At 44.8% G+C, this 121,896-nt stretch overlaps 1 protein-coding gene across 2 annotated transcripts; it reads left to right on the forward strand.

The window, feature by feature from the left end:
* Positions 1-35,914: 35,914 nt before the first annotated feature.
* LOC122929707 (cholesterol side-chain cleavage enzyme, mitochondrial) lies at positions 35,915-116,593 on the forward strand. Of its 2 annotated transcripts, none has more exons than XM_044283365.1 (9): positions 35,915-36,162; positions 46,243-46,398; positions 79,034-79,233; positions 95,009-95,212; positions 96,917-97,071; positions 108,327-108,493; positions 108,579-108,657; positions 112,458-112,649; positions 115,643-116,593. In XM_044283365.1, the coding sequence occupies exons 1-9, from the start codon at positions 35,915-35,917 to the stop codon at positions 115,778-115,780; spliced, it is 1,539 nt and encodes a 512-aa protein (XP_044139300.1). In that variant the 3' UTR covers positions 115,781-116,593. The 2 variants fall into 2 exon arrangements, with proteins under 2 accessions (XP_044139300.1, XP_044139301.1); XM_044283366.1 differs by lacking the exon at positions 35,915-36,162 and adding an exon at positions 38,485-38,602.
* Positions 116,594-121,896: the final 5,303 nt, after the last annotated feature.

Below are 121,896 nucleotides of genomic sequence, written 5' to 3' on the forward strand. Positions count from 1 at the left end.
CTGGGACAGCTGTCATATAGAGATATAGCAGTGCTGGGTGTGTTTGGGCAGCTGTCATATGCATAGATGTAGCAGAGCTGGGTTTGCTGGGGCAGCTATCATATATAGAGATATAGCAGAGCTGAGTGTGCTGGAACAGCTGTCATATAGAGATATATCTGAGATACTGCTATATCTGTATATGACAGCTGTCTCAGCACATTCAGCTCTGCTATATCTCTATATATGAGCAGCTGTCATGTGTATAGATGTACACTTAGCCAGCTATAACAGTAGAAGTCTCATATTTTTTCAGTCAGCATCAGGCAGCTGGTATGGTCTAGTGGTTAGCTGCTTTGCCTCTGAAGCAGAAGGTCGTGGGTTTGAATCCCAGCAGAATCTTTTCTGAAATACAAGCACTGACTCCATATATGGACATACAAGGCGGGACACAGGAAGAGGCTGCATCGCATCGCTGACATGGAGGTAAGTAGAAGTGTTTATTTTATTTTTATACCCGACTGTTACTGCCATGGGAGAGCAGGAGGCACCTGATACTGGCAGTGGCACCTGATACTGGCACATGGGGGGAGGGGGGTTGGCACCTGATACTGGCACCTGGGGGGGTGGGGGGTTGGCACCTGATACTGGCACATGGGGGGGAAGAGGCACCTGATACTGGCTCATGGGGGGGGGAGAGGGGTTGGCACCTGATACTGGCATAGGGGGGGGAGGGAGAGTGGCACCTGATACTGGCATGGGGGGGGAGGGAGAGTGGCACCTGATACTGGCATATGGGGGGGAGAGTGGCACCTGATACTGGCACCTGGGGGGGGAGGGGGGGTTGGCACCTGATACTTGCACATGGGGGGGGAAGAGGCACCTGATACTGGCACATGGGGGGGAGAGGGGTTGGCACCTGATACTGGCATATGGGGTGGGGGGGGAGGGAGAGAGCACTTGATACTGGCACTTTTTTTGTGTGGGGGGGGGGAGATGGCACTATGATACTGGGACATGGGGGGGGGAGAGGCACCTGATACTGGCACCTGGAGGGGAGAGGGGGGGTTGGCACTTGATACTGGCACATGGGGGGGGAAGAGAGGAACCTGATACTGGCACATGGGGAGGGGGAGGGGGAGGGAGAGAGGCACTTGATATTGGCACTTTTTTGTGGGGGGGGGGAGATGGCACTATGATACCGGGACATGGGGGGGAGGAGAGAGGCACTTGATACTGGCATGTGGGGGGGGGGGGGTTGGCACTATGATACTGGCACATGGGGGGAGAGGCACTTAATACTGGCACTTTTTTGGGGGGGAGATGGCACTATGATAATGGGACATGGGGGGGAAGAGAGAGGCACTTGATACTGGCACATGAGGGGGTTTGGCACTATGATACTGGCACATGGGGGGTGGGAAGGAGAGAGGCACTTGATACTGGCACATGGGTGGAGATGGCACTATGATACTGGGACATGTGGGGGGGGGAGAGGCACTTGATACTGGCACATGATGGGGGGGCATCTATGGGGACACTTACTGGCACATTAGTGGGGGGCATTATGGGGGACACTAGGCCGGCAGCCTATCAGAGGCCGGACACTGAGGGGCATCTACTGGGGCACTATATATGGGGCATTTTATACTGGTACATTATGGGGGGCACTAGCAGGAAGGGGGGAGAGGAGCACTATGGGGGAATTTACTGGGGGCACTATATAGGGGTATTTTATACTGGCACATTATGGGGGCACTATGGGGACATTAGCTCAACTGGGGGCATTACAAGGGGGTATTTTTGCACTGTCACATTATAAGGAGAATTATTACTACTGGGTGGGCATTATGGTGGGCTTTATTACTCCCCATGGTATGACCCCCTAGTAGCAGCACCAGCCTCTCCCTGCTCTGCTATCCCTCTGCCCCTTCTCCAAATCCTTATTATAAAATCTTTCTCATTAGGATAAAACACAACATCAGCTCCGCCGAGCCCCCGGCCAAGTGTGGAAGTGGCGTCCGAGATCCCCAAGGGCCAAGTCAAGAAATTGTAAGTGTTCATATGAAATATGTTTATGTTATACACATATAGCCTACACTGTGCCCCACAATGTACAGTATACCGCTACACTGTGCCCCACAATATACATTATACCTCTACACTGTGCCCCACAATGTACAGTATACCTCTACACTGTGCCCCACAATATACAGTATACTGCTACACTGTGCCCCACAATATACAGTATACCTCTACACTGTGCCACACAATATACAGTATACCTGTACACTGTGCCTTACAATATACAGTATACCTCTACACTGTGCCCCACAATGTACAGTATACCGCTACACTGTGCCACACAATATACAGTATACCTCTACACTGTGCCTCACAATATACAGTATACCGCTACACTGTGCCAAAGGAGTGGGGTTTACAGAGGAGGAGGGAGATGCGAAGCGCGCTGGAGGGGCCCTTACAAATATTTGCTGTGGTGCCCAGTCACTTCTAGTTACGCCCCTGGCTGACCGGATGAGGAGCTGGTAGAGGATGAGGAAGATGAGTAGGAGGAGAAAGCAACAGGAGGCAAACTGAAGCGCCCTGCAATCCTCGGTGGTGGAAGGACATGCGCCAAACTGCTATCTGCCTCAAGCCCAGCCGCCACTGCATTTACCTAGTGTGCTGTTATGGAGATATAACGGTCCTGACCGTGCTTATTGGTCCACGTATCCATAGTCAGGTGCACCTTGCCATAGATGGCGTTGCACAGTGCACACCTGATTTTGTCCCCTACTTAGTTGTGAAGGGAAGGGATGGCTCGCCATGAAAAGTAGTGGAGGCTGGGCAGGACGTACTGTGGGACAGCCAACGCCATAAGGCCTTTAAAACTATCCGTCTCCACCAGAGGGAATGACAGCATTTCAAAGGCAAGTAATTTAGAAATGCTATATGTATATGTATATAATACCGGTGCTGGCATACAGAGAGGATAGGGGAGGGTGAGGATTATTATGTGTATATGTACAGGACGCTAATTACCAGATCTCTACCTGTTATCTGATGAATAGTCGTTCCGTGATGTGGTGTGATCCCGTTGTTCCAGGAAGCGCTGTATCGATCTGCTGAGACGCTTCTTGCTCTAACTCTCACCTAGCACGCTGCCCCGGCCGGTAGCTAGCGCACACGTGGAGGAGCCTGCAGGGATGAGTTCAGGAGCGTCTTCGTGTGACGTCACAACTTCGCTCTGGGTGCCTCCAAAGGACAAATTTCCATCCAACGCGTTTCAGAACCTACGGGTTCCTTCGTCAGGGATAGTTCATGGTACAAGTCCTGGGGGTTAAATAGGTTTTCCATTCCCATAATCTTTCCTGCAGTATCTGGTAGGGGTGCACCGAAATGAAAATTCTGGTCCGAAACCGAAACCGAAAATTCAGGATACCCCTTGACCGAAACCGAAACCGAAACTGCCTTTTTGCCCAAATACTTTTAAAATACCCCCCACCCCATAACAGTGCCATCCACAGACCCCCCCACCTCATAACAGTGCCATCCACAGACCCCCACCCACCCCATAACAGTGCCATCCACAGACCCCCACCCACCCCATAACAGTGCCATTCACAGACCCCCACCCACCCCATAACAGTGCCATCCACAGACCCCCACCCACCCCATAACAGTGCCATCCACAGACCCCCCACCTCATAACAGTGCCATCCACAGACCCCCACCCACCCCATAACAGTGCCATCCACAGACCCCCACCCACCCCATAACAGTGCCATCCACAGACCCCCACCCACCCCATAATAGTGCCATCCACAGACGACCCCCCCCATAACAGTGCCATCCACAGACCCCCCCCCCCCATAACAGTGCCATCCACAGACCCTTCCCCCCCATTGTACAATTAATAGAAAATAGTGGGGAGGGACTGGGAGGAGGAGCTGGGGGCCGGTGCGTTCACTGTGCTCCGGCCCCCAGCTCCAGTAGTTATAAAAAGTGTGCAATTAATACGGATTCTATTCATGAGGCCCCCTCTACATCCTACTCACAGGGCTGTTATCTTAATGCTGGCCGGCCGGGCAGACGAGAGGCAGCGTCACGACTGACGTCACATGCCTGCGCCGCCTCCTTCATTCAGAAAGTAGGCCGGGCACATGACGTCAGTCGTGACGCTGCCGCTCGTCTGCCCGGCCGGCCAGCATTAAGATAACAGCCCTGTGAGTAGGATGTAGAGGGGGCCTCATGAATAGAATCCGTATTAATTGCACACTTTTTATAACTACTGGAGCTGGGGGCCGGAGCACAGTGAACGCACCGGCCCCCAGCTCATCCTCCCAGTCCCTCCCCGCTATTTTCTGCCGATATGTACAAATATCGGCCGAAATGGATTAGGTGCATTTTCGGCCGATATTTTCGGCTGCCGGAATTTCGGTGCACCCCTAGTATCTGGTCAGGAACCTAGGGGCACACCACTATTCATTTTACGCTATCCCAGCCCATTGTTATATGGGGTCCATGTCTCTATTTAAATGCAAATAACTCAATTTCCTGATTTAGGCCCTTTGGTGCCAGACTATTTAATCTGAATATCCACTTACTTTCACAGCGTGACATTTGCTGGATATAATTACCACCCCTCATATCCGTTTTAACCCTTTCAATACCGCCAAAGATTGAACCTGTGAATGAACTGCCATGATATTCTGTGTAGTGTTTGGATAATGGGTGTCCATCAATTTTTTTATTTATATTCCTGATGTGCTCCTGTATTCGAATTTTCATTTGGTGTTTAGTCCTGCCAACATAGATTTTCTGACAGGGGCATTTGATGAAATATATTACCCCTTTGGTGTCGCAGGTCATATAATTTTTTATTTTGTAGGTGGTTGGAACATCTCCTATTTCCAAAATAGGGTTATATTGTCTAGTCGCCCTACAATTTCTGCACATTTTACAGGGGGAGAAACCTATTTTTGTTCCGTTTTGTGTGTTATTTTTCTTTAGAATAGTTTTAACAAATGGGGCTATTATGTATGCTAAGTTTTGTGCTTTCCTAAAGATGAAAGTGGGTGCTTTTGGGATTCTTTCACCTATCAGTTTATCCTGTTTCAGGATATCCCAATGTCTCCCAACGATCCGTTTGAGGACCCTATCTCCTTTACTGTACTTGGTTATGATTGGGATTTTGAGTAAGGTGTCTCCATTTTCGTTTATATATTTATTTTTATTTTTATTTTTGTTTGTATTTGTATCCTTTCCGTTCCCAATTGTTGGTGCTGGGGATTCTTGTTCCCTATTCATTGGTATATTTTTTATTAATTCACTACGGTCTAATTTTTTCACTTCCTCTACTATTGGTTCTAGATCAGTTAATCTATAACCTTTTTCGACGAATTTTCTGTTGAGCTCTGCTGTTTCCTCCTCAAAGTGTGTTATATTGCTACAGTTTCTACGGGTCCTGATAAATTGACTCCTGGGGATATTCTTCAACCAGGTTGACAGGTGACAGCTTTCCAATGGTATGAAGCTATTACAATCTGTTGGTTTGTGAAATGTTCTTGTTTGTATTTTACCCTTCTCTATAAAAATTATTAAATCCAGAAAATTGATCTGTTCTCGGCTCCAGGTTGACGTGAAATGCAAATAAAATACATTTTTATTTAAGTTATCTAAAAATTGATGCAGGCGAGATTCCCCTCCCTTCCAAATAAAAATCACATCATCAATGAATCTTTTCCAGAGGACTAGATCCGCACCGAGTCCGCCAGATGGACAGATGGCAAGCTCCTCCCACCTCCCAACATATAGATTGGCGAAACTTGGCGCGAATCGAGTCCCCATAGCAGTCCCCCACGTCTGGAGGTAAAATTCATTTTCGTACTTAAAATAATTGTGCGTTAAAATAAAATTTATACATTGTCCTATGAAGTCCACCTGTTCATCGGGTATCTCTCCACTTTTCCTTGAAAAATATTCTGTTGCCTCCCTACCCTTTGTATTTTCTATGATGGTATAAAGCGAGGTAACATCCAGGGTGCCCATGATATAGTTATCACACCACTCAATGTTATTTAGTAATTGTAGGATGTGCTTGGTGTCCTTTATATAGGCTGGTAGCTCCTGTACATATTTCTGTAAGATAATATCCACGTATTTTGAGAGGTTTGAGGTCAAACCCTCAATCCCTGAGACTATAGGTCTTCCCGGGGGGTTAGATTGACACTTATGAATTTTGGGTAAATAGTAAAACATGGGTATCCTGGGGCACTGGTTGTTTATGGATAGTGATTCCTCACCGGAGAGGATACCTCTCAATTTCCCTTTTTTTATTAATATATTCAATGCACTTTTATATGTTGCTGTGGGGTCTAGTTGTAGTCTTTTGTATGTTTTCTGGTCCATCAGTAGTCTGAGAGCTTCCTTGTGGTAGGCCTCCTGGTCGAGGATTACAATGCCCCCCCCCCCTTTATCAGCTGGTCTAATAACAATTTGATTGTTGGTCTGTAGTGCCTTTATTGCTGCCTTTTCTCTTTTTGATAGATTTTGATATCTATTTTTTGTTTTGGGTTTAAACCTATGCAGATCCCGTATTACCAGGGTTTGGAATGTTAGGAGGGCCTCCGAGTACTCACCTATAGGGTTAAAATGGGATTTCGGTTTTAGCCCTGTATGCGTAAAGGTATCTATTTTTTTATTATTATTATTTATTTTTTCTATTTTTTCAGTATTTTCAATTTTTTTCCTTTTTTCTATCAATAAAGGCCCTGTCCCTTTATCCAGACTTTTTTCCTTATGCTCTTTTTTCAAAAAGTACTTTTTAAGAGCTAGATTTCGTAGAAATTTCTTTATACCAATAAAGGCATCAAAGGGGCAGAAACTAGATGAAGGGGCGAATTTCAGGCCTTTTTCAAGTAATCTCAGTTTGTCATTTTTCAATATATATTTGCTCAGGTTGAAGATCCCTTCTCCTGTCTTTTTGTTATTATTTTTGTTGGTTTTCTTGGTTAATCCTTTCCCACGTCTTCCTCTTTGCGTTTTTTTCTTTTTGTGGGGGATTTTACCTTGAAAAAATCCTTATTAACCGTCTTCTTAGTCCTCGTACTAGTAGCTACCAGTCCTCGTACTAGTAGCTACCAGCCTATATAAAGGACACCAAGCACATCCTACAATTACTAAATAACATTGAGTGGTGTGATAACTATATCATGGGCACCCTGGATGTTACCTCGCTTTATACCATCATAGAAAATACAAAGGGTAGGGAGGCAACAGAATATTTTTTAAGGAAAAGTGGAGAGATACCCGATGAACAGGTGGACTTCATAGGACAATGTATAAATTTCATTTTAACGCACAATTATTTTAAGTACGAAAATGAATTTTACCTCCAGACGTGGGGGACTGCTATGGGGATTCGATTCGCGCCGAGTTTCGCCAATCGATATGTTGGGAGGTGGGAGGAGCTTGCCATCTGTCCATCTGGCGGACTCGGTGCGGATCTAGTCCTCTGGAAAAGATTCATTGATGATGTGATTTTTATTTGGAAGGGAGGGGAATCTCGCCTGCATCAATTTTTAGATAACTTAAATAAAAATGAATTTTATTTGCATTTCACGTCAACCTGGAGCTGAGAACAGATCAATTTTCTGGATTTAACAATTTTTATAGAGAAGGGTAAAATACAAACAAGAATATTTCACAAACCAACAGATTGTAATAGCTTCATACCATTGGAAAGCTGTCACCTGTCAACCTGGTTGAAGAATATCCCCAGGAGTCAATTTATCAGGACCCGTAGAAACTGTAGCAATATAACACACTTTGAGGAGGAAACAGCAGAGCTCAACAGAAAATTCATCGAAAAAGGTTATAGATTAACTGATCTAGAACCAATAGTAGAGGAAGTGAAAAAATTAGACCGTAGTGAATTAATAAAAAATATACCAATGAATAGGGAACAAGAATCCCCAGCACCAACAATTGGGAACGGAAAGGATACAAATACAAACAAAAATAAAAATAAATATATAAACGAAAATGGAGACACCTTACTCAAAATCCCAATCATAACCAAGTACAGTAAAGGAGATAGGGTCCTCAAACGGATCGTTGGGAGACATTGGGATATCCTGAAACAGGATAAACTGATAGGTGAAAGAATCCCAAAAGCACCCACTTTCAATCTTTAGGAAAGCACAAAACTCAGCATACCTAATAGCCAGGGATCAGAAACTTTATAAAGCCCAAAATATAGATTTTCACCCCCCTCTGCATCACTGAGTGATTTTATGGAGGCGGGAGGTGCAGGGGGGGGTTGCGGGTGGTGCGGTTGGTGCAGACGGTGCGATCCCCCGCCCGCCTCCTCTTGAATATTCATTGGTGGCCAGTGGTTATACCAGAGTGTCAGCACATTGCTGACACCCTGCTATAAACGGCTGACATCTGTGATGCGATGTCAGCCGTTTAACCCTCTGCATACCGTGGTCCGTACGGACCGCTGTATGGAAAAGGTTAATAACAGTCAGGGAGCTCCCTCTCCCATCGGGGGGCTGCTGTGCCTTTGCAGTCCCCAGACAGGATGGGGTCACAGAGGGAGGGAGCCCCCCTCCTTACCTTTCCCCGTCTGCTCAGTTGTGGCCACAACTGAGCAGACGGGGAAGGTTCCCATGGCAACAGGACGCCTTCTCAGGCATCCTGCTGTCCATAGTGCTGAACAGATCTGTGCTAAAGGCATATAGATCTGTTCAGACAAAGTGTAAGTAAAATACAGTGCAAAACACTATATAGTGTACTGTACTGTATTATACAGACATTAGACCCATTGGATCTTCAAGAACCAAGTGGGTCTGGGTCAAAAAAATGTAAAAAAAGTAAAAATAAAGTAAAGTAAAAAAAAATATATATATTTTTATCACTGAATTAAAATTAAAAAAATTAAATACACTACACATATTAGGTATCACTGCGTCCGTAACGACCTGATCTATAAAACAGTTATGTTCCTTTTCCTGCACGGTGAACGCCATAAAAATAAAAAATAAAGAACTATGAGGAAATTAAAATTTTGCCCACCTTACTTCCCAAAAAAGGTAATAAAAGTGATCAAAAAAGTTGCATGTATACCAAAATAGTACCAATCAAACCATCATCTCATCCCGCAAAAATCCTACCCTACCCAAGATAATCGTCCAAAAACTGAAAAAACTATGGCTCTTAGACTATGGAAACACTAAAACATGATTTTTTGGGTTTCAAAAATGAAATCATTGTGTAAAACTTACATAAATAAAAAAAAGTATACAAATTATGTATTGCCGCGTCCGTATCGACCGGCTCTATCAAAATATCACATGACCTAACCCCTCAGATGACCACCGTAAAAAAATAAAAATAAAAACGTTTTTTTTGTTTTTTGTCATCTTACGTCACAAAAAGTGTAATAGCAAGCGATCAAAAACTCATATGCACCACAATATAGTGCCAATCAAACCTTCATCTCATCCCACAAAAAATGAGACCCTACCTAAGATAATCGCCCAAAAACTGAAAAAACTATGGCTCTCAGACTATGGATGCACTAAAACATGATTTTTTTTGTTTCAAAAATGAAATCATTGTGTAAAACTTACAAAAAAAATAAATTGTATACATATTAGGTATCGCCACATTCGTGACAACCTGCTCTATAAAAATACCACATGATCTAACCTGTCAGATGAATGTTGTAAATAACAAAAAAAACGGTGCCAAAAAAGGTATTTCTTGTTACCTTGCCTCACAAAAAGTGTAATATAGAGCAACCAAAAATCATATGTACCCTAAACTAGTACCAACAAAACTGCCACCCTATCCCGTAGTTTCTAAAATGGGGTCACATTTTTGGAGTTTCTACTCTAGGGGTGCATCAGGGGGGGACATGGTGTAAAAAAAAAAACAGTCAAGCAAAATCTGCCTTCCAAAAACCATATGGCATTCCTTTACTTCTGCGCCCTGCCGTGAGCCCGTACAGCAGTTTACAACCACATATAGGGTGTTTCTGTAAACTACAGAATCAGGGCCATAAATAATGAGTTTTGTTTGGCTGTTAACCCTTGCTTTGTAACTGGAAAAAAAATATTAAAATGGAAAATCTGCCAAAAAAGTGAAATTTTGAAATTGTATCTCTATTTTCCATTAAATTATGTGCAACACCTAAAGGGTTAACATAGTTTGTAAAATCAGTTTTGAATACCTTGAGGGGTGTAGTTTCTTAGATGGGGTCACTTTTATGGAGTTTCTACTCTAGGGGTGCATCAAGGGGGCTTCAAATGGGACATGGTGTAAAAAAAAACAGTCCAGCAAAATCTGGCTTCCAAAAACCATATGGCGCACCTTTCTCTCTACGCTATACTGTGTGCCCGTACAATAGTTTACGGCCACATATAGGGTGTTTCTGCAAACTACAGAATCGGGGCAATAAATATAGCATTTTGTTTGGCTGTTAACCCTTGCTTTGTTACTGGAAAAAATGGATTAAAATGGAAACTTTGCCAAAAATGTTATCACCATTTGCCATTAACTCTTGTGGAACACCTAAAGGGTTAACAACCTTTGTAAAAATCAGTTTTCAATACCTTGAGGGGTTATAGTTTCTAGAATGGGTTCATTTTTGGGTGGTTTCTATTATGTGAGCCTCACAAAGTGACTGAACTGGTCCCTAAAAAGTGGGTTTTTGAAAATTTCTGAAAAATTTCAAGATTTGCTTCTAAACTTCCAAGCCTTGTAACATCCCCCAAAAATAAAATATCATTCCCAAATTGCTCCAAACATGAAGTAGACATATGGGGAATGTAAAGTAATAACTATTTTTGCAGGTATTACTATGTAATAAATTGAAACTTGGAAATTTGCAATTTAAAAAAAAAAAGGTAAATTTTTTATTTTTTTTTATAAATAAAAATGATTTTTTTTATTTCATTTTACCAGTGTCATGAAGTACAATATGTGACGAAAAAAAATTCAGAATGGCCTGGATAAGTCAAAGTGTTTTAAAGTTATCACCACTTAAAGTGACACTGGTCAGATTTGCAAAAAATGGTCTGGTCCTTAAGGTGAAGTAAGGCTGTGTCCCTAAGGAGTTAAATAATACCCTTGCGAATACTACAACGAAAAAGTACTCTTACGAATAGTACAACAAAATAATCTCCTCCCTTCATGGTCGCGCCCTAGTAGTCTGTAAGGAAACATATACAATTTCACATTAAAAACACGTCACTTCATAATCCCTATTAAGACCCTTAGGGTGTAAAGTGTCAAGGGTGTGAATCCAGAACGCCTTCCTTTTGAGTAATAACTTCTTTAAATCCCCTCCTCTCAGTCGTAAATATACGCGCTCAATAACTTGGTATTTCAATTGTGATATGGAATGATTGTGAGTATGGAAATTAAATGGTATAGGGAATAGGAGATTCTTGTTCCCAATTGTCGATTTGTGTTTGTTGATCCGATCTTTCACTTCCCTCTATACAGCATGCCGCAAGGGCACTTTATTAGGTATATTACATTAGTTGTTTCTCAGGTATAATAACTCTTGATTCTATAAGATTTTCCTGTCTGAGGATGTTGAAAATACTGACCCTTCTGCACATTGATGCATTGCATACACAGTGGAGACAAGGGAATGTGCCTCCCTTCTGGTTGGTGAGTGTACTCTGCTATGCAGTGCAGGCAGCAAAGGTACTTTATTGCCCCAAAAAGTTTTTTTCTCACACACAATAAAGCAGATGGATTTAACTGGATTTATTTATGGTAACTACCAGAAAAGCAGCACAGGGCGAAAAGGTACTTTATTGCTTCCACAAAAAAGTTTTTTTTAACCCTAAATGAAACAGATGGATATAACTGAGATTATATTTAACTGAGATATATTTCACTATCACAGATAAAGCACAGGGTTTTTTTTACATAAAAAATGGTGGATATGTCACCCCTACAAATGAACAGATGGATTTACTGAATTTATGCGCCTGCCTGTCACATGTGCAGGCCTCAGAGGTACTTTACACCCAAAAAATGGCAATTTGAAGCCCAAAGATGTAAATATACTTTATAGCAACAAAAATTAGAATTTTTCAGCAAAAAATGTAACTTCAGTATTTGGCAGTTTTATTGGACTGTCAGAAATGCAGCACAGGGCAAAAGGGTACTTTATTGCCCCCAAAAAGTTTTTTTTAACCCTAAATGAAACAGATAGATTTAACTGAGATAATATTTCCCTCTCACAGAAGAAGCACAGGGGTATTGTACATTAAAAATTGTGGATATGTCACCCCTACAATAGAACAGATGGATTTGCTGAATGTATGTGCCTGCCTGTCACATGTGCAGTTTTTGGTGGTTTTATTAGACGGTCAGAAATGCAGTACAGGGCAAAAAGGTACTTTATTGCCTCTAAAAAAGGGTTTCTTTAAACATAAATGGATTTAACTGAGATTATATTTTAATTTCACAAATTAAGTACAGGGTTTTTTTACTGAAAAAATTGTGGATATGTCACCCCTACAATGGAACAGATGGATTTGCTGAATTGATGTGCCTGCCTGGCTACTCCCCAATTCACCCATGGATACCGTAATTCCCTGGAATTCCAATTTGATAACCAGTATTACTTTGATTTGGCACTCACTATGGGTTTTACACTCTCGTGTTTTTATTTTGAAGCCTTTGCAACATTCCTGCAATGGATTGTTGAAAGCCAGTCATCTGGGGGAAAAATTATCATTACTCGAACGACTTTTTATTCATTGGAAATCATTATACAAATGAATGTTTATTGTTGTTGAATACATTTATAGAGGTCGCAAAGGCCTTTAATATACCTCTCGCTGAAGATAAAACTGTGCCCCCAACACAATCACTTTTTTTGGTATCACCATTGATACCGTAAAGATGGAATTTTGTATGCCGGCAGAGAAGTTATACACATTGCAGTCATCAATTTCCCATTTATTATCCCATAAAAATCTAATTTAAAAGAGGTACAATCTATTTTGGGGTCCTTAAATCTCATTTCTAGGGTCATTCTTATGGGTAGGGTATTTTCCAAAAGATTACATGCTACAGCAAAGGGGAAAGAAATTACCCATATTCACATATTAGATTGACTCGCCAATTAAAGGAAGATCTCGTAATTTGGTGTGAATTTTTATCAAATTTCAATGGCCACATAATATGGCAAGAAGAAATTATTGATCCCTGCATTTGTACACCGATGCTTTTGGTTCAGTTGGCTATGGAGCCTTTTACAGTAACCAATAGTCTGCTGAAATATGGCCTAATGAATGTTTTACTGGAACCTTTTCCGGTACTTGTTTCTGTACATATTTGAAAGAAAGACTTTCACAACAAGATAATATTGCTATTCTCTGATAATAAGGGAGTGGTATTTTCAGTTAACTGCTTGTCAAAATTACTCAGGCGACTGGTCCTGATCTGCTTGCCCAGTAAGGTATTGAAGACATAATTTAGTTGCTGATTCTTTATCCTGCCAACAAATAGAACAATTCAGATAATTGATTCTGGTAGTTTCTCATGTGAAAATACCATGTACGCATCAATTATGGAAAGTGATGTGGGACTGATTCAACGATTATAAAAAAATTATTTGGCCCCTAATACACGGTCCTCTTTCAACACTGCTTGGAGCGAGTGGAATTTTTTTTTTTGTGATATGCTGCCTGTTAATTATTTTAACATGGAGGTATTTGTTTTTTAATGAATAAAAATTTATGTTTTACTTCGATACAATTTTTTTTTAACAGGAATCTCTTTCTTTCAAAAAATATGCGGTCAAAAATCTGAATCTATTATAAACCAAATATTGAAAAGATTAAAAAGCAACAGTACGATGGTGGGAAAAAATCAGACCTATATCAATCAATATATTGTGTAAATTGTATTCCTGCTTAAATAAAGTATGTAGTTTGGAACTGGAAACCCAATTATTTAGGCCTGCATTCGTTCTGGCGTTTTTTGGAGCTTTAAGAATCTGTAAATTCACATACAACTCATGCACCCATTTTATTATCAGAAGTGGGCACTTCATATACATATGTTAGATTGTTCATCAAAAAATAAAAAAACGATCAGACAGGTATAGGTCAATGGATGTATCTTAATGAATATAATGATGCAGAACTGTGTCTAGTTAAAGCATTAAAAAATCCGCTAGCAATAAGACCTACACTTAATGGTGCATTATTCACACACAGCGACTTTACATGATTTACTAGGTATGAATTTAATTTTATTCTACAAAGAAAAGAAAAGTATTCCTAGGTTATGATAACTTAAAACTCTTCGCCCATTCTTTCAGAATAGGTGCAACAACAGTAACAGCACAAATCAGAGTTAAGGAAGATATAATTAAAAATATTGGCAGGTGGAAATCAATATACATTCGTCCTAATCTAGTTTTTTCTTAGTTTTAGGCCTCATGCACACGGCTGTTGCACGGCCGTTCCGTGCATTGAGAACAGCAAATTGCGGCAACATTCGTGCAGGTGCTGAGACAAATCCGGACCCATTCAAGTTTGCACCACAGAGAGAAACCCCGCGGAAGCACTACGGCGTGCCTCCGCTTCGCACCTTCCGGATTGCGAACAAGAGAATATGCCCCAATATGTGCATGAGGCCTTAAGTATATCCTATTTCCTCAGGTTCAAAGCTGACAGTTTGGATTGTGGGCATTTCTGAGAGGAGAGCTAAAGTACGTCCTTACACAGAACAAGTGCAGTTTGGTTCTGATATTCACATATATTGGAGAGGGATTATTGAATTTATAATAAAAAAATTATATATGAATGTAATGGACTTTCTATAATTTGGCCATCACCTGATTTAATCATTATTCATATTGGTGAAAAAGACATAGGACGAGTTAAGACATACATATGATTTAGGCCTCATGCACACGACCGTTGTTGTGTTCCGTTCCGCAAAATGGGGTTCCGTTGTTCCGTGATCCGTTTCCGTTTTTGCTTCCGTGTGTCTTCCTTTATTTTTGGAGGATCACCAGACATGAAGGAAAGTAAAAAAAGTCTAAGTCAAGTTTGCCATGCAAATCATTGGAAAAAAACGGACGCGGATGACAATCTTGTGTGCCTCCATGTTTTTTCACGGACCCATTGACTTGAATGGGTCCGCAAACCGTTTTCCATGAAAAAAATAGGACAGGTTATATTTTTTTGACGGACTGGAACCACAGATCACGGACGCGGATAACAAACGGTGCATTAGCCGAGTTTTGGGTCCGCAGAAAATCACAAAAAACGGAACAATGGACACGGAATGAAACAAATGTTCGTGTGCATGAGGCCTTATTGTGTAATTTGATTCCTTCTTTATGCTACAAAAAAAAATCCCAAAAGCAATACTCACCTTTTTGGAAATGATTCCAAAATTGGCCTGGTCTCATAAGAATCTACGTTTCCTGGAGAAAAAAATAAATAAAAATAAAATAAAAAAATCGAAAAATTCCTGTTCTCTATTAGTTATTCTTCATGCAGATACTCCGAGTTAGAAGGCTTTGTTGTTGGACTCTATAGCATTGATTCTCTACAGCTTTCAGCTTTCTGATTCAAACTAATAATTCACTAACTGGTTTGTATCTTTATTAACAAACAGGGTTAGGGCTCATGCACACTACCATATGTATTTTGCCGTCCGCAAATCACGGATTCACAAAAAATATGGATGTTGTTCGTGTGACATCCGTATTGCATCCTTTTTTTTTGCGGATCCATTGTAACAATGCCTAGCCTTGTCCGCAAAATGGACAAGAATAGGACATGTTCTATCTTTTATGCGGAACGGCTATGCAAACATATGAAAACGGAGTGCACACAGAGTCATTTCCGTTTCTTTGCGGACTAATTGAAATGAATTGTTCCAGATACTGGCTGCAAAAAACGGAACAGACACAGAAAAAAATAAGGTCATGTGCATGACCCCTTAATCAAATTAAACATATGCCACCGTGAAAGAACCTATTTCATGTGAAATGCAATGAAGAGGACACATGGTTGCATTGTATTTCTAAGGTATACGTGTGTATATAATTCAATCTTACCTGGCGATAGGTGGCGCATGGTTTTCCTGGAACCTTCTGGAAGTGGCAGGAGTCCGATAAAGATGAATGTTGACTGTAGGAGCAGCTTAACAGCCATCGGTGTACCCATAAAAGAAGATCGAAAACAGTAAGAGTGCATTCCTGTCACTTCAAATAAAGAATTCCTCCCTCTTAAAACAAAAAGGTTTTGTAGCAATGGATTAAGTCACTCATAATTGAGTGGACAATTGGTTATATCAGTTTATTTAAATTAATTAATAATTGGTACCTGGCGCCAGTTACCAGAGAGTAATTCCAGACATATACCTTATTGCAACTACTTACTACTTCTTTTTTTGATTCTACCAACGTCATTAGTCTATAGAAGGCCAGAAAGCTGAAACCGCATGTGTACAGCCGCCTCTAAATAAATAATTCACAACAAATTTGCATCGTGCTAAGATTATTTGAATATAATAGAATGGGAACCCTACTTATAGCACCGTCAACAGTGTGCCACAAGGCTATGAATAAAAAAATAATAGAAGGGCAGCCAAGTTACACAGTCATGTTGGAAAAAGTCATATAAATATAATAAAAACACCTACCCACATGGACATTAACTAAAGATAGGCTTTACCTAGACACTTTCACCAAACACAGGGAGATCAGGCTTGACACAGCCAGTAGGTCATGCAGTTTACAGGCTCTGCCATTGAATAGATATTTCCCCAGTAATGCTCCTAGTAGCTACACCTGGGTTTGCCTCGGGCTAGGGGAAAGTGGTGTACGGGAGTAGGGAAGGAATGGCAAGTCCCAATACTAACACTTACCTGCCATTCCATAAAAACTCCAACTCATAATACACTTTTTTTTTTAAGTGCCTCAGCAAAATACACTTTGCTGAAGTAACTCAGCTTTCCTGGATTCTTTTACCTCACCCACTTGAGGATTCTGGGTGAGAAACACATCCCTTCCAATACTACACCAGCTATCATGTTACATTGGTTTGAAGTGCAGTGATCCCTCAAGATACAATGGCCTCAGGATACAATATGTTCAACATACATTGACCTTTTCTGACCCATCCGTAAGTTGAAACCAGACTCAACATACAATGTCTCAGACTCAGATCCAACCAATCAAGGCCACTTTTCTGGTAAAATAGCTATATTAGTTACTAGTTAGCAGCTATTCCTGGCTGTTATATGTAAGAACTTATATTACCTGTCTTAGTTATCTGCTTATTTTTCTTAAATCTTCATTTTCTCTCATCTTGGATGACATTTTGGGGCCTTGGAACGGATTACTCAACTTACAATGGTTTCAACATTAAATGATCATCCTGGAACCAATTAATATTGTATCTTGAGAGACCACTGTACTTGACTGGCCTGCACAGAGTCCTGACTTCAACTGAATCCAACACCATTGGAATTAAGTAAAGAGGGAGTTGCGAGCAAGGTCCACTCATCCAACTTTAGAGATGAACAAATCGCAGAAAATGTTATTTGGGTTTGATTTTGTCAAATCTGTCGATTGATTCGATTTGGGTCTGAATTGATTCTTCTTGAATTAAAAATTTGTGTATAACACTGTCTCTGAGGTTTCCTAGTTTGTCCGTTTCTTTCTTTATTTTTTTATAAATTTTCTCTGTTTCTCTCTCTCCTCGTCCCTCCAAAGTTCTCCCAGATCAAATCACCCAAAATTCAGATTTAGATGCAGTTTAAATTTTTACAAGATTGGCCTTGCGTCTAATTTGTTTACATTCAATTTGCTCATGCCTAGACAGAATTTGTGTCTGACCTCAGAAGTGTTGAAGATGTTTTAGCTATGAAGGAGGACCATTTTCGCTAAAGGGGTTATATCAGACCTCACATAGTGGCTGACCCTCAGTGTTAATCATACTCAGGCTCGGATTGGCCCACAGTGGTACAGGTGAATCCCGGGTGCACAAGTGGCACAGTAGACTTACTGCACTACGTATATATTTTCCATGTACAGCACCTCAACCAGCCTTTATTCATATAAAAAAGCACATCTTGCTGCTGTGTGAGCAGGTAATATTTGAATGTATCTGTACAGTGGGCTCCCAAAATAAATTTTACTGGAGGGCCCGAGGCACAACAGTCCCACACTGATCATACTTACTTGCTTACCTGAAACTAAGTTCCATCTCTGTTGCTCCCTGGCCACCTCTTTGTCTCCCTGGTCCATTGATCTCAACATCCTGTTGATGCAGGGGAGGGAGGGAGGGAGGTAGGGGAGAGTGGGCATATCAGGGGAGTGGGTCATCGCTGCAGCTATAGGTTGGCCTCAGCGGTGACCTGCTCCCCTGATGTGTCTAGCCATTGGCTACAGCAGTCCCGTGCCCCTTCCCCCGTCAACAGGATATTAATATCAGAGTACCAGGCAGACGAAGTGCCAGAGAGAGATTGACAGAGACCAATCCCAGAGGCTGGGGCCAGGTAAGTATGATCACCATCGCAGATCAGCCACTCTGTGAGGTCTGATATAATGTTGGATAATCCCTTTAATGCCTATGGATTTAGAATAGAATGCTATAAAAGCTGTAACGTGTATGTAGCTGTCCAAATACTTTTGTTTATATAGTGTAACGTGAAGCTTAATGTTTAGATATGTAATAGAAGCTTGGTAGTTATAATTACATACGGGCATGATACTTACTGGTTACATAAAAATATGAGCATAAGGCATAACACTTGTCAGTTACAGGCCTTTATCTCCTGGAGTAGTACAAACCGGATTCCAAAAAAGTTGGGACACTATACAAATCGTGAATAAATACTGAATGCAATGATGTGGAGGTGCCAACTTCTAATATTTTATTTAGTATAGAACATAAATCACGGAACAGAAGTTTAAACTGAGAAAATGTACAATTTTAAGGGAAAAATATGTTGAATCAGAATTTCATGGTGTCAACAAATCCCCAAAAAGGCAATTTTCACCACTGTGTGGCATCTCCCCTTCTTACAACACTCAGACGTCTGGGGACCGAGGAGACCAGTTTCTCAAGTTTAGAAATAGGAATGCTCTCCCATTCTTGTCTAATACAGGCCTCTAACTGTTCAATCGTCTTGGGCCTTCTTTGTTGCACCTTCCTCTTTATGATGCGCCAAATGTTCTCTATAGGTGAAAGATCTGGACTGCAGACTGGCCATTTCAGTACCCGGATCCTTCTCCTACGCAGCCATGATGTTGTGATTGATGCAGAATGTGGTCTGGCATTATCTTGTTAAAAAAATGCAGGGTCTTCCCTGAAAGAGATGACGTCTGGATGGGAGCATATGTTGTTCTAGAACCTGAATATATTTTTCTGCATTGATGGTGCCTTTCCAGACATGCAAGCTGCCCATGCCACACACACTCATGCAACTCCATACCATCAGAGATGCAGGCTTCTGAACTGAGCGTTGATAACAACTTGGGTTGTCCTTGTCCTCTTAGGTCCGGATGACATGGCGTCCCAGATTTCCAAAAAGTACTTCGAATCGTGACTCGTCTGACCACAGAACAGTCTTCCATTTTGCCACACTCCATTTTAAATGATCCCTGGCCCAGTGAAAACACCTGAGCTTGTGGATCTTGCTTAGAAATGGCTTCTTCTTTGCACTGTAGAATTTCAGCTAGCAACGGCGGATGGCACGGTGGATTGTGTTCACTGACAATGGTTTCTGGAAGTATTCCTGAGCCCATTCTGTGATTTCCTTTACAGTAGCATTCCTGTTTGTGGTGCAGTGTCGTTTAAGGGCCCGGAGATCACGGGCATCCAGTATGTTTTTACGGCCTTGACCCTTACGCACAGAGATTGTTCCAGATTCTCAGAATCTTCGGATGATGTTATGCACAGTTGATGATAGATGCAAAGTCTTTGCAATTTTCCGCTGGGTAACACCTTTCTGATATTGCTCCACTATCTTTCTGCGCAACATTGTGGGAATTGGTGATCCTCTACCCATCTTGGCTTCTGAGAGACACTGCCACTCTGAGAAGCTCTTTTTATACCCAATCATGTTGCCAATTGACCTAATTAGTGTTAATTGGTCTTCCAGCTCTTCGTCATGCTCAAATTTACCTTTTCCAGCCTCTTATTGCTACTTGTCCCAACTTTTGGGGGATTTGTTGACACCGTGAAATTTTTAATCAACGTATTTTTCCTTTAAAATGATACATTTACTCGGAATAAACGTTTGATCTGTCATCTACGTTCTATTACAAATAAAATATTGACATTTGCCACCTCATCATTGCATTCAGTTTTTATTCACGATTTGTTTAGTGTCCTAACTTTTTGGGAATCCGGTTTGTATTTGTTCAAATGACTGCTGACCCATGTGGGTTAAGGGACACTGATGCGGAGCACTGAGGGATCAGGTAAAATGATAATCAGTGAACAAGCCAATGAAAGGGCAGACAGAGTACATTCCATATGAAAATCAGGCCGAGTTTCAGGGCAGAGAATTTGAGTGTCAGGCAGAAGTCTGGTCAGGCAGCATAGGTTAAAATCCAGTAAACAGGCAGAAGTCAGTTCTCGGAGGATCAGAACAAATATAGTTCACTTTTACAGGAATACTAGCGTATTGAAACCTATTGCTCAGGAACGCTCTCACAGGGGAAGATGCCTTAAAGGGGTTGTCCGGGTTCAGAGCTGAACCCGGACATACCCTTATTTTCACCCAGGCAGCTCCCCTAAGGCTAGCATCGGAGCATCTCATGCTCTGCTGCGCTCCCTTGCCCTGCGCTAAACAGCGCAGGGCAAGTGATATTTTGTTTACAATAACACACTGCCGGGCGGAAACTTCCGCCCAGCAGTGTGTTCGGTGATGTCACCGGCTCTGATGAGCGGCCTTTAGCGCTGCCCTAGCTGTTTTACTCTCTAGGGCAGCGCTAAATCCTGCCCATCAGTGCCGGTGACGTCACCGGGCTTCCTGGCAGCCCCATGGAGAGCCCTGGTACATCATCGGATCTCCCAAAAATGCCTTTGCCCTGCCCAATTTAGCGCAAGGCAAAGGAGAGCATTGAAGCATGAATTGCTCCGATGCTCCTGTCAGGGAGGCTGCCGGGGAGAAAATGGAGGTATGTCCGGGTTCAGCTCTGAACCCGGACAACCCCTTTAAGTACCCTAAGATGGCAAGCCATTGGCTAGGGAGGGCTAAGGCGTGCACAATAGTATATTGAAGTATATTGTCGGCTTGCGGGAGCTGTTCTTAGCTCATAGAGGGGAGTCTCGGGGTATGTACTGTATATACAAATATCTTAATATACGTGCAGTGCCCCAGAGCAGGGGGTATCTGCAAACAGATACTCATTTTTTTTTCATATGTTGTAATGTTATGCCATGTATTATGCCCAGTATAGCTATCTATAGATGGCACACCCAGGATTAATAATCCTGGCTCAGCCCTTGTAGGGGGTAAGATGTGGGCTGGCACCTCTACTCACCTTATGGAGAGTTGGAGGCAAAGTATATTTGCTCCCTCTTCTTAAGCTCAGAAAGCTACAGACACTCACTGATCTCTGCACGATTAGCAGAAGGAGAGAAGGAGAAAGACAGAAGAACCTAGAGTCTGCATGGCTAAGCACTGGAGTCAGTAAGGCAACCTGCTATCTAAACCTGCTACGACTTTACTGCAGTGAGGGCCCCTGTTAAGACACCCTTCACACTTGAACACATCCTGGCCAGACATGCCTTCAAAACCATATATCCCATGTGGATACTACAACCATTTTTGCACAAATACTAGTGTCTGCCATATGTAGATTCTGTTGGAAGAGACTTTAGCAAGATAGAGAGGAAAGAGGGTCATAACTCCCATTCTTGCCTAAATCTATACATCATTATCTGGAAGAGAATTGTACTGTGTACAGCTGGAACAGTGTCTGCTATGGTTAGATGTACTACAACTCTCATTTTGAACTTAAGTAAAGGGAGAGGTTTATTTTTCTACCTCTGGCATGGTTTCTGACTCTTATACCATACCCTGGCCATTGCACCCTACACCTTCTGCCGGGCACCCTCACCAAAAATAACATCAAGGACACCCTAACTACCATCAGGATGGAGCCTCAAAATCAGGGAGTGTCCCGAGAGAAGAAAAGGAGCTGCCTCATGTCACTGCCCTGGCCCTAGGGAGCAGTAGTGAGAGGATAGACACTGTGATAAATTGTTAAGGCCAGAGCTACTACCACTTCCATCCTCCACTCTGGCTTCAGCCAGGCCGTGGCATGTGTTAAGGCCGATTAATTGGCCTGTATTTGTGGGAGGGGCACGGTTGCCTATATCATGGCACCTCTGCCCCTCCTTCAATGAACGACGTGTCAAACTCTGGCCTCGTTCGGTGCGTGAAGATTGCCGGTGGTCAAGCTCCCAGAAGTTTGTTTCCCAGAGGTTCGTTTTGTGCGCAAGCTACTGGATCAGGTAAGTGACTGCCACGCTTTGCAGTCTCGATCTCACAAGTCCGGCCGGCAGTGCCGGCTCCCTAGGTAAAGGGGGAGCCACACTGCACCGGAGCGTCTGCCAGGCAGCTTCAGCTCCCACGTGGCATGAATCGTAGGGTGCAGGGGTCAGCGTGATCCCGATTCGAATTTCTCCCCCCCCTTCAATGTCTGGCACAGGCCGCTGTGCCACTAGTTAGGCAGGGTCCTTGGCAGCAGCATGGTTCCCCCCCCTTTTTATGCCCGCACTGGCCCCATGTCATCTTGCAGCACACTTACCCGTGCGTTCCTGCTTGTGGTCTCCTCTGCTGTCTGCACGAGCTACAGGTGGCTGGTAACTGTGTGGGCTCCCCCTGGTGGCCGCTGGAGCCGATACAGTCCATGACCAGCGTTGGATGGTGCAGGCTCCCTCTTGTGGTGACTGCCGGCAGTGCAGGCCATGGCTCTGTGTTGGCTCCATCTAGTGGCCACCAGAGCTATGACCACCTTGGGGAGATTTAGTTAGGGTTGTTAAAAAAAAAAGGCAGCGGCCACTTTAAGTCAGTTCCAGTTTCTCACAAATTGGGCTAACTATTGATACAGAGATTTTTGTAGGCATTTCGCCGGGCTTAGGGCACCTTCGTGCTCCCTGTGCCATTCAGTTGACCGTTCTACTGTGTGGTGTCATAAGGCTGTTTGAAGTGAGGGGTCCAGTTCTACAGGTCCTGTTCCGGCCCGTCCGATTCAAACAGATCCTCTGGTTTAGTTGACAAGCTGGGTAGACCTATCAAACTACTCGGCAGGTCACAGATTTGTAATAATTTCAACTACGCATCCTGTAACTTCAGTCAGTGTCGCTTGCTACACATATGTACTAAACTGCTTCAGAGCCCACCCTAAAGTAGTCTGTTCATTAAAATCAGATAATAATTACATGTGTGTTGTTAATATAGTTCGGTTGCAGCAGTTCTTACGCAGGTATTCTGACCCAGGCTTCGTGGAGTTCCTTAGTACAGGGTTTAGGTTCGGTTCCCTTCCAGAGTCTACACACGAGAGCAGGAACTTACAGTCCGCTGACCATCACCCTTTGTTCCCACAATATCCGACAACTTCCCTGTAATTTTGTCCGACGCCACTGCCAATACAGGTTTCGCGGATATTTTTGGCAACCATTGGTTAGCAGACAGATGGCCAATCAAAGTTAGTTCCATTCCTGGTTTTTTTCTGTACCTCAGCAGTTTTTGAACTCTACCCCTTAGTGACAGTGTCCTATACCTGGGGTCAAAGTTGGTCAGGTCAGACTGTGTCCTTCGTGTCCGATAATACAGCCGTCATCGAGATTCTCAATAGTGGTTCTTCTAAGTCTCCATGTGTCATGTTATTTCTTCGGCGCCTGGTCCTTCTGTCATTACAACACCAATTTTGTTACGTAGCTCCACATGTAGCCGGTAACCACAACGTAGCAGCCGACGCGTTGTCTCGTTTAATTTTACCCTTTTTTCACAGATCTGTCCAGAAGCAGACGCCATCGGGAGCCCAGTCCCTCCATACGCTGCTCTAATCCTTCCATAGACGCTCATCTCGCCGCCGCTCGGTCACTGTTACTCTAGTCCCTCTCACCCAATACAGCCAGAGCCTACCAGACAGGTTGGAGAGCCTTCCAGAGATTTCAGGACTCTTGTCCGCAAGGTGACACCGAGTTCGTTCCGTACATCCTGGCGTTCATAGGTTACTGTCACACCAATCTGAAACTATCCCACACCATGGTCAAGTCCTACCTCGCAGGGGTGCAACATTTTGGAGCCATGAGTTTCACTCAGTCAGGTTCATTATTTTCAATTCATGCCACTAAAGCTACTCTGAGGGGTCTCGAGAAAAGCGACTGCGAGTCACGCACTCGCCGGCTACCCGTCACTGGCCAGCTTTTCCGCGACCTTTCCGACTTGTTAGACAAAAACCATTCGGTGCCCTGCATAGTTTGGTAATAAAAGCTGCCATGTACCCGGCCTTTTACGGGTTTTGAGACCGGCCAAGTTTACTTCCCCGGCTAACAGTAGCAGATACGTCACTCTCAGTCAGCTCTCGGCTTCTAGAGATGGTTCATACTCTCGCTACTCACCACCAAGACCTCTCAGGTAGGCCCCCCGACCCAGGTGTTTTCTTCCCGACCTCTCATCATTGGTGTCCCGTGCGCGTGCTGCAACAGCTTCTGTCCTCTCTGCCAAACAAGCCGCCCGACAGTCCTTGCTACCATTCAACAATACTCACCTTACCGGTCCTCAATTCATAACTCATATTCGTGTTTATAAATGTTGTAGCTTTGCGATATGATAGGAATTGTTGTTCTTTTTGGCCTCCTTCAGCTATCCCTTCGACGTCGCGGTTTCGGCATAACTCTAACCGCTTTAGCTAGCCAGCAGGTAGGAGTCCTTCTTTCGTGAGTGCCCCGACCACAAGTGTTAAGGCCGATTAATTGGCCTGTATTTGTGGGAGGGGCACGGTTGCCTATATCATGGCACCTCTGCCCCTCCTTCAATGAACGACGTGTCAAACTCTCCCACCCTACCCACCCTCAATCTCAGCTTCACAACAAGGGGATGGCCTCCTTCAGCTATCCCTTTGACGTCGCGGTTTCGGCATAACTCTAACCGCTTTAGCTAGCCAGCAGGTAGGAGTCCTTCTTTCGTGCCCCGACCACAAATATATCATTAATATATATGGATGGACTGCATTGGCAACCCCTGAAGCGATAACAGCTGAAGTGTATTGTCAGCCTGAGTGGTTAGCTCTGGGGAATCTACTGGAGCTGTAGGGATGGTCAGCCCAAAGAGGGCCTGAGATTTGGCCTGTTAGTACAGATCTGAACTAGACTGGATAATGTTGTAGAACTGCAGGTGACACGAATGGAACCTGTTCTGGGATACTGGATTGCAGGGTCAGAGAGCACTTTAATCCATACTTTCCTCCATAACGCTGAATGTGGCATCTGCCAGAACTTGGTCAGCTCCACCTCTCTAATACAAAGCTGTAGCAAGGCAGACGATGCAAATAAATGAACAACAAAAAACTTGCCGAACTGTCGTAACAATATCACAGACTAGACTGGAGTAGACAATAGGAGGGGAGGCATTTTGAGTATCAGGGCCAAAGTTGGGAGGCTGTCTGAGTGAGTGGGGAGTGGGCCTGGTCTGACTGTCCCATAGTAAGAGTACCTATCAATGACACTTGAGGGTCATTGATGATTTCAGGGATTGGATGAGGGATATAAAATAGGGATGCGTTACTTAATATATTTATCTCTTTTATCTTTATAGTCGGCATCATCACCAGACTCTGTCAGTTATCCCAATACTACTGTCACTACTATGCTGCCGTTTGTCGTCCGCCTGAGGTCCCTCGTTTATGTTAGGGAATAGTGTATATTTACCCTAATCTTATGGGCCCCATTCTATGGAGGAGGCAGTGGATTAGATCGTGGGGAGTGTCAGGCTCAATACTCCTTTTCCACTCAACTTGCTACTTTTTGGTTCAGCCCAAAAATGAGCGCAGTTATGATTTTAAATACCCGTGATTTTGGCAGCCACTCCACGGCCGTTCTAGTGCCGGAGGCGCCGCCACACTGGAGGTGGTGTGCGCATTGTTGCTGCTGCAAGCTAGACTGCTGGTATCCAGGGAAACAGGGGAGCGGGTACCACCTTTAACTCATCCTTGGCCCTTTTACCCAACCTTGACCCATAACAAAAGACACCGACAACTGTATCATTTTATTGCTGGGTGGTGATCGGCTACAGCTTCTTTATTAAAGCGGCAAACCTTAATAAACCATAATATCGGAGCGGTATGCCAAAGGCTGGACTCCCAGCGGGTAAGTTAAACCGCAATCATCAGAGTGGTCTGCCAACCGCTGGACCAGCGGGCAGTTACGCCATCTGCTACCACCATATCTCTGCTGTAGTCAAATGCCGCCATGGAGGAGACCCGTTCTCCCAACGGGGCTCCGACCACCACCCAGCAGAACCGAGTCTGTTTTAGCTCTCATACAGGCTAGAAAAGGAATTGTCCCAAGTAACAACTAAGAAGAAGACAACCATCAGGTCCCATTAAAAAACCAAGGGCAATAAGGCCCATGATGAGAATATAGTCCAACCACTTTTCAAATCACTAGTCAGACCACACATGGAGTACTGTGTACAGTTCTGGGCTCTCGTGTACAAGGCAGACATAGCAGAGCTGGAGAGGGTTCAGAGGAGGGCAACTAAAGTTATGACTGGAATGAGGGAACTACAGTACCCTGTAAGATTAGCAAAATAAGGGTTATTCACTGTAGAAAAAGACGACTGAGGGGAGATCTAATAACTATGTATAAATATAACAGGGGTCAGTACAGAGATCACTCTCATCATCCATTTATCCCCAGGACTGTGACAAGGGGAACACTCTCTGCGTCTGGAGGTAAAAATGTTTTTTCACAACATTGAAGAGGACTCTTTACAGTAAGAGCAGTGAGACTATTGACTCTTTACGGTAAAAGCAGTGAGACTATGGAACTCTCTGCCTGAGGAGGTGGTGATGGTGAGTACAATAGAAGAATTCAAGAGGGGCTTGGAAGAATTTCTGGAGTGTAATAATATTACAGGCTATAGCTACTAGAGAGGGGTCGTTGATCCAGAGGACTGTAACCACTACACTATATAGCTGCATCTTCCCGATAACAGTGCCGAACTACTGCCCCTTGATCTCTACCTTTGTATTATATTCATAACGCCTTCCATATATGGCCCAGAACAACCCACCCGGGATATAACCACCAACTACCCTACTACCAACTTCCTGAAAAAGAAAGGGATCATCATATGTCAGGACACATGAGGTCCAGAGCTCTGGAATAGACAAAGAGGCATTACCACAGCGCGGGTCATAAGCATCACCGCGCCTCCGGCAGAACTCTATACCAACCACCTCCGGAAGAAGTTATGACCACCTGAATTCCTAGATCCCTTTCCAAAAGACTTCCACCTCTCAAAAAAAACAAAGAGCACCCACCGGGCCTGTGTTCCTCTTTCCGCACCGCACAGAAGATATACGAAAGGCCAACCATCAAACCGCTATACACCACAAACCTGAAAAAATAAAATAAAATAGCCCGAGCCTCAACACACAAAAGAGGATCGTATAACTAGCCACAAAATAGTTATATATATATTTTTTTTTTTTAAAGACCAAGGTAAATTGTCAAACCGCCTGGGGGAAACCAACCTAAAGGGAAAAACAATTGAAGCCCCACCATGCGTGAAGTCATTACCAAATACCAAACGAACCGACCAGTCGGACCGAAACCAGGCGGAGGGGAGGTACACACCCCTTTATATTAACTGGATCGACATGTATAGACGGACCTCAATCCTGAGTACTATTTCCCCATACAAAAATTCTGGAATAACAACCCCCCACACAGTGCGGCCTTGAATGAAGAGACAAACACCTTGGAGAAAATATCAATAAGCAAGAACAGAAGGCTGAAGGAGACGGGACATGACTATCCAGACTAAATACTCCATAACTATACCCGTGTCGCCTACCGTACAATGGAACGATACAGGCTAAATAATGCTTGGAGGGTCACCATGACTACCTGTGAAGTTCTGTCAAGAGGACCAGTCAGTTTGTCTGACCCGCATCAAAACCTAGATCTGAACGGGGAATGAAAGGCTGCAGTTTTTCTGTGTAACTCCATGAATTGTGTTGTATCAAGGCTCTACCCTGAGCGATGTATACGAACGGACCTGGTTATCTGCTTCTGGCTTACCATCTAGTTATACCTGCGACTACTGATTTTGCCATATCCACTCAACAAGGGACAGACCTGCTTCGTACAAACCATGTGTAACCAGTATACTAATACTGCCCTCATGGCAACCAACCCAGCTGGACTAGAATAAAGTCTCTTGTACTGCTAACATCGTGTACATCTCCCCTGGATTCGACCCTACTGGATCCCACCGCATTGTAACTCCTGTAACACTGGACCTGAGGCAAGTGCATCACCACCACGCTGCCAGCCTGCATAGACATGTTAGAAGCTCAGCAGAAGTGCCCAGTTATCAACCATACCAACGGAACCTTGGGCCGGCGGACCAGTACTGTATACTGCAGAAAGAGAAAACCATTTACATTAAAGGAAGGTCCATAGCCACGGGCTATAGAGCTGAATGCTAGAGGGATTACTACTACTGCGCCTCGCCTTCGTACATATGAACTAACCATGTCCCATATGTCACTGTTGAATACCCAAATAGAACCAATTATTTTATTTCTTTTAACATACACACGGCCTAGTGCCCGCAGATAGGAGCATAACAGGCAGTACTACTTTACACATGAAAGCACCCGAATATACCGCTCCCTCATACTCTCCTATGTTCATAAATTTTTTTATTTATTTTTTATAATTTTTTTTATTTTTTATTATTATTATATTTTTATTATTTATTTATCTATATTTTTAATATTTTTTTTTAATACTTTTTAACTGCTGCATAAAAGGAGAAATACGATCCATTTAGGAGAAGTAAACTCTTACACTTCAAGCTGTAAGGGAAAACGGAAGGACACCCAGAGGGACTGAGCTAAACCAGCTGCAAGAAGACCTGCCGAAAGACCGATGGGACCACGAACCGTTACATGGATCGTGTGGGGTATCGCATAGACAAAATAAAGAAACTGGCGACTAACGTACGAACCATTCTGAACTCAACAAGATTTCTACACCATACAAATTAATTACTCATTACACTACTTGTGACGACCACCGTAGGAATCCCTTTAAGGGGGGAAGTCGTGCTTACCTGCCGGGGAGCAACAGACATCACGAAACCGACACTGACAGAGGGGCTTTGTCGCTTTCTGTGTTTGTTTATTATTTATTTTACTCTTTTATAATTTTTTATTTTTTTGGGTGGACGTATAGTCTGGGAAAACCTCTTCTATAGGATATGAATACCCCAAGTGCTAAACCCGCAGTTGCACAAGCTCAGGTAAACTATTGCTGGGGAACTTCCCAGCTCCAAACCTGTACACAACTAACCTAAACCAATTTTAAACCCAGAAATGCTACCCATGAAGCTATTGCAGTACCAAGGAGCTACCAGCTCGACTGGAGGGGTAGGGTCCCCGTATCTAAAAGTGCCCATAGTAATGATTCTAAATCTGCACAAGACCTCCCACCCCCCACTGCATTAGTACTCACCAGTTGTAGGAAGGGACGGCACCGCCGAAGGAGCGGGTGCAGGAATTCCATCCTGGTGGGCCGCTGCAGTGACCAGGCTAAGAACCCTGGATTAATGGTCAGGCACCAGCCTCTCACAGTTTTCAATCGCAATATCGGACCAGACTCCTTAGATGTGCCTGACATTCTGTCTGAAGATGACGGTAAGCGCCACCTGGAGGATCTGGAGCGCCTACTGCGCCATGCCTCCTGACCACCTGCGAGGAGGAGAAAAACGGGGGGGGGGTTGAAAAATGGGCTCCAAATGATACCCAGAGAGCCCCAATGGTACTGAAGGGGCACTGATTGCAGAAGCAGGGACAGCAGGTACACCCCTTCGAGGCAAGCCTATAGGCGCAGGTGCAATGCAATCAGGCATGGCGAGAAAAAAGGGAGGAGGGGAGGCGCCATAACATGCTCCAACAGAGACCCCGATCACCCCGCAGTACTAGAGGGGCACTGACCACAGAAGCAGGGGTCAGTAACTCCCCTTTGAGGCAATATTATTTTAATGGTGACATTGTAATCCGGGATGGAGAAGGGAGGGGGGGTAGGGGGATGCCAGGGGTGGGCAAAGAGCTCTCCCGGGGCCTCAGAGTAACAAACGAACCTGCCTGCCAAGCGGCGCCCATTACGATCGCCCTGTAAGCGCTGCAGGGGAAGGGGGCAGGGCCAGGTGCAGCACTCCAGCTAGCACCATGGGTGCTGAAGGGGTCCTGCCTGAAGCAGTGAGGGCTGCAGTGACCCCCTCATGCTGCCCCACATTAGCGGGAGGGGGCACAATAGGCTACAATGGAGGTGGCGTAGAGGGGGTGGATTTCTTCAGGGAGTGAGGGGCTGTCTCCCTTATGTCTAACAATCCTGCCTGGCATGCGCTGCCCAACACCCACGTACCAGAAGCGCTGCAGGGGAGGGGTGGAGCCCCGGCACAGCGCCACAAAACTTCCCTAGGCTGGGCCGGAAAAATGGCGCGCACTTCACTCTAGACATGCCGAAGGAAGCGGGCAGCTGGGGGATTATGGGGGATTATGACCAAGTCGGGCGGGGGGCGGGGTGGCAACGCCTAGCAGACCGTTGCCTTCCCCCCCCGGGCAAGAAGCACTGGAGCTGCATGCATGCTCCAGCAGCTCCATACTCGGCACAAAAGCAGGCACAGGGGAGGAGGATGTCAGGGGAGAGCTGAGTCTGCTCAAAACTGAGCGCAGCTAACCCTCACCCTCCTCATGAAACTCGCCAGGAGGCTTCCTTAAGGGCAGCACCTCCCGCGGCATCTTGGTGTGGACAGAGCACCAATCTGCTTCCACTTGCAAGAGGAAGTGACCAGAACAGAGAGGAGGTATATGTGACCTTCAGGATTTCCTGCACCGCCCCCATCCTGTCTAAGGAGGATCCCCAGTGAATTAACCCTTAATGACCCTAATCTGCAACCTACTTAACAATTAGGGCTGTTTCACACGAGCGAGTCCATTGCGGGAATCACGCTCCGTGTGTGAGTGTAATCCTCTGCTCTGGACTTGCAGGAGCGCACGGCATTATCATGTCTCTGCATGGCCTTTTTTCCACAGAATCATAGTGACATAAAGCTGTCGGTATGATTTTGTAGAAATAAGGTCAAGCAGAGGCACATGGCATTATAAATCATGATAATGCCGTGCGCGCCTGCAAGTCCAGAGCAGAGGATCACACTCACACATGGAGCGTGATTCCCGCAATGGACTCGCTCGTGTGAAACAGCCCTTACTGAGATGGGGCCAGCTCGCCTAAACGCCCCTAAGGGGAGAAGGGGGGAGGGGGGAGTACCATCAGTCCCTGAGCACCCTCCCTATACAGTTGGGTGCTTGCCAGACTGTCATTCTTTGCTATCTCTAGCTTTAGGGCTCCTGATAAGGTAGGAAAACGCGCCGAGCCAAGTAGCAAGTTCGATAGCTAGATAATGTCAGCATATTGCAACATTTAGTTTGTTTTCAGTCTGGAGATGTTAAGTGGGGTTTATACTCTGTAGTGAGAAGCAGGGCCATCTTTAATATTGATTGGACCCTGGGCAAGAATTTACTTAGGCCCCCTGGATCCCGCCTTCCCAAACCCTAGCATGCAGTGCGCTGAGGTGCGAAACGGCTGTCGCCACGATCCTTGTTGCCTGCGCTATGCCAAAACCACCCGATGTCTGCAACAATAATGTTTGATGTCTGCAATAATGATGTCTGAATAAAGAAGCTACTTTTTTGGCAAGTGCAGCCCACATTTGTTTTCTCCTTTGTGACTTAAGTTGTGATTTGGAAGCAGAGCACGATCTGTAGTGAGGAAAACCCGGCATCGGAGGTTTTTTGTGTCTTGGGCGAAGGTTTTGGGCAGTGCCAACCCATTGTGCTCTTTAGAAAATCAGATCATCCAACGCCACCCCCCCCATGTATGAAGCCCACAGATCCCCCAATCATCCCCCCTTGAGGTGAAGCCGGCGTGTGCATACATTGACAAAAAAAAACCCGACTTAACTACCTCTAACTAATTCTACCGCTCGGTACTTGCGGGCTGCCCAGGTGTGAGTTCATTGCGCAATCCTGTCAGGCGTGTGCTCCCTCGAGACCCACCACGGGAGTTCACGGGTCTCACGGGATTGCGCAACAAACTCACACCTGTGTAGCCCGCAAGTACGGAGCGGAAGAAGTAGTTAGAGGTAGTTAAGTAGGCTTGCTGACATTGAGCGCAGCTCAGCCTCACTTAACATATAGGAAGGACCTGCCGCCACACTTTATTACTTTAAATTACTTGCGGGACTGCAGGCCCTTCCCACCGCCAGTTGCGCAGTGGCCAGCGGGGCTCAAGAGGCAGCTGCCTTGGGCCCCCAGGAGCAACTGGGCCTAGGGCAGCTGCCCCTTTTACCCCGCGTTAAAGACGGCCCTGGTGAGAAGTCTAATGTAGCAACAATTCTTTGTAACAAGAAGGGTGATTTGATTGAGTTATACTCTACTGACTCTACCCCTTCCTCCAGAGCTGATTTATTTATGGGGCACAGACGGACACCATCAGGCCTAAATGAGAAAGGCATTGAGTGTCAGGAGTCTGTTTAAAAATTATCCAACTGACCTACTCTCTAAACCCCACAGGGCCACTTCCTATCAGCTGCTGGGGTCTGGACTGAATTGCTAATGCCCTATTAGATCAATAACCTGGGGCCCAAGGAAAGTTGGAACTGAGCATAGTGAATAGACTATGTGGTGGATTTTTTGCTTTGTAATCCCCTCCTTTAATGGAATTTTAATGTATATAAAACAATAAAGATTTATTATTTTATTTTAGCGCCGTTCACTAGCTGCTACTTTGCCACATCACAGTAATAATGTTCCCAAAAGTTCCGCAAATAGTAATAATTCTCTCCCAGAGTGCCCTTAGTAACAGTGCCCTCACAGTGACCTCAATTGTAATAATGTCCCCATTTTGGCCTCATAAGTAATAGTGCCCCCAGTATTAATAAAGCCCACCATAATGTCATGGGAATGTCAGCTACAGTGAGCAGGGGACCAGTAGGGCAGGGCAGGCCAGACAGGTGCTGGTAGTAGGAGACTCAATTATTAGTGGTACAGATAGGGAAATCTATCACAAAGACCAGGATAGTCGAATGCTGTGTGTGTGCTCGAGTTCGACAAATGGCAGATCAGGTTGATAGATTACTGGGAGGGGCTGATGAAGTCCCAGTGATCATGGTCCACATTGGAACCAATGACAAAGTTGGAGGTGGAGAGTCCTTAAAAATTATTTTAGCGACTTAGGTTGCAAGCTCAAGGCAAGAACCTGAAAGGCAGTATTTTCTGAAATACTACCGGTACCTTGAGCCACACCAGAAGGGCATCAGGATATTAGGGAGTTTAACAAGTGGCTCAAGAACTATGTAGAAAAGAGGGATTTGGACTGACTTCTCTGTCAGCTACAGACTCTATCGTATGGATGGGCTGCATGTCAATGGGAAAGGTGCAGCTGTTTTGGAGGAGAAGATGGCTAGTAGATTGGAGGAGTGTTTAAGCTAGGGATCGAGTGGGGAGGGGTTATTACATTATAGGAGGGGAAGATAGTGCAGATAGAGACCTGGGGCGAGGTAATGGAACTTGTATGTGTACTAATGCCAGAAGCCTGACCAATAAAAAAGGTGAATTGGAATTAGTAATGTTTGTGGAGGGCTATGACATAGTGGGTAGAGATGAGCGAATTAAAGCTGACAAAGTAGAATTTGATCCGAATTTCAGGAAAAATTTGATTTGCACCAAAGGCGAATTTCCTTGCGCTTCGTGGTAACGAATCACATTTTTTCCTATAATCGCTGCTGCACGTGTGAGGACATGGGGCAAGGAACTCTGGGAAGGCGGGATCACCCACAATGCCATGCATGAAGCCCTTCAGCAGCCAGCCAGCCCTGTGATGTCACATCCCTATAAATAGCGGCAGCCATCTTAGATTCTGCCATTTACCAGTGTACTTAGTGCAGGGAGAGACGTCTGCAGGCGCTAGGGACAGTAATTGTGCTAATAAAAACAATTTACAAGTGCAAGCAAAGATTATTCAATGTGTAGGTAAAGGATAGGGAGGAATCATTCCACAGCATTTCTGTTGAACAGGGTTCAGTCAGGGAGGTGACTGTAAAATATATTTGCTGCTCAATTGTGCAGTTATCTGTTCTAAATGCCCTTTTTTCTGTGTATTAGTGACTCCATGCTGCTGTCTGGGATGTGGTTCAGGACACATGCCTCTTCCAACCTGCGTCCTGAGCTGCTTGCAGACTATCTCAGCTGGTAGATGTCATCATCACGCCTCATGCAGCATCCTCTGATAGGCTTCAGGCCTGGTGGCCTATAAGAGTGATCTGCAGAGTAGAAAGGTTGCTCTCCTGCCCTTCCACAGCATTAAACTGTTGAATGTGTTGGCTCAGTGGTTAGCACTGGTGCCTTGAATCTGACCAAGGACAACATCTGCATGGAGTTTGTATGTTCTCCCCGTGATTGTGTGGGTTTCCTCCAGGTTCTCCGATGTCCTCCCACATGCCAAAGACATACTGATAGGGAACTTAGATTGTGACAATAATTTCTGTAATTCACCGCCGAATATGTCAGTGCTATATAGTTGGGCAAAATACATTAATAGATATGGAGACCATGGCTATACTGTGGCAGGGGGGAGAGTACACTGTGACACAAATTCTCATCAAGGCCACTACCACTCCCATTCTCTGCACCGGCTCCTCTGGGCTCGCTGCACATCTAGATCTGTATCCACACTGATATTGGGATACAGTTGTAAAAAATTGTCTTTCCATGAATGGGAAGTCTATGACAGCATCACTGTTGGAGTTAGGTATATACTAGTTACAGCGTCGGACTTAGATGCCTAGGGCCCACCAGTGAAATTCATTTTGGGGGCCCACTGTGCAGCTACATGCAAATATTACCTGCTCACCCAATGGCAGACAAGACACTACAAGGTGAATGATTGTAGGGGTCCCTGCCGCAACTTCTAGAAGGCAGGTCCCAGGGGAAAGTGGATGCTGGCTAGCCTTCCTCTAGACAAAGAAGTCATCTCGGCCCCCTGATGCATCAATAATAATAATAATCTAGGTAGTTTGCAAAATAATCTATCCAGTTTTTATATGAACATAGGCTGGTTTAGATGCTATATGCTTCCTATCTATATGTAGCGCCGTCATACTGTATGATGTAGAGATGTGAGGGGGTAGGGGATTAGGGGTCCATTTTGCTCAGGGGCCCACTGGGGGATTCACCTGTTCCCCTATGGGTCAGTCTGAATCTGACTAGGTATATAACATAACATTATGAGATATATATATAGTTATATATATTTTAGAGATATGGTGGATATATTCATCACTATATCTGCACCGTTAATCATTCTTAATATTACATCAAGCTACCTTGAAAGCTTTCGATTCTGATTATTAATTTTTTTCCTGCATAAAACTCTATTACAGATTCTCCTTTAAAAAAAAAAAATCTCTCCTTCTGTGTGTACAGCTGTTAACACTGAAATCTCCCTGTGCTCATGGCCATGTCCCTCATTCTCCTCCTTGTGTCCTTCATGTTTTCTACAGCTTTATAAGAGGAGGCCCCCATGCCCTATGACCAACAGACACCATGTTGCTCTCTCGAAGGCTGTGTATTCTTCCTTCTTCCACTGGGTTGCTGAACTACCACTCAGTGGTCAGTGAAGGCTCTGCTGTGGCCTCTCACCAAACATCGGCAACTCCTTTGACTTATGACCAACTGCCTGGTGACTGGAAGAAAGGATGGAGTAGCTTGTACCATTTCTGGAAAAAGGACGGATTTAAGAATATTCATCATCTCATGGTGGAAAATTACCAACGTTTTGGACCTATTTACAGGTATGAAAAGTAGATACAAGTTACAGTATTATCTTATCACTGTGATAATGGGACATTACAGTGAAAGAGCAAATATGCATATATTTTAGAACATATGTATTTTGTTATTATTTCGACAAAATAATTATTAAATTAAACCTGTACAGACTGAAAAGATCAGTATAATGGGAAACAGCTTTATATAATTACAGCACTTGTCTTATAAAGAATCATGACTGCTGTCACAGGAGGATACGAGATATAGCAGATATCTCTTAATATGTTCAGTGGTGAAAATGTGTCACTGTATTGTAGAGGAGCACAATGACATGCAATGCCCATCTAACTACATTAAAGGGGAAGTATGAGACGTCACACTTGTCCATGAGCTGGGCCCTATAGTGCATATTCAGATTAATGGGACTGAGCTGTCCTGCCAGGCACAGTCTATGTACAATACTGCTTTTATTTCAGGAAATAAAAGTAGACCCTTTTTCTAACCCTGTTTCTAATCTTATACAACCCCTTTTCATTGAACAATTGTATTGTTGAGGAATGGTCCTTAAAGAGTATGACCAGAGGCATTGTGTATGTTGAAACTGCAAATCTGTCACAGGAAATATGTCTAGATAGAAGCTCACACTAAAGGCCCTTTTACACAGGCTGAGAGACTACATTTGTAGTAGGTGTGCTCTGCTGATGTTTCCATGCAAACATTAAGGGCATGTGGTTAAAAAACTACACTGTCTTATATCTTCATCCATTTTCTGTTTCTTGTATTCAGAGATCTGCTCCTGGGCCCCTTCTGAATTCTACATCTAACCAATACCACTTATATACTGGCAATGCTCAAATCTGTTGTTCAGACCCCAACCTGTACTCTTTTTTTGCCTTGCATTCTTATAGAAGATATTTCATATATTTGGTCATCCTCTTCCTTAAAGGGAACTTCTCAGGAGATTCATGCTGCCTGAAGCACAGGCAGTATGAAATACCGCCAAGCCCTTTATTGTAAACAACTGTATTGCACATTGTATGTGCTGCGGTTCTTCAGAGAAAAAATAATGTAAAGATGAGTAAAAAACGAGGAAGGAGTCACACAGCCAGCTCCTGCCAGCTTCTTATTGCATACCTCAGCTTGATTGACATAACTGTCAATCAAGCTGGTTGGTGAAAAGTCAAGTAAAAGCCAGCCAGTGGCCAGAGAGGAACCACCCAGGAGCCAGCAAGTGGACACTTCTCCTTATGTTTAACTGAAATTCTGTCAGTTCAGGCAGCATGAACTGACAGAATTTAAACTTAGAATATAAAACAGAAGTCATAGGGCCAGATTTATCATTAGCTCAAGTCAAAATAATGGAGTGAAAAAGTCGAAAATCGCTAAAACTGGGCAAAAATGTGCGACTTTTATTAGATCTGCGCTATGCTTGCCAGTTTTCTGAAAGTGGGCGTGTTTTCTTATGTAAATGAATCTCTAGACAGATTTATTATTGCGACAATTTAAAAAGTCGCAAAAAATTGCGCAATTTCACTCCAGCGAGGTCCATGCTTATCTTATGTGACTTTTTAATAGAACATTTGACTTTTTTGTAAAGTGGTGCGACTTTTCTAAAGCCGCTTACTGAAGAATAAACTGCTACAGTCAAACCACATTGATCACAGTATTAAAGGACCATTAATAAATCTGACTTAGCCAAAAGTGACTGGACATATGTAAAAGTGGAGTAAGATGTAAGTGTAATCTGGCCCATAATCTTTTCACCATTTTCATCTACTCAAACCAAGGCTATGTTCACAGCATTTGGTGACCACATTTAGCATATTGCCACTCCTCCCATCTGTATTCATTGGAATGGCATTCGTTGTCATATCTTTTTGTATAGGAGAGCGCAGCAGATTGCACAGTACTGTACAGTGGACCACTGCAAACAAATATCTACCATGCGCCATTCTTTTGTTTTGCATTGTGGTTGATGCATACCACTGTATAACTATACAATACTCTGGCAGGAGGAATATGTTGGGGAATATCCCCAATCAAATGCAATGTGAGCAGAGCCTAACAATTACTATCCCTTACAGCATAACAAGTGCTTCTCAACAACTTATTTTCAAGCTCTGTCCACCTCCTGCTTTTTCCAGATGAAAAGAATAGCAGAGGAGCGGGGCGCAGCCGTAGTGAAATGCAGCTCGATTCTGGTGGAAAGCTGTGGCATAAAGGGTTAATTTTTGAGTTGGGTGAAGCAGGGAGGGGTGAGCAGTAAGGGGGGAGCGTGCTTTTCGCGCCAGATATATAAGGCAGGACAGGGAGGGGCTTTTTGAGAGTTAGGACGTGGTGCAAACGTTGGTTAATCGGATGTCATGACATTTCTGGAGCAACTGATAGCTGAGATTAGGGCAGCGGTGGCTGATTGAGGGCCGGACTGGGTCCAGGAGACCTTGCAGGCAGCATTGAGAAGTGGTAAGTCAGTAGAGCTGGCCCCAGTTAGGAGGGAGCAGCCAAAGAGGTCTAGGCCTCCTGAGCGTCTGAGCCCGGAAATGGCTCCCCGAATACGGCGATGCTTAGGGAGCCCCCTTAGGGATCCTCCTGTGCGGCAGCGCAGTAGTGGAAGCAACGCTGCTCGCAGCCGCACGGGGAGGAATACCGCTTGGTAGCCAGACTTGGCGGGAGAGGGATGGGTCCATCCTCCTCCTGTCTCCCTAACCGGACAGGGAGCGTACTGTGAACTTATCCAGAGGCAGGAAGGTAGCGCAGGAACGGCAAGCTGGCTCAAAGTCTAGGAGAAGCGTGGCGTCCATCTTGGATGGCCGGGGAGATGGGCAGGGAGGCACAGAACTTGGTGATGCGCTGAGGCCACCTGCTGATGGCCGGAGGGAAGTGTGGCTGAGAGTGAGGAGTGAGGATGAGGCGGCTCCACCCCCTATGTGGGCCATAAATGCACGGAGAAGAGGTTGCTGCACACGTGCCAATTGTACCCGGAGGCGAGTCGCCGTTTCAGCGGTCTGCGGAGGATGGTGAATGGACTCACGATTCAGAAGATGGTGAAGATGTGGTACGCCGGCAGTGGTCCGGGGGGGATCGGTCAGTGCGGGAATTGCTGGAGGGGCTTGTGGCGTTGTTGGCATGGGTAGGGTCTGGGATGGCGCCGGCGGCAGTTTGGCCATCGCCAGTGTTGGCTGGGCAGGGGGTGACTACAGCAGTCGGTGGTCCGGGGGTGGAGAGGTATACGTGTGTTTTGAAGGGCAGCTCGGGGCACACTGAAGGTGAGGGAAAAGATTTATATGTAGAGATCTTTTCGCTCCTTCCATTGAAGAAGTTTAATCTGTATAGGGCGCAGCCAGAGAAGAGTAAGAAGGGGGAGGAGGAGCGGCGTCGGCATCGTTTGATACCACGCACGTTTATGAATTGGTTGCAGGGATTTGCAATCTTGTGAGTGTTGTTGGGGAAAAAGCACCGGAACATTGCTATTTGGCCATATGGATTCCATAGGTGAGGCGTACAGGGTATATGGGGGGGGTAGTGTGGCTGAGATACGACGGGCAGTTCCGTCAGCGCAAGGCGATCTGGCTGAGTATTCGGCGGGATCATAAATATATTAGCTTGTTGATGCGGTTGATGGCAGCTCCGAAGGGGGGTGGGCAGCCCTTCCGAGGGGCGTCAGGGGGAGCTTCAATGGCAGAGGTACCTTCTGGCGGTAAAAAAGGATGCTGGGGTCCCATAGCCTTGTGCGGTGTTTCAAGTGGGGTAAGGGGAAGGGACATGGGATTGCGCAAAAGAAGTCAGACACCAGTGAGGGAGTGAGGGTGGAGTAATAGATTGGAAAAGAGGTGCAGGCAGGTCGTGTTGCGGGACCGTTTTGGGAAATGTCGTTGCCGGGGTTGCGCGTATCGTCGTTAGGGCTAGTGCCGAACAAGTTTCGGCTCATTCATCATTTGTCCTCCCCAGCGGGTAGCTCAGTAAACGATGGTATTGATCAGAAGCTCTGTTCTGTGTCGTACGCGTCATTTGATGCGGCGGTCGCATGGGTTTATTTGTTTTCGGGCATATATCTGTCCTTATTTGCTGGCCCGGTGTGAGGCGGGGAATGGAGGTCTTTAGTGGTTTGTGTTTGGTGTACAGAAGAAGGTATTGGTTGTGGCAGCATGTTCTGATTCCGTGTAATCATTTATTTTGCAGGGACGGCCACGTGTCTAACTTGGATTTTCGGTCATTCATACATGTTTTGGGGGCCCTGAAGAGCTGAGCGTAGGAATAGAAGGCAGTTGGGTTTTGATGCTAGCGAATTGCAGGTTCGTTGTATTGGCTTACGCGGATTGTTGTGGGGACGAGTGCTCCCCGAGTTTTGTTTTTATGTTTCCTTGGATGGTCCTCCAGACATTGTTGTGTTGCATGCGGGAGGGAATGACTTGGGCATCCGGCGCTCTAGAGACATCATTAGGGATGTCAAGTTAGATTTGCTGCGGTTGTGGGCAGACTTTCCTTCCTTGTTAGTGGTTTGCTCCGATATTGTGGCACGACTGAGTTGGCGGTCTGCAAGGTCTGTTGAAAAACTGAATAAGGCTCGGGCTAAAATAAACAGGGAGGTAGGTTGTTTTGTTAGGCGAGAGGGTGGTTTTGTGGTGAGCCATAAGGATTTAGAGGTGGCATCTACAATGTTCTTGCGGCGGGCCGGGGTTCATCTGAATGATGTGGGGATTGATTTGTGGACGTTGGGTTTGCAGAATGGTTTGGAAATGGCTTTTAAGGTGTGGAGGGACGAGTATAGGTGAGGTAACCCCTATGTTCGTCTGGTGGCAGGTAAAAGGGGGATCCTGGGAGGCAAAACTTGGAATAGGTGCATGGCTCTCTCTCTTTTTGGCGAGCATCTAGGAGGTGGTAGTGAATGGAAAACTGGGGGATCCTGTTTGGGCTAATAGCCCCGCAGGGGTATAAATTGCGAGGAGTTGGTGCCCTGGGGTCGGAGAGTGCGTCCGAGGGTAAAGTTGGATTAAAGTTCGATTCAAGTTCTGGATTATATGGGGAGGTTCGCAAGTGGCGAATATAATTTTACTCGGATTGCCTTCTAGGATCCCTTCGAGTCACAGATTACATGTTGGATTCTTGGTAACAATGTTTCAAGGTGTATATATGAGTATTACACTCACCGGTAATCCGGTTTCCTGGAAGTCTCCATGACACCACATCCTGAGATTGACTTCCTCTGATAGGACAGGAAAAAACACAGAGGCTAAAAACCCCACCCCTTCCCCTCATCGCCAGTGTATTTTAATGGAAACCAGGATAAGGTTAAGAATTTTGAAAATAATAAAATGGGCGGGAAATATGTGGTGTCATGGAGACTTCCAGGAAACCGTATTACCTGTGAGTGTAATACTCATTTCCCCAGTCATCTCCATGACACCACATCCTGAGAACTAACAAAGTGAACAACTCGGGGGTGGGACTACAGCACCCAGGACCTTGCTTCCAAAGGCCATATGCTCATTGGCAAATACGTCCAGCCTATAATGTTTAGTAAAGATATGGGCCCTCTTCCACATGGCCGCCCTGCATATCTGCTCCAGGGAGGCAGAGGCCCTTTCGACCCAGGAGGTGGAAACTGCTCTCACTGAATGGTCTCTAAGAGAAGGGGGAGGTTCTTTACTGGAGGCAGAATATGCCTTCGTAATTGCACTCCTTATCCAACGCGAAATGGAGCTCTTAGCCGCTTTTTTGCCTTTGTTAGGGCCAAAAACTGTATAAACAGGTTCTTGTCAATACTCGATTCTTTAGTAACTTCAATATAATGAAGAACGGCCCTTCTCACGTCTAGATGATGAAATGTCTCTTCCTGCTCATTCCTAGGATTGGCACAGAATGAGAGAATGACTATATCTTGGGATCTGTGGAAAGTCGATACTACCTTAGGTAGGAAATTGGGGTCTAGTTTAAAAATTAGCTTATCTTCTAAGAAGGAAGGGCTCCTGGATGGACAGGGCCTGGAGCTCACATACTCTCCTCGCAGAGGATATTGCTACTAAGAAAATGGTTTTGAGAGTAATCCATTTGATAGACAGGGTATTAAGGGGTTCAAATGGGGAATCCGATAACCCTAAAAGAACCGTATTTAGATTCCATGGAGCCACCATATTCTTAATTCTAGGCTTCAACCTTTCGGCCGCTTTCAGGAATCTGGAAATCCAGGAAACCTCATAAAGACTAGTATTATAGAGGGCACCAAGGGCAGACACCTGTACTCTTAGCGTGTTTGGGGAGAGATCCATATCCAACCCATCCTGGAGAAATTCCAGAATAAGAGGGATATTGGGAAAAGACTGGTTAAACCTGTCACCACTCCACAAGGCAAACTTCTTCCAGACCTTAAGATATGCTATAGAGGTATTGGACTTTCTTCTGAGCATTAAGGTATCCACCACCCTATGGGATAGACTTCTACCTAAGAGGATGGATTGTTCAGTAACCAAGCTGATAGATTGAGATGCTTGGGGTTCAGGTGGCAGATTGGACCCTGTGTTAGGAGGTCTTCCGTCGGGGAAAACAGGATTGGAACTTCCCGGCTGAGGGATCTCAGGAGACAGAACCAGCCTCTTCTGGGCCAGAAGGGAAGCACCAGGATCAGGGTACATTCCTCGGTCTGGAATAACTGTAGAACCTTCGGAATCATCGGAATTGGTGGAAAAGCATAAATGAGGCCCGACGTCCAATTCTGGACGAAGGCGTCTACTGCTACGCAGGGATTCCTTGGATTCAGGGAGAAGTAAGGCGGCACCTTGTGATTTTTGTTTGAGGTGAACAGATCCAGATCCGGGTTGCCCCAATGAAACTGGATCCTCTGAAAGGCTGTTTGAGAAAGAGACCACTTGCCTGGATCCAATCTCTGTCGACTAAGAAAATCTGCTCTTAGGTTGAGAGAGCCTTTTAGGTGCACTGCTGCAAGCGATCTTACATTCTTCTCTGCCCATGAGAATATCTGTCTTGAGAGACCCTGAAGATGACTGTGCCTTGTTCCTCCCTGATGACGGATGAAAGCCACTGCTGTGGAGTTGTCCGAGTGGAACAGTACATGACGGTTTTGTGAATGGGTCTGTGATGCTTTTAGAACTTCCTAAATCGCCAGAAGTTCCATGTAATTGGAAAACATCCTCAGAGGTTCGGTCCAAGTTCCCTGAAAGGAGCTTGTGGCTGTAAGAGCGCCCCAGCTCTTGCTGACAACAGATTCCAGTCTGTTGTCAGCGAGAAAACCTCTTCCTGATTCCAGAAGACCCCCATCTGTAGACTCTTGTCTCTGAGCTTCTTACCTCCCTGTTCAACGCTATTTTCTGGTCCAGGGTGAATTGTGACCTGTTCCAATTCCTGAGGATAAGGTCCTGTAGAGGTCTCATGTGGTATTGTGCCCAGGCAACCGCAGGAATGCAGGATGAGAGGAGTCCTAGAATAAGAACATTATGAACCACTGTACCGTAACAAGGATCCTGGAGGGCAACCCAAACAAGCGGTATCTTCCGTAACCATCTCTCCTTATACTTCAAAATTACCCTTGGCCGCACTCACCGACCCAAGGGCACCAAATCCTTGAAGTATCCAAGTATCTCCTCCTGTAGACCTTTTAGCCCAAACAGGAGCCCCATCCTCGGCATTCACAAACCACATGAGATACAGGCTCCAACATGTCCTGCATCTCTTAAACCATTGTATTGCTCCCCCAGGATCTCATATCAATCAGCCCAAAGTCCACCAACACGCTTACCCCCATCAACCAAAATAAGGGCGGGAGGGCGGGAAACACTCTGCCTTGCACTGACGCCTGTGTACCAAACCACTTCCCCAGACCCTATATACTGCCTGCGAAACCTCACTCCTCCCCCAACCTACTTTCAAACCTTAACCCCTTCCTAGCCTAAAGACTTCCACCAAAGTCAAAGCGCACTCCGCTATGTCTGCGCTCCACTCCATTGCTGTTATTCCTTGCACAGCGGTTTAGAACCAGAAGAGGGCAGACGTTTAAAACACACTCCGCACTTCCTGGTCCTACCCTTAACCGAAGAGGAAGACTCCTTTTTTCCCTGAAACATATAAGTGAGGGAAGGGTCAGCCACCACAGGGCAACATCACAAAGGAGGATGCCTGACACAGGCTAGTCACAGAACCCTGGCTAGAAGGACGCTCCGATCCTGAGCCAGGTGTGGTAGGGGCACTCCTGTTCAGCAGGTCCCGTCCACCAAAATCGCCAGAGGCAGAAGCAGGGGTGAAAAGCTGGGCGCCATCTTTAGCCGGCATATTGCCCTTTTTATTCCACTGGGCATGCACTGGCGTGACATCATGACATTAAGCCATGCCCCTTTGGCGCCCGATGCCATACCTCTAAGCCACGGGCACTTGGCGACTGATGTCATGACGCCAAGCTACGCCCCCTCAGCATCTGGCGTCATCACCCGGCGGCTGGAGGGAAGCGTCTCCTAGCGTTGCTCCAACCGCCCTACAACTCCGCATATAGCCAGCCTGGAGCGACGCAGGAGGGAACTTCGCCGGGGCCACCAACACCAGCAGTGGCCCAGGCACAGACCTTTGCAGGAGGAGAGAGAGCCGAACCGCCGGAACTGACCTCCGGTCTGTATAGAAGATGCGCCAAGAACAATACTGCCAGGAACCCCATAGAGCTCCCAGCACCTCTCCAGTCTTCCTTCCCTGGCAGGACAGAAAAAAACACTGGCAATGAAGGGAAAGGGTGGGGTTTTTAACCTCTCTGTGTTTTTTCCTGTCCTATCAGAGTAAGTCAGTCTCAGGATGTGGTGTCATGGAGACAAATGGGGAAATTAATTATATATATATTTATATATATATATATATATATATATAATTTTGGTAACAGTGTATTGTTAATAAATTGCCGCTACAGCATTTTTACCAAGTCAAGCTGATTCTAATATACTGTTTAATGCCTCCCAGTCCAGACTATACTAAATTCCATAGTGCAACTTATCTAGCTTTTTCCCTACTCGTGTAAGTCTTCTTCTCTCTGACTACAAATTGCACAATAAATACCAGTGGTCTGCGTACCTGGATAATAATGGTCATGGACTGCTGCATGGGCAACATCCATGTGACTGCCACAGACCCATTCAATTTGAGTGGGTCCATCATCCTTCTGCAACAACAAAAAAAAGTGCTATTTTTTAGCGGTGCGAAGGCACAGACAGAAACCACACGGAAGCACTCTGTAGTGCTTCCATAGGGTTCCGTTGCTCCGTTCCGCACTGCTCCTTCCAGGTTGCAGACCTATTCAAGTGAATGTGTCTGCATCTGTGATATGGTGTGCACGCAGCTGGCACCCGTATATTGCGGGCCACAATACGGGCGTGGCTGGGCAACGGCCATGTGCATGAGCCCTAAGTGCAAGTCCTGCACTACACACAACCTTGTTCTCTTCGTAACCCCCACAGCAGCTTCTACTGTAACTGCAATAAATCCCTCATTCTCCTACCCTCCTTGAAGAGGACCTTTCACCGGATTTTATTAATTGAGATAAGTACCTGTACTTGCGGGGTACCTTGCCTGTTTTGTTTTAATATAAAATAGCGCTCCTATGCCGCGATGTGCCCCCTGTATTTTCCACGCTCAGTATGCTAATACTGAGCATCGAAGCAATGGGGAGGAGACTGTCCAATCGCATCGGAGAGCATCAAAGCCTGGCTGTGACGTTCTGCGCTGCGATTGGACAGCGCTACAGCCAGGGGAGAAGGATACGCCCACAGAGAAAGACTGAGTCTCCTCCCCGTTGCTCTCCGATGCTCAGTATTAGCATACTGAGCCGGGAAAATACTGGGGGGCACTGCGCAGCCTAGGAGTGCTATTTGAACAAAACAGGCAAGGTGGCAGCATCAGCGGGGGTACCCTGCAAGTACAGGTACTTATCTCAATTAATAAAATCCGGTGAAAGATCCTCATTAATTATAGTCCAAGTAACAAGAAATGACATATCAATGCCTGTCTGCTTTATATATCGCACAAAGCAGAGCATCATTCTATATATTTGTAGTTTCTCTATGCCATCAAAGGACATTTGTGAAAACCTATATGACATGCTTGTGTTCTTTACACAGGGAGACTCTGGGAACACAGAACAGTGTCTACATTCAGCATCCAGAGGATGCTGCTGCATTATTCCTTGTGGAAGGGATACATCCTGAACGTCTTCGGGTTCAGCCATGGTATGAGTATCGTGATTTTCGTAATAAAAGATATGGAGTGCTATTAAAGTGAGTTTGAAAAATTTTGTTACCTTATGCCTTTCATATATACTACTATTAAATCTCATTCACGTGTCAGTGTTTCACGGACAGCACACGTCCCCATTATTTTAATGTGTGTATTCAGACATCAGTGTTTTAGCACGGTTCGTGGATTCGTGTTTGTAGCACGGATGCTCTATTTTGTCTGTATTCACGGATCCATCACTCCCATTATAGTCTATGGGTCCGTGAAAACCACAGATGCCATCCGTGTTGCATCCGTGTTTCACGGATCATTAAGAAGAGATTCTTTGAAAATTTTCAGCTGTTCAGTATCACTGAAACACGGATGCAACACGGACAGCGAAAAATGGACACATGGACCCAACACGGATCCTTCACGGACAGCTTCACAGATGCAACACTGACCACCTGCTCACGGATTTGAGCACGGACACGGATGTGTGAATCAGGCTTTAGGGTGGGTTGACACTATAACCTCTCTTGCAAAAACCTCTCTTAAAAAAAGCCACCCCAAAGAATGCCACAAGTTCATGGATGTTTTTTGCAAATACAAAAAGCCTGTAAAAGACAGTAATTGTTAAATGCTTGAGCGTGAAACCTTATTTAAGAGTTCTGCCTGTGAGTTACTAGTGATCCAGATAATGTAGGACATATTCTTAAAGAGGTTATTAACCCCTGGGGACATTTTCTGCAGACCCCCACACATGGCCGGACCTGCGGTGGGAATCATACTTACCTGATCCGCTCCATTGGGTTCTGGCTCCATCAATCTCCCTCAGGCACTGCAGGTCTTGGGTCGCCCCATGTCAACATCTGGATTTATGTAAGCCATATGACTGCTGCAGCCAATGACTGAACACAGCGGTAACATGCCACCCATGCGTCATGTCACTGGGTCATATGACTTGTCACCATTGTGGCTGCTCATTAGCTGTGGCAGCCTTATGACTTACGCCAAACCAGATGTTCATGTAGGGAGACTCAGGACCTTTGGTGTCCAAGGGGAAATGATGGAGCCAGAAACCAGTGGCGGGCATCAGGTAAGTATGATTTCCACCACGAGTCAAGCCACAATCTGTGGTCTGCAGAAAAGGTTCCCAGAGAGGAACAACCCCTTTAAAATGTACTCCCCTTGGATGAGAAATTAGACGGTTATTTCACATTTACCTTAAAGGGAACCTGTCACCTGGATTTTGGGTATAGAGCTGAGGACATGGGTTGCTAGATGGCCGCTAGCACATCTGCAATACCCAGTCCCCATAGCTCTGTGTGCTTTTATTGTGTAAAAAAAAAGATTTGATACATATGCAAATTAACCTGAGATGAGTCAGAGCTTGAAAATATGACTCTTCTCTGGTCACACAAGTAAGATATGACTCTTTTATGCTAATTTGCATATGTATCAAATCGTTTTTTTTACACAATAAAACCACACAACGCTATGGGGACTGGATGTTGCGGATGTGCTAGTGGCCATCTAGCAACCCATGTCCTCAGCTCTATACCAAAAATCCAGGTGACAGGTTCCCTTTAAATCTGGTTAGAAAATTATATTTATGGTCACTTATACAAGGCAGCTTTTTGTAGAACATTGGAGTAACTATACTTTACCATACTAAATTAAAGAGAATTTGGCACCCAACAACAATGCATCATGGTTCTGACTCTCAAAATTAATTCATTATTTTTCCTTAACTATACGTGCCATGGTCATTGCATTTAATCATACTAGTCAGTGAGTTGCTGTTTGGTTAAAGGGAACCTCTCATCAACTTTACGCTGCCCATACTAACAGCAGAATAAAGTAGAGACAGGTGTGTTGATTTCAGCGGTCTGTCATTTAAAAGTTAAAAGTAAGTGGTTGCCGAGAACCAACATCACAATCATTGCAGACTGGGCCTGGAAAAGAGTCCCGGCCACCTGAGAAGAGTCCTGGTTATCCATGAATCCCTGCTCTCCTTGCCCACCTGCTGATGGCTGACAGTCTTCTACCTAGTTTTCTCCCTTTCTCTCTAGGAGAGAACTGCCAATCATCAGCAGATGGGTGAGAGAGCAGGAGATATGAATAACCAGGACTCTTCTCAGGTAGATTTGACTCTTTTCAAGGCCTGTGCTGCAATGATTATGATGCTGGTTCTCAGCAGCCACTTACTGTTAGCTCATGAGTGACACACCGCTGACATCAGCATTTCTGTCACTATTTTATGCTTTCAGTGAGGTCAGCATAAAGTTGATGACAGGTTTCCTTTAAATAAGCTTAAAGAAGACCTTTTACTGGTCCTGGCATTACAATATTAGTACCTGGCACTGTAGGGCATGAGCCAGTTCTGTGCATCACCTACATTATTCTTGCTGTACTTTTCACAAAATTACTGTCTATCTGTTGCAGCTGAACTGGGCACTGTCATGAGTGGTGTGCTTAACCCACCTTGCCACTGCTAATTGACATATGCAGCAAGCTGCAGGGGTGGTGTGAATGATGGGAGTATTTGTACACACAGTTTGGATGCACCCTAGGCCATGCACTGTTTGGATGGCTGCACTTTTCTTCCATTTGGGGCACACCTTGCCACTGAGTTTCAGCTGGCTAGTGTTGGTTGGGATGCCCTTGGTATGGAGGGTTGCTGTGAGGTGCAATACAGTGTCCCCTTGGCAGCAGAAGATGTTGGTGCAGTGTAGCAGAGCAGGAAATAATGAGGTCAAGCTAACAGCAGGATGGTTCTTTACTGAAGAATTACGGATGCAGCAATTAACACACACTTGGTGAGTTATTACGTTTAGTTAACGCCTTATCGCTGTCACTGTTAACTCTGCTGCATCTGTAAGTTACGATTAGTCATAGTTTCAGCATGCATGGTCTGGAAGATCTTACACAAGTGCAATCTTCCACAGTTCCGGATTCTGCTTTTTAAGTCTGCCCAGACACCAGAGGACTTGAATCTCCTGAACAGGTAGCTGTAGAGCCTGAAAGCCTCTCTAGTGCTGACTTCCTGAAGGCAGATGCAGCAAAAGTACTGAAAATGTTGTTTTATCCCCTGCCTGGTGCGCTTTCTCCACACATGCTTGAAGTCAAGGAGGCAGCGGCCTCCTTGCTTCAAGTCACGGTAACCACGTCTCCTTCCCTGCCCCTTCGCTGTGACTGACAGCCGGCTGTCCAGCAAAGGCAGCCGAACTCTCGTGCATAAGCGCTGTCAATCAGAGCGAAGGGGCAGGAAAGGGGCGTGGTTACCGTGACTTGAAGCAAGGAGGCCGCTGCCCTCTTGACTTCTAGCATGACTAGAGAAGCACTCCGGGCAGGGGATAAAACAACGTTTTCAGTACTTTTGCTGCATCTGCCTTCAGGAAGCAAGGCATTATCAGACACACACTGCGGGCTACACGCAGGTACTGCTGGCGGCTTGGGATGGTTTTAGGAGGTGACAGGTTCCCTTTAAAGATGGTCATGAGCTGTATAGAAACAATACTTACTGCCTAAAATCACTCTTTCAAGATCTCAGTTTACACCACTGAGTGTCACTGTTTCATTCAGTATTTCTTCATGACCAGTTATTAAGACAAGCTTCCACCCCGCGTACTTTGAGGGCCACATATGAATACAAGAATACAACCTGCAAAGTATAGATGTCCATTTTCTGTTCTAAATTTCTTTATTTTTGACACATGCTCAAAGTTAGGCCTCATACACACGAACGTATTTTGTTTCCGTGTCCGTTCCGTTTTTTTTGGCGGATAGGATCGGGACCCATTCATGTCAATGAGTCAGCAAAAAATGCGGACAGCACACCATGTGCTATCCGCATTTGTATGTCCATTCCGTAGCCCCGCAAAAAAGATAGAACATGTCCTATTCTTGTCAGTTTTGCGGACAAGAATAGGCATTGTTACAATGGATCTGCAAAAAATAAACGGATGCCATACGGACGTCATCCTTTTTTTTGCGGATCAGCAATTTGTGGACTGCAAAACACATACGGTCGTGTGAATGTAGCCTAATTCTGCAAAATTCAGGACTGGGAGAGTTTTTACGGCACACAACGATTTATAGGAAGTGAGTTCTGAACATTTAGGGTGCCGACACATGTTCAGGAGCTTTAGTGCAGTTTTTGAAGACAAAACGAAAGGTGGATTTAAAAATTGGAAATGTTTTATCTACCCTTAATATTTTCTCTCCTGTTAAAGGGTTTCTGTCATCAGAAGTATGCTTAGTGTTAGCCTCTTTTTTTTCTAGGTGCCACTGTTTTAGAGAAAATTGAACGTTTATTTTATGCAAATGAGCCTCTAGGAGCAATAGGGGCATTGCCACTACTCCTAGAGGTTCTGTTCTCTCTCCTCCTGCCGTGTCCTGTTCATCTTGAATGCCATCCTGCCTGGCTCTGACAAGCTCAGTAAGGCAGTCCACAGCCAGCAAGCATAATTCCTTTACTACGCCTGCGCCACACACTGAACGGCACCTTGCAGGTGTTTAGATGTTCACCGATGTCAGGGCCAGGCTGGAAGTCAACCAAGATGAGCAGGGCACGACTGGAGGAAGGAGAACGGCAACACCTCCATTGCTCCTAGAGACTTTTAAACTAAGATAAAAACATCCTGCACGATATGATGAATAAATATGCAGATGTCCATGGCTATATTTATGACAGAAATCACAGAAAACATGACGGTGGTATTGGTTATCAGCCGTCCGACCCCTATCCCTACCCACTCTTTCCCCTCCAAACCCCGTATCCTACCTCCGCCCATATCTTATCTTCTCACATGCCGACCCAAAATGACACACGGACACCGAGCTTGGAATAAATCGGCCACAGCAGCCATCTTTTATTAACATATAAACATAACATATAATAAATAACAATTGTCTCCCCCCCGAGGGGAGGTCCTTTAAGCCCCCAAACAACCGCAAATACCCCACTGGGTGAGCCATCTTGCTTCCAGCCGTTGCCCTCCAGCTCAGAAGCACCACTGAATGGCCCCTTTTAAATCCGTCACCACTGGTAGTCCAGCCCCAACCATGGAGCCCTCCCAGCATCCTCCTCTGTGAATCAGACCAACTTCAAGGACCTCCCCCCGCCACCAACGCGCAGACTTGACCGCCTTAAGTCTGCGCGTTCCTCCACAAACGCAAGGCTACTTCAATCCCCTCCTGGATTGCAAGGCTCCACATATCCAATCCCACTGCATTCAAATGCACCGCCAGAACCCCCCCAACTCCCTTCTCAAGCTCCAAATGTCGCACTGCCACCGCTCCATTCCTGGCCATGAACCGACCCATTGCCCTATTCACCTTAACACGTGCCCTGTTCACACCTACCACCGAACGTGCATCCCTCCACACCATCCTAGGAACTATGTCCGACCAGACCGTCACCATCCACGGGAACAAGGCCCACATCCGCAGCAAGTCGAACTTAATACCCTGCAGCAGCTTGCGGAACGGCCGCGCCACCAGGTCATTCCCGCCCACATGCAAAACCAGAACCTTGGGTGCCCTATCCTGTCTCACAAACCTGTGAATCTCCGGCAACACCCTGGCCCAAACCATACCTCTCCGCCCTAGCCATCTCACCACCGCCACGGACCTCGAGAACCCCAGCTGCTGACCATCCGGCCGAACCGCTGCCCGGACAGCCCCCCAAAATACATAGGAATGTCCGAGGATCCACACTAGGGCCGGCACTGCCTCTGCAACGAAAAACAAAACCCAAGAACAAACAATAATAACATTGTCTCCAACACCATCTTCCTATCCTACCCGCTCCCCCCCCCCCCCCCGGCCATACCCCTACAAACTGTGCAATCGAATGTATGATCTAAACCGCCTAGATTCCCATCGCCCAATCCGTTTTATAATCTCGTCGCCCAACCCCCACCTCGCCGCTTCTGTTGCCGCCCCAATTCGAAAAGAATGACACGAGTACCCATCAGGCCCCAAACCTAACTGAACCAGACATTTCGAAAAGACCGCCAAACTGAAAACGCGACAAAAAGGAATCATCCTCATGCACTAACAACGGCAACATTCCGCTCTTCCTGCCGCCCCAATAATCCCGTAAACTCCCCACCGGGCACATGGCGCAATCCGGGACCCCAAACACTACTCTCCGCCCCCGTCCTTCCACATCCGTCTTGGACCGGCGAATAACAAACTCCAGCCTGTCTTGGAAGAGCTCCACATCCGCCCTCTGCAACCCCACAGCCCTACACACCTGACGGACTCACAACTCCCCTACCCATAACGCCCCGAAAAACGCCAATGAAAAGGCCACCCGAAACAACCGAACCTCTGAGGCAGAACAACACACTACCCCCAGCTGCTCCCCCAGCCTCAACAATAACCCGAAGGACACAGGTCTCCGGTTATCTCCCCCCGTACACGCCCTTCGCCACCCCTTCAACGCCCGCATCACCAAAAACGACTTAGTCACATCCGGCCTCTGCCTACACTTAAACCCGAACGCCAACCCGGCCATGCAGCTATTCATCCTTGCCACGGACCAGCCCTCCTCCCTACAGTGACCCACAAACAACAACATTGGGACCTCTAACTCCCCCTCCCCAACCCCCAACTTACTGCACCAATCCTCCCAGTACTGCCACGCTTTCAGACACAACTCCCACGTCCTAGGTGCCAGCGATGCCTGAATGAGACTTGCTACCGTTCTTCCAGTACCTCCCAAAGCCAACTCGGGCATTCCCTCCTAAACTCCTCCGCGTCTGGAGCCAACTGCCGGAAACGGTCCCACTGTGAACGAGAAAGAGAGTCAGCTATGCCATTATCCACTCCCGGCACATGAACCGCCACCACCCACGCGTTGATCAACAGACACTCCAACACCAACCATGGCAACAACCGCACCACCAACTCTGACGAACCTGACAACCCATTTATCGCCTGCACCACCCCCAGGTTATCACAGTGAAACCTAACCTTTCTATCCCGGAACACATCCCCCCACAACACCACCGCCGCCACAATGGGAAACAGTTCCAACAAAGCCACGTTCTTCACCCAACCTCGTTCCACCCAACTGTCCGCACACCACTGCCCCCGACAATAGACCCCAAAACCCTCGCTGCCCGCTGCATCCGAAAACAACTCAAAATCAAAAGAATTCACCACATCACCCATAAATAACGAGCAACCGTTATAACGTTCCAAGAAGGAACTCCACACCCTCAAGTCCGCTCTCAACTCCTTCCCTAAACTCACATTCTGATGTGGTGAAACCACCCCCCCCCCCCCCCCCCCCCCGTCACCATAGCCAACCTCCTACAGAACACCCTCCCCATAGGCATGATCCGGCATGCAAAATTGAGTTTACCAAGCAGCGACTGAAGCTCCCGCAACTGCAGTTTTTTTAAACGAGACGCCCTCGCCACCTCCCCCTTTAAATCCTCCAACTTATCTAAGGGCAACCTACATTCCATCCTATCCGTGTCAATCACTATCCCTAAAAAACTCAACTCCGTAACCGGCCCCACCGTGTTATCCGTGGCCAACGGGACCCCAAAAACCCCAAACAACGACTCCAACTTATGCAACAACAAGGCGCACACCCTAGAACCCGACGGACCAATACAGAGGAAATCGTCCAGGTAATGAATGATGGACTCACACCCAGACGAATCCGCCACCGCCCATTCTAAAAATTAGCTAAACGCCTCAAAGTACGCGCAGGACAGGGAACAGCCCATAGGCAGACACCTATCCACAAAAAACTCCCCCCCCATTAACACCCCAACAAGTGTAAACAATCCGGGTGAACTGGCAGCAACCGAAACGCAGCCTCAATGTCAGTCTTTGCTAACAGCGTCCCCCCTCCCAAACTTCTTAACCCACTGCACTGCCGCATCAAATGAGGTATAAACCACCGAACATAAGGCGGGGTCTATACCATCACTGACCGACGAGCCCTTTGGGAAAGGCAGATGATGAATAAGCCGAAACTTATTCATCTCCTTCTTCGGAACCACCCCCAACGGTGATACCCGTAAATTCGGCAATGGTGGAGCCGAAAACGGGCCCGCAATCCTGCCTAGACTGACCTCCTTGCTCAGTTTCTCAGCCACCACCTCCGGATGCTCCAACGCCGACCTCAAATTTTTCCTAACCAACACCGCCTCACACTGAACAAACGGAATCCGAAAACCAACTGAAAAACCTTCCCGCAACAAAGCTGCCACCTCCCTATCCGGATACCTGTCTAGAAACGGGCCCATCCTTCCCAGACGCACAGGCGTCTCCCCCTTTGCTATTAAAATCCCCCCCCCTCTGTCTGTTACCCCTAAAGCACCGCGCTGCACCGTGTGAACCTCCGCACACCGAGCACTCATGTTTAAATTTACAATTTGCTCCAAATTTACATGTTCCGTCATTAAATGCGAAACACAACCCCTTTGCTGAAGCTGACGCAACATTGGGCTGCCCGCTACCACTTGCCTCCCCCCGAAAGGACTGGCCCTGTCTCACCGGTGCCGTAACCTTCAACCACAAAGCTATGTCCTTGTGATCCCACTTAATTTCGGGCCGCACCGCTTTCCGCTGCCGGAACTGCTCATCGTACCGCAGCCACGCTATTCCCCCATACACCCTGTACGCCTCCCCAACCGCATCCAAATAACAAAACAGCGCCGAACAGCACTCCGGCACCTTTTCCCCAATGACACTTGCTAATATCGCGAATGCCTGCAGCCAGTTTGCAAACGTCCGCGGTATCAGGCGGTACCTTTGCTTCTCTTCCTCCTCCTTCTTACCCTCATCCCGCCTCACCCTATCTAGGTTAAATTTGTCTAAAGGAAGCAAAGAAAAAAATCTCTACATACTCCCCCCTCCAAATCTTTTCCCTTACCTCCTGCTTCAAATGTGCCCCCAATGGGCCCTCAAAGCAGACATAAACCTCTCCCCTTGCCCTATCGTCCATCCGAACCGTCTCCTCCTCCACCGTGCCACCCGCCTGCGTCTGCACCGACGCCATCGCCGACCCCACACTCGCACCGGCCCCCCCAGCCGCACTCGCTCCCCCAGAGGGCCCAGACACCCCCCACGCTGATAACGGAGACGCTCCCCCCATCCCCCATCCCGCAAGCAAACCTGCCAGCCCCCCCAACAATTGCCCTAAACCCCTGCTAACATCTACTGGGGACCCCCCCAACACCCCCAGCCCCCCCCCAGCAAACTGCGCTAGCGTTCCCCAAGAGGCCTCACCTGGCTGCCTGGGTGCTGTGTCCCCACCAGCCGCAGATCCGGATCCCAGCTGATCACTCTTCCGCGTTGCCGCCTCATCTTCTAGTCCCCTAGCCAGGCCCAGGCTAGAGACGTTAAGACCTCCATCTTCCCGGGCTGCAAGCGAGTGGGCGGGGATGGCACACTGGGAAAAATAGTGGTGGCTGGGGACTGAGTAACGAGGGACCACCGCCGCCATCAGGCTGCGGAAAGCCTCAGTGTCCACAAGCCTAAATGGCAACACTTCCAGGGCCAGCTATTTGGAAAGGTGCACATTTAGTGCTATGGCCTGTGGTGTGGCAGGCGCAGCACTATGAAGTGCCTTTTGCGCTGTGGCATTAAAATAATTTTGATATCTCTGGCTTTTAGTCTAACCAGACTGTCTATTACTCTGTAATTCCACTAGCACCATTCTAACAGTAGGTTTAAAGAGCACACCAAATGCTTCAAATAACTTCTTTATTAATTTCAACTTTTCTTCATATATAACACTGCCGCCTCCACAGCAGATAGTCCATGTACAAAATACGTGTTGAATAAAGCATCACAAAATGGTGGTATGCATAAGATGGTGGTTCAACTGTTCATTCTTGTCATTGAACATAAAATGGTGGATATATTTCTCTCTTCAGTATCTGTACTCTCACTTTAAGTTATTTAAGCACTTTATGATCTTTCTAAAAGCTATATCTGAGGTCTAACTAATAGTTCTATTTGCAGTATGCAGTTAGCAGTGACTATTTGCAGATTGGTTGACTATGATCTAGTATGGTTGCATGCAATTTGGATTGCAATATGGAATCTGAATGCTTGCAATTGTATGCTTTTAATTTGTAGCTTGCAATTTGTATTTGCAATTGTATGGATTGCTATTTGGTGGAACTGTAAGTAAACACACATATAACCAGTTCAGTATACAGCTCTAATCACACTATTAACAATAGGAACACATCATAACTGAATAAATACCTATTTTGGCCTCTTTGCTTCCATAAAACTGAACTCTGGCTGGATCTGTGTGTGTTCAGCTCCTGATGCGGTTTTTGGGTTTTGACACATTTTACAAAAAGTTCATTTTGAATTATTCCTCTGTTGTTAAGCCACTCACTGATATGACTAAAAAGGGGTAGATTTTTCTTTGTGGTTGGTAGATGCTCCTAAAGCCTTTTCTAGTATCAAAGAGAGTTTTTCTTCCGCTCACATTTTGGTACAAACTGATGTCGCTCTACCTTTTATTGTTGAGGTGGACGCTTCTGAGGTGGGTGTGGGTGCGGTCTTATCTCCTGCCAAATGGCAACCGTGTGCCTTTTTCTCAAGGAAACTCTTCTCTGTAGAGAGAAATTACGATGTGGGAGATAGGGAGTTGTTGGCCATCAAATTAACTTTTGAGGAATGGCGCCATTGGTTAGAGGGAGCCAGACACCCTATTACCGTGTTTACAGACCATAAGAATCTGGCCTACTTGGAATCGGCCAAATGTCTGAACCCGAGACAGGCCAGATGCTCTTTGAGGGGGGAACTTTAAAGACCCATTTTGGTCCCATTTTGGTCGTCTCTGCTCTTTATCCTGATTTTGAGGTTCAGGCAGCCCAGGCAGAGGCTCCTGATCTTTGTCCTCCTGGGAGGTTGTTTGTGCCTCTCGCTTTACGACACAAGATTTTTAAGGAGCACCACGATACTGTCCTTGCTGGGCACTCGGGGAGTAGAGCCACAGTGGATCTCATTGCTCGGAGATTCTGGTGGCCGGCTCTTCGTAAGACGGTTGAGGGTTTTGTGTCAGTCTGCGAGACCTGTGCTCATGCCAAAGTCCCTCATTCACGGCCATCGGGTTCTCTCCTCCCGTTACCCATTCCTTCCCGTCCTTGGACGCATCTGTCGTTGGATTTCATTACGGACCTGCCTCGTTCCTCGGGGAAGACTGTGATTCTGGTAGTAGTGGACCGTTTTAGCAAAATGGCGTATTTCATTCCCTTTCCTGGGTTACCCAATGCTAAGACGCTGGCGCAAGCGTTTGTTGATCACATTGTTAAATTGCATGGCATTCCTTTAGATATCGTTTCTGATAGGGGCACGCAATTTGTTTCCAGATTCTGGAAGGCCTTCTGTTCTCGCTTGGGGGTTCGGTTGTCGTTTTCTTCTACTTTTCACCCGCAGTCGAATGGTCAGACTGAACGCGTCAGTCAGAATCTGGAGACATATCTGCACTGTTTTGTGGCGGAGAATCAGGAGGATTGGTGTTCTTTTTTGTCCCTTGCTGAGTTTGCTTTAAATAACCGTCGTCAGGAGTCCTCTGATAAGTCACCATTTTTTGGTGCATATGGGTTTCATCCGCAGTTTGGGACATTCTCTGGAGAGGGGTCTTCTGGTTTACCTGATGAGGAGAGATTTTCCTTGTCTTTGTCATTTATTTGGCAAAAGATTCAGGGCAATCTGAAGAGGATGAGTGAGAGATATAAGCGTGTGGCGGATAAGAGACGTGTGCCTGGTCCGGACCTGAATGTGGGTGATCTGGTGTGGTTGTCTACATAGAATATCAATACTGAAGGTTCCCTCCTAGAAGTTGGGTCCTAAGTTTATTGGGCCTTACAAGATCTTGTCCGTTATCAATCCCATTGCCTTCCGTCTTGATCTTCCTCAGACTTGGAAGATCCATAATGTTTATCACAGGTCCCTATTAAAACCTTATGTCCAACCCACTGTACCCTCCTCTTTGTCTCCTCCTCCGATTGTTGATGGTAATCTTGAATTTCAGGTCTCTAGGATTGCGGATTCTTGCATTATCCGCGGTTCTCTCCAGTACCTCGTTCATTGGGAGGGTTATGGTCCTGAGGAGAGGATGTGGGTCCCAGTGGCGGACATTAAGGCCACTCGTCTCATCAGGGCTTTCTATAGGTCTCATCCTGAGAAGGTGGGCTCTGAGTGTACGGAGTCCACCCATAGAGGGAGGGGTACTGTCACCGCCAGTTCTCTGACTAGGTCTGGCAGACGTTCTTCTCTACCTCTTGCATGACGTTGTTTCTTTTGGTTTCACTTTGTCATCTCCTTTCCTTCACCCAGCTGTCACCTATTTACACTAATTGCCTCCCTTTATATTCCCTCCCATACTGCCTCACTTTGCGGTTTACACTACTTCCTGGATTGTGTTCACTGCTGGAGGCTGCTGCTGATTCCTCAGATAAGTATTTTTCCTTTTTTTGTGTTTCCTTGCTAACTTGATTCTAGGTGACCCTGACTCCATCTGTATTAAGTGCAGGGAGCCGGTGGTCGTGTCCCCTCACTATTATAGGGTTTTCAGGTGTCATACAGTATTAGGTACCTGGGCATGCAATCGTCTACCATAAAGATCTTTGCATGGGCATAGCAGTCAGGGAGAGCTCTAGGGGTTTTATAGGGCTCACCCATATGCTCTTTAGTTTGGGATCAAGCCATTCGGATGTTTATTTATAAGTTACAGCTCTCTGCAACACCATCCATGACATTGGGATCGCAGTCGCTCGAGTACCTGCTCTAGCCAATTCAGGTGTTTTTGAAAAGTAACGGATTATACGATAATATCACCCAGGTATATCAGGGTAGCTTCAAAATTCAGTTCTCCCAGGCATCTCTCCAGCAGTCACTAGAAGGTCCCCAGGGCATTAATCAGCCCAAATGGCATCCTGTGGAATTCGAATAGTTCCATGGGGAGTATGAATGCTTTCCCTGCCTTGTCTTGCTCAGCCACTGGTACTTGCCAGTACCCGCTTGATAGGTCCAGGGTGGAGAAGTATTTGGCTCGTCCTAGAGCCATCAGAGACTCCTCGATGCATGGCAGAGGATATGAGTCTTGCGCGGTGCACGCATTCAACCGCTGGTAATCCACACAAAATCGATTAGTGCCATCCTTCTTCTTGACAAGCATCACTGGGGCCACCCAAGGGGTCTGGCTACCCCGCACCACTCCAGAATCTATTATCTATTTCAACAGCGTTTTCACTTCCTGGTACAACTTGGGCGGAATCTGCCGATATCTCTCCCGAATTGGTGGAGTGTCCCCCGTCGGCATCTCATGTGTGATAGCATCCGTGCAGCCAAAGTCAGGGTCTAGAGTCACTTCTCTCTGACTCAGTACTTCTCCCCAATGTAGGAACACAGGAGCCAGTTCCACTCCTGGGGTCAAGGGAACTTCTAGATGTCCCATATTCACAGCTCTTATGGGTACTCATCAATTCTGGACCACTCCCAGTGTCCGGGCCACCAGTGTCCGGGCCACCAGGACATCCTGACCCAACTCTCCTAGGGCTGTCGGTTCGATGAACACCTCCATACCTTCAAGATTGCAGAAGGTTTCCATGAGTAACGTCAACACGGTCTGGCTTGGCCAGCGCTTGGAAGTATCGGTAGAAGAGTGACTCAGGCATAGTCATTACCTGTTACCCGGTATCCACTAAGCAGTCGACAGGAATGCCTTCAAATTCAGCTTGTATGGTGGGACACCCTGCGACCAGGTGTTCGGAGTCATGCTGAGTATCCTGGCTCTCCACCTCCCCTACAGTACGCCCCACTACTGCGGGGGAAGGAAGTTTAATGGCGGTTCTGGGTGTCCAGCTTAATCACTCTGACACTCTCTGGCGTAATGTCTGTAATTTCCACACTGCCAACACTGTGCCCCTTGACGGCCTTCTCCTTGTCTGCGTATGGGGGGTGCCCTTAGGACTTGATTTACTGGCTTCCATGGAGGATATTGAGGAACTTGGGGAGAAGGTAAATTAGTGTGAGGATATTCTGGTGTAGGAACCCATAATCACCTGATAAGTTTGTTGTCAGGCCGGGTAGGCAGCCTCAGGGGTATAGCACGACTCCATCTGTTTTCCAGGTGCATTAACGTTTCGTGCATAGCACTCAGGGAGCTCTGTAAGTCTTGTACCACTCTGACTAGGACCTCTTCGCTCTCTGTAACCCCGAGGGGTGTGACGGTCTAGGTTCATATCACTCCAGACGCATAACTTTCTTCTTTGCTCCGTGCCACAGCCTCTGCTAATATTTGTCGAAAGGTTAGTGTAGAGTTCACCCTGACTCGTTCCTGCAGGGCCCGTTTCAGGGGAGTGCTGTAGAGTCCCAGAATTAATTGTTCCCGCAGTATCCGATCTATAGTCCCCATGGCGGTTACTCCGTCTGTCTCTTTTTTCTGTACTTCGGCCAACACTTCCTGTAGCACCATCGCATACTGCAAGAGACCTTCATCTTCCCGCTGAATCTGGTAAAAGAACTTCACCCTGAGGTCCTTGCACTGGCCGTTTCACTGTATATTTCTACCAGAAATTGCATCTCTTTCAACGTATTGCGCATGGCTTCCGGTTGTAGTAGAACATTTCGTCGGGCCTCACCCTGTACAGCGGCCAAAGCGATTTCTACTTGTAGTTCTGGGCTGATATTGTAAATCCTAGCAGCACTCTGTAACCTTGTCACCCAGTCCGACAGTGACATGTTCTGGCCATCAGATTTGGGTAGCAAGTTAAACAACGTGCCAATAGGAAGGGCCCTTGCAGGGGTTCCACCATTGTTTGAGGTACTTACATTAACATAATGCACATTGCCTTCAGCCGCCTCCATCTCTGTGACTGTACCCTGCTCGCAGCGCCACTTTTAGCGGTCAGAAGAGGAAGAGACCGCAAGGCAGGATTCAAATACAGTACAGCAGACAAAGAGGCTGAAGCATACACCGGCTTTATTAAAGAACAAAATGGAACTGCCAGAAAATCGGATTAACAGTATAATACCACCGCACCAGAGGCACAATAGGTTAATGACAGAAATGGTATAAACAGGTGTACATAAATCAGCAAAAATGGTAATGAACTTTTGCATAGAAAACAGAATGAGCTAAAACAGCAAACACACAGCTTACAAGCTACTCTCACTAATAGTTTCTCCAGGGTCTGCTTCTGCTGACTAAATTTCCTTACTCTATAAACTATCGCAGATTAGCACCGGTGCCACTCACAGTTCTGCAGATTCTCCTTGGTCCAGTACGTGACGGAAGGGGCAGTTTGGCTCCAGACCCGGTCACTTGCTTGTCCCAATGTGGTCTTTCTTTCTCTCTGGTTGCATTACAGCAGGTGCAGATATTCACCTAGTTCAGCTCTGGCAGGAGGAATCCTGCTTGTCACTGGTCTCTGAATGGCATGATCTCACTCCTCTGGAATACACTTTGCAGTCTCTGCATTCTAGGGACCTACTAAAAGGAATGACAGAATGGAATGCCCAGTTCAGTTGGATTATTTAATGTTCAGATTAAGTGGAATTATCACTGTTTTCTGCAGAATGACGAGGGTGAATGACACAAAGGAATGCCCATAGACTTTAAAGGGAACCTGTCATCTGGATTTTGTGTATAGAGCTGAGGACATGGGTTGCTAGATGGCCGCTAGCACATCCGCCATACCCAGTCCCCATAGCTCTGTTTGCTTTTATTGTGTAAAAAAAACGATTTGATACATATGCAAATTAACCTGAGATGAGTCCTGTCCCTGACTTATCTCACGCACAGGACTCCTCTCAGGTTAATTTGCATATGTATCAAATAATTTTTTTTTACACGATAAAAAGCACACAGAGCTATGGGGACTGAGTATTGCGGATGTCCTAGTGGCCATCTAGCAACCCATGTCCTCAACTCTATACACAAAATCCCAGTGACAGGTTCCCTTTAACAGGAAAGTGGAATGCCCGTAGAGAATAATGGACCAGAGTGGAATACCCATAGAGTATAATGGAAATGTAATATTTGAATTAGAGAAAAAACCATTTGACATATCTAATAATTATTTAGCAGGCTTACTCTCCAAGTTTAGTGGGATTATTTAATGCTCAGATTAAGTGAAATTATTACTGTTTTCTGCAGAATGATGAGGGTGAATGACACAAAGGAATGCCCATAGACTATAATGGGAAGTAAACTCTGAGCTCATTTGCAGGTAAATCTGTGTTATGTAGGACATTAACATGATAAGCCCACTTAATCTCAATTTAAAAAAAGCCTACTTTCACACTGGCGTTTCTGGGTCTCATAACGGATCAGTTTAGCCCCAATGTATTCTGAATGGATAAGGATCCATTAAGTATGCATCAGTTTGCCTCCGTTCAGCCTCCATTCCGCTCTGGAGGAGGACACCAAAACGCTGCTTGATGTCCGCCTGACGATGCAGAGCCAAACGGATCCGTCCTGATTTACAATGTAAGTCAATGGGGGTTGATCCGTTATTACTGACACAATATGGTGCAATTGAAAACGGATCCACCTCCCATTGACTTTTAGTGTAAGTCAAAATGGATCAGTTTGCATTATCATGAACAAATGATTATTATTTTTTTGTTCATGGTAATGCAAACGGATCCGTTCTGAACAGATACAAGCGTTTGCATTATAGGTCCGGATCCGTCTGTGCAGATACCAGACGGATCCGCACATAACGCTGGTGTGAAAGTAGCCTAATCCCACTGAATTTGAAGAGTAAGCGTGCTACAGATTAATTTGATATGTTGAATGGTTCAGGCACCAAGTCACGTTTTACTTCCCATTATAGCCTATGGGCATTCCATTGTGTCATTCCCCTTCTCATATCATAGAAACCAATGATAATCCCACTTAATTTCAATTTTAAATAATCCCACTGAACTTGAAGAGTAAGCCTGCTACAGATTTATTTGATATGTTAAATGGTTCAGGCACCAAGTCACGTTTTAATTCCCATTATAGCCTATGGGCATTCCATCACCTTTGCATTCTATAGAAAACGGTTATAATCCAAGGTAATTTTCATATGCTACTCTACCCAGGGAACACTTGCGGTAAAGGTTAATGTCCTACATAACACAGATTTACCTGCAAATGAGCTCATAGTTTACTTTCCATTACAGTCTGAGGGCATTCCTTTGTGTCATTCACCCTGGTCATTCTGCAGAAAACGGTGATAATTCCACTTAATATGAACATTAAATAATCTCACTGAACTTGAAGCGTAAGCCTGCTAAATAATTATTAGATATGTGAAATGGTTTTGTCTCTAATTCAAATAATACATTTCCATTATTGTCTATGGGCATTCCACTCTGGTCCATCATTCTCTATGGGCATTCCACTTTCCTGTTAAAGTCTATGGGCATTCCATTCTGTCATTCCTTTTAGTAGGTCCCTGTATTCTGCTCTACAGCTGTCAGGAAGAAATCACATCTTATAGTCTCTTTCTGTTATATCCCCCAGCAGCCAGTCTCACTCCCTCTCCAGACAGACCCAGCAACTTTCAGCACAGCCCGGGAGAAAACTCTATTGTCTTCCTTCAGCTTGTCCTTTCCCTTATTCCAGCACACAGCAGCCTCATGTGGCTGGAGGAGGATATCGCAGCCTGTGTGCAGGATTATCACCAGATTCTTACACTGTCTAGTGGTTTGCCAACAGCAGATTGTAATTAGACAGCACCCGATGAACGAGTGTTTGCCTATTCATCAGGCAATCCGCAGCAGTATTACACTGCAAGATGACCGAAAAATCGGCAGGTTTAATACAGCCTTAAAGGGAACCTGTCACCGGGATTTTGTGTATAGAGCTGAGGACATGGGTTGCTAGATTGCCGCTAGCACATCTGCAATATCCAGTCCCCATAGCTCTGTGTGCTTTTATTGTGTAAGAAAAACGATTTGATACATATGCAAATTACCCTGAGATGAGTCCTGTCCCTGACTCATCTCACATACAGGACTCATCTCAGGTTAATTTGCATATTAATCAAATCGTTTTTTTTACACAATAAAAGCACACAGAGCTATGGGGACTGGATATTGCGGATGTGCTAGCGGCAATCTAGCAACTCATGTCCTCAGCTCTATGCACAAAATTCCCGTGACAGGTTCCCTTTAACCCCTTAAGGACCGAGGACGTACCGGTACGCCCTATTTCCCGAGTCCTTAAGGACCGAGGACGTACCGGTACGTCCTGACTTAAAATCTGAATTCCGGCGCCGCGGGGGTTAATCGAAACGGGATTTCGGCTGAAATCATTCAGCCGGCATCCCGTAACAACGCAGGGGGGGGTCATTGGACCCCCCCGTATCGGCGATCGCAGAAAACCGCAGGTCAATTCAGACCTGCGGTTTTCTGCGTTTCCGGTCCATTCGGGTGTCCTGTGACCCGATGAACCGGAAAAAGACTGCGATCGGTGGCGTAATTTTACACCACCAATCGCAGTCCGAGGATTTGCAGAGGCGGAGCTGGCCCTGGTGCTGAACGCCGCTGTCCAGGGTGCTGATTGGTGCAGGGGAGAGAGGCGCGAGATTCAAACTTCCTGCGCTCCTCTCTCCCCTCCTCTTCCTGTCCAGCACCCTGACCGTGCAGCATCGTCCAGCACCAGCTCCTGTGTCCCCCTAAATCGGCATCCATCACCCTCCTGCACCCATCGCCACCCAGGTAGGTTAGGGTCAGTGAGGGAGAGGCACCTTTAGGCAGGGATAGAAGGGAAAAGTTAGAAAAAAAAAAAAAAAAAAGCACATTTATTCCAAACTTTTTTTTTTCAACTTTCAGACCCCAGACCCCCCCTGCCACTTGCCCCCCCCCGCATCCCCCCCACCACCAGCCCCCCCCCACATCCCCCATTTGATGGTGGAGCAGACGAATCTGTACGCCCAACAGTTCGTCGCTCAAAACCCAGGCTCAGTTTTGGCTAGACCCGGTGGCTGGACGCCGGTCAGTGCAGCCGAAATGAGGACATTTTGGGGCCTCGTGCTGCATATGGGTCTAGTCCAAAAATCCAGTGTCAGGCAATACTGGAGTGGGGACGTCCTGTACCAGACCCCACTGTACAGTATGGTCATGACACGTCACCGGTTTGAGGCCATCCGGAAATGTCTGCATTATTCCGATAATGCAGCATGTCCACCCCGAGGTGATCCTGCCTATGACCGGCTGTACAAGATACGGCCGGTCATCGATCACTTTGGGGCCACATTTCAGCAGGCCTACGTACCTGGAAGGGAGGTCGCGGTTGATGAGTCTCTCGTTGCGTTCAAGGGGAGACTCAGTTTCCGCCAATACATTCCCACAAAGCGGGCGAGGTATGGCGTGAAGCTATACAAAATTTGTGAGAGTACCTCAGGGTACACTTACAAATTTCGTGTGTACGAGGGGCGAGATTCCCGGATTCAACCACCAGAATGTCCCCCCACTCTGGGTGTTACCGGGAAACTCGTGTGGGACCTTATGTACCCACTGCTGGATAAGGGTTACCACTTGTACGTGGACAACTTTTATACCAGCATTCCCTTGTTCAGGTCCCTTGCCGCCAGATCCACGTTCGCTTGTGGGACCGTGCGGAAAAATCAACGCGGCCTCCCTGCCTACCCCCTCCAGGTACCTATCCCCAGGGGTGAGACCCGTGCACTTACCAGTGGAAACCTGTTGCTGGTCAGGTATAAGGACAAGAGGGATGTCCTTATGCTGTCCACAATCCACGGTAACAGCACCACCCCAGTCCCTGTGCGAGGTACCGCGGCAACGGTCCTCAAGCCCGATTGTATCGTCGACTACAATCGGTATATGGGAGGAGTTGATCTCTCTGATCAAGTCCTCACGCCATATAACGCCATGCGCAAAACCCGGGCATGGTACAAAAAAGTTGCGGTCTACATGGTGCAGGTTGCCATGTACAACTCTTTTGTACTATCCCGAAGCGCTGGCAGCACAGGGACATTCCTCCAATTCTATGAGGCAGTCCTCAAAGACCTGATCTTTTCGGACCGGGAAAGAGCAGGCCGGAGTACCTCGGGAACTGGAGGCGCCCGGATCGTCCCTGGCCAACACTTTCCAGGTGTGGTCCCCCATACTGGAAAGAAGGGACGAACCCCAAAAAAGTGCAGAGTGTGTCACAAGAGGGGGATACGGAAGGACACCACAACTCAATGTGACACGTGCCCCGATCATCCGGGCCTCTGCATTATCGATTGCTTCAGGGAGTATCACACTTCCATGGAGTACTAAATTTTTATAATCCCCAACAGTTCACTAGAGAACATAAAACACTATGGCTCTCAGACTTTGGAGACACGAAAACAATTTTTCTTTCCCCAAAAAATATTAGTTTTAGTGCAGGCATCCTCAAACTGCGGCCCTCCAGATGTTGTAAAACTATAACTCCCAGCATGCCCAGACAACCTACAGCCATCATCAGGGCATGGTGGGAATTGTAGTTTTACATCATCTGGAGGGCCGCAGTTTTAGGATGCCTGCTTAGTGTCTCCAAAGTCTGAGAGCCATACATATTGGGCATCGTCGCGTGCGTAAAAGTCGTCGCTATAAAAATAACTTTTTACCAAACGCCTCGGATGAACGGTGTTAAAAATATAAAATAAAAACGGTGCCAAAACACCTATTTTTGGGCAAAATTTAAATTTAAATCCATTTTGCCGGTAATAAAGCAAGGGTTAACAGCCAAACAAAACTAAACATTTATTGCCCCAATTCTGTAGTTTGCAGAAACACCCCATATGTGGTCGTAAATGGCTATATAGCCGCACGGCAGGGCATAGAACGAAGGGAACTCCATATGGTTTCTGGAAGGCAGATTTTGATGGACAGTTTTTTTTTTTTACACCATGTCCCATTAGAAGCCCCCCCTGATGTAGCCTAGACTAGAAACTCCAAAAAAGTGACCCCATCTAAGAAACTACACCCCTCAAGGTATTCAAAAATTACTTTACAAACTATGTTAACCCTTTAGGTGTTCCACAAAACTAAATAGCGAATGTAGAAACAATTTTAGAATTAAATTTTTTGGTTACATTGCCTCAAAAAAGAGTAATATAGAGCAACCAAAAATCTAATTTACCCCAAAAATTGTCCCAAAACAACAACCACCTTATCCCGTAGTTTCCTAGATGGGGTCACTTTTATGGAGTTTCTACTCTAGGGGTGCATCAGGGGGCTTGAAAGGGTACATGGTGTAAATAAACCAGTCCAGCAAAATCTGCCTTCCAAAAACCGTATGGCGTTCCCCTTCTTCTATGTCCTGCCGTTTAGCCAAACAGTAGTTTACGACCACATTTGGGGTGTTTTTGCAAACTACAGAATCAGGGCAACCCATTTTGAGTGTTGTTTGGCAGTTAACCCTTGTTTTACTCCTGGAAAAAATTGATTATATTGGAAAATTTTCCAAAAAATAGAAATTTCAAAATTGTTTCTCCATCTGCCATTAACTCTTGTGGAACACCTAAAGGGTTAACAAAGTTTGTAAACCCAGTTTTGAATACCTTGAGGGGTGTACTTTCTTAGATGGAGTCACTTTTTTGAAATTTCTATTCTAGGGGTGCAACAGGGGGCTTCAAATGGGACATGGTATAAACAAAACCAGTCCTGCAAAATCTGCCTTCCAAAACCCATATGGTGTTCCCCTCCTTCTATGTGCTACCGTTCGGCCAAACAGTAGTTTACGACCACATATGGGGTGTTTTTGCAAACTACAGAATCAGGGCAACCCATTTTGAGTGTTGTTTGGCAGTTAACCCTTGTTTTACTCCTGGAAAAAATTGATTATATTGGAAAATTTTCCAAAAAATAGAAATTTCAAAATTGTTTCTCCATCTGCCATTAACTCTTGTGGAACACCTAAAGGGTTAACAAAGTTTGTAAACCCAGTTTTGAATACCTTGAGGGGTGTACTTTCTTAGATGGAGTCACTTTTTTGAAATTTCTATTCTAGGGGTGCAACAGGGGGCTTCAAATGGGACATGGTATAAACAAAACCAGTCCTGCAAAATCTGCCTTCCAAAACCCATATGGTGTTCCCCTCCTTCTATGTGCTACCGTTCGGCCAAACAGTAGTTTACGACCACATATGGGGTGTTTCTGCAAACTACAGAATCAGGGCAACCCATTTTGAGTGTTGTTTGGCAGTTAACCCTTGTTTTACTCCTGGAAAAAATTGATTATATTGGAAAATTTTCCAAAAAATATAAATTTCAAAATTGTTTCTCCATCTGCCATTAACTCTTGTGGAACACCTAAAGGGTTAACAAAGTTTGTAAACCCAGTTTTGAATACCTTGAGGGGTGTACTTTCTTAGATGGAGTCACTTTTTTGAAATTTCTATTCTAGGGGTGCAACAGGGGGCTTCAAATGGGACATGGTATAAACAAAACCAGTCCTGCAAAATCTGCCTTCCAAAACCCATATGGTGTTCCCCTCCTTCTATGTGCTACCGTTCGGCCAAACAGTAGTTTACGACCACATATAGGGTGTTTCTGCAAACTACAGAATCAGGGCAACCCATTTTGAGTGTTGTTTGGCAGTTAACCCTTGTTTTACTCCTGGAAAAAATTGATTATATTGGAAAATTTTCCAAAAAATAGAAATTTCAAAATTGTTTCTCCATCTGCCATCAACTCTTGTGGAAGACCTAAAGGGTTAATAAAGTTTGAAAAACAGTTTTGAATACCTTGAGGGGTGTAGTTTCTAGAATGGGGTCATTTTTGGGAGGTTTCTATTATCTAAGCCTCACAATATGACTGCAAACCTGAACTGGTCCATAAAAAGTGGGATTTTGAAGATTTCTCAAAAATTTCAAAATTTGCTTCTAAACTTCTAAGCCTTGTAACATCCCCAAAAAATAAAATATCATTCCCAAAATGCTACAAACATGAAGTAGACATATGGGGAATGTAAAGTCATCACAATTTTTGGGGGTATTACTATGTATTACAGAAGTAGAGAAACTGAAACTTTGAAATTTGCTAATTTTTCAAAATTTTTGGTAAAAAATGTATTTTTTTATGCAAAAAAATTAACTTTTTTGACCCAATTTTAGCAGTGTCATGAAGTACAATATGTGACGAAAAAACAATCTCAGAACGGCCTGGGTAAGTCGAAGCGTTTTAAAGTTATGAGCACTTAAAGTGACACTGGTCAGATTTGCAAAAAATGGCCTGGTCCTTAAGGGGTTAAGACTGGGCTGAAGCTTCAACAAGACAATGACCTTAAAGGTAATCCGTCATCGTTTTTATGGTGTCCTAACTAAGGACAGCATAAACTAGTGACAAATACTGGGTCACTTTATTTAATCGACCCAGCCCAGTCTTGCATTGAACAGCTCCAGCGCATTATGATGAATCCTGAATATTCATGAGCTCCTGACTTTGCCCGCTCCTTGGTACTAATTCAGTTGAAAAAATCCTGTCAATCAGAGGCAGGTGGGCAGGGAAAGCCATAAGCTCATGATTATTAGGACTCGGCATCAGCTACAGTAATACATGAGTAGTACTTCAGATGAAGACTCCAGATCACTAGTTGTTTTCGTACTGCCCCCATTACCCTCAGCACTCAAAGTTACACTAAAATACACAGTCCGGACTGCTCTGCTATTCTACCATCATGGAGAGGACTCGTGTGTGCATGCACAGCAGTACTGACAATGTATTTCTTGTTAATGTATTTCAATGCAGCTCTGAGCACTGACAGCGGGGAAATGGGAGGCAATAGGAAAATAAGAAATAGTGATCTGAACTCCATAGCTGCAGTACTACTAATTTATTACTTTAGAAAATGGATCAAAATCGAGGTGACAGATTTCCCCAGTAATGCATTATGGGGCGGAATTTAAAGGGATGCAATCAGTCCAACTACATGACAGCTGAGAGAGGCTAACGAGATGAGGAACTGAACACCGCAACAAAGAAAACTCGAGGAGGAGGTTCTGAAAGGCTTCTGTCAGAGCTTCTCAGCTGTCTGGTTGTGACACCACCGTCGGTACCAGAACCAAAACCCAATCTCCCAGGGTTAAAGATCCGGACACAAGCCTGCCAATTATAGACCCTATTCTGGGCTCGCTGGGCTGCCTCCATATGTTCCCTAACAATCGGCAACACTGTCTCCATCCGCTCTTGTATCTGAGCGACATATTCAATTACACTTTTATACAGTGTGGGTTGTTGTTTCCACGCCTCTTTAGCTATGTCCAACAGACCGCGAGGATGTGGGCCATATAGCAGTTCGAAGGGCGAGAACCCAGTAGAGGCCTGGGGCACCTCTCGCACTGCGAACATGAGATAGGGCAGAAGAAGGTCCCAATCCCTCCCATTCTTAGACACCACTCTTTTTAGCATGTTTTTTTAAATGTTTGATTAAATCTCTCTACCAGGCCGTCTGTTTGCGGATGATAAACGGACATCCATAGCTGTTTTTTGTGCAGAAACTTACATCGTTCCTTCATGACCTTTGACATAAAAGAGGTTCCCTGGTCGGTCAGAACCTCTTTAGGTAGTCCCACTCGGGAAAACATTACCATTACCTCCTTAGCTATGAGTTTGGCCAATGTATGTCGCAGGGGCACCGCCTTCGAGTGGCATAGTCTAGGACGACCAAGATGTGTTGGTGCCCTCTAGCGGACTTCGGTTCCCGGCCTATGAGATCCATAGCGATTCGCTCGAACGGAACCTCGATAATCAGGAGAGGTACCAGGGGACTACAGAAATGTGGTTGGGGGCTCGTTATTTGGCAGGTTAGGCAAGACTTACAATATTCTTCTACCTCTCTAAACACACTGGGCCAGTAAAACTGCTGTCGATCTGGTCCTGCATTTTCTGCCATCCCAGGTGTCCCCCAAGAATATGTTGGTGGGATAGCTCCAACACAAGCTTGTGATACACCTTGGGCACCACCAGCTGTTCAACTTGGCCCCCAGTTGTTGAGGTTCACCATCAACTATTATAACATGTTCTTAGGCCCGAGATAGTGTTGGATCATGGTGCTGTGCTGTACTGAAATTTTCCCCGGAGTCGTTGAGGTCTGCCAACTCAGGACCCGGTGGCAAATCCTCCACGTCTCCCACCATTACATGCAGCAGGATTGTCTCCCCCTCTTCCACCGCAGTGGCGGCCATCCCTACTGATGGCCCTTTAGACTCAGGTTCCCAGGGTTCCGGTTTTCCCCCCGAGTAAGGCCACTCTACTGGGGTTACACATGTCTCACAGGTATCGGTAACTTTCGTATCAGGCCACAGTGCCGGGAAACCCAGGAAGTCTCGCCCAAGTATAAGTTCATAATGTAAATTGGTGGCGACGGCCACTTCGTGAGTCCACCAGCTGGTGACCGTGGACAGAGACACCAGGGCGGTGGGATAGTCCTTTAAGTCTCCATGGATGCACACAACCCCGACTTTTCGGCCAGTATACTTGGCGGGCAGCACCAGGGCAGCTCTTACCAGGGACACCAGACTCCCTGAGTCCAGCAGAGCCACCACCAGAGTGTCTCCCACTTCCACCTGGCACAGGTGGCTATTGGCTATAGTCTTGGGGGTACCTGTTGCACACAGCTTCCTGGCATACAATGAGTGGCAGTAGCCATAGTTAGTATCCATGACTTTGCACGGATGGGGACAGTTGGCCCTTATGTGGCCAGGCTCCTGATACTGCCAGCAGACCATCGGAGCTGGGTCTGCAGGGGGTACATCCCGGACGGGTTTTGGGGTGGAGATTTCCTGGGTTTGACTGCCCCTCCCAAAAGAACCCCCCTGTAGATTCCTGGTGGCCTCATAGCGCTCCACCAAGTCGACCATCTCAAGGGCATTACCAGGAAACACTTGGCCGATCCAGTGCTGGAGAGGGTAAGGCAAAGCCCTCCATAATACATCAGCCAACAGATGGTCCAGCATAGCAGTGGAACAGCACGTCAGGCTGCAGCCATTTATGCAAACGGTGTAACAGATCATAATGCCGAGGTCTCGCAGGTTCAGCCGGGTTAAACTCCCACTGATGCACCCGCTGGGCCCAGACCAACACATTCACCTCCAGTTTTGCCAGAATCTCACCCTTTACTGTCATGTAATCAGCCGCTTGATCATCCGGTAAGTCGAAAAACACCTGCTGCGGTCTGGATACCAGGAACGGAGCGACGACCTCAGCCCATTGATCTTGGGTAGTTTCTCCTTCACGACCACCTTTTCGAACACCGCCAGTTAGGTCTCGACGTCATCTGAGGGGGTCATCTTAGGGATCGCCGCACTCACCGCTTTCCGGGCATCGTGGACGTTCTGGGATGCCCCTGCTGCTTGTGAAGACATCACATGCTGCAGTAGCAGCTAGTTGGTTTCCTGCTGCTGCTTATTAGCCTCCCACTGCTGCAAGTTAGCCTCCATGAGGGCTTTTACGACAGCTTCCATTTTGTCAAGGGACACGGGTTGTAATCTCGCTGGTTTGATGTAAGACATGCAACCGTGCCTGGAAAAACAAACATTTTTCGGCCTTCAGGCCAGCCTCACTGCTCGTGCACGCATCTTCCACCAATTGTGGGGGTTCGCTTTGATAGGCAGGTTAGCGGATGCAGTATAGAGGCAACAACAAAGTCTTTAAATTAAACAGTTCAGTGTTTATTCACACATTAAGTAAGTGGAAAAAAACAAAAAGTCAGTTTCAAGGAAAACAGTCACCTTGTGATTCTGGTGTTTATTCACACCATGCAGCAAAAAAGAAGTCCTTGGACAAAGCAGCTGCTTTCACACCAACAAGGTAGCAGGCCTTAATCCAGGCCCAAACTCCCAGGTCCCAACACAGAGACTGACAGAGCTCCACTGTCAGAGAGGAGTAATCCAAAAACACCTGCCAGTGCTGCCTGTGTTTTATAGCCCAAAGCCAAGACCCGGCCTGGAACGTGGGGAGTAGTCACCAACCCAGCACTTTGACTAGTCCCAGTAAGAGCCATCCCATATCAGCTATTACAGCCATACTAAATAGCAACGTGTCAAACAGCAACTGCTGCTAACACATGAAACAGGCTCTTACTTCACCGAGGGCAGGAACCTTGGTGAGACATATCTATTATCTACGATCATCCCTTGAACCCTCTTACATACCTCCCCCCTTTGTTCAACCCTGAGGGGGTGAACACACATCAAACAGTGTACCCGGTACAGGGCATCCGCGTTTCCTTGCAACCATATATATTTATACACACACACTCACCTTTATTTTTTTCCAGTATGGCCTCATCCCGTGGGAAGCCTAGGAATTATGTGTAACAAGACATCAAAGTCATGTACATTGAAGGAGTTATCACTTACGGGTTTTGCAAACTGTTATGTATACTTGCAAGGACACTATTTCCTGGAAGAGTCAAATTTTTGTGTGAAAAGTCACTGGAAAATGCCCTGTTATTCTATTAGACTTCAAGGTCCATCCTTCATGATGTTAATTACTCACTGCACAGTCAATGTCATGTTGTCACACTTCTCCTTGGTTCTTTGGTTAGGGCAAAGCAGCACCGACCGTGACACCGCACAGCATAAAGTATTGCCTGTGTTGTGTTAAAGGTAAACTCTGTTCAAACAACATTTCACAGACTTATCTCATTTTGAGCTACGTCTTTATTTAACCATTTACATCCAAAGTGACACTAAAATGTCTGCTGGCTCTTTTAAAATCTGTAAGTAGGACCTGCTGCTGCTTCCTTTTGGAAGTTGTATGTGGTTTGTCTACACTCATTTGGCATTAAAGGGGTTTTGTCAATTCAGCAAATAGCAGTTATTACGCTGCTCGTTCCATGGTTACGACCACCATGGAATCCAGCAGTGGTGGCCATGCTTGCACACTTGAGGGAAAAAAGCCTGCCTATGCTCAATAATGCAGTTGCGGCCACCAAAGAGGCCAGTCCTTTTTCTATAGTGTGCAAGCGCAGACTCCTCTGCTGCTGGATTGCAGGGTGGTCGTAACCATAGAATATGCAGTGTACAGACGTGGACAAAATTGTTGGTACCCTTTGGTCAATGAAAGAAAAAGTCACAATGGTCACAGAAATAACTTTAATCTGACAAAAGTAATAATAAATTAAAATTCTATAAATGTTAACCAATGAAAGTCAGACATTGTTTTTCAACCATGCTTCAACAGAATTATGTAAAAAAATAAACTCATGAAACAGGCATGGACAAAAATGATGGTACCCCTAACTTAATATTTTGTTGCGCAACCTTTTGAGGCAATCACTGCAATCAAACGCTTCCTGTAACTGTCAATGAGACATCTGCACCTCTCAGCAGGTATTTTGGCCCACTCCTCATGAGCAAACTGCTCCAGTTGTGTCCGGTTTGAAGGGTGCCTTTTCCAGACTGCATGTTTCAGCTCCTTCCAAAGATGCTCAATAGGATTGAGGTCAGGGCTCATAGAAGGCCACTTTAGAATAGTCCAATTTTTTCCTCTTAGCCATTCTTGGGTGTTTTTAGCGGTGTGTTTTGGGTCATTGTCCTGTTGCAAGACCCATGACCTGCGACTGAGACCAAGCTTTCTGACACTGGCTAGTACATTTCTCTCTAGAATTCCTTGATAGTCTTGAGATTTCATTGTACCCTGCACAGATTCAAGACACCCTGTGCCAGACGCAGCAAAGCAGCCCCAGAACATAACAGAGCCTCCTCCATGTTTCACAGTAGGGACAGTGTTCTTTTCTTGATATGCTTCATTTTTTCGTCTGTGAACATACAGCTGATGTGCCTTGGCAAAAACTTCGATTTTTGTCTCATCTGTCCACAGGACATTCTCCCAGAAGCTTTGTGGCTTGTCAACATGTAGTTTGGCATATTCCAGTCTTGCTTTTTTATGATTCGTTTTCAACAATGGTGTCCTCCTTGGTCGTCTCCCATGTAGTCCACTTTGGCTCAAACAACGACGGATGGTGCGATCTGACACTGATGTTCCTTGAGCATGAAGTTCACCTTGAATCTCTTTAGAAGTCTTTCTAGGCTCTTTTGTTACCATTCGGATTATCCGTCTCTTAGATTTGTCATCAATTTTCCTCCTGCGGCCACGTCCAGGGAGGTTGGCTACAGTCCCATGGATCTTAAACTTATGAATAATATGTGCAACTGTACTCACAGGAACATCTAGTTGCTTGGAGATGGTCTTATAGCCTTTACCTTTAACATGCTTGTCTATAATTTTCTTTCTGATCTCTTGAGACAGCTCTTTCCTTTGCTTCCTCTGGTCCATGTCGAGTGTGGTACACACCATATCACCAAACAACACAGTGATTACCTGGAGCCATATATATAGGCCCAATGGCTGATTACAAGGTTGTAGACACCTGTGATGCTAATTAGTGGACACACCTTGAATTAACATGTCCCTTTGGTCACATTATGTTCTGTGTTTTCTAGGGGTACCATCATTTTTGTCCATGCCTGTTTCATGAGTTTATTTTTTTACATAATTCTGTTGAAGCATGGTTGAAAAACAATGTCTGACTTTCATTGGTTAACATTTATAGAATTTTAATTTATTATTACTTTTGTCAGATTAAAGTTATTTCTGTGACCATTGTGACTTTTTCTTTCATTGACCAAAGGGTACCAACAATTTTGTCCACGTCTGTATATGATGGAAAAATGAATGAAGCCAGCAAAGGAAGCAATATGGGGACAATCACAATACATTAGTAAGTACCTTGTATTAACTTTCTCTACATAATAAACACCACCTTTAAGGGGCCGGGCTGGATAATAAAGGAATTTCTTTTTATTGAACATCTTCTGATTATAGTAGATAAGACACCTTGACAGACACCATTGATACTAACAAGCCCATCAGGTTTTCTTTCTGGTGTCCATCTTCAGCGGCGTACATAGAAATCACTGGGCGCCATAGCAAGAATCTAAATTGGGCCCCCACTGCTGTATATACTATATATCTGTACACACTGCATCTATTATACCTCGTACTTCACATATCAGTACACTGCTGTATATACTATATAGCTATACACACTACATCTATTATACCTCGTACTTCACATATCAGTACACTGCTGTATATACTATATAGCTATACACACTACATCTATTATACCTCGTACCTCACGTATCAGTACACTGCTGTATATACTATATAGCTATACACACTGCATCTATTATACCTTGTACCTCACATATTAGTACACTGCTGTATATACTATATATCTGTACACACTACATCTATTATACCTGGTACCTCACGTATCAGTACACTGCTGTATATACTATATACCTGTACACACTACATCTATTATACCTCGTACCTCACGTATCAGTACACTGCTGTATATACTATATAGCTATACACACTGCATCTATTATACCTTGTACCTCACATATCAGTACACTGCTGTATATACTATATATCTGTACACACTACATCTATTATACCTGGTACCTCACGTATCAGTACACTGCTGTATATACTATATAGCTATACACACACTACATCTATTATACCTGGTACCTCACGTATCAGTACACTGCTGTATATACTATATAGCTATACACACTGCATCTATTATACCTCGTACCTTACATATCAGCACACTGCTGCATATACAATATAACTGTACATGGTGCCTCTATCATACCCCATACCTCACATATCAGTACACTGATATATATACTATATATATGTACACACTAAGTCTATTGTACCTCACGTATCAGTACACTGCTGTATATACTATATATCTATACACACTGCATCTATTATATCTCGTACCTCACATATCAGTACACTGCTGTATATACAGTATACCTGTACACCCTGCATCTATTATGCCTCGTACCTCACATTTCAGTACACTGCTATATATACTATGTATCTACACACACTGCATCTATTATACCTTGTACCTTACATATCAGTACACTGCTGTATATACTATATACCTGTGTACACTGCATCTATTATACCTTGTACCTCACATATCAGTACACTGCTGTATATACTATATATGTGTACATATTGCATCTATAATACTGTGTAATATATGCAGTGTGTTTATATATATAAATATATACATACAGAGCTATAATAGGTATAATAGATGCAGTGTACAGATATATGTGGTCAGTTATACATTATGGTCACTGTGTGTCAGGTACATGAGGTAGTTGTCACTGTAATTGTCTGAAGTATTATATATAAGTTAGCAATGAGTAAAAACTGGACATGGGTGAGGAGCAAATGAAGAGAAAAGTGGTGGACCTCCTCTTACAACTCCATTCCAGTCTGTATAGATCAATGCAGAGCTGATTGTAAACTTCTAATACTTGCTATTAGGGTTTGAAAGACCTGTGATGATGTCATCACAGGTCCTGGCAGATGTACCTTTCAAACCTGGGAACTACACCATTTTTGGTGCAGGTCTTTTGCTAGATCCTGCAGGACCTGTGATGTTGAAGATGATGTCATCACAGGTCCTGACAGATGCACTGTTCTAACCTGGGAGCTACACTTTACACTGTGCAGTTCCCTTACAGGACCTGTGATGACATCATCAAAGGTCCTTTAGCTTTAGGAAGATAGACTGGAGCAATTAGGGGGCGGGGCTTCTCCTCCACTGCGGACCCCCCTTCCTCATGGGCCCCATAGCAGCTGCGTGGTCTGCCTATAAGGTAGGTACGCCACTGTCTATCTTTCTTCTGGACAAAAAAGCACCTTATACTATACTATTTTGAGCAAATGTTAATCAGTTACTCCTCCTAGAAAAACATATGCATAAATTGACATCTGAGCATTACCATTCTGTTCCTACACAGTCTGGCACACCAATTGAGCAGTGTCAGACATCAGTACATTTGGAGCGCTGGGATCCTGAATTCAAAATTAGATGTACAGTAGTTACAAAAACAGCAAATGTGGATGCGTATTGCAGTCTGACCATACATTCAGAGGTGGGGTCATCCATGGCAACAAACCATAAACCAAACTGGGGTATGGCAGGGAAGATTCACCCTAATAAACCACCTAGTACCGTAAACATTGTAGAGTGATCACCCTGAAAGAGGTGGCCCTGCAAAAACTGTTCCTGGTGAACTCTAGTACACCCTGAACAGATGCAGTCAAGACCCAGAAATTTGGACCCTCCTGTGGAACAGGAACAGGCTGGCGTGCAGTAATGAATGCCAAGCAGTTAGTCGTTGATGTCATGGGGTACAGTCAGCTGACTGTACTTTTGCTAGTAATACAACAGCATTTTGGCATCCAGCTGCCCATCTACAGGCTGAGTTTCTTCTGACTATGGACAGTCTTTTCTGCAGGCATGACTGTGTTATAATGATGATCATGACATTTGTACTATTCTGCTATTATTGTATTGTCATTACCATGTAAAGCATGTCTTACAAACAAGAAGAAAACAATAAATACTATTCAAATTAAAGATGTAAGAAATGCCATTTATAATACCCCTACTGTATATACAGTACCATTATTTATGAGGACTTTACGGTTTATGTGGACTATTGTTGTCTGCAGAATATACAATCTTTTAGTGTAATGTACAGTTACAATACTTTTCTGAAGAGCTTACTGTCTAGTAGTAATCTTCTAGAAATTAATGAAACTGTATTTGTTACACACAGAGAATATACAAAGTATTATTGTTTTACAGGAGTGGAGAAGAATGGCGTTGCCAAAGACTTATACTGAATCGAGAGGTCCTTTCTGTGTCAGGGATGCATCGCTTCCTGCCTCTCCTGGACAATGTTGGACAGGACTTTGTTCGTAGAGTTTACTCTCAGGTGGAAAGAAGTAGTCGGGGAAAGTGGACAGCTGATCTGACCAATGAGCTCTTTCGATTTGCATTGGAGTGTAAGTACAAGAATAATACTCCTTAAAGGGGTTCTCAAGGAATTAAGAAAATTAAAATACTTCAATATTACTTTATTATATATATATTCCCAAATACCTTTCATTAGTTATAATGCCTCATTTTGTCTGAGGAGCAATCATCAGGTGAAATAAAATGGCCGCTGTCCTATTAACACACACAAAACCTGTCATTATGACAAGTTACTTCAGAGCACTGAGCTAAAGAGCTGCCTCATCCTCCTCTCTGCTTTGCTTGTCAGGGATTATGATCCTGAATACAGTTTATATGATCTTCACCTGCATCTCTGTGGGAATAAAGTTCATAAGGAGAATTAAAGGTCAGAGAGGAGGTAGGGGTAATGAGCAGCAGCTCTTGTCTCCATTACCACAGTCTGTCAAGTCCGTTCTCTCTGCACTTCATGTCTCCTCATAAACTCCTTTCCCCAGAGATTCAGCTGAAGATCTTATTATCTGTATTCAGGAATCCCAGACAAGCAGAGCAGAGAGGAGGCCGAGGTAGTTTTTTACCTCAGTGATGTGAAGTAACTTGTCCTGCTGTGTGATTAGGACAGGTTTTGTGTGTACTAATAGGACGGCGGCCATTATATTTCTCCTAATGATTGCTCCTTAGAAAAAAATGAGCCATTATAACTAATTAAAGGTATTTGGGAATATAATTATAATTGTGTTCGGATCGGCTATCAGAAAGGTGTCCCTAACCTATCTAACCCTATCTTGCAACAAGCAGTAGAATTGTGCCATAACTGCTGCTGTAGGGCAGCCTAAAGGGGGCCACCCCTATATGAAGTGACTGTAAGATGGCGTGGGTGGGTGGGTGAAATCAGCTGAATCGTCGTCAGCCTAGGCCTACAGGAGCCTATAAATAGCCTAGTACCCAACCAGCCTGGCCTCACAGGTGCAAGTAAGTAGCCGTGTAATCAGCCTCTCCTCTCACAAATACAGCAAAATACTTTTGCTTTACACTTGTGTTCGGATCGGCTATCAGAAAGGTGTCCCTAACCTATCTAACCCTATCTTGCAACAAGCAGTAGAATTGTGCCATAACTGCTGCTGTAGGGCAGCCTAAAGGGGCCAAAAAGCATAGACCTTATTTAGAGTAAACATATACATACCATTACGACACCCGCTTTGAACGCAGAAAACTTTACCCGATGAAGGTGCGGAATATACCGTACATATCAGCGACTTCTATATACCTTACCTCTTTGTCACGTGCCGTTGTTTTTGGAGGTAGCTAAAGTTGATGTTTTGAAAGAGCGGTCGGTAGTCAGAAACGATTTACCCCTATGTTGACGATCATATGAACATATTACAAGAAGGTCTGAACCCGGGAGCTGCAGACTGAAATAACAATGGTGAATGTGATGGAAGACTTAATGAAGTCCAACCATTCGCTAAGGGCCCTGCTCGGACATCAACTATTGCTGGTAGCAAATACTACACCTATACTTCCCCAGGCCACTGCTTAAACTATTTCTTATTATTAATAAAGGACCCAAAAATTAGAAGATGGCATATGCCACTTAACTCTGATAATGGATCGGGACGTAATCGCCTGTAGTCGTGACAGGACTTATTAACCTGTAGTCGTGACAGGATTTCGTAATCGCCTGAAGACGTGACAGGACTTATTAACCTGTAGTCGTGACAGGACTTCGTAATCACCTGTAGTCGTGACAGGACTTATTAACCGCCAGGCACGAGAGACCCTAATGGCGGAGCCAGGCGCCAGCGAGGGAAGAAACGTAAACCTGAAGGAAAGCAGCTATGTTCATTAGGAGAACGGTATCAGAGCGGTGCACTGACTGCCCCAGAGGAAATACTGAGTAACCATGATGTAGCAATGAAAAGGAAAATGCGGCCTTAAGTGGAAGCCGAAGTGATGTATGAACAGGTGGGTGAACGCAGGTCTGGATGTGAGTAGTGCCTGAAACATGGTATGAGCCCAGCTGTGAGCATGAAGAGCACGGTATAACGCAGCTGTGAATGCAATCTGAAATGACAGGGTATCAATGTGATGCAACAGCAACGCATGAACGCAGCTCTAGTGGTGAACAGAGTATAAATTGTAAATGCAGACACATGGACATAGCTTTGAAGGTAACGCCTCCACATAATGCTGCAGGCTTTTTTTTTTTTTTTTTTCACAGGGATGGTCATCACAGCACCACCCAAGAAACATAAACGTGTATGAACATGAACCTTGAAGCAACGACAATAAAGCAACATATAGTGCACCTATAACCTAGCACAGAACCGCTGACACATGCGTGCCCATAACATACAGTTTATAGATAAACCACTCTTACCTACAGGAGCATCAGAACTCAAATGCAGGCGCCTCGATTGATCTGCATGGATCCCCACATGCAGACCCCTGGTATACATACCCCAACTCCTTGCATGTTTGGCGTTAGCTACGGATGTGCCCCTGCATGTTAAAAAAAAAAAAAAAAAAACACAAATTTTTTATATTTTTTTTCCAATAGAGGAAACCTGCGACCATACCTACACCAGGCGCCTTCTAGGCCAACAACTATATGCAATGACCCCCAATGAGCCCCTAGACAGCCGAGCATTCACTAGACCGTTAGCACCCCACTCTGCTTTGAACCAGAGTACTGCGCATCGCATTCCGCCCTGTAGGCACCATGCCATCAAGTGCAATACCACAGCATTTTTCTTTATTTTTTTCTTTACCATTGATATAAAAACACAGCGTGCATGACTTGAACCAACTAACAACCATCATTCAACCGTTTAGCGCCCGACTCTGCTACATCTCAGAGTGCTAAATGACGCGGACCGCAGCGTTGGTCCCGTGCAAACCACTCCGATCCTACCGTGAATACCAGCGCCCTGCTAAGACATTCTGCCATCGCCCAGCCGTAAAGAGCCTCCACACCATGCTGCTGTATCCTAGAGCTGACTCACAGGTAGTGAAATCAGCTGAATCGTCGTCAGCCTAGGCCTACAGGAGCCTATAAATAGCCTAGTACCCAACCAGCCTGGCCTCACAGGTGCAAGTAAGTAGCCGTGTAATCAGCCTCTCCTCTCACAAATACAGCAAAATACTTTTGCTTTACACTAAAGTAATATTTACGTATTTTCATTTTCTTAAAGGGATTCTGTCACTAGTTTTTACCCCCTCCAGATAAAAATATGGTTATGTTCAGGGAGCTTTAGTGATTCCTAATGTGGTCTTATAACTGAAATCTGTAAGCTCATTTTGCCCAAAAAAATGATATTACTTACCTGTCATTCATAAAAATAAGGTGCCCAAGGGGATGTAAATGGCTCCAAGCTGCCGCCCGCACCCGCCGCCGTTTGTGCCCTGCTCCTCCTTTCCTGACATCAGCGCCGCCTCAGAATCCTGTGTGACGCCTCCGGCTCTCCCTCCCTCCCCCCTTCTTCTGCTCTAACATCTTGCGCGTGCGCACAGGCCTCTGCCTGATGCGCACTTCTCCGTTCGGCTTCATGGAGCGAGTGTGCAGGTCATCGGGAGGTTGAGCGAAGTGCCGGCGCATGCGCACTTTGCTCCATGAAGCCGAACGGAGAAGTCCGCATGGGCGCATCAGGCAGAGGCCTGTGCGCAGGCGCAAGATGTTAGAGAAGAAGGAGGGGGGAGTGACGGATAGGCATCAAACAGGATTCTGAGGCAGCGCTGATGTCAGGAAAGGAGGAGCAGGGCACGAATGGCGGCGGGTGCGGGCGGCACTTCTGTGGCCCGCATCCCACCTCCTAAGCCCCCTGCTCTACATATTAATCAGAGACAACTGGAGAAGGATGTAAAATGGCAGCTATTAATGGCCACTAGTGTTGATCGAGCACCGTAGTGCTCGGGTGCTCGGGCCGAACACATTGTGATAAGTCAATGGGAGAACCTAAACATTAAACCAGGTACCCCCTGCTCTGAAAAGGGGATGGTGCCTGGTTCATAAGAAAATGTCAGAAATTGTTGGTAACACCACTGAAATGGTTCTGTCACAGCATGGGGAGGATGTATGGATGCATCTTGGACTCGCTGGTCGCTGCTGGGAACTATGTTGTCCGAATAGTACGCTACTTTTACATAATGACAATAATACGCACAAAACCAAGGGAATATTTACTTATATATAAAGTGCAAGTGCTGCTAAAAATTACAAGGAAGAGGCACTCCGATACACCCTTAGTTACACATAAAGGAAGGCATCATACACACCCTTTCAAAATTATGATTGATGGCCTGCTGGTGATATTCAATAATATAAATCCCACAGAACTAAATATATGTTTCAGATGACTGCAGATAGTTATCTAGCGGAGTTTTTTTAGGGTAAAAGGCACCTTAGAACATATAATAATGTTTGTTGTTACACTGAATTGTTTACAACCACTCACGGTTTGATGTACAGTATCTTCAGGTGTCTGTGATGAATCCAGGGTCTCGGATCTGAGATAAGCGATAAGGGCCTGGCTTTTTTGGATCTGTACATTTCTCTTAATAATGGCAGTATTAGAACTAAAAGTTTAGAAAGCCCACGGCAACTAACAACCTGCTAAGATGGGAAAGCCACCATCCTTTGAATCTAAAACGTGGAATCCCAAAGGGCCAATACTTACGATTCCGTAGAAACTGCAGCACTAAAAATGATTTTTATGACCAGACCAGAGATCTGAAGGATAGATTCAATCAGAGAGGTTACCCTGATCAACCACTCCATAGAGCTTTTAAATCAGCAGAAAATGCTGCGAGAACGGACCTGCTGAATCCAAGGAAGGGGAGAAAATAAGAAATAGATCCAATTTTCCGTATAATAGGAAGCTTTGATAATTGTAATAAGGAGGTCAGAGATATTTTTTAAAAATATTGGGAAATGCTTCTCCTGGATCCGAAAGTGAGGGATATGTGCAGCACGCCAGACCTGCAGAGTATTGCGAAGTGAGGTCACGGTTATGGGCAAATGAGGGTTACTCACTGTTTGTAGGAGAACCCTGGGCAGGCATGCGGCAGTGAAGGAGAGGCTAACGCAAAGTTCCTCTGGGGCACACTCTGTATGTAGGGACCAGGCCTGATGGTGGATGAGGTGCCCTGGATGTCGCAGGTGTTTTGAGTGCCTGGGGCAAGGTCCCTTTAAGGATTGTGATGCCAGTGCCTGTAACAGTGGCACACCGGTTTTCCAGTAGCAATAAGTGAGGTACACAGATGGTATGGTGAACCAAACGTTGCTTTACTTATAACAGTACAACTTTGTACATCAAGATGGTAATACAGTCCCTTATATCATATGCTTCACAAGCAGGCTTATTTCAATAATGGCAGGTATAATCTTGCAAGATAATCGGAGGGTAATAATAATACACACACTCAGACCAGACTGTACCTTCTCCTCAGAAATAGTGTACACTGTTCCTTTGAACTCCTGTCTGGTTTCTATTCCAAGGCCCAGACGCCTAAATGCTGGCTTTTATCCTTGGCAAATAATCTTCCTCCCGTATTGACCCTTGCGCTGTCTTTATAGGTCCTCTGCCCATCAGCTTACTTATCGTAGCTGGATACACTGGCTCTGCTTGGCTGAAGGGTACTGCAGGTTTCTCCTAGGAGGCTCATCTCTTCTACTGGGGTTGATTCTTCTGAGCTAACATAGGCTCATTAACTTCAGGCTGACTAGGCTTCACTTCTAGCCACCTGGACTGCACTGCCCTTCCCTGTCTGGGCCTAGCTATACACTACGTGCAGAATTATTAGGCAAATGAGTATTTTGACCACATTATCCTCTTTATGCATGTTGTCTTACTCCAAGCTGTATAGGCTCGAAAGCCTACTACCAATTAAGCATATTAGGTGATGTGCATCTCTGTAATGAGAAGGGGTGTGGTCTAATGACATCAACACCCTATATCAGGTGTGCATAATTATTAGGCAACTTCCTTTCCTTTGGCAAAATGGGTCAAAAGAAGGACTTGACAGGCTCAGAAAAGTCAAAAATAGTGAGATATCTTGCAGAGGGATGCAGCACTCTTAAAATTGCAAAGCTTCTGAAGCGTGATCATCGAACAATCAAGCGTTTCATTCAAAATAGTCAACAGGGTCGCAAGAAGCGTGTGGAAAAACCAAGGCGCAAAATAACTGCCCATGAACTGAGAAAAGTCAAGCGTGCAGCTGCCAAGATGCCACTTGCCACCAGTTTGGCCATATTTCAGAGCTGCAACATCACTGGAGTGCCCAAAAGCACAAGGTGTGCAATACTCAGAGACATGGCCAAGGTAAGAAAGGCTGAAAGACGACCACCACTGAACAAGACACACAAGCTGAAACGTCAAGACTGGGCCAGGAAATATCTCAAGACTGATTTTTCTAAGGTTTTATGGACTGATGAAATGAGAGTGAGTCTTGATGGGCCAGATGGCTGGATTGGTAAAGGGCAGAGAGCTCCAGTCCGACTCAGACGCCAGCAAGGTGGAGGTGGAGTACTAGTTTGGGCGTTTGGGCTGGTATCATCAAAGATGAGCTTGTGGGGCCTTTTTGGGTTGAGGATGGAGTCAAGCTCAACTCCCAGTCCTACTGCCAGTTTCTGGAAGACACCTTCTTCAAGCAGTGGTACAGGAAGACGTCTGCAAGGTAAGAAAAACATGATTTTCATGCAGGACAATGCTCCATCACACGCGTCCAAGTACTCCACAACGTGGCTGGCAAGAAAGGGTATAAAAGAAGAAAATCTAATGACATGGCCTCCTTGTTCACCTGATCTGAACCCCATTGAGAACCTGTGGTCCATCATCAAATGTGAGATTTACAAGGAGGGAAAACAGTACACCTCTCTGAACAGTGTCTGGGAGGCTGTGGTTGCTGCTGCACGCAATGTTGATGGTGAACAGATCAAAACACTGACAGAATCCATGGATGGCAGGCTTTTGAGCGTCCTTGCAAAGAAAGGTGGCTATATTGGTCACTGATTTGTTTTTGTTTTGTTTTTTAATGTCAGAAATGTATATTTGTGACTGTTGAGATGTTATATTGGTTTCACTGGTAAAAATAAATAATTGAAATGGGTATATATTTGTTTTTTGTTAAGTTGCCTAATAATTATGTACAGTAATAGTCACCTGCACACACAGATATCCCCCTAAAATAGCTAAAACTAAAAACAAACTAAAAACTACTTCCAAAAATATTCAGCTTTGATATTAATGAGTTTTTTGGGTTCATTGAGAACATGGTTGTTGTTCAATAATAAAATTAATCCTCAAAAATACAACTTGCCTAATAATTCTGCACTCCCTGTATATACTAAGGGCTTACTAGCTCCCTCTAGAGTATAGGAGGCTAAACTACACTCCAATAGGCCTTCTACCCAGATAACATAGGGAAAATGAACAGAAACATCACAGTAGTACAACAGACATATTAACCCTTGTGTAGTGCCCACCTTTACCTAGTGGGACACTACATATGGTTCCCACGTATCCAGCCATTACATATAGAAAAGGAAGATCTTTAGGAGACAGATTTATCCACAGCCATTATACACCCATCAAGAAACTAGGCACGAGGTTAGACAGAAGACCACTTGGCACTTTTCGATGTGGAACACGTATAGCTTGTCCCTTCATCTGTCAAGCAAAAAGGTTTAGAAGCAATACAACTAATAAGACATATACAAGTAGGGACTTTGCTAACTGTAAAACTACAGGAGTGGTGTATTTGGCTAGCTCTACCTGTGGACTTCAATACATGGGAAAAACAAAAAGAGAGTTAAGAAGAAGGATCGGGGATCATTTGGGAGACATAAGGAATAAAAGAGATACAGCAATTGCTAGACACATTCAACTCTTCCATGATGGAAACGAAAAGGCAATACATTTTTGTGTTGTGGAGGTTGTGGGGATTTAAATAAGAGGATTTTACAAAAAGAGGCGGAGTGGACCCACAGACTAAAAACTGTGAGCCAACTGGTCCTCAATGAGATACTTTCCTTTGCATGCTTTATCTAATCCCTCATTGGAGCAATATTTTCAGGGAGTATACTAAGAGACCCTGTGTATACAATATAGATTTATTTGTCAAAATTAATGACAAATATCTAACCGTGAAAGGTCCAATAAGTATAATTGATTTTGGGTGAATAAGGTTATCAATGGGTGGATCGATGATACTGAGTAATCAATCTCCTGACTCCTTTAAAACACCATTCCCCATATATATGTAATTAAATAATGGTCATCCCATGCTCTTTAACACCCTAGATTAACCTATGTTGACAAGTCTGGCTCCTGCAGGAATAACAATATATAAATAGAGAATTATCTATTGGTATAAAGTATTAAGTATTATTGAAAACTTATTGCAGCCTTTCTATCTTCTAATGGGCATGGCAATTAATGAATAGCGCAGGGCCTGTATACTTTAAAATAAGGCCAGTTCCGGTATCCGGCTTGCGGTCCAGGTGTGTTCCATCTGCGTCCTGATGTGCGTCTACTTCCGGTGGACGCACTTCCGCCTGCGGCCTGCGCCCGGATGTGCGTACCAGATGCGCTCCACAGACAAAATTGATGCTTATGATTCCGGCTGGACGCACTTCCAGGACGCCGTGTGATGACGTTAATGCGTTCCACGCCCCGACTTCCGGTGGAGGACGGCTTCCGGTCTGGCGATAATGGAACGCACGCTAACCGGTACTCCGGTATGGATTTCATTCTAATTACCTGGGGTATTTAAAACAGCAGTGCCAGATATTAATCTGGACTGCATACTAACATTTGGGAGGACCAGCAAAGCTATCTAGCTAGTGGCTATTAGGCCATTGATTTATCTGTTTATCCCCTGATGATTCTGTCACAACACGTGTGACAGAGGAAACGCGTCGGGAATTGTTTGTTTGGGAGTGAATTTTTAATAGGGTTAGTTCAATCTAGGGACAGCCACCGATAAGTGGGGTCGCTCTATTAGGGGGTGATTCTCCCGCATTAAGGCGGGAAAACTCTCCGCTTTTAGGCAGGGCCTTAATAGCACTGTAGGGATACTATCTCCCCTTTTTTTCTTCTTGATCCTTTGGACCATTCTCTACAGTGGAAGGGCCATGTCTACAGCCTGACAAAGGAATCAGCAGTTTTGGAATCCGAGACCTTGGATTCATCACAGACACCTGAAGATACTGTACATCAAACCGTGAGTGGTTGTAAACAATTCAGTGTAACAACAAACATTATTATGCTTTAGGTGCCTTTTACCCTAAAAAACTCCGCTAGATAACTATCTGCAGTCATCTGAAACATATATTTAGTTCTGTGGGATTTATTTTATTGAATATCCTATATAAAAGTTAAGTTTTAAAGGGAACCTGTCACCGGGATTTTGTGTATAGAGCTGAGGACATGGGTTGCTAGATGGCCGCTAGCACTACCACAATACCCAGTCCCCATAGCTCTGTGTGCTTTTATTGTGGAAAAAAACGATTTGATACATATGCAAATTAACCTGAGATGAGTCCTGTCCCTGACTCATCTCACATACAGGACTCATCTCAGGTTAATTTGCATATGGATCAAATCGTTTTTTCTACACAATAAAAGCACACAGAGCTATGGGGACTGGGTATTGCGGATGTGCTAGCGGCCATCTAGCATCCCATGTCCTCAGCTCTATACACAAAATCCCGGTGACAGGTTCCCTTTAAGTAGGTCAAATTTTCCAGTGATTTACAGATTATATACCTACATAATATGCATTAATACTACTGTGGATTGACCCTCAAAAACATTTGGAGCAAGGGCCTGCTGATCTGACCATCTAAAACATTATGGGCGGTGGCCTGCTACCGCTTTGGTGACTCTAGTTAACCTGGGGCCGATGGCACGTCCCTGTGATGGCGACGATCCATTCTGATGTCTGGCCTATCAACTTTCGATATAATTGTCAGCTCAAAGCCATTGTAAACTATGGGTAACAGGGAATCAGTGTTTGATTCCAGAGAGGGAGCCTGAGAAATGGCTACCACATCCAAGGAAGGCAAGCAGGTGGCGCGCAAATCACACACTCCCGACTCGTGGAGGTAGTGACGATAAACGGCTACGGCTACTACTTCAAAACAAGGCAGTATGAGTTGCAGGTCTGCAGGTGAGCTGACCCTGTAAAAGATTTGAGTTGCGGGCCTGCAGGTGAGCTGACCCTGTAAGGGTACTTTCACACTTGCGTTGTTTGATTTAAGCAGGCAGTTCCGGCAGGCAAATTGCATGTCATTTTTTCTGACTGATCAGGCATTTTTCAGACTGATCAGGATCCTGAAAAATGCATTGCAATACCGGATCCGTTTTTCCAGTGTCATCAGGCAAAACTGATACCCAGGCCCAAAATCTAATTAAGGTTTTACGCACAAAACCAAAATATAAATTAATTTTATAGGAAAAATTTATTGAAAACATTCTTTCCTGTATATTTACTTATATATAAAGTGCAAGTGCTGCTAAAAATTACAATGAAGAGGCACTACGATACAACCTGTATATCACATAAAGTAGGGCCTCATTCACATTGAGTTGCCGGCCTGCGAGTTAGCTGACCCTGTAAAATATTTGACTTGCGGGCCTGCAGGTGAGCTGACCCTGTAAAAGATTTGAGTTGCGGGCCTACAGGTGAACTTACCCTGTAAAAGATTTGAGTTGTGGGCCTGCAGGTGAGCTGACCCTGCAAAAGATTTGAGTTGCAGGTCTGCAGGTGAGATGACCCTGTAAAAAATGATATGTGAGGGCCTGCTGGTTAGCGGACCCTTTAAAAAATGTAATGTGAGGGCCTGCTGGTAAAAGGACCCTCTAAAAATGTTTATTCAAAGGCCTTATATGCGAGGGCATTATATGTGACGAATAAGCAATGCATGTTGATATGACAGAAGAGGAGGAGGAGGAGGATGAGAAAAGGAAGATTCAACCATATACCCTTGTTTGTGGTGTAAGGGGTGCATGGAAATACAGTCTATTAACTACATTAAAAACAACACATGTAATGTGCCTTTATGTTCTTCAGCATTCCTCTGGTTGAGTCCAGAAGTCATGGTCAATCCAGGCCTTGTTCATTTTTATATGAAAAAAACACTAATATACTGTAACCAAACTCACCACTATATCATAGAAAATCAATAAACTTTATTAATGACCAACAATACATAAATTTACAATGTCAATGCGGTTAAAAGGACCCCACACTAACAACACGTGGTGGGTAAAACACTCACATGCGGTACATGTCCCTGAAGTAATCATGAGACAACAGGGAAGAAGCCGTGTGGCGAAACGCACGTCGGGCAGTCACGGGTGGTTGCACCACTTGCGGTCGGTATAATATGTACTCTTTCCTGCTCTCCTTTTCATTTATGTAATTTTGTTAGCCTGTTGTCTTATGCATTGTACTTATACAATTTTATGGATTTTCTGAATTATTTATTGGCATTTGGCATTTTTTGGGGGGAGTTTACAGGATTACTTTAAAGATATGTATCGCATGTGAGTGTTTTACCCACCACGTGTTGCTAGTGTGGGGTCCTTTTAACCACATTGACATTATATATTTATGTATTGTTGGTCATTAATAAAGTTTATTAATTTTCTATCATATAGTGGTGCGTTTGGTTATATTGGTGTTTTGTGGCTTATGTTCCACGCACTTTTCCATATTCTTATGGTTATCGGTGTATTCATTTTTATATGAGTCAACCTGTCAGTATTTTCAGTTGACAGGTGGATACGCTTATCTGTTATACTGCCACCAGCAGCACTAAATACATGCTCAGACAAAACGATGATGGCAGTGCAGGCCAGTACCTCCAAAGCATAGAGCGGCAGTTCGTGCCACGTGTCCAGCTTGGACACCCAGTAGCTGTAAGGCACTGAGGGATCATTGAGGACGCTGACACGGTCTGCTATGTACTCCTTCACCATCTTCCAAAATTTTTCTCTCCTTGTTGCAGTAGGCTGCACATTAGGGTGAGGGTGCTGGCGGGGTGTCATGAAACTGTCCCAGGCTTTGGAGAGTGTTGCCTTGCCTCTGTTGGAACTGCTGTGCGTTCCCCTTATCTCCCCTCCTCGGTTGGCCAAGGAAGTATGGACTCTGCCGCCAGCGTTGGAAGATGTAAAATTTTGGAGCAATTTTTCAACAAGGATCTTCTGGTATTGCACCATTTTGCTCGTCCTCTCCACCAGAGGAATGAGAGATGAGAATTTCTCTTTGGGGGATGGCGACACTGATAATAGCGTTATCGCTGCTCACCATCTGTGTTGATTCCTCAAAGTTGCGTAAAACCTCACAGAGGTCAGACATCCATGCCCACTCCTCGCTTGTGAAAAGCGGAAGCTGACTGGAAAGGTGACGACCATGTTGCAGCTGGCATTCCACAACTGCCCTCTGCTGCTCACAAAGCCTGGCTAACATGTGGAACGTGGAGTTCCAGCACGTGCTCACGTCGCACAACAGCCGGTGAGCTGGCAATTGCAAGCGCTGCTGCAGCGTTGACAGACCAGCTGAAGCTGTTGGTGACTTGGGGAAATGTGCACACACGCGCCGCACCTTCACCAGTAGCTCAGGCAAATTGGGGTATGTTTTTTGAAACTGCTGAACCACAAGCTTGAATACGTGGGCAAGGCATGGGATGTGTCTAAGGTTGCCCAGCTCCAAATCCGCCACCAAGTTACGACCATTATCAGACCCAACCATGCTTGGTTCTAGGTTGAGTGGTGAGAGCCACAGCTCAGTCTGGTCTCTTATCCCCTGCCACAGCTCTGCGGCGGGGTGCTGATTGTCATCTAGGCAGATCAGCTTCAGCACGGCCTGTTGCCGTTTCCCCACTGCAGTGCTACACTGCTTTCAGCTACCGACTAATGGCTGACTGGTGCTGCGATAATTCAGAGGTGGAAGTGGAGGAGGAGGCGGAGGAAGAGAAGTGGGGGTTGGAGCCACTAACGTAGGTGGTGGCGGAAACCCTGATCGAATTGGGCCCGCAATCCTTGGCGTCGGTAGCATCTGTGCCATCCCTGCCTCCACAACATTCACCCAGTGTTACGTCAGGGAAATGTGGCATCCCTGGCTGAAAGCACTTGTCCATGTGTCTGTGGTTAAGTGGACCTTCCCAGTAACTGCATTGGTCAGGACACATGTGATGTTAAGGAACACATGTTGGTGTAAGGCTGTCACGGCACACCCTGAAAAATAGTGGCGGCTGGGGACTGCGTAATGAGGGACGGCTACCGACATCAGCCTGCGGAAGGCCTCAGTGTCCACAAGCCTAAATGGCAACATTTCCAGGGCCAGTAATTTGGAAAGCTGCACATTTAGTGCTTTGGCCTGTGGGTGGGTGGCTGGGTATTTGCGCTTGCGTTCAAATGCCTGGGGTAATGACATTTGGACGCTGCGCTGGGACAGGGAAGTGGATGTGGTCGCTGATGGTGCTTGCGAAGGTCCAGATGCAGGGTAGGAGGCATCCGGGCCTGCTTCTTGGACATGGGATTGGCCAGCACGTCACACAGGGGAAGAGGAGGCAGTGCTGTGACCCGCAGACACAGATTGTGGACCCAGGCATTCGGCCCACCTATTAGGGTGCTTTGATGACATGTGGCGGATCATGCTGGTGGTGGTGAGGTTGCTAGTGTTCATTTTGGTGTGGCACAGGTTGGAAACTACTATTCTTTTGTCGTCCACACTTTCCTCAAAAAAGCGGCATACAGCCGAACACCTACCCCTTGGCAAGGGAAATTTATGCAAGGGGGTGCTCCGTGGAACAGTTGCGAGCCTGTTCGGTGGTGCCCGCCTTCTACCTTTTGCCACCCCACTGCCTCTTCCAGCCTGTTGCAGTGCTGCGGATACCTCCCCCTCTGTACTACTCTCCTCGCTCGGCTTGTTGCCACATTCCCAGGTTGGGTCAGTGACCTCGTCGTCCAGCACCTCCTCTTCCACTTCCTCACTCTGATCATCCTCCTGATTTGTTGACCTAACCACAACCTCAGTGATTGACAACTGTGTGTCATCCTCTTCCTCAACCTCTTGAGACAGTAATTGCGTATGAGTCATTGGCAACTGTGTCTCATCATCATCCACCTCATTAAACAGTAATTGGCATTCCCCAGCGTCATGTTCTTGTGACTCTGGATGCTCAAGAGGTTGGGAATCGGGGCAAAAGATCTCAGGTCCCTCTTCAAGCGTGCTTGGCGAGAGGGCTAAATCAATTAATGGCAATGCAAAGAGGTCCTCGGAATATCCGAGTGTGGGATCACTTGTTTGGCCAGACTGTAAATGGTGGGAGGAAGGAGGATCAGGGTGAGGTTGTGTGGACCAGACTCCTGGCTTCAGAGACTGGACTTGGTAGAAGACAGGGTGGTGCCTAACCGACTAGAAGCACTATCTGCTGCAATCCAATCGACCACCTGCTCGCACTGGGCTCATTTCAAGAGTGGTCTCCTGCGCCGCCCTGCAAACTGGAACATGAAGCTAGGTATGTTGTATGATTGTTTTTCTTGTGCTCTGGCAGCAGGCACAGTTACAACGCACCCAGGCCCACGGCCTCTGCGTGCACTATCAGCATCATGGCCACTTCCCCGTCCCTTAATGCTCGCCTTCTTCATATTAAATGTTATATGCACGCTTGACACACAAGATGTGGCACGGATGTCACAGTTCACAGCAAGCACAGTATATTGAAAAAGTACATAAAAGTATGTAAAAAGGAAAATAGATTTCACTTCTATTTTTATTTTCTCTTGTCCTGACACACACACGCTATTGCAGCGCAGATGTGACAATTCACTGCAGACACCGTTTATAGGCAAATTGTGGATAAATTATGGAAAAAATATAATTGTTTTCGCTAATATTCTTTCTATCTCTGCCCCTGACACACAGAAGGTCACAAGTCACTGCAGACACCCTCTATAAAAAAAAAGAATGGCAAAGTATGAGAAAAAAAAATCGAACACTACTTTGCAAGATTCAATTACTGCCACCACACACAATAGTCCTTAAAAGGACTTTTGATCTTTGAAATGTTTTAAAATTGAATAAATTGCGATCACAAACTCCCTACACTATCTGTCCCTTCTTAAGCGCAGCTCTCCCTGACTTGCAATGAGCCAAACCCGCGTCATCGGGTGCTATATAGCACCCGATGACACGTTCCGGCCAGCCAATCACTATAATGCCAGTAGCCAACATGGCTACTGGCATTACAGTGATGGAAGTACTTAACTGCGTGTTTATTGGCTGCTCAGCAGCCGCGAAACGTGCGGGAAGGAGACTCGAGCATGGCGCTCGAGCGAATGCGGTGCTCGGCTGAGTACCTCGATGTGCCGAGCATAGCGATACTCGAGCTGAACAGGTATTCGGCCGAGCATGCTCGCTCAACACTAATGGCCACCACAGAGGGACAACTTTGGGGCAGTATATTGTGCTGCGCTTTGGTATTTGGTTCTGATGTGATGGTATTTTGCACCATATTGTTGACTTCGCCTACTTGTTTTGCCCCTCCTGTTAAGTTGGACCTGCATACAACATGGGGCCACTTTTAGTTTTTATTTTTCCAGGGCCACTTTAAGTTTCCAGTAAGCCCCAGTCTGTCCACCACAGGACTGCACATAACCCCACCCTCAGGACTCCACGGATAGAGGGTTGTGGAACATCTACAAGATACTGTTGTATAAATGGTCCTTCTGTTGACAGGTTCATATTCCCTTGTTCTATGTAGCTGACTGTGTAAAAATATTACATTGTGCTGATGTAAATTTTCTTTTCTTCCAGCTGTTTCCTATGTGCTTTATGGACAACGTCTTGGCCTGCTGCAAGATTATATAAACCCTGAATCTCAAGAATTCATAGACTCTGTAACTACCATGTTCCACACCACTAGCCCCATGCTTTACATTCCTCCACGGCTTCTGAGGTTAATTAACTCCTCCATTTGGAAAAACCATGTAAAGGCCTGGGATTCAATCTTCAACCATGGTGGGTAGATGTTCTGCAGAGAGCAATACTTCCTGTACTACAAGTGTATTTTAGGAGTTGGTCACTTTGTGGCCATTGTTGACTAATGTGTTTGTAAGATGATTATATGCAGTGGCCTACCTACAACAGAGGCAGACTACGTGACTGATACGGGGCCCAGCACGGAACTTGTTCTTCTCTTCCCCGCGTGATGAAGCCGCCACTAGGGGGAGCTTATTGCAAAAAGATTATTAGTCCTTCAATGGTAGTTGTTTTAACCCCTACGCCAATATTAGGGCATAAAGAAAGTCGCAAATTATGGCGTATGGCATATTGGTGACTGTTTAAGCGTCTCAACACATTTCAAAAGGGATGAGAAAGGGGTGTGGAATAGTGTAGGGGGCAAGGCTTTGCAACAGCACCTGACATACTTACTATACCTTATGCCAGAAACTTGCTTAAGTTGTAACTAAAGTCTGCATCAGCCTTTAGCTGGCGTAGACTTCATTTTTTTGGTTTATGGAGAGGCAAAGAGATGCACATCTCATTCCAGTGCAGGGAGATCAAGAATGGCGTATGGGTCTGGCAGTTTTGTAAATGTCCCTTAGAGTGCCCAGAATAAGCGCTATATATTTGAAGAACCTGTCCCACTTTTTCTAACATAAAAGCCAGATAAAGTGGGTGAGAGCAAAGACAACTTTTTTAAATTACAATTTGAATTTGATCAAAATTTCTTCTGCTTTTTAATAAAAGTGTAAAAAAGATATGATCATATGGAACTTACTAATATGGTCTTTGTTAAAATTCTGTGCCATTTCCTATATTTTAATAAAGACTGCCCCTTGTCCATAAAATGGATGCTGAAGGAGGGTCATAGGCCAGGCAAATCACCTCTATGTGATGCCTCCTCCATTCAGATACCCTGCACCTGCCATCTGCACTTCCACTGTTGGGAGTTTAGTGCAGGTGCAGTGATTTAGATTGGAGGAGGCTGAGTGATGTGTATGGTCACAATGACGGTCCATCAGCCGTCATCTTATGGACAGGACCTCTATGTGGAAAGTACAGAGGATTTGCTTAACAAGAGGACATGGCTTATGAAAAAAAAAATTATGGCACAGAATATAAAAAAATGCTATATTAATAACATTAATTGCCATATAGCAATCTTACCTACACATTCGTCACAAGTAGCCAGAGAGTGGAGTTTTTTTTTAGAAATGTCTCCAATGCCACTAAATTTAATAGAAAGAACCTATATTCACCAGTTACTTCCCTGCCATTTCCAGCACTGCAGCTTTAGCCAACCCTCCCCATCTGTTAGCATGACAGTAGTAATGATATCCTGTATACCAGCCAATCACTGGCCTCAAAGCTATATGGCTTGGGACCAATAGTGGCACAAGGAAGAGGGGAAAAATTCTCTAAGGAATTATTCAGGAGTCAGGACTGTTTTTTTTCTCTTCCTTGTAATTGTAAACAATGCCCCCGTTTTCTCAGTGAAACAAAAGTAGTGGCGCACCGTCTTCAAACTCATTAAGTAGGCTTTCTTCTTTGTTCTAATATTTATACTCATACTAATTATTGGAAATCAAGCTTGACCATGAACAGGTTTTCTGACAGGATTTTGCCTGTGTTTTAAGGTTCTCTAGAGTTATTTCATAACTAAACTGTGTCCTGTAGATTTGTCCATTTACAGACAAATATGAATGTCATCTCTCCCAGCGGATCGTTGTATACAGGGTATCTACAGCTCTCTAAGGCATCGCTCTGACAATACATATGCAGGAGTCCTTTCCAGTCTCCTTCTTCAGGATAAGCTTCCACTTGAAGACATTAAAGCTAGTATCACTGAACTGATGGCAGGAGGTGTGGACACGGTGAGACACTGACAAAGACTGATTGTTTTTTCCTATCAAATAATAGTGTATTATTTATGAGATTGGGTGATATCTGGTTGCCATTTTGTAATTTTGCAGAGTTTCTTTTTTTTGTTAAACTCTTTGCATATTTTAAATGCCCTTTTTAGTTGTTAGTTGCATTTCATACAGTATCTGTAAGCCATGTGGGGTCTAATTTTAGCCATTTGTGTTTGTTACCCACAGCAATACATTTTGCAGTTAGTTAAACAATGAAGGTTTAACCCTCTCCCATTTATCCTCTGCATTATATGACAATAAATGTGCCCAATCTATGTCCTCTCAACGTGGGGAAATTGGCCTTTTTAAAGTTAAGGGGGTCATTTACTAACCAGAAATATTCCTATATTAGCCTATATGTATCCCCGCTCACCCCAGATTTAAAAAAGTGGATGTGGCGTGGGTGGGTAAGGGGACATGCCGGCAGTCCCATCTCATTTACCATTTTCTACGCCTGGTTTAGGCATAGAAAATGGTCTAAATGTAAGACAGGTAGAAAGCTGTTTTACATTCAGGAGCAGTGGTGGATCCGCCGAAATTATGTAGAGGCCGGTGTCTCTACATAACTCCCAGAGATCCACCGCCAGCTACGTACAGTATATGACGACCAGTGTCTAAAAAGCTGGTCTTAAATGATCCCCTAAGTGTTTTTGCCCTCCTAGTCAAAGTTTGTAAGCATAGGGGCTTGAACATTGTTTTCTGGTTCCCATGAATTCTCTTCTGGTCCATAACCCTGCCATCGCACTTGACCTCTGAAAATTCTAGAATCCAAAATTTTTTCAACAATGTATTCTTCCTCCCCTTGTACTTTTACTGGTGCAGGAGGCGGCTGACTTCTCCCTGGAAAGGGGTTTTCATTGAATGGCTTTAGCAATGACACGTGGAACACAGGGTGTATTTTCAATCTGTTGGGAAGTTTGGGACAGAAGGTAATCTGGTTAACTTGTGCAGAAACCTGGAAAGGTCCTATGAATTTTTTTACCCAATTTTAGAGATGGAACATGTGTTTTCAGATTTCTAGTGGATAGCCAAACTTTATCACCAACTTTAAATGTAGGAAGAACTTTGCTATGTTTGTCAGCAGCTTTCTTATAGTCTTCTTGGGCTTCTTGTAGCGTCTCTGTTGTTTTCCTCTGGGTTTCTTGCAATTTCTTTAGTCTGTGAGTAACAGCAGGAATAGGTGTACTAAGAGGGAGGTTAAGAATGAATACTGGATGGAAGCCAGAGTTAGCAAAATATGGAATTAGGGTACTTTCACACTAGTGTTTTTCTTTTCCGGCACTGAGTTCCGTCATAGGGGCTCAATACATGAAATGAACTGATTAGTTTCATCCCCATGCATTCTGAATGGAGAGAAATCTGTTCAGGATGCATCAGGATGTCTTCAGTTCGTATGCTGCGGTATTATCTTCGTCGAAAGTTCCGGATCAGTTGCTGGAATGCCAGATCCGGCATTAATTTACATTGAAAAGTATTGGCATTAAAAATACCGCAATGCTGGATCTGGAATGCGCAGACCGGTAAAAATGTGAAGAAAATATATAACAGATCCGTTTCTCCGGATGTCATCCGGAGAGACGGATCCGTTCTAGCAATGCATTTGTAAGAGAGATCCACATCCGGATCCGTCTACAAATGCTGTCCGTTTGCATGCAGATTGCCGGATCTGGCAGGCAGTTCCGGCGATGGAACTGCTTGCCGGATCACTCTGTTGCAAGTGTGAAAGTAGCCTTAAAGATGTAGTGCTATGTTTGGAGTTGTTGTAGGCAAATTTTGCAGTTGGTAAATAGTCCACCTAATCATCTTGAAAGTAGGAAATAAAACAGCGGAGGTGTTTTGCTCAAGAGTTTGTTTTGTTCTTCTCGTCTGGCCATTGGACTGAGGATGAAAAGCAGAAGACAAATTAACTGTAACTCCTAAAGCTGTACAGAAGTTCTTCCAAAATCTTGATGTGAATTGAACACCTCTATCTGAAATTACATTGTCAGGAATTCCATGCAACCTAAATATCTCCTTAATCATTAATTCTGCAGTTTGTTCTGCAGAAGGCATTCCTCTAATTGGAATGAAATGGGCCATCTTTATGAGTCGGTTCACAACAACAAGGATGGTAGTCATTTCTTTAGATGAAGGAAGGTCCACAATGAAATCCATGGAAAATGATCCCCAAGGCCTAGATGGAGTGGTTGAAGAAGACCTAAAGGAGGAGATCACGGTGTCTTGTTTCGTGCACATGTTAAACAGGAGGAAACATATTTTCTAACATTGTTCTTACAATTAGGCCACCAAAATGAATGGCGCAATAGGTCGTAAGTTTTCATGACTCCAAGATGCCCTGCAAATTTAGAATCATGGACCAGTTTGAGGACTTCAAGTCAAGCAGATTCAGGGACATACAATTGATATAGAAAGTCTACACACCCCTGTTAAAATGTCAGGTTTCTGTAATGTAAAAAAAATGAGACAAAGATAAATCATTTCAGAACTTTTTCCACCTTTAATGTGACCTATAAACTGTACCACTCAATTGAAAAACAAACTGAAATCTTTTAGATAGAGGGAAGAAAAAAATATAAACATAAAATAATATGGTTGCATAACCCTTAAACCAATACTTTGTTGAAGCACCTTTTGATTTTATTACAGCACTCAGTCTTTTTGGGTATGAGTCTATCAGCATTGCACATTTTGACTTGGCAAGATTTGCCCACTCTTCTTTGCAAAAACACTCCAAATCTGTCAGATTGCGAGGGCATCTCCTGTGCACAGCCCTCTTCAGATCACCCGACAGATTTTCAATTGGATTCAGGTCTGGGCTCTGACTGGGCCAGCTGAAGAAAAACAGCCCCAAAAAACACACTTTTAAAATATGCTAATGAGCCTCTAGGTGCTATGAGGACGTTGATTCAGCACCTAGAGGCTCAGTCAACTAACCATTTATCCCAAAACCCAATATACTGTATGCCCCAACCAGGGATTATTTTACTACTCAAAGAGTAAATAACCAACATGAATGTCATTTTAGTACATGATTACAAATATTTTACAAACATGATTAAAAAGAGTATAGGTGCAGGAAAAAAGAAACATCATCTGTAGGATAAACACAGCGGATACTACGTCCATAAATCAGTCCATCTTTATATATTTAATTGACAATAAAGTGTAAGTTGCAAAAAACATGTTCTATCACAATCAAAAGGACATTGAAAGGTTACCCATGCTGTGCTGTACTCACTGTGACGTAGTCGGCGCAGGCGCAGTCAGGAAACCGGCACCAAGAGCGCGTCCTTCACTCACTGCGCCTGCGCCGAATACAGAAGTGGGCGGCGCAGGCGGGGAATTTCTTCAGCGATCCAGCTAACTCGGACGTCACTCAAGAGGAGCGGGGTGGGCTAAACGGAGGACCTGGGCAGGATAAATGGTTAGTAGACTGAGCCTCTAGGTGCTGAATCAACGACCTCATAAAACCTAGAGGCTCATTAGCCTCTTGGTAGCCTCCCAGACCAATTTTCTTCTCGTCTTTTCATACATTTTGGAGGAACGTCCAGTTCTGGGTAAAGTCACTGTTGTGCTCTATATTTTCTCCACTTGATGATGACTGTCTTCACTGTGTTCCATGGTATATCTAATGCCTTGGAAATTCTTTTGTACCCTTCTCCTGGCTGATACCTTTTAACAATGAGATCCCTCTGATTCTTTGGAAGCTCTCTGTGGACCGTGGCTTTTGCTGTGGGATGCGACTAAGAAAATTTCAGGAAAGACCAACTAGAGCAGCTGAACTTTATTTGGGGTTAATCAGAGGCACTTTAAATGATGGCTGGTGTATGCTGACTCCTATTTAAAGGGAACCTGTCACTGGGATTTTGTGTATAGAGCTGAGGACATGGGTCGCTAGATGGCCGCTAGCACATCCACAATACCTAGTCCCCAAAGCTCTGTGTGCTTTTATTGTGTAAATAAACCGGTTTGATACATATGCAAATTAACCTGAGATGAGTCCTGTATGTGAGATGAGTCAGGGACAGGACTCATCTCAGGTTAATTTGCATATGTAATAAACCGGTTTATTTACACAATAAAAGCACACAGAGCTATGGGGACTGGGTATTGCGGATGTGCTGGCGGCCATCTAGCAACCCATGTCCCCAGCTCTATACACAAAATCCCGATGACAGGTTCCCTTTAACATGATTTTGAATGTGATTGCTTAATTCCGAACACAGCCACATCCCCAGTTATAAGAGGGTGTGCACACTTATGCAACCACATTATTTTAGATTTTTCTGTTTTCTTCCCTCCACCTAAAAGATTTCAGTTTGTTTTTCAATTGAGTGGTACAGTTTATAGGTCACATTAAAGGTGGAAAAATTCTGAAATGATTTATCTTTCTCTAATTTTTTTTACAGCACAGAAACCTGACATTTTAACAGGCGTGTGTAGACTTTTTATACCCACTGTATATTCTGAGTTCCTGCTTCCAAAACCCCTCTTTAAAAGAAAGGTCCACATCTTTATAAGGATGGTTGAGAAAAGAATCATTCTGGTATTGTCAGGGACGTTCCCGTGGCAGGTACCAGGAGATCGGAGAGACTGGCAACTCGTGGGTTAAATTGACAAGTTCACTGTGGATTTTATTGTGTCTGTGTTTTGGTGAATGCCACACCCCTTGCTTCAGGTGTTGCTTGTAGGTAATTTACTTTTCCCATAAGTACCTGCTTATCACTCTCGGTGGTGCGGTTTATAGATTTTCTTCCTGCCTTATAACTAGCTGGTCGGTTGGTGCTTCTGGAGTTGCCAGTTTTCTACTTTCAGATAAGTCTTGTATTTTCTTACTGTTTTGTGTTTGTAATATTCCCTGTTGTTTGTATCTGGGCCTGAGACAGAGACTTTCATTCGTCCATCTTGGGAGGAATGGGTTGTCTCTGATCCTAACCTCATTCCAGGGCCTTATAGGATATAAGGAGCTAGGTATACAGCATATGAATATTCCTACCTTCAAGGTCTATTCATATTGATAGGTAGTTAGGACCCGGATTAGGGTTGTTTAGGAGGTGACCTGTTCCTTCCCTAGTTTCCAGGCCCAGTTACTGTTCCCCTTCCCTCCTGTGTTTAGTGTTTTTCCCCCACACTGATCGTGACATTATAAACCGCCGAATAACTGTCATTTTGTTGTCTGTATCAGTTCAGCCATGGATGTTATCACTGCACTGACCGGACAGGGACAGCTACAGGGGCTGTCTCTAGAGGTGGATGACCTCCGCATGACCGTCTCACAGATGCAGAGACCACTGTTGGCTGATCCTAGTAGTGGTTACCTGTCCTGAACCTAAAGTTGCTCTTCCGGATAGATTCTGGGGGGGGGGGGGGGAGTGATAATTTTATTCAGTTCAGGGAAGCATGCGAATTATACTTTAACTTGCGTGCACACTCATCTGGGGACGAGAGCCAGAGAGTGGGTTTGATTATTTTGTTGCTTAAAGGGGACGCCCAGTCTTGGGCTTTTTCTCTGCTGACCGGATCACAGTCTCTCCGATCAATAGGTGCATTTTTCAGAGTTTTAGGTCTCATCTATGATGACCCAGACCGAACCTTCCTGGCCGAGACTACATTATGCGGCCTGCGTCAGAGAGAGCGTTTGGCGGAGATCTATTGTTCTGAATTTAGGAGGTGGACTACGGATACTGAGTGGAACAATCCAGCTCTCCATAGCCAGTTTTGTCAGGGATTATCTGAGAGGCTGAAAGACGCTTTGGCCTTTCATGAGAATCCTGAGTCTTTGGAAACAGCTATGTCTTTGGCTGTACGTATTGATAGACGCCTGAGAGAGATATCTCAGGGCCCACTCTCTAAGGACTTTCTATTACATAACGTACCGTATTCCTTTGACTCTTTGGGTGAAGAGACTCCTGAGCTTATACCTGGGGATGAACCCATGCAATTAGGGAGAGTGACTCCGGGATCTGCTTGCAAAAGTAGAAGTCGCAAGCAGGGAGTATGTTTTTTCTGCGGTCAAAGGGGACATTTTGTCAATATATGTCCAAGCATTCAGCTGCAAAAAGAGAAACAAAAAGGGTCGTCTAAATCTAAACTCCGACTATCGGAGGTGTGAGTGGGGAGTCAGAGAATGTGCATTTGTCCTTTAGACTAGTCAGGCTTTAGAACATATAGCTGCACCGCAAAATGGCAAATAATAGATTTTTTTTGCCACTAATACATGCTAAAAAGTGCTTTAGAACATATAACTGCACCGCTAAATGGCAAATATATATATTTTTTTGCCCCTAATACACACCAAAAAGGGCTTTAGAACATATAACTGCACCGCTGAACGGCAAATAATATATATTTTTTTCCACTTATACACGCCACAAAAGGCTTCAGAACATATAACTGTACCTCTGAACGGCAAATAATATATCTTTTTTTGCCACTAATACATGCCAAAAAGGGCTTTAGAACATATAACTGCACAGCTGAACGGCAAATAATATATATTTTTTTGCCACCAATACACGCCAAAAAGGGCTGGAATTTTCTCACTTCACCACACAACGACTAATAAGCCCCTTTTTCCCACTAATACAAGCCAAAAAATGCTTTAGAACATATAACTGCACCGCACAAGGGCAAATAAGACATATCAAACAGCACTTGCACTCCAATAACAAGAATGGTTTGCTGGAATTACAGAGCTGTATAATGGCAATTTGGATCCCCAGTCAGTGAAGCATAGGGTAATAGGATTGTTCCTATTACCCAGGCTGTAAACTCGCCTACTGAACCATGTTCTGCTTCAATACTGTGGAATAATTCCTCCCTATACTTTCCCTGAACTTCTATACAGCAAAATCAAAGTTTTCAAGTCTTTCCTAGCACTGTCCCTAGCACATGCTGACGTCTCTCCCTGCGCTAAGTACACTGGAAAATGGCTGAATTCAAGATGGCTGAGGCTATTTATAGGGCTGTGACATCACAGGTCTGGCTGGCTGCTGATTGGCTGCATGCATGGCATTGTGGGTGATCCCTCGTTCCCAGAGTTCCTTGCTCCATGTCCTAGCTTGTGCAGCAGCCATTTTAGGAAAAAATGGGATTCATTACCACGAAGTGTGAGGATATTTAGATTTGGTGTGAATCAAATTTTTCCTTTAATGTGGATCGAATTCCATTTCGTCAACTTAGATTTGCTCATCTCTAATTGCTATGTCCTGCCCTATATTAGAACTGTCTATTCTTGTCTGAAAAACGGCAAGAATAGGACAAATTGCTAGACTATAAGGAGTGGCAAAATCTACAGTTTGGTACATCCTGAGAAAGAAAGAAAGAAAGAACTGGTGACCTCAACAATGCAAAAAGACCTGGATGCCCACGGAAGACAACAGTGGTGGATGATCGCAGAATAATTACTATGGTGAAGAGAAACCCCTTCACAACAGCCAACCAAGTGAAGAACACTCTCCAGGATATAGGCGTATCAATATCCAAATCTACCATAAAGAGAAGACTGCATGAAAATAAATACAGAGGGTTCACTGCATGGTGCAAGCCACTCATAAGCCTCAAGAATAAGAAGGCTAGATTGGACTATGCAAAAAAAAAATATATATATCTTAAAAAACCAGCACACTTCTGGAAGAACATTCTTTGCAGATGAAACCAAGATCAACCTCTACCAGAATGATGGAAAGAAAAAAGTATGATGAAGGCATGGTACAGGTCATAATCCAAAGCATACCACATCATCTGTAAAACACGACATAGGCAGTGTGATGGCTTAGGCATGTATGGCTGCCATTGGCACTGGGTCCCTAGTGTATATTGATGATGTGACACAGGACAGAAGCAGCCGGATTAATTCTGGGGTTTTCAGAGACATACTGTGTGCTCAAATCCAGCCAAATGCAGCCAAACTGATTGGTTGGCGTTTCATAATACAGATGGACAATGACCCAAAACACAAAGCCAAAGCAACCCAGGAGTTTATTAAAGCAAAGCAAAGAAGTGGGATATTCTTGAATGGCCAAGTCAGTCACCTGATCTGAACCCAATAGACCATGCATTTCACTTGTTAAAGACTAAACTTCGGACAGAAAGGCCCACAAACAAACAGCAACTGAAAACTAAAAAGGAGGAAACACAGCATCTGGTGATGTCCATGAGTTCAAGACTTCAGGCAGTCATTGCCAACAAAGGGTTTTCAACCAAGTATTAGAAATTAACATTTTATTTACAATTATTTAATTTTTTCAATTACTTTTGAGCCACTGAAATGAAGTGATTGAGTTTAAAAAACGCTTTAGTCCCTCACATTTTTATGCAATTATTTTGTTCAACCCACTGAATTAAAGCTGAAAGTCTGAACTTCAACTATCTGAATTGTTTTGTTCAAAATCTATTGTGGCAATGTACAGAACAAAATGTTGTCTCTGTCCAAATATATATATGGACCTAACTGTATTTGGATTACAATGCACAGGTTATCTATATATTTATCTATCTATATATCTATTGTTTGTGGTTTTAGTAAAACTATTTTTTACAAAATAAAATATCGCATTGATTCAGGCAGACTACATTTCCATGCCACGCCAGAGGATAGAGTGCCTACCACACAATTAATTCACAGTATTCTAGATAATATTTCGTCAGTAGGTGCGCCGAGGATAGTGCACCTTATTCCAGAAGCCTAAGAGGGTTGAGCCACTGTGGTAATAGTATATTAGATTTTAGATTGCAGTTTTAAAGGGACTGAATGAAAGTTTCATGCAGAATAAACATGTCCAAAACATGAAGCATCCTCCAAAATTTCAACTGCAGCTTTATTCATTAGACCTTTCTTAGGTCTGTTTTTTATACTGTAAGCGTAGCCCCATATACAGACGTGGACAAAATTGTTGGTACCCTTTGGTCAATGAAAGAAAAAGTCACAATGGTCACAGAAATAACTTTAATCTGACAAAAGTAATAATAAATTAAAATTCTATAAATGTTAACCAATGAAAGTCAGACATTGTTTTTCAACCATGCTTCAACAGAATTATGTAAAAAAATAAACTCATGAAACAGGCATGGACAAAAATGATGGTACCCCTAGAAAACACAGAACATAATGTGACCAAAGGGACATGTTAATTCAAGGTGTGTCCACTAATTAGCATCACAGGTGTCTACAACCTTGTAATCAGCCATTGGGCCTATATATATGGCTCCAGGTAATCACTGTGTTGTTTGGTGATATGGTGTGTACCACACTCGACATGGACCAGAGGAAGCAAAGGAAAGAGCTGTCTCAAGAGATCAGAAAGAAAATTATAGACAAGCATGTTAAAGGTAAAGGCTATAAGACCATCTCCAAGCAACTAGATGTTCCTGTGAGTACAGTTGCACATATTATTCATAAGTTTAAGATCCATGGGACTGTAGCCAACCTCCCTGGACGTGGCCGCAGGAGGAAAATTGATGACAAATCTAAGAGACGGATAATCCGAATGGTAACAAAAGAGCCTAGAAAGACTTCTAAAGAGATTCAAGGTGAACTTCATGCTCAAGGAACATCAGTGTCAGATCGCACCATCCGTCGTTGTTTGAGCCAAAGTGGACTACATGGGAGACGACCAAGGAGGACACCATTGTTGAAAACGAATCATAAAAAAGCAAGACTGGAATATGCCAAACTACATGTTGACAAGCCACAAAGCTTCTGGGAGAATGTCCTGTGGACAGATGAGACAAAAATCGAAGTTTTTGCCAAGGCACATCAGCTGTATGTTCACAGACGAAAAAATGAAGCATATCAAGAAAAGAACACTGTCCCTACTGTGAAACATGGAGGAGGCTCTGTTATGTTCTGGGGCTGCTTTGCTGCGTCTGGCACAGGGTGTCTTGAATCTGTGCAGGGTACAATGAAATCTCAAGACTATCAAGGAATTCTAGAGAGAAATGTACTAGCCAGTGTCAGAAAGCTTGGTCTCAGTCGCAGGTCATGGGTCTTGCAACAGGACAATGACCCAAAACACACCGCTAAAAACACCCAAGAATGGCTAAGAGGAAAAAATTGGACTATTCTAAAGTGGCCTTCTATGAGCCCTGACCTCAATCCTATTGAGCATCTTTGGAAGGAGCTGAAACATGCAGTCTGGAAAAGGCACCCTTCAAACCGGACACAACTGGAGCAGTTTGCTCATGAGGAGTGGGCCAAAATACCTGCTGAGAGGTGCAGATGTCTCATTGACAGTTACAGGAAGCGTTTGATTGCAGTGATTGCCTCAAAAGGTTGCGCAACAAAATATTAAGTTAGGGGTACCATCATTTTTGTCCATGCCTGTTTCATGAGTTTATTTTTTTACATAATTCTGTTGAAGCATGGTTGAAAAACAATGTCTGACTTTCATTGGTTAACATTTATAGAATTTTAATTTATTATTACTTTTGTCAGATTAAAGTTATTTCTGTGACCATTGTGACTTTTTCTTTCATTGACCAAAGGGTACCAACAATTTTGTCCACGTCTGTACGTGATTTAATATATGGTCCTGAGTACTATTATTTTTTATACAATAAATGAAAGTGGGTCCCCTTGTCAGCAAGGCCCCTGTACGTCTGCAAGAGTTGGGCATATGGTATGACAGCCCTTGCATGGTTGCATGTGTAGTGGTTGCAGATGTTGCAGTTCATCTGAGCCTTTTAGCTTGAAGGGGACAAAACGTTCTCCCTGCCGAATGGATGACACCAGTGCTGCAAATGATTTGTCAATATCAAGGTTTAGCAGCTTTAAGTAACCCTTTTGCATGATAAATATATATATAATATTTTACTTTCAAAAATAAATCCAGCGTGTAGAATGGTCGTAAGAGCCGCGTCTCATAGTGACAGTTCTGTCTCTTTCTGTATTGTATGGAAATGCATTCTTTATGTTGAACCTTGCAGTATTCCTCTGAACTATAAATGTATTTTTGCACTTAAATAACGCCTACTGTATGTAATTCACATTCACCTAGCACGATCTGTCCAGTCTCAGTTACTATGGAAGCAGCTCCTGGAACACAAGGCAGAGAAATGCCTCTTTTCCTGCATTAGTACAGATCATGCTGTTTGCAAATGGGTTGAACTGCATGCTGGGATAAATGAGTGTATGGCGTATGTATTAGACAAGCCAGTATAGCCTGCAGATATTCTTGTATTTAATGTGTTCCATTATTCCTACACTATTGTTACAGACAGCAGTAACCCTTCAGTGGGCCATGTATGAGCTGGCACGGGTCCCAGCCATCCAGGAAAAGCTTAGGTCTGAAATTGTAGCTGCCAGGGCAGCATCTGGAGATGACTTGGCAGCACTACTGAAGAGAATCCCATTGGTCAAAGCAGCGTTGAAAGAAACTCTGAGGTAAAAACTAAAATAAAGCTACATAGATTACATAGTATACCTCTGGGTAGAACATTTCTTTCTCATTCTCTCTTGTTCATTACAGACTGCACCCTGTTGCTATCACATTACAGAGATATACCTGGAAGGATACAGTTATCCGCAACTACATGATACCAAAGGGGGTAAGCGCTAACATAGGAAAGGATTACCCAGAAGGGCTTGACTAGTATAGCCCACAATTTGCAGGTCACCAGTGATCAGTTTGAGGAACCACAATGGCAATGTTTGCTTGTGTGTTCTGCAACCTCACAAAGCATTTCAGAGACACGTCTGAGCTATAGAACCCCTCTATTAACTCAATTTATTAGAAACTAATGGCAAGACTGTTATTAATTGAGCATACCGACAGAACCATATGGTAGTTTGCCATCACTTTCTAAGGACAATCAATATGGCTGTACTTACTGTTGTCACTCTAGTCAGGCTGAGTCCACACTTCAGTTATTTGGTCAGTTATTTCCATGAGCCAAAACCAAGTGTGGGTCCAAAACACAGAACAGGAGCAAATCAAATCATTACACCTGTAGGCTTTACTTCTGGTTTTGGCTGGACATCGTTTCCCTTTTTCTCCTGGATTGTTTGTGGACTGGACCGGGTCCTTGCACAAGAGATTATATGGGTAATGCTGGCTTGTTTCCTGATTTACAAGTGATGAGTTGCCCCCAAAATGTGCCACCTCGTTTACTTTATACATAAAATGCCAATCTTAGTAAATATGGCGCAATGGAATAATGAGGTGGTGGTGGTGGGGGGGAGGTGTTTTATTAAGCCCTCCATAGTTCTGGTCTTAGGATATTTCAACTTTTTGGGGGGTTATTTGTGCAAATATGTTGCAGTTTATGGGTCTTATTTTTACACTATTTCAAACAGTTTAAAAAAGTGGGTGGGAAAGTTTGGTGTGGTTTGCTATATCAATTAGTTTCACTCCAGATTTATCACGATACCTTTTTTTTTTTTTAAAAGGTTGCAAAACAAGCATAAAAAACTGGAATGGCATTACTAGACAAAAGCATTAGGTTTAAAGATGTTGGTAGTGACTCTGACGCTCCCCTGGGCCATATAGTGATTGGAACCCCTGTCTTGGGGTTCTCCTTCCTGATGGTGGTTTAAGGTGTCCTTGACAGTGTGGAAAGGGGAGGTGCAAGGCAGGGTTCCCTGCAGCATTGAAGCCAGAGAGGATGAGGCAGTTTTGCAGTAGAACAATTCTTTACTGAATAATGAAGTTCAGGTACATCAGTTATAGTTCTCAGCATGCATGGACCAGCAGATATTACACAAACGCACAGAGATCTCCTCAAGTGTGTACTGTAAATCTTCTTTTACACGTGTGATTTTTTCCATCTCGGTGCGATGCGTAAAGCAAATGCATAGCATCCGGACATTAATTTTAATGGGTCTGTGTACATGTGTTTTTCACGAATCATTTCTGCGTTCAGGAAAAATTGCAGCATGTTCTATATTGTATGTTTTTAATGCAGCTCTGATTCCATAAAAGTGGATGGGGCTTGCGTGAAAAACAGAAAGCATCTGGATGCAATGCATTTTTCGCTGATGGTTTTATTTTTTCACGCTCCTGAAAAACACATCTAATCCGGATTGAAAAAAACACAGACATGCAAAACCATCAGGTTTTTCTCTGAACAGATCCTGACACAAGCTGTATCGCTCGCATTAAGAAGCCTAAGGTCCCTTTCACACGGGCGAGAATTCAGAGCGGGTGCAATGCGTGAGGTGAACGCATTGCACCCGCACTGAATCTGGACCCATTAACTTCAATGGGTCTGTGCACATGAGCGGTGATTTTCACACATCACTTGTTTGTTGCTTGAAAATCGCCGCAAGCTCTATATTGTGCGTTTTTCATGCAACGCAGGCCCCATAGAAGTGAATGGGGCTGCGTGAAAATCGCAAGCATCCGCAAGCAAGTGTGGATGCGGTGAGATTTTCACGCGTGGTTGCTAGGTGACGATTGGGATGGGGACCCGATCTTTATTATTTTCCCTTATAACATGGTTATAAGGGAAAATAATAGCATTCTTAATACAGAATGCTGGGTAAATTAGGGATAGAGGGGTTAAAAAAAAATTCTGAACTCACCTCATCCACTTGTTCGCGCAGCCCGGCTTGTCTTCTTTCTTCTTCTTTGAGGACCAGGGAGAAAATGACCAGGGTGATGGACCATGTAATGTACCTTGTGATGAGCGCAGTGACGTCACCAAAGGTCCTTTTCTCCTAGGTCCTCAAGGAAGAAGAAAGAAGACAAGCCGGGCTGCGCGAACAAGTGGATGAGATGAGTTTAATTATTATTTACTTAGTATTCTGTATTAAGAATGCTATTATTTTCCCTTATAACCATGTTATAAGGGAAAATATTAAAATCTACAGAATACCTAACCCAAACCCGAACTTCAGTGAAGATGTCCGGGTTTGGGTCTGGGTACCACAAAAAACTGAAGACCGCAACGCAATCACATACTCACCCCATTCACAGGCAAAATCGCATGATTATCCCGTATCCTATCCGACCTTTACACGCAACGCCCGTGTGAAAGAGGCCTAAGACTTTAAACTCCTCGACACGTGGCTATGGACACACAGTTATCCTTTTCAAGTAGCATTTCTCCAAATAACTTTTCTCTACGCTTTCTTTTTTTATATCTGGCATGCTTTTGGGCTTTTTTCTGGCTTTTTCTTTCCTTCTTCTGGCTGATACCTAATCCAGGGATGGCTTTACTTGGATTCTTAAAGGGGTTATCCAAGGCTGGAAATGGCCCCCTATATGTCCGGGCCCCTCACACTGATTCTACTTACTGTACCTGGCTCCCCGCTCCGCTCCTGGTCCCCACACTGCTGCTCCTCCCGACACCGGATGTTTTCATCCGCACACGGGGAGAAGAAGCTGCGGCAGTGTGGGGACCAGAAACGGAGAGGGGAGCCAGGTAAGTATAATTAGTGTGAGGGGCCTGTGCCTATGAGGGGCCATTTCCAGCCTCAGATAACCCCTTTAACACGTGCTTTATCTCCTTACGCTTAGACTCACACACTGACTCCGACACTAGATTGATATGTTTCTAGAATGTTCCTCCTCTCTGTATAGAGAGGGTGACACCAGTCCCATCTATTGGTGGATATGAATATGACCTATTAACACCTTGATCAGCAACTAGTACAGTAAATGCTTATACCACACTAAAGTTAATTTTTAACCTATTTGCAGTGTACCATTGCTTTGCAGTGGGATGCTGCACTAAGACCCACAATCCTTTCTTTAAAAAACATTCCATGGGCAGCGCAAAAAGTAGCAACTTTCTGATGCAAGTTTTCTAGTGCAAAGGCCATTTGTGATTCTCCCCAGACATTTTAAATATATTTACAACCCATCCAAGTAAGATTATGGCTGGTAAAGGGCCCCCAACTTTCAATGAATAGGGGCTGAGATGATTATCATTCTTCCTCTGTACTAGAAATACTCTTCCATATGCGGTAGCTACAGTCTACTGAACAACCATTCTTTCTTGTATTACTTAGGTTAAAAGATGAACCATTACTGTTTGCTTAAAGCAACTAACTTTTCAAAGAACTTTTGAGATATCAGAGCGATACATAATAAGTTTTAATAGGTGGGGGAACTCAGTGCTGAGACACCCACAATCTCTACGAGAGGAGAGAAGCATGCGCATATCACGCTGTCTCTCTCCTGGCTGCAGGAGACGCAATAGAAAGTCTATGGGCCTGTCTTGATTCTGTCCTCAGCAGCAAGGAGAGAGAGCAAAAAATGCGCGCACTTCTCTCCGCTTATTCTAGAGATCGGTCGGGGACTCAGCACAAATTTTTGATACTGTAGGTCGCTATGACCTATCAAAAGTTTTTTGAAAAGTTAGTGATCCTTTAATGTTTACTTCATTTGTCTCCTTCTTTGTAGACTTTGGTGCAAGTTGGACTTTATGCGATGGGACGGAATCCTGATATCTTCACCTTTCCTGAAAGGTTCTCTCCCGAGCGCTGGCTAGGGCAAGAATCCACTCATTTTAGAGGCTTAAGCTTTGGTTTTGGTCCTCGACAGTGTCTTGGCAGAAGAATAGCAGAAATGGAGATGCAGCTTTTCCTCGTCCATGTATGTAAGGTTTATATGAGTGGAAAAAATTATACCCATCACTATATTTTTTTCGCATCCGCCTTATGGAAGTAATCTTAGGCAATATTCACAAACAGACTTGTTCCATATGTGTAAGGATTATTAAGCAATTAAAATGAAATATTCTCTGCAGGGGGGAAGATTCTTCAATCATGATGTGAGGTCTAGGTTCATTTTCTATCAGGGACAGTTTTCCAAGTTAGAATTTTATGATCTCTCTTCATGTATGCAGTAGTATAAGAACACTACTGAGAGCTCCTTTTGGTGTCCAGTTTATAGGGGCAAATGTATTATTCCTTTTGCAATTTCCGACACATGCTATATTTGTGCAAAAATGTTTAGCATTTTTGCATCACTCTTGCCTCTTTTGAAGAATGTGAGGAAGTTAAGAAGGTGTGGTTAGCTACAAAGTCTCAGTCTCAGTTCATTGCAGGGTGGCATACAAAAACTGGAGTAACATCTCTAGGCAATTTTTTTTAGCAGCCATAGATTTTAATGTCTGGCTTACAAACAGAGAGGAGAAGCGTCAAATTTACTAACATGCCTCTTAATAAATTTGGTGCACCTTACTCCAGCTAACTTTTAATAAGACTAGTATATAAAATGCCAATCTTATTTAATCTGCTCCATATTTTTTTTTTTGCGGTGTGGCATGCCGAAAAATATATTGCTCATATATTTTTCACATGTGTTTTCTTTATGCATTTCTGTAGCCCTGCAGAGTAGCCTATAGCAATACCCATTAAAAAAGCCCATACCTTAGAGCATGCTGCGTTTTGAAGAATATGCTGATCCCAAAAACACACCAAAAGGTAACAAACATGGCACAGAAAAACTGCACTGTTTGTAGTTGTTATTCTTTATCAGGAAGATTTATCAAGACCAGTGTTTTACACGCCTGTCTTAAGGTGGATTTACACATACCAATGAGCAGCTGTCACAGCTAAGGATGTGGAAAACCCTCAGCCGTGCAGTATCAGAAGGTGGATGGTCAATACCAGGCCAGGACAGGAATCAGGGAGCAGGTCATCTCCTACACATCCCTAATTCTGGCCCTGTCTCCTATCCGTATGAGCCAACCCTGAAGGTAGGAGGGCTCATACTCCGGAACCTGATATTCCTGCTAGCCCTCAGGGTGGCCCTGAACTAGGAGCAGGGTAAGACGACCTGTTCCTCCTAGACACGGAGGAACTGGAGTCTCACTGGCCAAGCTACAAAGAAAGGGGAACATGAACAGAAATATGGCAGTGACAGGTAAGTGAGACTAGTACCACACTTACCTTCCACAGACACACAACCTGGAACCCACATGCAAGTGCTGCTGTCCACAATCAACGCAAAGAACACCACACACACAGACATCACACGGGAACCCAGGAAACCATATTCTGCAATAAATAAAGACCAAACAAACATCCTCTAAACACCATACATAAACCTTCAATTTCCTCATCAACCTTGCCAATAGTAACAGATGGAACATTTTTAGAGGATTTTTTTCTTTTTGTTTCTTTATTACTCTCAAAAAACTGCCTGAATCTCCTAGAGGGACAAACATTTGCCAAATGATTTATACCTCCACAACAGAAACAAACCTTCCTATGAGAGCTGAATCCTCTATTGTCAGATGCAAGCAAACCCAGCTGCATGGGCCCCTGCTCAGAAGGGATTGAGAGCGACTGAGACCCCTGTGCACTGAATGAGACTGCCGCACTGTCCTTGGACTGAGTATGACAGGAAGGAGTGATCTCTTCTCTCTCTCTAAGTCGCCTGTCAATACGAAAGGCCCGAGACATGGCAGAGTCCAAGGAGGTAGGTCTCTCATGAAAGGCAAATGCATCTTTCAATCCCTCTGAAAGACCATGGCAAAATTGACTTCGGAGTGCAGCATCATTCCAACCAGTATCAGCTGCCCATCTCCGAAATTCTGAGCAGTATATCTCTGCGGACTGTTTACCCTGGCAAAAAAGACGTAGTCTAAACTCAGCCAGAGCAATACGATCCGGATCATCATATATCTGACCCAGGGCTAAAAAAAATTCATCCACTGAACAGAGGGGCTGTGCCCCCACCGGCAGCGAAAAGTCCCAGGACTGAGCGTTATTCCTGAGCAGCGAGATGATGATCCCCACCCTCTGCTCCTCATCACCAGAGGAATGGGGAAGTAGGCGAAAATGGAGTTTGCAAGCCTCTCTAAAACGAACAAAATTCTCACTAACCCCGGAGAACGTATCCGGGAGCGAGATCTTAGGCTCGGAACAAACTCCGGGAACGCAAGCTGAACCGGTCACCTGAAACTGAGAAACAGTTTTACGGAGATCTGCTACCTCCAAAGAAAGACCTTGCATGTGTTCAGTCAAAAGTGAAACTGGATCCATGCTTGAGACGGTTTTGGCGGATCTTCATTTTGTGTCTCCTAGTTTTCTGTACATCTTCCGTGACAGCAGCAGTGGAGAAGAGCTCAGCATTTACATGCAATGATCACCTCCACAGTATGAGGATGAAGTATCGCTTTTGCGATCGCTCATCCTCATAGAGCTGCATTGCTTTTCGGCAGCAGATCACTAGACCGCATGATCTGTTGCCCAGAAATGATACTTTAGGTGCATGCACAAACTATAGTTTCACTCGGGGAACCAGCGTCTTCACTCGTTCATCGGGTGATCTGCTGCAACTTTACATGCAGTGATCACCTCCACAGTATGAAGATGACGGATCGCTATTGCCATCACTCGTCCTCATAGAGCTGCATTGAACGACCGGGAAATCCATGCAAAGGATGCAGAAACAACCCCATTCAGATACATTGAATGGAATTATTAGTTGCAGAAATATCTGCAACAAATCTGCTAAATGTGAACGTACCTTATAGTTCCGTTTGAATGAGACTCTTGAGATAAGAAAGATCCAGTATTATATGATAAGAACTGGCATTCTGGCATCAACTAATAGTCTTTTCCTTTGTTTTTCAGGTTCTGGAGAATTTCAAGATAGAGACAAACCGAATGGTTGAAGTTGAATCAACTTTTAATCTCATTCTCTTCCCTACCAGACCCATTCAGTTAACCTTGTCCCCGTTATCACTGAATGGTTCAGAAAGACACTCCTAAGGACTTCTTGCTTCATGGACATGCCTGTATAACACATATAGATAACAAATAAGAAGATATCATTTGTTGGACCTGAGCAAGAAACAATAATCTGTCAATAAAATCACACACAAAATAACAAGAAATACATGACAAAGATCTGATTTCTACCAATGCATTTGTACAGATATAAAGTACTATTTTTTCTTGCTTGTTTGCTATATGCCGTAGGCCTTAAAACAGGAAAATGTGGATCTTCACAAATGCAAAAAGAAAAATTACACAAACAGTTCTATACAAGTATGCAAAAGCTGAAATGTTTCTGTAATTTGCTTTAAAGGGGTTGGCCCATCTCATACATTGGGGATATATTGCTAGGATATTTCCCAATGTCTGATAGGTGTGGGTCCCTCTGCTGGGGCCCGCACCTATCTATAGAATGGAGCCTGCATAGTGAAGGAGGGCGCACTGCGCATCCACCCTCCATTCATTTCTATGGGACTGCTGAAAATAGCCAAGTGCTGGGTAGACTATTTCTGTCTTCCTCATTGAAGTGAATGGAGTGGTGGCTGGAGTGCTTCCCATTCATTTCAATTGGACTTCCGAAAAATAGCCAAGTGTGCTCCTCGGCTCTTTTCAGCATTCCCATAGAAATGAATGGAGGGCGGATGCGCAAGTGCAGTGCACCCTTCTTCACTTTGTGGACTCCGTTCAGTGGCGTAATTACCGGGGAAGCAGGGGAAGCGGCTGCTTCGGGGCCCGGGCTGACAAGGGGCCCGGCGCCCGACAGCGTGTCAGTCAAGTTTAATCTTTTTCATTTATATGCAAATTACCTTCCTAACGTGCCCAAGAGGTTGTCCCTCCGACCGTTTGTGCCCAGCCGCGCCCATTATCGCCAAGCCCACCACCGCCTCGCTGTTAATTATTCACTGCTGTCCTCGTCTTTTTTTTTGCGACGTAGTCTCACGCATGCGCTGATGTTACTCACGTCCGGGGCCTCGCGGTGTCCTGGCAGCAGCCTCAAGTAGTGTAATCACGCATGCGCCAGCTTTCTCCACTTTCTGGCGCATGCGCGATTACATTACTTGAGGCTGCTGCCAGGACACCGCGCGGGCCCGCATGCGCAAGACTACGTTACACTTAGAAAAATAAAAAAGATGAGGAGAGCAGTGCATAATTAATAGCGGGGAGGTGCTGGGCTTGGCGATAATGGACGCAGTTGGGCACAAACGGCCGGAGGGACAGCCCTTTGGGCACGTTAGGAAGGAAATTTGCATATAAATAAAAAAGATTTTTATCAAAAATAAAAAGGACGGGTGGGAGTAAAAATAATATATATAAAATTGGGCGGGGGGCTCATAAAATTTTTTGCTGTGGGGCCCAGGCACTTCTAGTTACGCCCCTTGACTCCGTTCTAAAGATAAGTGGGACCTGCAGTCCCGCGCCTATCAGATATTGGTAGGATATCCTAACGATATGCCCCCAATGTATGAGAAAAATAATAAAAAACAACATACTGTATGTTTTCCCATGTTGTGGAAGAGGAGGCCATTTTTATATACTTATCTCACTTATATAGCACTGACATATTCCACAGCACTTTACAGACATTAATTATTACTGCTTGCTGTCTGCAATGGAGCTCACAGTCTAAAGGTGGATTTACATGGCCCGATTGTCAGGCAGATTATTGGAAACAAACGTTCCTGCGAATGCTCATTCTCGACAATCTGCCCATCTAACTGTGCCACCAATCACCCTCTGATGTATTTCTTTAGAGTGTGGGAAGAAACTGGAGTACCCGGAGGAAACCCATACAAACTCCATCCAGATGTTGTCCTTGGTTGGATTCAAACCTAGGACCCCAATGCTAACCACTGAGCCAACTTGACAGCTACTGTAAATCAATATCCAAAATATTGTTGTCTATGAATAGGTAAAACAATGTAACATGACAGGTGTCCCTCCACTGAAAGTGATATTCAGCTCCACCAATTCCAAATTAGAGACTATAATATTTCAAAAGGAACTCCACAGAACTCTTGCAGTTAAACATGCTATGCTAAAATGCAGTGTGGTAACTGCAAATCTGAATAGGCTTCTGTTTTCTGCTGTTGTCATTGAAACTCCACCAGGCTGCTTCCTGTAGATGTTGGACCATTAGTCACAGTCCACCACCCTTCGCTGTAGTGGGCTGGTATTTTCACACTGCCTGTGATATGCTATTTGCTGCACAGAATACAGTATGCAGAATGTGACAAGGCCTGTGTCTTCCACCTTGATCACACTTGGGAATGATCTATATAACTATAGTTTCAGTTAGCCACATTTGTGCCCGAGCAAAGCTCAGTAGTATGCAGGAGGTGGGAGCGGTGAGTGAGGAGCTGTACTCACCCCTCCTCCCTGGTCTTGTCTGGGCTATACTGCACTGTCCTGACTGCATGGGTCCACTATGATCTGATACTACAGGGAATCAAGTGACAGTGCAGCACGCACCAGAAGAGACAAGAGAGCGTGACTGCCATGGGCGTCACTAGGTTAAAATATTCGGGGCCTGAGCCCCTGATGTTTTGTTCCAGGCCCCAAAGGTACTGCCTGCTGGGCAAATATGACTGTACAATTGAATCCCTGTGCTGCAGCTCTAACACACTGAATCATTTGCCCAGGGCTTCCTGCTCAGCTGGTCCACAGATAATAAAAAAAACAAGAGTGACTACTGACCAGGACGCACTGCAGGAGCTGAAGGACCTGTGATGACATCACTGTCTTGTGATCAGTGCTGGAGGGGCAGAGCTCAGCTGTAAAGAGAGAACTAGTGGAGAAGATCCTTTGATGACTTCTGTGACATAAGGAGAGGTAAGCAAAGGGAGAGATTCAGTGTGAGTAATGCTGAGAGTTGTAGTTCTTCTCTCACACCACCTCCCTGCTTTGTTGAGGGAGTGATGCTATTTACATGGGACTGTATGTTGGAGGGGCTGAAGGGAGGGGAATGATGTTATTTACATGGGACTGCATGTTGGAGAGGCTGAAGGTGTAATGCCCCAGAGGTGCATTACCACCTTTGCACCTTGCCACTCTCTCCTATGGTTAACTTAATGTCATTCTATGTATTAATTTCCAGGCCCTGCACAACATGTAGTCATACTTCTTATTATGTAACTGTTTACGTGTAACATGCCTGGTTCACCAGCAGGTGGCAGCATAAATGGCAGAGCTATCTTACATAGAATGGAACCTTCTTTCCATTATATTTTCTCCCTCTAGGGAGGAGTTTAGCTAGTTAGAGGTCAGAATAGAGTACCCCCTGCAAAGGGAGGGTGTGCAGAAGGTGCATGTCCCGGACGAGCCTCGCCTGGACCAGCTAGAGCACCTTCAGCTCTGCTGGATCTGGAGGCCACAGCAAAGAGCCTCAGAAGCCAGGAAGAGAAAGTTCCCTGGACAAAGCTAGAGACAGACCAGATTACAAAGTTAAGTACAGCGTCAAGAAGAACCTGAATTCTATAGCCAGCCTGTTAGCACAGCAGTGCCAGAGAGCAACTGACGTAGCAAAAAAGGCAGTTTGCCTGCCAGAGTTAATGCCAAAGCCTGCTGGAAACCAAGGCAAAGCCTGTAAGCTGTTTGAAAGAAGGTTTATTAAAAGTAAAGTTGCTGTTCCACTATATACAAGGTCTGGACTCAATTATTTCTTCAAATCCCTCAACTATTCCCCCTATTTTCTCTGCTTTGGACGACAACGCCTGGGGTCCAGCGTATCCAGGTAAGAGCACCGTGACACGTGCCCAAAACATAAATGACATTTAGGCTACCCTACACCACTCTGGCATTCCTACACCTGGGTATCATCCATTACATCACTAAAAGGGGCCCTGTGCCCTTGTTGCTTCACTGCAACTGGCGTCACGACAAACATATTTCTTTAACGAAGACCCCTTGCCGTTGCTGTGCGTCGCAAAGGCAGAGGAGTGATGTTATTTACATGGGACTGTATGTTGGGGGGATGAAGGGAGGGGAGTGATGCTATTTACATGGGACTGTATATTGAAGGTGCTGAAGGGAGAGGGTGATGTTATTTACAATGGGACTGTATGTTGGAAGGGCTAAAAGGAGGGGAATGATGTTATTTGCATGGGACTGTATATTAGAGGGAATTAAGGGACAGGAGTGATGGTATTTACATGAGACTGTATATTGGAGAGGGGCTGAAGGGATGGGTGTGATGTTATTTACATGGGATTGTATATTGGAGTAACAACCACTAAAAACAGGTACAGTGAGGATAAATGACATTTCAGGAATTAAAATAATTTAAAAAATACTCACCTTATCCAACGGGCGGGGATACTGACTCCTCATTGGATGCAGCAGGATCTGTGCTCCCAACGTGATGACATCACACAATCATGTAAGGTCCTGCTGCATCCAGTGAGGAGTGAGTGTCCCCATGCGTGAAAGTGGATGAGGTATGTTTTTTTTTCCCAGTCAACAGAAAATGCTGGGGGCCACTATGGAGGACATTATTAATGCTGGGGGCCACTATGGAGGACATTATTAATGCTGGGAGCCACTATGAGGGACATTATTAATGCTAGGGGCCAATATGGGGAACATTATTAATGCTAGGGGCCACTATAGGGGACATTACTACTGCTGGGGGGCCACTATGGAGAACATTATTAATGCTGGGGCCCACTGTGGGGCACTTTATTACTGTTTGGGGCCACTATGGGGAACATTATTAATGCTAGGGGCCACTATGGGGGACATGATTAATGCTGGGGGCTATTATAGGGGGACATTATTTATGCTGGGGGCCAATATTAGGGCATTATTTACAATTGGGGCCATTATAGTGGGGTGGAAAAAGCCATTGAAATTCATCCGTTTTTAACAGCCAGATGGCGAGAAAATGGACACACAAAGGGTTTGAAAATGGTCATAAAAAAGCTGACAGTGTGTCTGCTTCTAACTGCCTATTATTTATTTATTTTCATTTGTGTGCATGTAGCCTTACATAGGACTGTATGATGGAGGCAGTTTGAGAGGGAGTGATGTTTCTTACATGGTACTGTGTGTTGGATGAGGCTGAAGGAAGGGAATGATGTTTTATACATGGGACTGTATATTGGAGGGGGCTGAAGGAAGGGGATTGGTGTTATTTACATGAGACTGTATGTTGGAGGAGGCAGGAGAGATGATGTGATTTTATTTACATGGGACTGTATGGAGGAGGGAGGGAAATTATGTTATTTACATGGACCTGTATGTTGGAATGGCTGGGGCCTGATAATTTTGGAGGGCACTACAATGAGGATTATAACTGTAGGGGGCACTGCAGGGGGACATTATAAATACAGGGTACATTATCGGGGTCCTGATTGCTACAGGTGGCTCTGTAGGAGTGCCTATACATTGGCCTTATTACTACTGAGGGGTCTGTAGAGAGCTTTATTACCACTGGGGGCACAGTAGGGGGGCCTTATTAAGACTGGAGGGTTCTTCTACTAATGACAGCACTCTTGGGGAGCATTATCACTGTTGGGGGCACTTTAAGGTGCACTAATACTAATGAGGGCATTCTAGAAGGGAATTACTAATGGTGGGACTTTGAGGAGCACTATTACTATGGGGGGCACTCATTTTTCTTCAGGATAGTATTTGGGGGTATTGAGGAACACAGCAAGCAGCAGGATAACACAGTTGAAACTCCAGGTTGGTGGATGATGATAGAAAAGTGAGGAACCTAAGATGTCTGTGTATCAAACTCTGCAGAGACGAGACGCGGCTGAAAGAAGTTGTCCGGACCGAATCGAGAAGATGAAAGAAAACTTCTACATCAGAGGTGATGTCACCTGGGAGGCTCTGGATGTGAGAGGTATGTGCTGCTGTATAGTCCTGTATGTTTAATAGTGTCTATGAAGCAAGTAAAATGTCTTTAGTGCTAGTGTGGGAGGGGGGCCTCGACTGGGGCCATATGCATTGGGACTTGGGCCTCAGATCTTTTGAGACCCTACCCACACCCCTGACTGCAGAAGAGAAAGCCATTCCTGGAGAGTAGCAGCAGAGCAGGAGAGGTAGGTTAATTTATTTATTTTAAGGTCTGATCTAAGGTCTGATATGGAAGTCTATGATCTGAGGTC

The sequence above is a fragment of the Bufo gargarizans genome, chromosome 2, assembly GCF_014858855.1.
Source record: "Bufo gargarizans isolate SCDJY-AF-19 chromosome 2, ASM1485885v1, whole genome shotgun sequence".
NCBI classification, from domain to species: Eukaryota; Metazoa; Chordata; class Amphibia; order Anura; family Bufonidae; genus Bufo; species Bufo gargarizans.

Coding starts and splice junctions, on each gene's coding strand:
- LOC122929707 (XM_044283365.1), top strand. CDS start 35,915: ATGTTGCTCTCTCGAAGGCTGTGTATTCTTCCTTCTTCCACTGGGTTG. Junction 108,494..108,578: donor GCGTTGAAAGAAACTCTGAG/GTAAAAACTAAA, acceptor TGTTCATTACAG/ACTGCACCCTGTTGCTATCA. Junction 108,658..112,457: donor ACTACATGATACCAAAGGGG/GTAAGCGCTAAC, acceptor CCTTCTTTGTAG/ACTTTGGTGCAAGTTGGACT.